The 144,179-nt window shown below is 46.9% G+C and overlaps 1 protein-coding gene across 1 annotated transcript; it reads left to right on the top strand.

Annotated features, from left to right (window-relative positions):
* Positions 1 to 98,256: 98,256 nt before the first annotated feature.
* DUR3 (urea-proton symporter DEGRADATION OF UREA 3 (DUR3)) lies at positions 98,257 to 102,441 on the top strand. Its single transcript, XM_087328449.1, has 9 exons — positions 98,257 to 98,371; positions 98,722 to 98,915; positions 98,995 to 99,102; positions 99,519 to 99,614; positions 99,742 to 99,824; positions 100,356 to 100,576; positions 100,675 to 100,937; positions 101,102 to 101,340; positions 101,499 to 102,441. Exons 2-9 carry the CDS (start codon positions 98,751 to 98,753, stop codon positions 102,313 to 102,315), a joined length of 1,992 nt encoding a protein of 663 aa, XP_087184575.1. The 5' UTR covers positions 98,257 to 98,371; positions 98,722 to 98,750; the 3' UTR covers positions 102,316 to 102,441.
* The last annotated feature ends 41,738 nt before the right edge of the window (positions 102,442 to 144,179 follow it).

Genomic DNA, 144,179 nt, shown 5'->3' with positions numbered 1-144,179 from the left:
TTAAGACACCTTCAGATATTCGGCAGCATAGCGTATGTGCATGTGCCGGATCAGAAGCGGAGAAAGTTGGATGCAAAATCGGAAAAATGCATCCTAGTCGGCTATGCTCAAGAGCAAAAGGGGTATAAGTGCTATAACCCCCGGACGAAGGAAGTCCGGGTTAGCCGGGATGTCGAGTTCGACGAATCGGCATCCTGGTACTCCGTACCGACTCCGACTTTTGATCCCGACCCAATGCCGGAGGATCAGGCCAGTGAGTCTGAATCAGCCCTGGCAGAGGATGATGAAGCCGGAACTCAAGATGAGAGTCCGGAATCGTTTCGGTTGAGTGGACCGAACGAGCGACTGAGTCGGTTGAACCAGTCGGATGAAGAGACGACAAGTGGTGGAGACTCTGTCGTGCTCTCCCCGCGCAAGGAACCGAGGAAACGGTTCACGCGCAAAGAGAAGGGGAAGAGGAAGATGCCGGAATTTGAAACCGGCAACGGTGAGTCGGATCGGTGTGTATCCGACTCCGGAAAGGAGAAAGGCGGATCTTCGGCTACGAAGACCGAACTGGCCAAGAAGGGCCTCAAATCAGGTGACGGTGCGTTGCGCCGATCAACCCGCCAGAAGGATCCCGTCATACGGTACGGGTACAATGAATACATGGCGCATCATTATGCGTACATGACTAAGGTGACAGAAGTGCGTGAGCCGGAGAGCTATGCAGAAGCGGCAAAGGACGCAAATTGGCGTGCCGCTATGGACGAAGAAATGCGGGCACTCGATGCCAACGAAACTTGGGACCTAGTTGATCCTCCCCGTCACTGTAAACCGATCGGATGCAAGTGGGTGTACAAGGTCAAGTACAATGCCGACGGTTCTGTTAACCGGTACAAAGCCCGGTTAGTGGCGAAGGGATACGCGCAGACCCACAGAATCGACTACGACGAGACCTTCGCTCCTGTGGCGAAGATGACGATGGTTCGTGTGGTACTGGCGATTGTTGCGGCAAGGGGGTGACATCTTCATCAGATGGATGTGAAGAACGCCTTCCTTCAAGGAGATCTTGAAGCAGAAGTCTCTATGACTCAGCCCCCCGGATTTCACTCGGAGATGAACAAGTCGGCGGTATGCTGACTGAAGAAGTCGCTTTACGGCTTGAAGCAAGCCCCTCGAGCTTGGAACACGAAGATCACGCACCGGTTGCGTAAGCTGGGGTTTGCTGTCTCTAAGTTGGACTCTTCGTTGTTCATCCGGCAAGGCTCTGACGGTCCGGTATGTATACTCTTGTATGTGGATGATTTAGTCATCACCGGACCGGGTCTTCCCGCCATCAACCACGTCAAGTCCCAGTTGTCGGACGCATTTGAAATGAAGGACCTGGGGGACCTTCATTATTTTCTTGGGATCGAAGTGATCCGGACCCCAGACGGCATATTGCTCTCGCAACGACATTACGTGTTGAATATTCTGTATAAGTTCAGCATGACGGATTGCCGACCTTTCTCCACACCCCTGGACCGGAACCAGAAGCTCCGTCCCAACTCCGGACCGGCTTGCAATGAGAAACGGTTCCGACAGGTTGTCGGAAGCCTAATCTACTTAACCATCACCCGACCCGACATCAGCTATCCGGTCGGCATGGTAAGTCAGTTCATGCAGAAGCCGACCGTGAAGCACCTTCAGTGCGCGCAGCGAATATTACGGTATGTCAGCGGCACTAAGGACCGGGGACTGCTATACCGGCGAGGTATACCCGAAGAGCTTGTCGGTTACACAGATGCTGACTGGGCCGGTGATGCGTCTGATCACCGCTCCACTTCCGGATACATGTTCTCCATAGGTAGCGCGGCCGTTGCCTGGAGCAGCAAGAAGCAGCCCACAGTGGCTTTGTCAAGCACTGAGGCTGAGTACCGGGCCGCTACCGTTGCCACTTGTGAAGCCATCTGGCTTCGGCGACTGCTGCGAGACTTGCGGATCGAGGTACCGACCCCGATCCCAATTTACTGCGATAACATGAGCAGCCTGCAGCTCGCCAGGAACCTTGTGTTCCATGCTCACACAAAGCACATCGAGGTGCACTACCACTTCGTGCGTGAGCGGGTCTTTAGCGGTGAAGTTGACCTACGTTATGTTCATACGGATCGGCAAGTTGTCGACATCTTCACCAAGCCGCTCGGATCGCACAAGTTGCAACACTTTACCGACATGCTTGGTATTCAGCATCTCGACGTGCCGCACTTGAGGGGGAGAAGCAAGGGCAAAGTCTCTATCGAAACGGGCAAAGGCCAAAAAACTGTTGAACCCGTCGGTAAGAGGAGAGCCGGAAGAAGAGGAGACAAGAAGATGAAGGAAGCCGAGTCGACGAAGGAAGTCGACACATCCGAACAGGTCGGAGCAAGCGACTCTGAAGAAGAGTTGTGCACTCAGGAAGAGAAGTGCATGTTGTGCGGAGGTCATCACGATGGTACTGACCATGATACAGAGTCGATGAAGAATTCGATTTCGGTTCACCGGCTGAAGAAGCCAAGGGAAGCATGGAGAAGGCCAAGACTCGGAAGTGGTCCGATGTGGTGAGAGGCCTGAAGCCAGAAGTCGAATCGGAGTGTACCAATTTGGACAAGAGCTGGAACGAGTCGGAGACAGCTGACTCAGATCAACAGATGGATCCGGATGAGTCGGATCGACTGAAGGCCAAGGGGACACAGACACAGCGGAAGTCGATGTCATCGTGGGAGAACCGACGGATCGGCAAGCGCCGGAGTCACAGCAACGTGAGTGCTAAGATGGGCCTATTGAGCAGACATGCCGACCGAGAGGGTCGAGGCGTGCAGAACCAAAGGCTCGCGGCAAACGGGACCGGACCGGACGAGGAGCGCGAGCAAAGCGGAGTGACGCCAGGAGAAGTCGGTTGGAAGAACCGCGATCTAGAGATCCCTTACCATCTGCGTCAGCTCCTCAGAAGCTACTCCCCCGGACGAGCCCTTGACCACGCCGGTTGAAGCCGACCCAGTCTCGAGCCAATCTCGGGTCTCTTCCCTTCGCGTTGGTGGTGTTGGCTCGAGCTTCTTCGCTGCGACAGAGCCCGCCCTGTCGACCCTTTGTCAACCCATTCCCGTCGTTTGTCAAAACGGCCACAGACCCTTTTCACCACGGCCCAATCGGCTGTTAGCCCATCATCAGTCTCCAATAGGAGGCCTACCTGCTCCTGATCCCGCTCGTCAACCGACTTAACGAACAATAGGACACGGCTTGTGTCCAGAACGGTCCGGTCAAGCACCGAGAGGCGTGCGAAGCGTTCCTCAAACTCCCGAAGGAGCATTGACGCGTTCCTTCCTTTTTCGGGGGTCTCCACCCACTCCATGAAATCCCACTTCGAAAGTCGAAGCGCATCTTCAAGCCCGTATCTTTCGAGGAGCCGACCTTCAAACTCCTCCTAGGTCCGGCTCTCGGCCCGTACCTCAAGCACCTCCGTATGGATACCCGGCATCGCCACTCGAGGGAATCCGACCAGACGCCTCTCTTCTGGGATGTCCCTCATTACCATCTCAGCCTGGTAGGATGCCAAGTAGCTCGTGGCATCCTTTCCACTAAACCGGCCGATCGTACCGACAACCGCCTAGATAGCCCTACCAAGGGCGCCGGTGCCTTCGCGCGCACTCACTATACGGTCTACAGCCAAAGCCATGGCTTCTGCGAGGTCCGACCCCCTCATCTTCTACTCCTCTGTCGCCTGTTCACATCGGGTTCACCAAATATGCACGTTGTTACGCGTGTGCATGGAGAACAAGGCGGGACCACTGGGGTCTTGGACCGAGGAATAGGTGGGGAAAAGAGAGAGAGAGAGAGAGAGAGAGAGAGAGACGCTCACTCACTTATAGACAAAGAAGCGCACGGGGACGCGTGGCACAACAACACAGGAGACACGAGTTGAGAACACTAGAGTATGTATGTAACAATATGCTTGTATTTGTGTGTATGCAGACGACTCGAACGGTTACAACCGACCAGGTCGGCGAGGCGGATGCCGATGCCTGATCACCCATGCACACAAGAGAGCAAGATGGAGATTCTGCCGGAAGCACACGGGCGTTCCTCGGAGCAGAATCAGCCTCCTGAGAGCCTACGCAAAAGAGAGCTATGGAGAACGACAGAGAAGAAGAGCTTGGTCCCAGTCCGACAACACTTCGTTCCCTCTCGCACGCTATCCTTTTCCCCACTCGTCTCCCTCTCTTTTATATCTCAAGGAGGGAGACCATTTCACCCGTTTACATCACATTAATTCTGTGTCCTTTCGGACAGAGATACTCCTCGATTTCCCTTATAGAATATTGCTACCAAGGATTTATCCCTTGTGCCTACCTATCTACTTTACGACAAGGGACGTGCCCACATGTAAGGGCCGGTTCACACACATTATACACGGTTTGCGCCTGGGGACGGTTTTCTTCACAACAGCGTAGAAACACGGCATCGACTACGATGAGACGTTTGCGCCGGTCGCGAAAATGACGATCGTTCGTGTTTTGCTCGCAGTAGCTGCGGTGAAGGGGTGGCACTTACATCAGATGGATGTAAAGAATGCGTTCCTGCAAGGTGACCTTGAGGAACAGGTGTACATGGTATAGCCCCCCAGATTTCACTCTGGAACGAACTCCTCGGCAGTATGCCGACTGAAGAAGTCCCTTTACGGACTGAAGCAAGCCCCGCGTGCTTGGAACGCGAAGATCACGCAACAACTGCATCGGATGGGCTTCGTCACGTCAAAATCGGACTCTTCCCGGTTCATCCGGAAAGGTCGACTCGGACTGGTTAGTATTTTACCATATGTTGATGACTTGGTCATCACCGACGCCGACCTAGGTGAAATCGACCGCGTGAAGCTCCAGCTTGCGGCATCGTTCGACATGAAGGATCTGGGGGACCTTCATTACTTCCTTAGGATCGAAGTGATCCGTACCCCCGAAGGCATATTGATCAGCCAACGTTATTACGTGCTGAGTATGCTCTTCAAATTCAGGATGGCTGACTGTAAGTCCGTCTCGACTCCTCTGGACAGAACCGTCAAGCTTCGTCCCGATGCAGGAAAGGTATGCGACCCGACAAGGTTCCGACAAATTGTCGGAAGCCTCATATACTTGACCATCACCCGACCCGACCTCAGTTATCCGGTCGGAGTGATCAGTCAGTTCGTGGCGCGACCTATCGAGGAGCACCTTCAGTGTGTGCAACGCATACTTCGGTATGTCAACGACACTAAGGACCGGGGACTGCAATATCGGACCGGTGCAGCCGCGTAGTTAGTCAGCTACACCGATGCTGATTGGACTGGCAACGCCGCCGATCGCCGATCCACGTCCGGATACGCGTTCTCCCTCGGGAGTGCCGCGATCGCGTGGAGCAGTAAGAAGCAGCCGATAGTTGCACTGTCGAGCACCGAAGCTGAGTACCGAGGAGCGGCTATCGCGACATCCGAAGCCATATGGTTGAAGCGGCTACTTAAGGACCTGCAATAGGAGGTCTCAGATCCGATGACGATCTACTGCGATAACCTCAACAGCATCCAGCTCGCAAAAAACCTCGTTTTCCACGCACGGACCAAGCACATTGAGGTGCACTACCATTTCGTCCGTGAGTGTGTCCTTTCCGGTGAAGTCAAACTTCAGTACGTTCCAACGGAACGACAGACTGCCGACATCTTCACCAAGCCTCTTGGTCTGGACAAGTTGCGGCAATGCTCAGGTGCGCTCGGATTGCGTCACCTCGACGTGCCAAACTTGAGGGGGAGAACAGTCCCGAACGACCAAGCAAGGCAGCAGGAAAGGAGCAGAGACCGCGACACCGAGTCGGTTGATTCGGTTGTCGAGTTCGACTTCGGATCAGCTGAAGAAGCCGAGGGCGGACCCGCGGAAAAGTCTTGAAGCGGACAGAAGGGGAGCAGCCGAAGGAGAGAGCCGAAGCCAACCACGCATGGGGAAGATGACGCCATCGAGGGCGAGAAGACCGAAGAAAAGTTGGAGACAGCCAACTCGGACGAGAGCGAAAACCGATTGGAGGTCGGATGTTTGATTCAGATACGTTGAATCAACCGAGGCCCAAGCGGAAGAAAAGACAGCAGGAGAAGCGTCAACACCGCAACAACAGAAGAGCTGATAAGGGCCACATGAGCAGACAAGTCGACCGGAAGGGTCAAAGCGCGTGGAGTCGAACAGGTCGTGGAGCGCGAGCGAGGCGTGAAGCCAGGAGGAACCGAGAGCGAAAACCGATCGGAGGTAGCCGAGTCAGTTCGGATGTTTGATTCAGATACGTTGAATCAACCGAGGCCCAAGCGGAAGAAAAGGCAGCAGGAGAAGCGTCAACACCGCAACAACAGAAGAGCTTATAAGGGCCACATGAGCAGACAAGCCGGCCGGAAGGGTCAAAGCGCGCGGAGTCGAACAGGTCGTGGAGCGCGAGCGAGGCGTGAAGCCAGGAGGAACCGGAGCTGTGAGCCCGAAGATCCCGAAGAGCCTCAAGTTGAGCTTGAGGGGGAGTGTTGAGAGACAAGCTCAACATCGGCCGGATCGGCTGAAGAAGTCGAGGACCGGATCGATTGGGACTGATTAGTTAGGCCGAATGCGTAAACCGGTACACAGACCGGTGCGTAGGTAGGGCCGGATCGGTGCGTAAACCGGGAGGCCGTTAGGAAAGATATTCTGTGAGGAATATATTTGGGAGTTAGTGTAGGAGCTCTTAATGAGCATTGAAGTACTATCAGTACTTCGGTCAGTCCTTCTAGGACTTGTATAAAAGTGTTCATTGAACACACATATGCATAGAATTGTGAATTGAGATTGAGTATTGTTCTTGAATATACTTCTTGTGTTTTCTCTCTCTCTCACTCTCTCTGTCTCTCCCGCGTATACTGCGTAAGCTCAAGCTCTCCATTAAACTTGAGTACGAAATACAAGACCGTGGAGAAGAAGGTAAAACCGGCCGTGGGACCACTACCCGCCGATAGCGAACAAAAGAGGAAAGAAGCCTCGGGAGATCCGACACTTCGGAAGTCCGTGGATATTGGACATGCCCTCACGGATGAGACCCGGAAGAAACTTCAGATCGGTGGAGGTGGTTTCCTTTTACAAAATGAAGAAGAATGATTCCGAGGGATGTTGGAACAACATGGGAAAGCATTTGCATTCACATCGAAGGAGATAGGGTGCGTTGATCCGAAGATAGTGGAGCCGATGGTGATCTTCATGATTGACCATGTGTCGTGGAACCTGAAGCCGATTCCGGTGCCACGGGCGCATATTCCGAAAGTCATCGACTTGCTCAAGGAGAAGGTGGCAATGGGGATTCTAGAGCCATCAAACGCTCTGTACTCAAATCGATGGTTTACGGTTCCGAAGAAGAATGGGTCACTCCGATTTATTCAAGATTTGCAACCAGTGAACAAGGTCACAATCCGGAACTGCGGAGTCGGTCCGATAATGGACGAATTTGCGGAAGCATTTGCCGATCGCGCGATATACTCCATCAGAGACCTATACTCCGGATATGACCAAATCCAACTAGCCGCGGAGAGCCGAAACATCACTACCATGCAGACAGCGATAGGATTAGTCCGTATGTGCACACTACCACAAGGCGCAACAAACTCGGTCGCACATATGATGAATGCAATGAACAAGGTGCTCCGGGACTGCATTCCAAAGATAACGATGTCGTTCCTAGATGACATTCGGATAAAAGGATGCGTGGTGGAAGAAAAAGATGAGACTATGGATGATCGGGGATGCTGACAGTTCGTAGTCGACCATATTCGCGATTGCGAGAAAGTGCTTCGAAAGTTAGAAGATGTGCACCTAACACTTTCCGGGGAGAAATCGGCATTTGGGCAAGAAGAGATATTGGTAGTCAAACATCTATGTGGGCCCTATGACCGAAGACCGTCACCGACCAAGATCGATGCGATTCAAGCGATGAAAGCAATATGCGAGTCACAATCCGAAGTCCAATGGTTTCTCGGAGCATGTGCATTCTATCACATATGGATTCTGCACTATGCACATATTGTGGACCCACTCTATCACTTGTTGCGGAAGGGTATGAAGTTTGAATGGAAACCGGAGCATACCAAAGCCGTAAAGAAGGTCAAGCAATCACTACAGAGGGCAAAAGCACTAAAGAAGCCGAACTATGACCGACCGATCATAGTAACGGTTGACACAAGTCCAACCGGAATCGGATGGGTCATCAATCAAGCCGACTCGGATGGTTCGCGATATCTGATCCGATTCGAAGCAAAGGTTCTCAACGAAAGGCAACGTGGGTATGCACAAGTCAAAAGAGAATTATGGGGAGTTGTGTCGGCAATCAAATTGGATCGAGATTATTTGATCGGAGCCGAAGTAGTGATCGAAACGGATTGTCTTCCGATACTCGGGATGATGTGGTGTTGCACGATACCGGATGTGGTTATGCTAAGGTGGATTGCATATGTTAAGTCACTTAATCCGGAGTTACGACACATCTCCGGAAAAGACAACGCGGTAGCGGATATGCTATCAAGGGCGCAGTTCGGAGATGACATAACCGAATCCGATAATGAAGAAGTTTCCAAAGACTACTTTGCTTCGGAGCACATATGCAGGGTAAACGTAATCCGAGAATTCCGGGAAGAAGAATACGAGGGAGAAAGCTTGATGATCGAGAAAGTACTACAAGAAATCGAGGAATCATTGGAAAATAAAGAGAAGAGAGCCGAGAACCGAAGTAAGAAGCGGCAAGTCCGAAAGTTCTTCTTGAAAAATGGATTAATATGGAGGGAGCCCAAAAAACCGGATGGCATACCACTTCGGGTAGTCGGGAATAAAGAGCAACGAAACCGGATAATGTCCGAATTTCACGAATCCGATTGGGCTGGACATCGAGGAACATGGGCAACTTTTGTGAAAATCAAACAAAAATATTGGTGGAACAACATGTACAAAGATATAGCGGAGTTCACGGAATGTTGCGAGAAGTGTCAAATCTACTCCGGAGTTTGACACCGAGATGAGTTACATCCGACATTCTCACCGACAATCAACTTCAAATGGATGGTCGATATTGTAGTCATGCCAACTGGGATCGGACAAAAGAAGTACTTGGTGTTAGGTCGGGAAGATCTCACAAACCAAGTAGAAGGTCGGGCACTATGGAGGAAAACGTGTTCTGCGGTATGCCAATTCCTTTTGGAAGAAGTGTTTTGCAAGTACGGGTGCATAGGACAAGTGATTGCGGATCGGGGAGAACTCGACTCTGATAAAGCTAAGGAATTCTTCACCAAACATGGAGTTCGGTTAACATTGACAACGACATACAATCCGGAAGCCAACGGGAAGATCGAACGAGGACATAGTCTGATCGTCAAAGCACTTGTGAAGGCATGCGATGGAAGGGTGAAGGATTGGCTGCAGATGCTTCCGTATGCACTATGGGCGGATCAGACGATGCCTAGCTCCGTAACCGGTTACATGCCGGCAAAACTCATGACGAGACAAGCACCGGTAATGCCAACGGAAACCGCGATCGCGACATGGACAATGCTACCGTGGAAGGAAGAGATGTGTTGGGAAGAAATACTAGCGGTCCGAATACGACAACTAGAGGGAAGACCGAAAGACATAGCGGAAGCAATATGCCGACAACAAGAAGCGCGATTCCGGAATAAAAGCCGGTTAGACACAAAGCACCGACTACGACCGCGGAAGATTGAAGAAGGAGATTGGGTGATTGTCTACGACAGTAGTTTGGATCATCAACATACAACGATGCGGAAGTTCACGAAAAGGTGGTTCGGGCCATACGAGGTTCGGAAAGTTTTCGACAACGCAACTTACCGACTATGCGAGTTGGATGGAACGATGCTACGAGTGCCTATAGCCGGGAAACGGGTGAAGATTTTCAAGAAGCAGATTGATGAAGAACCCTATGTGATCCTAGACAAGACCAACAAGAAGGAGCAATCGGATGAAGATCGCGGTGATGCGGAAAGCGAAGAAAGTGGATTACAACTCATAGTCGACTTAAGGGGAGAATCAGAGGAAGCTTCGGATGAAGGTGAATAGTAAACATCGGGGACTTCGGCACATACCGGAGGATGTGCGGGTTCGGAGGGGGCGAGTGTCATAGTGTGAATCATACACTATGTGAAATATGTAAAATACTATATCCAATTTAAAGTACGTATAATAAATAAAATAAAATATTAAAAATATTTATTATGTGTATAGGGCAAGATTTAAACCCTGTACCTTCACATAGACAAACCCCAACCTTGCCATTGTACTAACTTATACTAAGTGTTCTAAATATAGATTTAATACGTATAAGACCTTTATTTATGCCTACCTTTATTAAAAGGAAAGTCATGCATTTTTTAGAATGCGTGAATACTTTATTTATAAGAAAAATGTACACCAATAAAAAATGACTCGTGCACATCTAGTGAGCATGAGCACTGTATTTAGGAAATAAAAGCATAGTGTAAAAAGGCAACTCATGCACATTTAGTGTGCATGAACACTTTAGAAAAAGCATGAAGCTATGCTTAGCCTCTTCCATCCTTATATAAGGAGGAGAGAAAGATGTATGGGGGGTTGTTGCTTGTTTTACAAGGGTGGATTAATATAATATAATCGTGGGATTCACGAACTATTTTTTTTCTCTCTTAATTTGAGTACTCACTAATACACTATACTCGTGGGATTCATGAGGTTTTCATATCTTTCTTCCTTACAATATATTTCATATTCTTAATTGCCTTCGAATTTTCTTTTCTCCTAGTCCAAAACCTCAGTAGTTCCCACCCGACTCACGCAACGATCCAGCACCGAAAGGCACGACAACAGAATACGGCGACACGTGGTTCGGAGCGACAAAAAGGACACAATCCTACAAGAAGCCCATTGTGGAGTGGCGGGAGGCCACTATGCCAGGGACACTACAACACGAAAAATTACGGTGGTCGTGGGATTGTAATTGTATGAGTGAGTGTATAAGTGAAGTCTTTGTATTAAAATTCATGTGTAAGTGTATGTGCAAATATGCACATAAGTGTGAATATATTTATATGGTAAAGTGGGTCTAAGTTGTTACAAGGTTATGTAACTAACCTACAAACCCCATTGTACGTTCTTGATTCGTAACCCTCATGTAATGTACTTATATAACCCCACCCAAGGGGACATGAAAGTAGTAGAAGTTTTGGCTCTCAATTCTCTCTCTCTCTCTCTCTCTCCCTCTCTCCCTCACTCTGTCTCTCTTCCCCTCACGCTCAACCCCCTTGGGAGGAGGGTGGAGCCCCTTCTTGTGTTTCTTTATTAAAACAAAGTTTACAACCATCCCAAATTGGGACAAACCATAATCCAAAACTCCGAGTTGGGAGAAGTTGGCACGAGTCAGGACAACTCCCAAATGAGTTGAGAGAGAGAGAGAGAGAGAGAGATTTGCGACATGTTACCAAGAAGGGTGTATAGTCAAAGGAAAACAAAAGACCGGCTGAAGTGGGAAAGGGGCTGAAAGGCTGAAAAAGCAGTTTGAAACGGACCGAATAGCCGAAGGCCGAATCAAGTAGTTGTATGTTCAAAAAGTGTGAAGCCGAATAGTTGGGAAGCAGTGTGGGCCAAAGCCGAATATTATGTAGTCGAATAATTATATAAATAGATCTGAAACGATGCATTCTAAATTAGATTTGAATAGTTCGGGTATATGACAGTGTAATCTCTAATCTAAAAGGATGTACCGAATGGCATTGGAACCTCATCATGCATCACCTATATAAAGGGAACATGTGTATTGTAACAACACCTTGTATATTTGTATATGAGTTCTTAATATAGAAAGATATTGGAATATACAGTGTCGTTAGGTGTTATTGTTATATATGTGTTGTAATTAATTTCTTATTTAAGTGTTGTGTAATCTTAGCCGATTCGGTTGTACCCGATTCAACCATAGTCAATTTGCGGTCTATTATCATATCTCCGACCACGATTTTTGGTGAAGGGTATTCTGTGATAGGATATCCGATCATGTTATTGACAGAATAAAACTACACTCGTCAAAGCCAAAATGATTAAATAGGGAATGACTTACAAATGAGGGATGATCCTCATTATATAGGCCGAAGATGTCGTTGGGTGGTACTTTGGGACTAGGTTGTCCCAACCCAAGGTGGCACCTATTTTGGAACTAAACTTGGGCCCCTTGGTGAGTCCCACTCAGTTTTGGGATTGTGTCCCAGTTGGGATAGGGAAGGGGCACCACATTACTTAAAATATATTTTCCTTATGATTTCCAACTTGAAAAAGATAATAAGAATTGTTTTCTATTTGAAAAATATCTCCATCAATTGAGGGTCAAAGTTTTCTTATTCTATCAAAAGTATAAGAACAAAACACAATTGAAATACCACTTAAAAATAAAAACCCATTCTTTGCATTCAAAATAGGATAATATACATGGAAATGCACGGAATGTCTAACTACATGGAAGGAACATTCGAATTGTCTGAGAGTGAAAACATTTATGATATTAGGATACAAGTTAATACTTTTTTATTATAGGATGCACGATAATATCTATGAAATTAGTATGCAAGTTAATATATTTTGATATTAGGATGCAAGATACATGACCAACAGGGCCCAAAAAACACATTGCAAGAAAGAATCTTCTAACACTACACACATATGTGACCCATGCATTTTTCTTATGATTACTCATGGGAGTAGTAAATAAGGGCCTATGAGGTGGCAATCTAGATGCTTGGTTGGGTGCAAGATTGGGGTAAGTTGTGGGAATCATTGGTATTATAATATAAGATGTTTCTCATTCTGAATCTCATGTTTAGGGCACTTAGAGAGGGGAGGAAGATATTTCAAATATCATCCTTAGAAGTCAAATATGGCTTGTTCGATGAAAAGCAAAAAAAATTGAATACTCAAGAGTTTTACTTATGAATGTTGCAATTGAGATTGTTCTTGTGAGAGAACTGTGTAGAGATTGGAGTAAACTAACAATGTGTAGAAAGAAAACTTGAATATGTTTAAAAGGTGCAGAATTGTATCAAAGTGTGATACTCAAACTCATGATATAGTTTAGGGCAAAGTATGCATATAGTAGGTGAGTCTCTTTATTTGTGTCGTCATCCAGTGGACAATTGACCTATCAAAGGAAAGAAGAGGAAGATGTAGCTCAGATAGAAAATTTGTCCATGTGGAGATAATATATTACATTTCTCAATGTCTCTTGGTACATCAACGCAATAGTGAGATATGAACCCTCGATAGACAAGTTGATCAATTAGGGAAGAACAATTCCCTTATTATTAATATACTCATGATAAGTTAAGTTTCAATATATATATATATATATATATATATGTGAGATAGAAAAATAAAAAGTCAACCTCCATTGATAATCACATATTTTGAAAAGGATGATTACAATAAGAGACTTCATGTTCTTCTTCACTCTTGCAACTTTTGATTTCTTTCAAATGGTTCCTAAATTCGACTCGCCACTTCACTCATTAATTTTATCTCTTTCTTTCTGCATTTTTGGTCTTTTCCATCGTTGTTGGATTAAATGGCTTTGATGGCATTGACATTTCTTTTTTCAGTTCCTTTTTCACATCATCATCATCACGACCACAAGAAAAATCTCTTTCACACCCCCTACTCATTGTTAGGAGATGGCATAAGATTTGCAAGGCTCAAATATCTATAGAAGGTGAAGGCAATGATATCACCAACATGGGGTAGGGTTTCTCAAGTCATGAATGTAAAGTTTTTTATAAGTAATTTGAATTGAAACTTTGAAAAGATTACAAGATGAAAAAACTAAATAAAAAACTCCATAGTCTTGGGTTTGTTAGTTGGTTAACAAGGCTCAAGTGTAGTCCCTCAAGTCATGATGGTAATATGCATGTGTTACACACACAAACATACGCTTCTATTATGCTCAACTGATTAATCAAAATGAAGCACATCATTGTTCACTGCATAGAAGTGAGGTAAGATAATAATAATCTAAACACTTCTAAATTTGTTCCTATACGTTTTTGGTAGGTCTTGCAATGAACAAACATCAAATTTGGAGGAACCCCAATGTAGAACCATTTAGTAGCTTATTTAATGAGAGCGCTCTACATCTACCTATTATCCAAACTCTCAATATCACATTGTACTAAATATCGTACCTTTTGCGACGACATATTGTTTTACTGAGGCACTATGTTACAGGCATGACCATATAATATCCCGTGGTGAGAATTTACCGTAGTATTCTATACACGTGGATAAGTGTGAGGGTTAAACGAGAGTGTAAAGAAGGGGAGGATTACTTTTAAATCCTCGGGATTGAGACAACCCATTAGGCCAAGTGTGAACTTACCTAGGGGCCTTGGGTATCGCTATAAATAAGAGGCCTAACTACCCTCATTTCATTATCTTGTTGACTACGTCGAGACTCTGTCTTGTGGTGGGTCAACTCTTGTAGCGAGCACGCCAGCACCAGGTACGACTCGATGCCACGGCGGTGGTATGGGACGCCGATCGAGGCTAGGGGGTGGTCGGGTGGATTGGCACCCTTCTTTCTCTCTCTCCTTTTTATCTATTCATCTATATTCTATCCTTATCTAATGCTTACATTAGTCTATGTCTCTACTAGTTGGTATCCGAGCTCATTTTCTAATGTTTCTTTTGTTGTCTTTTGTGTTCTTGATTGATGGCGATCGATCTACGTGCGGTCGGCCTCCATGCAGATAAGGATCAACAACGGAACTTCTCCCATCTAATCATGTGTATGGTTAATATGTAGATTTTTTTCATTAATTCAATGATGTTGTAGTGGTAATTCATTGGTTGTATAAAACGTTTACATATGTGTGTGAGCTCAATACCTCATTTGACGTATATTGAATATGTGATGAGTGTCGTATGCGCATGAGGTTAATACCTCAATTGGGTATTACGTTCACAAACATATATTACATTTGTGTATGAGGTTAATACCTCGATTCGTTGTAAATGATATGTGTTTGGTCTCGTATGCGTAAGAGGTCAATACCTCAATTGCGTATTACAATTAACCCTTGTTTTTGGATGTCTCGTGTGTGTAGAGGTATATGCCTCGATTACATATCTCGATTACGTTATTTTTGGCTATTAAATATAACGATTTCTTTAATATAGGCATATGTGGTCACATGTATACGTAGTTGATCGTATATATGTGATAATATACATATGTGTATATAAGTTATGACGTGATTTTAAATCGAATGTTTTCCTTTTCGGGGAAAGGATCTTGGTGGCCATCCTCACATTTTTGTGAGAATAACATTGTCACTATCCCTTTTTTCAACAAATTTTTATTGTTGAAATCCCCGTTGGTGACTTCGATATTTCGCTATGTAAAGAAATGCCAATAGCCATAATGATGTTGAGTACGTAGGGCTTGACCCACTTCATGTGAGGTCACTCCTATGACACACGTATCCAACATCCTTCCCTCATTACATGGATACGATGCCACCATGAGATCATTCTTACGAGAGGCATTCGTAATGACGTGACCATGTGATGGGCCACGTGAGCCTACGACGAAAAGAGGGTTCATTTGGCTTGACCATTAGGTTGCACTTTGGCGTATGCCATCATAATTACAAGACTTGAGGTTAGGTAACGTACCAACATAGTTGTAGTAAATGAGGGCGAAATAAGGACTCTTCACATATATGTTTCTTTTAAAAAAACATATATGGGCAAATGCCTTGCATATCTCTTATATGCATGAAACATTAAACATTCAAAGAAGAGCAATCTACTTGGTTGGCTTAAGTGTTTAATGTATTTGTTCTCGAGGTCTCGAGTTCAAATATGACCAAGACCATACAACATCGTTCATACATATGACTATAACACATGTTTAGACTTGAGGTCTAAGTGCACTTCGGGGTCCTCGTAATAGGACTTAAAGAGCCGAAACCACATATGTGGGCACAAAAGCATAGTTTATTGTCAACATTTTTTTCATGTATAAACTACTCACGACGCGGACATACATGGTTGAGCCTCGGGGAGCCTCCATATAAAATCGATATAGAGATCAGGGAAAGACATTCATTTGTCACCCCCACGGTTTTTAAAAAACCTTTGTGTTACCATAGTAACCTGCTTGAACCTCATCTCATATGTCTAGAGGGGTCTTGACGTGAGGTAATGATATCGATTAATGTTTGCTCATGATATGTTTACATCACGACATGATGTTGTGACTATCTCTCTGACCTTATCCTATTTCTTTTCCAGAAATAATCATTTAATGGCTCAAAATAACGACCTGATGTCATCCGCTCAAGCGGATGAAACTCAAGGCAATCCTCCTTGACAAATGTCCATTGAGATGTATTTTTCGCAAATAACCCAATACATTAGTTTCACCGCTCAATAGATGACCGAACTTTGGCAATCTCAAAGTGCTCTCAAGGCACGTGTCATTAGTCTACAACGTGAGACTAATAGACTTGATGAGTGATAGGGTGAACCATCGTTTGTCGTTAAGCCATTTATGGGAGAAAAAAAGGAAAGAACCGAAGAAGTAATTTGCATGTGGCTAGGCTGATGGGAGTCTCATTTTGAGCTCTATCCCACGCAAGATAGTACGAAGATTGCATATGTCGGCCGAGAACTAGGGGGTATGGTCGCCGCCTGGTGGCGTGGGATCCAGACTTTGGGGAAATTGCCCGATACCTGGACAGATTTTGTCACAGTTTTCAAGGGCCAATTTATGCAACCTCCCTCTCGAACCGAGGCAGCACAAGCTTTAATGAACCTCTCTAGGCGGAAATTTTCTTCGCTAGAAGACTATGTCCACCATGCTAGAACCCAAATCCAAAAATCGGGTCTAGAAGGGGACAATTGGTTAATAGCTTGTTCTATCAATGGCATCCCCAATTCAGACTATCACTGGATAGTGCATGATAAGGATCCAAAATCCTTCGAAGAGGCCATTGAAATAGTTCTTCGTTATCAATGCACTTCGAAGAAGGACCACAACAAACCCAACAAAGCCCCCGGGACTATGCAGTCGCAATTCGTTGGGAAACGCAAGACACCCAACGAATTCATGGACCGCGATTGTAAGCAACAACATCCTTTTTGCGTATTCTACAAAAAGAAGGATCATACAAAAGAGCAATGTCGAAAGCTCCAACGGAAAGAGCACGACAACAAAGCTAAAGCTGCAGACCATAAAGGTCAGATTCCTAATGTCCTTCAGGTCTATACACATCATTTAAGTAATTGCCAATGTTCATTCCCTCACTATGTATTGGATCCCAATGATTTACTACATGCAAATGGTTATATCAATGGATCTCCCGTACAATTTTTATTTGATTCAGGAAGCTCACACAACTTTGTCAATTATGGGGAATCCAACCCACCGTAAATGATCACACCTATACGGTGCACTTGGCTGATGGAAGAGTACAATACATCAACGGGGCGATTCATTCATTAGTAATTTCTATTGATACTTATATAGAGGAAGTAGATTTCCATGTAATGAATCTTTGGACCACCGATGTAATACTGGGTTATCCCTGGTTTTATAATAAAAACTCTTCTTTATCTATTGATTTGGTTCATCATTCAATTACATTTGTACTGAACGATTGCACTCATCTTTTATGTTGATGTATGGTTTTCAGCCACGAGCCCCGATTGATGTTAATATACATAATGATGAGTTGCGAAGTACGCAAAACTTTCTTCGGGATAAGCAAGATATGTTGCATATTCCATGAGATAATATAAAAACAGCTCAAGATAGAGTGCGTTTTTATGCCGATCATCATAGGCAACCTCGTGTATTCAACCTTGGACCGAAGGTATTTTTACGTGTACCTCACAATTCTAAGACATTGTCTACAGGTAAGTGCGCTAAGTTAGCCCCACGGTTTTGTGGACCTTTTACAGTCCTCAAATGCATTGGGTCATCAGCCTATCGTCTCGCTCTTCCCGATGGTGTTGGAATTCATCCAGTCTTTCATGTGAGTCGTCTAAAAGAACTTCTAGGTTCTGGCGACAATACAATTACAACTGAAACTCTGGTTACTTCTGAAGATTTATCTTCTAAGCCACATGTACTAGAAAGAATTCTCGATGTTAAAACAAAAAAATTACATACTAAAGAAATCCGAGAATTTAAAATAAAAGGGATGGAAAAATAAATAAAAGATGCCACATGGGAACACGAGAATACTCTCAGAACTAACTTCCCTAACTTTCCATTGCAAGAGTGCAATGTTTTAAAGAGGGGGAGTATGTTACGGGCATGACCATATAATATCCCGTGGTGAGAATTTACCGTAGTATTCTATACCATAGTTACCACAAAATGATTTCCATAAACATAATGGCACCATGACTTTAGTCCATGAATAACTTCAAATAATTCCTTTTCTTGCACGATATACCGATAGTCAATAGAATCAAGTTTCGTACTGTCAAATGTTATTGGTTGACCATCTTGATAGAATACAACACCTAAAGCATAATCACATGCGTCAGTTTCAACCTGAAAATGTTTTGAAGGATCTGGTAAAAGAAGCGAAGGAGCCTTGCATACCAGGTCCTTGAGTTCCTTAAAGGCGAGGTCTAGTGTAGCATTTCATACAATAGGTTTTGTAGACTTACCCATTTGACTTGTGAGAAAATCAGTAAACGACGTCATCAATTGGGAATAATTCCAATGAGATTTTTGAAAACCTCGACAAACCCTAGGAATGATCGAACTTCTTGAATATTTGGAAGAGTGGGCCAAAGTTTGACTTTATCGATACAAGAAAGATCAATTTCAACTCCTTGTTCGGTTATGAGATGTCCAATATAAGTAATTGATTTCCTGAAGAACTCGCATTTTGAGATCTTTGTGTAGAATTGTTTGTCATGCAAGGTTTGTAAAACAAAGAGGACATGTTTAACATGTTCTTCTAATGTACGACTATAATCTAGAATATCATCCAAGAAAATAAGGACAAATTTTCCAAGTTGTTCACGGAAGATGTCATTCATTTCTTGTTGAAATGTGGTTGGAGCATTGGTCAAACCGAAAGGCATGACCTAAACCGTGTAATGGCCATAGCGCATATGAAATGTCGTTTTAGGAACATCTTCCCCACTTATACGAATTTGATGGTAGCCCGTACGGAGATCAAGTTTCGTAAAATATGATAATTGACCCGAGACATTATTGATATTATAAACATGAATGTTCGGATCAAGTAGACAATAAAATAAAGAGGAACAAGACAACTCGGTTATTGATGGATAGGAAACAATCGAAAGAGATTGTTTATTTACACATTGAATAAAATGAGTACAACCGTTCAGTACAGAAGTAATTGAATGATGAACCCAATCAATAGATAAAGAAGAGTTTTTAGTAAAAAACCAGGGATAACCCACTATTACATCAGTGGTACAAAGATTCATTACATGGAAATCTAGTTCCTTTATATAAGTATCAATTGAAATTCTTCATGAATGAATCATCCCGGTGATGTATTGTACTCTTCCATCAACCAAGTGCACCTTATAGGTGTGATCACTTACGGTGGGTTGGATTCCCCATATCTGAACCAAACGATCATTCACAAAGTTGTGTGAGCTTCCCGAATCAAATAAGAATTGTACGGAAGATCCATTGATATACCCGTTTTCACATACTAAATCATTGGGTCCCAATACATAGTAACGGAAAGAATCTTACCCGTAGGAGTTGTACGGGGAGGTGGAACACTATAAAGTTGTTGTTGTGTATGCGTAATGTGTATGAGTGTGTGAGGATGAGTATGTGTATGTACACATGCACATTTGTGTGCATGTGTACAAAAGTGAGAGTGTGGGTTAGTAATGTAACTCCCTGCTTGTCTCATTCTTTTGTAACGGTTACCTCATGTACTATATAAACCCCTTATGGGGCATATAACGAATATAACTTTTTCCCTGTCATTTGGTGTCATTTTTTATTTTCACTCTCCTTCTCTCTCTCTTTAACATAATCCCCCTTGGGAGGGGGGTGAAGCCACCTTTTTGCAAAACATGCGAAAATGATTTTGTCGCTCATAATTGCGATCCATGAATTCGTTGGGTGTCTTGCGTTTCCCAACTATTTGCAACTACTTAGTCCATGGTCCTTCTTTGAAGTGCGTTGATAACGAAGAACAATTTCAACGGCCTCTTCGAAGTATTTTGGATCCTTATCGTGCACTGTCCAGTGATAGTCCGAATTGTTCGGAATATGTCCTTCCTATGGGAGGAGCCGGTTGGGCGGACCGAGAGCCGACAATCGAGGATAAGGAGTAGCTGATTGTTCGGGCCAAGAGCCGATAGTTGAAGACAAGGAATAGCCGATTGGTCGGGCTGAGAGCCGATAGTCGAAGACAAGGGGGAGTTGACATCAGACGATCCAAGTCGAAGACAAGACTGACTAGTCCGGCCGATCGGAGGGTCGACGATAAGGCTGACTAGTCAGGCCAACTAGACAGTCGACACTGGAGTCGATTAGTCGATTAGTAGGCTGATTAACTATTATTGTTATTTAGTATTGTAATGAATCCGATGGATTCTGTGTAGCAGAAGAATTAAGTGTGTATGTGTAGAGAGAGAGAGAGAGAGAGAAATCAAGATTACAGAAAAACAAAAAGTTGTATTAACAAGCAAACAAAAATGACCAATAGTTACAAAGAGAAGGAGAATTTGCTTATTTAGTCCCATTCTCTCTAAGTTCTCTCACTAGTACCACCTCTTGGGAAAGAGGTCGTGTCTTAACTACTTAAAGAATATGTGTCATAGGATATTAACTTCTATGACACACTAGTTACTATACAAGGAGGTGGGGTGGTCACACACTTGAGTATCCTAGAGTGTGTTTCCACACAGGGGAAGTTGAGTTGCCCTTCAAACATATCTTTCGGTCATCGAATCGTCGTATGGTTGGTTCACACTTTGAGTCGACTCTAGCTTCAACTTCAAATGACTTTGAATGGCCAATTCACTCCTGCTGCTCCTTACTCCCCCTCAACCTCGACTGGTTGACGGTCGAAAGACCCAGGTTCAACATCAATTGCCGCAATTTATCGACTCCCAGGGTCTTGGTGAAAATGTCACCCGTCTGTAGATTCATGTTGATGTGTTGCATGTTGACATCTCTGGCCAGGACACGTTCTTGGATAAAATGGTAGTGCACCTCAATGTTCTTAGACCGAGCATGGAGGACTGGTTTCCGAGCGAGGTGAATATTGCACATGTTGTCGTAGTAGAGGAGATTCAGATCCTTCAGGGGAACGCCTATATCCTAAGATTCCCTTGAGTCGAACGGATTCACATGTGACAACGGTCGTGCCCCTATATTCGGATTCGGTGCTCGACAGAGCGACAATCAACTGCTTTTTGTTGCTCCAAGAGATGGCTCCACCATCGAGGGAGAAGATGAACCCTGAGGTTGATCATCTGTTGGCTTTGTAGCCAACCCAGTTGGCATCCATGTACCCTTCCAGTCGTATCAATGTGGCCGATTTGTAGAGGATGTCAAGATCCATGGTTCCACTCACATACCTTAGCACTTGCTTAGCACAGTTGAGATGGATGTCTCGTGGAGTTTTCATGAACTGGCCAAGGAGGCCAACCACGTAACTCAAGTTGGGTCGGGTAATTGTGAGGTAGATGAGGCTTTCGACTAGTTGATGCTAGAGCGTCGGTTCACACTCTCTTATGCTTGACTCGGCATCTAGCTTTAGGTTGCGATCAAGAGGGGTAGTGATGGCCTTACACTGTGTCATCCCAAACTTGTAAAGAAGATTGAGGATATAGTGCCTTTGAGAAATGTTGAGCGGCAAGCTCAACTAGAGCCGGATCGGCTGAATAAGCCTGAGCCGACAAGCGAGACCGATCGGTAAGTTGTGAGCAACTAAGCCGGCAAGCAACAGAGCCGGTGAGCTGGGGAGCTGGTTATCCGGATCCAATAAGTAACCAGAGGCCTAGTATTAGTGTAGACTACTAGGCAATTATAGTCTCGTAGTAAGTGTCAGATGCTCGTGTGAGCATTGAAGTACGCAGCACTTTTGTCAGTCCCACGAGGACTTGTATAAATGATGCTACTGAGCATAGTTGTATGTACAAAGTGTTTTTATATATTTTTGAATATAGTTTTTACGTTCTACTCTCTCTTTCTCTCCTGCATACTCTGTGTATTCACTACTTTCTCTGTTTTCTAACGCTTCCGCAAGTAATCGTTTACATGGTATCAGAGCGCGAGGGTTGAGAACCTCCTCTGCAGTCGACAAACGCTGATAACAATCCCTAACAGGTCGTAAAATAGTAGATAGAGAAAGTGATGGATAGAGGGATGGGTAGCTCGCTCCCTGTGGAGAAACACGACATATCCAGTTATGCATCTTGGTCGTATAAGATGCACCAGTACCTGCTTGGGCATGGCTACTAGAGTTTCATTGAAGGAGCCAACGAAACAACACCTGATGCAGCACATAAGGACTTCCCAGTGTGGGAACAATCGGCAAGCAGAGTAATGTACTGCTCCGCGTCCAGTGTCGAAGACCAGCTACTGAGCCACATCCAAGACGCCAAGACGTTGAAGGAGGCTTGGGGGAACCTGAAGAAGGTTTTCGCCGTGAGCAACACAACCCGGAAGCTGCAACTCCGACAGGAGTTGAGCAATGTCCGACAGAAGGACATGTCGATGGCGGATTACACGGTCCAAATCAAAGAGATCTGTGACTTGCTTGCCTCTATCAACGTTACCGTAGAGGAAGACGAGATGGTACAAGTCTGTCTTGGGGGCCTGGCGTCTAAGTTCAGAGCATTCCGAACAGCAGTGTGTACAAGGGAGAATACGCCGTCATTTTTTGACTTACAATCGATGCTCCTTGTATGGGAGAACCACGCCGGTGCGTCAACTAGTGCACCCACTGACAACCGGATGCTATACATGGAGGCGGATCGGTTCAGTGGGCGTGGCGGACGAGACGGGTCAGCACGCAATGGAGGCGGCCGGCGAGAGCAGGAACGAAGGCATAGAGAACGTGCTGACAGCAGCTCCAAGACTTCCACAGGTAGGGGGAGTCAAGGCCGTGCCGGAGGCCGGAAAGACAAATGTGCTACGAAATGCTGGTATTGTGGCAAAAAGGGCCATAGAGAAAGCGAGTGCTGGAGAAAACGAGCCGATTCAGATAAATCCGGATCCGGCAAGGATGGCCGGCAAAGCTCGCACTACGCGAAGGAATCGGGAGGATCCAAGAACGGTAACGGGCCAGCCTTGGTGATGAAGCACGAGGCGAACTCGATGAAGAAGACCACTTCCAAATCGGAGGAAGTCTGGTATGTTGACTCCGGTACGTCGAACCACATGACGAGCGACAAAGAGTGGTTCTCCTTTTTGGAAAAACCGGATCAACCAAGAGTAGTCGAAACTGGAGACGACACTCCTCACCCAATCGTGCATGTCGGAGAAGTCCCTTTGAGCCATGTCGGACAGAAGGGGAAGTTGATGAACATATTACACGTTCCGACAATCACGAAGAACCTGGAGTCGGTCGGATAGATAGTCGACCAGGGGATGCAAGTGCGGTTTACGCACCTCGGGTGCTTCATCGAGGAAGAGGGCCAAATTATTGCGCAAGGGCACAGAGACAGGAGGATGTTTATCCTTGACACCAATGACGTCGGCACCGCTCTGTTTGCAAAACGACAGAAGGTCGAATCGGAGATCGACCTGTGACACAAGCGGATAGGCCACGTCAATTACTAGAGGCTTCAAGACCTGGAAACGAAACAAGTTGTTTTCGGTTTACCGAAGTTCAGCGGCCGGAAGGCCCAAGTATGTGAAGCCTGCCAACTTGTTGTCTGCCAGAATAGTAACCGACGGACAAGAGCGTAGGAATAAGAAATAATATAAGATCATAACGCATGTAACGGTTCACACAGGAAGAGTGAATGGCTAAATAGACCCTGTGTATATAATGGGCAGAAAACCTCTGATAGAGGGAGCGTGTAATTTTGGGAATGTAAGAAACGTCTCATAATAGAATTCTATCTTCTCTGATTCTTTGTGTATAGTTACGGCTAATCCATAGTGTCTGTCTTGAAGACCTGAAAGTGTAAGAATGTAAGTGTAACCCTTGCTAAGGATTCGGTTGTAGTCGTCTCCCTTATATGCTGATAGGTTATAGGGAACATTCCCCTACGCATTACGTTTAGACGCCTATTCGTTGGTCCACACCCACTTGGAGATCTAGGTTGAAGGACTAACCGCGGACCGTGTTCCTAATCGGCAACACTTTTGGCACGCTTGGTGATCTGTGTCTTCTCATAGACGAGCAACGACGAATGGATGTTTACCCGTAGACGCCCCAGAGAACCAACACGACAAGATCGGCCAATAACAAGGTCCGTCACACGCCAGACAAAAGAACGCGCACGGCGAAAGCCTCGCCTCAACAACCTCAGTATTACATGCCGTGAGTACAAAGGTGATTCTTCGCTCTCCAAATACCTCGACAAGACGCAGGGACTACGCTCACCACAACCACCCGGTGGTCTTTCCCGACCCACCGTAGCCCCCACCATGGCCTTTGCCTACCCCCGCTTTAACGGCGAAACCGACGCCGCAACTCATATTTGCATGTTCCTGATTATTTGGAATGCGAACCACATGACGCAGAGCCTTTCGGAGGCGGTAGCACACCAGTCGAAAATGACGGAGTTCGGTTTAACATTAGATGGGCGAGCGGCGTTTTGGCATTCACAGATGGATTTACCAGCAATAACAACCTTCGATCAGCTGCAGTCCGCTTTCTTGCAATTCTTCCATCAGAGGGTTCCACAACGCGAAATCCTTAGATAGTTTTATACGATTAAGCAACTGCCGACCGAGACAATAGTGGACTTCAGCTTACGTTTCCAAAATTTATGACGAAAACTGGAATGGAGCCCCGCGGAGGACAAGGCTCGAGAAACATTTCTGGCAGCTTTACGCCGGCCCATCCGGGCAACGCTCAACAACAATAGCGTGAAAGGGGAAACGGCGGATATGGTAATTGCACGATCGTTACAACTCGAGTTGGATGACAAGGAGGAAAGGTTTTCTATGTCCTCCTTACGACAAGCGTTACCTCAGGACGAGGAACGCCAGTTTCGTCAAGAAATCCAGTGCACGATTTGCTTGAACTCGGGGCATTCCGCAGTGGAGTGCAATATGTGAATCCACTGCCCAATCTGCCACTCGAAGGCTCACATAGTCGACCAATGCAAATACAATATGTTAAACAGAGCCAGTCCCGCAGTCCGCAGCATGGACACACAACGTCAACCACACCGGATTGAACAAAGGAGGCAAGAAGACCGACCCCGGTATAAGGATCGCAACCCACGGGAGGACCAGCACCACCGGAATCGCCGAAATCACAACGATTCCAAGGAGGACGAACCAGAGTACGAGGATTATCGTGGACATCCGAGTTACGCCAAAGGGGGTTGGCGCTATGAGAATCACTGGCCGACAAACAAACGGGGCGGCTTCAATGGTTATCGTGGTAAGCCACGGCAATATCGAGATCACCGGCGTTACGACGAAAGCTCGGGGGATGAGCGGCACCAGGAACAACGACGGGAGCAACAATAGCCACCGCGTATGTTCCGACAAACGAGGCCGGACCGCGAGGAGCAAGTAGCAGCAGGGGAGCGGCACACACCACCAGGAGCCGAGAAGGGTGAATCAAGCATCCATTGTTTTATTTGTCAGCAACCCGGACATTATGCCACACAATGCCCAACACGCAAGGGAAAGGGGCCAGCTGTCAATACGATTACGGCGAAAGTGCAGCAAGTCACGACACGCCAACAAACAAAAACGATTGATTGGGTTGCACAAGACGAGGTACTCCGACAAGCCCAAGCGTGGGTGGAAAAAGCAAACGCGACAAATATGGAACGCATGCGGAAGGAGTCCGCGAACACAATGGAGCGAGCAGAGGACGAAAGACCGGTCCTAGACCCCATTTGGCAGGCGTTAGTGGGCTGTGAGATAGCATTAACCATGGAGAAACTGCTGCAGCTAGTCCCACGCTTCCGCCAGACCATGGAAGAATGGGTGATAGGCATACTCGAGGTGAGTATCTCTACAAACCTTACAGACGTTAGCAATGGACTGCCGGTAGTGGATCAGAACAACTTGGCTATTACATTAATATTACACGGATAGGAAATTCCTGGATGCGTAATCGACGGCGGCTCAGGCGTCAATGTAATTAGCGCGAAAACTTGCGAGCAGTTAGGCATTTCAAAATGGGAGGCTTGCCCATTCTGGCTCTGAATGGCAGATACCCGCTCAGTACGACCATTAGGGTTAATTCGCAAAATAGGCATTATCGTGGGCGGACACCGATTCGACATCTCGGCAGTCGTCCTCGCCTTGGATGCCCCAGGGGCGTACCTAGTGCTTCTAGGCAGACCATGGCTTTGGGCAGCAAATATCAAGCAAAGCTGGCAACACAAGTGTATCAGTTTCCGACACGGATGCACCAAGGTTCGCATACCTACGGAAGGAAGCACGCCACAACCGAAGGGTATAACACCATTATACGCAGAAGATATAAATATGTTGACTGGGGTGGAGGATGTAGAATTAGAGGTGTACAGTTTTTTAGATGGCTTCAGTGGCTATAACCAGGTACGCATGCATCCTGAAGACCAAGAAAAGAAGGCATTTGTCACGGATTGGGGAGTATATGTGGCAGTCGTCATGATATTCGGGCTAAAGACGGCGCCGACAACATTTCAACGGACAATTATAGAGATCTTTGGGGAATACATTCCGGCATTCATGCAAGTTTTTTTAGACGACTTTGCGGTATATGGGAGAACAATAGACCATTTTTTGCACTTACAAATGTGCCTGGAACGTTGCCGCACCACACGCTTAAGCTTAAATCCCACGAAATGTGCTTTCAGCGTGACCAGTGGGACTCTCTTGGGCCATATAGTCAGCAAGGAGGGAATTGTGGTTGACCCGAACAAAATCTCCGCGATTACGCAAGCCAAAACTCAAACAAACGCCAAATCACTCAGCCGGTTTTTAGGACAAATACGGTGGCATAGTCGGATGATACGGTATTTGGCGGACTTCGCCAAGCCATTACACGCTGCCGTACATCGGACTCCTTTCCAATGGACTGCTACGGAGGATAAGGCATACAAGGCACTTAAGATAATGTTCACACAGGCTCTCGTCGTACAACCAGTAGTTTGTGCAAAGCCATTCCACGTGTTTGTCGACGCCTCGGACATAGCAATAGGAAGTGCACTAATGCAGGTCACCGAACCAAGCTGGTACCGGCCAGTATACTACGCTAGTCGCAAATTATCAACAGCAGAGCGTAACTACTCCACAACGGAGCGGGAGGCGCTAGGGATGATCTATAACATCAATACATTCCAGCACTATTTATTAGGAAGGACATTCACGTTCCACATGGATCGTTCGGCGCTATTGTATTTGGTGGAGAAACAAGCCGTGACAAGGAAATTGGCACGGTGGATGCTGTTGCTCCAGGAGTTCGATTTCGTAATCCAACAGCGACCAAGGACGCAACACGCAGTGGCGGATTTTTTGAGCAGATTAGAGAATGGAGAAACAATATAGAAAGATGACGACGATTTTCCGGACGCCGATATTCTGCGGGTAGCGACACTAGCAGAAAGAACGGAATCAACCTTTCCAGACCGGTGGCTTATGGAAATGACATACTTTTTGACTACGGGATTGCCTCCACCACAATTACGCACGGACGAGAAGAAACGACTAGCCGTCTGAAGCTGTCACTTCTGCCTCGTCGAAGGCGTTTTATATCACAAAGGAAATGACGGCATTTGGCGACGTGGGGTACGGTAGGATGAGAAGGAAGCAGTTTTACGGGAGGCACACTGCGGCACGGCAGGCGGCCATTACGTGGGCGATGTTACAACCCGGAAAGTATGGCAGGCGGGCTTATGGTGGCCAACAACGTAGAAGGACGCATCCACGTATTGTAGACAATGTGATTTGTGTCAACATATGGGACAACCTGCGGAGGGCGCAAGGATGCCACACCAGCCCGTATTACCGCTAGACCCCTTCCAAAAGTGGGGATTGGATTTTGTGGGGCCGTTCACACCGGCGGCAGTCCGTACGGGCAATAAATACATATTGGTAGCCACGGATTATTGCACCAAATGGGTAGAAGCAAAGGCACTACGTGAAAATACGGCAGCCGTCACAACCAGATTCCTTTACGAGCACATCTGGTGTCGGTTCGGCTGTCCGATTGAGCTTATTAGTGATCAGGGGAGCCACTTTCTCAATACGGTTGTTCGAGAACTATTACATCATTACGCCGTAGTCCATAAGAAGAGTACGCCATATTATCCGCAGGCGAATGGATTAGCAGAATCCACCAACAAGACGTTGCAGACCATTTTGAAGAAAATCGTCAATGAAAATAGAACGGACTGGGATACCAAACTACAGAGTGCGTTATGGGTGTACAGAACCAGCTACAAAACAAGCATACAGTCAACACCATTTCGACTAGCGTTTGGGCTGCAGGCTGTGATGTCGGTCAAATTTCAGGTACCTAGTCTACGAATTCAGGTATGGAACCGACTATCAGAAGCCAAGTCGGAGGACGTACGGCTCCACCAACTCCTCGAACTAGGGGAAAAACGTGTCCACAACATGGCTGTGTTGGAGCAGGAACAACGACGGCGTAAAGCGTTTGTGGATAGACATCGGAACGCAAGGGAAAAGGAGTTCGTCGTGGATCGAGCAGTGCTGGTTTTCCAAACTCGCATGGGCCATATGCCGAGGAAGTTACGATTCCGTTGGACCAGCCCATACTGGATAATTGGAGCGGAACAAAGCACGTTCCAACTAGGTACGTTGGCCGAGGAAGTAGTCCGGCAAGAGGTAAATGGGTTTCGGCTCAAACCTTACCTGGGCCCTATGCCACCTAACCCATTCACCGCCGAACAGGACAGAGCCGGAGAATCCGCACCATAAATGAGCGGCCCCACTTGTACCATAATGTAAAAATAGGTTGTAGATAACCGTTACGAAAAAAAAGAAAAAAGAAAAAGAAAAAACAGGAGAAGATAGCGACTATTAAAACGACTAAAGACATGCACAAACTCCTAGTTCAAGAACATGCGGCACCACGATGGCTCACCGCCCAATGAACCCTAAGCCACAAAAAGAAGGAAACAGAAGATCTTCTGCACAAAACAGAAACTCATCTTCTAGCTATCAGCGCTTCCATCGTTCCTCCCCCTCACCTTCTCCTCCATCCTATCACACAGCTTCAGTCCACCGCAACCACCAATCTCCTTCCCACAAACCTCCTCTAGTGATGACGATCTTCATCTCTACAGCCTTACGTCGATGGCTCGTGGAGAAATGCTTGGATGGGTACATCCGGGTCGCAGAAGCACCCCCACACCTGGATGCCATGGACATTGCCAGGAAGCTTAACATCGACACGGTCACCAACTCCTCCATCCGGAAGAAGTTGGACCTGTCATCGCTAGGCGAAAGGCATTTCGAAATCCCTCCTGCAGAGGCGCTGCAGCGATATTTCGGGCCATATTCCTCCTCCGCCAAGGCCAATAGAACCAAGCAGATTCCTGATCCCTTCTTCTGTGATGTTGCCAAGTTCCTGCTAGAAGTCGGATGCGTACATGTCAACGCATATGGGATGCCCAAGTAGAAGGCGGGCATCATTATCGATACCTTTGAGGGGCGCACATTCGATTGGGGGGTCATCACAGGGCCGACGTTAAGGGAAGGCCTGCATGCGTACCAAGCAGGCAAAAAGCTCAGGCCGATCATACAATAGTACCTTACGGTACTATTTCCACCCCGAGGCCTGCCGACACCGCAGCCCAACCACCCCACGCCCCCGCCCCGATCCGCGAAGCGCAGGTTAACGGAGTTATCGGCCCCAGAGGGAAAGAGGAACCCCAACCCGCCCAGCCTAACCCAAGGACAACACCACCTACTGACCAACTAGACACACAGACAACACAGGAGGAACAACTGGCACGTTCCATGGAAGCAGCCCCAAAAGCTAGACACCGAAACACAGCAGGATAGCCCCAGACCGAAACAGTGTAGTTTGGACAGGAAAGTGTTAGGAAACAGGTCCCTCCGGATGGGAAGTGAAACCGGATGTGGAGTACCCAGCTACGGAAGACCCAATGAAAACCGGATGAGGAGTACCTAGCTATAAAAGACCCAGTGAAAACCAGATGAGGAGTACCCGGCTACGGAAGACCCTGGTCTAAACCGAATGAGGAGTACCTAGCAAGAGCTAGATGTTGAAGGCCCGGTGAGAAGTGTTGACCGGATGAAGGGACATATTCGTAAATATGTTTCTGAGGGTCCAACGGGGCTATATTTGTAAATATCCGAAAAGTCATATTAGTATAAATATGACTTAGGGCAAACTTAGAGGTTGTTGTTGTCATTCTTGTTGGTGCCAGACTAGAGAACGCGTAACAGTGTACACAGAGAGAGAGAGAGAGGAAGAGGTCGTTGCCTCTGTTATGACCGCCGCTTGTGGCGAAGATCGAGAGCGCGAGGTCATTGCCTCCGTGAGCTCACTATTGTAATCATTGTGATATAGTGATAGTTTAGAGTTTGTGGACTCCCGTGGTTTTTCCCTCTCAGGGTTTTCCACGTTAAACGTCCTGTGTACTCTTCTCTCCTTTGTGTCATGTGTTTTCATTACCCGTTTTCTATGTTTGATTCTAAGCTCGGTTGTGGCCGAGCGGTGTTCATCGGAGCGTGTAGTTCCTGTCAAAGTGGTATCAAAGCGAAACGACACAGAAAATGGACGAATCGTTGGGCAGAATGTTCAAGCTCAATGGCTCTAACTATTCAGTGTGGAAGTCGAAGATGAGGGACATGCTCGTGGTTAAAGATCTTTGGATGCCGCTTCAGTTCGGGGACAAGAGACCGGACAAAATCGACGCCACGATATGGGAGGTGATGTACATGAAGACAACAGCCTACATACAGTGCTTCATCGACATGAGCCTATACAACCACTTCAATCAAGAGAGCAAGGCTCATGAGCTCTGGGAGAAGATTGGGATTATGTTTCAGAACAAAAATGTTGTTAACCAGGTTTCGGTATTCCAAAAGTTAGTAAGACTCCGGTACCAAGATGGCTCCAGCATGGCGGAGCACATGAATGCCATCCAGGGGCTGATACACCAAGCAACATCATTGGATGTACCTCTCGCTGACGAGGTACTAGCGCTACTCCTGCTCGGTTCCCTCCCGGATAGCTGGGAGACGTTGGTTGTCACTTTGGGCAACGCCGGGCTAGAAGGGAAACGATTATCCCTAGCAAGAGTAAAGTTGAGCTTGCTAGATGAAGAGGCACGTCGGAAAGATAAGGATACGAGCTCCGACTCCAAAGCGCTCCTTACCGAATCGGAACGCGGAAGACAACGAAACCGTAGTCCCTAGAACCAGGAAAAGTCGGGGACACGATCAAAGTCAAGGGGGAGGCCTACTTGCTTCTATTGCGGCAAGCCGGGACACTTCTAGAAGAACTGTCGGTTTTTCCGAAAAGACAAGGAAACCGACGGTACCGATTCGAAGCGAACACTAGACCGGAATGGTAAAGACCGGAGGGGACCGGAGGGGAATGGACTAGAACGGAATGATGACAATCGCGGCAAGTGAAGAAGAGTTGATGCTCATCACAGAGGAGAGTGAGACAAACCTTGCCGGCGACGAGATGACCTCGGTGGTCGACTCCAGAGTGTCGTTCCACCTTACCTCGGACAGGAAATGCTTCTCATCCTACTCAGCCGGTGATCATGGCTGTGTCCGGATGGGGAATGAAGGTACATGTTGAATTGTCGGCATAGGAGACGTGTGGCTGACAACACCAACCAGATGCAAGATGTTGTTGAAGGATGTCCGACACGTTTCGGAGGTTCGTCTGAAACTGATATCAGCCGGTCGGCTAGATGATGAAGACTACACGGGTAGCATCCGGAACGATGTTATGAAGTTCAGAAAAGGGAGCTTGATTGTGGCTCAGGCCCAGAAGGTCAACACGTTATACCTGATGAATGCCCGGTTATGTCCGGAGGAAGTGAACGTGGCATCCAACACTGCCGGTGAGCTGTGGCACATGAGCGAGAAGGGGATGAAGAGGCTTGGGGATGACAACCTCATTCCAGTGAAGAACGTGCACTTGGAGAAGTGCACTGATTGTTTGGCCGGTAAGCAAAACCGGACCTCCTTCCAACCAAGGCCACCGATGAGACGTAATGCACCACTCGAGTTGGTGCATACTGATGTGTGTCAAGTGGACACGAAGTCACACGCAGGATCGTTGTACTTGTCCTCCACGAAGATAATATCTCGACTCCTGAATACCTTCTTGTCGACCAGGTCCCACACTCGGTACCTGAACTCATCGTCGCCGGAAGCTGTGGGCCACACCGTTGAAGACGAAGGATCAGGTGCTATCCGTCTTCAAAGAGCTCCACGCGAGAGTGGAAAGTGAAACCGACCGGAAGCTGAAGGCGGTTCGAGCAAATAACGGAGGTGAATACCGGGGGGCAGTTCGAGGAGTACTACCGCTCGAAGGGAATCCAACTCGAATTTACCGTGCCGAAGATGCCGAAACTAAACGGGCTGGCCAAGAGGATGAACCGAACCATAATGGAGAGGGTCCGGAGTATGCTGGCGCATGCAAAACTACCCAAGAAGTTTTGGGCTGAGACACTCTCGACGGTGACATATGTGATAAACAGATCACCCTCAGTACCCTTGGAAGGAGACACGCCACAGAGAGTCTGGACCGGTAAGGAAGTGTCCTACCGGCATCTGAAGGTATTCAGGTGTCTCGCATACATGCATGTAGCTAAGGACCGGAGAGGAAAGTTGGATCCAAAGACCCGGCCATGCATATTCCTCGATTACGGCGACGATGAGTTCGGCTACCGAGTGTGGGACCTGGTGCACAAGAAGGTATTCCGGAGTCGAGATATTATCTTTATGGAGGACAAGACGCTCGCTGACTGGGAGTCGGAGAAGAAGATAATGAACTCCCGAGTTGACCGGTAAGGATCGATTCTACGATGATTAGACCCAACCGGCAAGAGACCGGTTAGCAGTCGAGGAATCAGCCAGTTACGGTGAGGATACCGAACCGGCAGAAGAAGAAGTAGAGGAAGCTGAAACCGGAACCGGCCAAGACCCTGAATCGGATTCAGATTAAGAGCAAATGGAGGGGCCGGTTACCGAAGCCCAAAGATGGAGATATCCTCTCAAAGAGAGAAGGGCCCCCCGGAGATTTCTGGATGCAGAGCATGTGCTCCTAACCGATGAGGGGGAGCCAGAAAGCTTCGTAGAGGCAAAGGATGACACCCACAACCGCAAATGGTTAAGTGCCATGCAGGATGAGATGGATTCCCTGCATGAGAACCATATGTACGAATTGGTGGAGTTGCCAAAAGGAAAGAGGGCACTCCGAAACAAGTGGGTGTACAAGTTGAAACCGGGAGATGCCGGCAACCCCCCGAGATACAAAGCCAGGATCGTGGTGAAGGAGTTCCAACAGAAGAAGGGCGTGGACTTCAACGAGATATTTGTCCCGGTAATAAAGATGACCTCCATCCCGACGGTGCTGAGTATAGCGGCAAGCATGGACGTCGAGGTAGAGCAGCTGGACTTGAAGACGGCATTCCTTCACGGCGACCTCGAAGAGGAGATCTACATGCAACAACTGGAAGGATTCGTGGAGAAAGGGAAGGAGCACCTGGTTTGCTGGTTGAAGAAGAGCCTGTATGGACTGAAGCAGGCACCCCGACAATGGTACTGGAAGTTCGACTCCTTCATGACCGATCAAGGGTACCACAAGACGCAGACCGATCACTGCGTGTTTGTGAAGAAGTTCGAAGGAGGCGACTTCCTGATACTCCTTCTGTACATGGACAATATGTTGATCGTCGGACGAGACCAAGCCAAAATACGGATGTTGAAGAAGGCTCTTAATCAAACCTTCTGAATGAAAGACTTGGGTCCGGCTAGACAGATGTTGGGGATGCATATCATCTGGAACCGGCCAATGAAGCAACTATGGCTGTCACAAGAGAAATACGTAACAAAGGTGCTTCAGCGGTTCAACATGTTAGAAGCGAAACAAGTCGGATCAACACTCCCGGCCAACTGCAGATTATCCTGTAAGCAAAGCCCAAAGACGAAAGCATTGAAGGCGGATATGATGAAGGTTCCATATGCCTTTGCCGTCGGGAGCTTAATGTACGCAATGGTGTGTACCCGACCGGATATAGGATACGCAGTCGGAGTGGTGAGCCGGTTTATGAGCAATCCTGGCAAGGAGCACTGGAACACGGTCAAATGGATACTCCGGTACTTGAAGGGCACTTCAAATATGTGTCTCCGATTCGGCTCCGGAAAACCTCAACTTGACGATTTTACCGATTCAGACATGTCGGCTGATGTGGATACCAGCCGGTCTACATCTAGGTATGTAATGACATATGCAGGGGGAGCTGTTTCGTGGCAGTCGAGGCTGTAGAAGACGGGTGTGTTGTCAACCACGGAAGCGGAGTACATGGCGGCTGTGGAAGCCGACAAGGAAATATTATGGATGAAGGACTTCATCGGAGAGCTCGGTATCCGGCAAGATGAATACCGACTCTATTGCGACAGTCAAAGTGCCATCCACCTTGCTAAGAATGCGGCCTACCATTCCCGGACGAAGCATATCCAGCGAAGGTATCACTGGATCCGGGAAAGAGTAGATGACTAGGAGTTCGCGCTGACGAAGATCCACACGGCCGAGAACGGGTCAGATATGCTGACCAAAGTACTGATACCCGACCAGCTGGATGCATGCCGGAATCGGATCGGACTAGTAAGACATCCCATGCCGGAGTGAAGGGGGACTTTGTTAGGAAATTGGTACCTCCGGATGGGAAGTGAAACCGGATGTGGAGTACCCAGCTACGGAAGACCCGGTGAAAACCGGATGAGGAGTACCCGGCTACGGAAGGATGGTGAAGGCCTGGTGAGAAGTGCTCACGGGATGAAGGGACATATTCGTAAATATGTTTCTGAGGATCCAATGGGGCTATATTTGTAAATAGCCGAAAAGTCCTATTAGTATAAATATGACTTAGGAAAACTTAGAGGTTGTTGTTGTTGTCATTCTTGTTGGTGCAAGACTAGAGAGCGCGTAACAGTGTACACAGAGAGAGAGAGAGAGGAAGAGGTCGTTGCCTCTGTTGTGACCGCCGCTAGTGGCGAAGATTGAGAGCGCGAGGTCGTTGCCTCCGTGAGCTCACTGTTGTAATCATTGTGCTATAGTGATAGTTTGGAGTCTGTGGACTCCCGTGGTTTTTCCCTCTCAGGGTTTTCCACGTTAAACATCCTGTGTACTCTTCTCTCCTTTGTGTCGTGTGTTTTCATTACCCGTTTTTTGTGTTTGATTCTAAGCTCGGTTGTGGCCGAGCGGTGTTCATCGGAGCGTGCAGTTCCTGTCAAAAAGATGGGCGGGGGTTGGTCAAAAACATCCCCACGGCGACAGAAACACCGACCGAAGGCGATGGCTCCGCAGCTACAGAACCCAATACCACCTTCGAAATCATCCAGGAGCCACGACCGGTCATTACAACTCAGTCCCAACGAGGGAAAGTCGTATTGACGGCGGAAAGCGAGGTTTTGGCATATCCGGATATCTCGGATACAACCCATGAGTTCAGCGCCCTCTTACAGTTTGACACTTCATTTGAGCTCATGGAGTTCCTGGCTACACAACATGTAAAAGCCGCCCAACGAATGGCTGAAGTGCATGTGGAACGCCAGATGATTGAGCGCGCCCTAACACAAACGACGGAGAGCGACGATGAGGACCGGTTAGCCAGGGTCGACAGACAGAGGAACGTCGGGGTACGCCGAGCTGGGATGGAGATACCCCCATTAAACACAGCCCTAGTCGAAGTCCATCGGGAACTGGCAAAGGTCAGCACGGGCACCAAGGAGATGGCCATAAAAAATAAGAATGTCTGGAAGAAGGTGAAACTGACCCAAGTCGAACTACAAAAAGCCAACGTACACATCGCGGAGTTGGAAGTTCACGCGACTACGGCGCAACACGCAACTCTGCCACCAAACCACGCCATCGACGCTTTAAAGGAAGAAATTAAGGCTCAGACCGCCATCGCCTCAAAAGCGAAAAGGGTCGTGCAACTAGCGGAATTAGAAATTGACCGCCTTCGAGCAGAACTACGCCAATCCTCAGATAGAGAAAAGGAGATATGGGCGAACTACCGGAAGGCAATAAAAACCCTTGAAGAGAAACTTGCTACGGAGGTAGCTCGGCACATCCAGACAAAAGACGACAACGCCCAATTACGGGAGGACGCGAAGAAATTGGAGGCGTCAATCGCGCGACTCCGAGCCTTATTAGAAAAAAAGAAGGTATGGTTCGACGAGCAGTTGATGGTCGAACAAGAAAGAAGGCATCAGCTCGAAATCCGCCTAAACAATGAAATGGGGAAATTAGAGGAACAACATGCAAAGGAATCCCAGTTGCGGGTGGGCCTGAAGGCCACGTACGAAGAAGTGGTGGCGGTTAAACAACAAGAAATCGCAAACCTCCAGAAGTCGATGGAGGAGGCACGCAACCATTGCCAGGCCATCACAGATAACGTGTGTATCCTTCTCCAAACAAATCGGGAGAGGTTCACAACGCAATTGAAAACGACGCTAGAATCGACTACGACGAGACCTTCGCTCCAATAGCGAAGATGATGACGGTTCGTGTGGTGCTGGCGGTTGTTGCAGCAAGGGGGTGGTATCTTCACCAGATGGATGTGAAGAATGCATTTCTCCAGGGTGATCTTGAAGAAGAAGTCTTTATGACTCAGCCCCCGGTTTTCAATCAGAGATGAACTAGTCGGCGGTATGCCGGCTGAAGAAGTCGTTGTACGGCTTGAAGCAAGCCCCTCGAGCTTGGAATGCGAAGATTACGCACCGGTTGCGTAAGATGGGTTTTTTGGCCTCCAAATCGGACTCTTCATTGTTCATCCGGCAAGGCTCAGCCGGTCCGATATGTATACTGCTATATGTTGATGATCTAGTCATCACTGGACCGGGTGTTCCAGAAATCAACCGCGTCAAGTCCCTGTTGTCAGACGCATTTGAGATGAAGGACCTGGGGGACCTTCATTATTTTCTTGGGATCGGGGTGATCCGAACCCCCGACGGCATATTACTCTCACAACGACATTACGTCTTGAATATGTTGTACAAGTTCGGCATGACAGAATGCTGACCTATCTCCACACCCTTGGACCGGAACCAGAAGCTCCATCCCAACTCTCGACCGGCCTGCAACGAGAAACGGTTCCGACAAATTGTTGGAAGCCTTATTTACTTGACTATCATGCGACCCGACATCAGCTATCCGGTTGGTATGATAAGTCAGTTCATGCAGAAGCCGACCGTGGAGCACCTTTAGTGCGCGCAAAGGATATTGCGGTATGTCAGTGGCATGAAGGACCGGGCACTGTTATACCGGCGCGGTATACCCGAAGAGCTTGTCGGTTACACGGATGCCGACTAGGCCGATGATGCATTAGATCGCCGATCAACCTCCGGTTACATGTTTTCCCTAGGTAGTACGACTATTGCGTGGAGCAGCAAAAAGCAGCCAATAGTTGCTTTGTCGAGCACTGAGGCTGAGTATCGGGGCGCTACCATTGCCACCTGCGAAGCCATTTGGCTTCGGCAACTGCTGCGAGACTTGCGGATCGAGGTACCAACCCCAATCCTGATTTATTGTGATAACATCAGCAGCATGCAGCTCGCCAAGAACCCCACCCTGTGTTCCATGCTCGCACGAAGCACATAGAAGTGCATTATCACTTTGTGCGTGAGCGGGTCCTGAGCGGTGAAGTTGAACTACGGTATGTTCACACGGATCGGGAAGTTGCCGACATCTTCACCAAACCACTCGGATCGGACAAGTTGCAGCACTTCACTGAAATGCTTGGTGTTCAGCATCTCGACGTGCCACACTTGAGGGGGAGAACGGGCAAAGACACCGGAACGGGCAAAGGCAAAGAGACTACTGATTGCGCCGGTGAGGGAAGAATAGGGGGCGGCAGAGTCAAGAAGGACAAAGATGACCGAAGGAAGAAGGCAGGACAGAGCCGACCGAAGGAAGAAGGCCAAGACCCGGACATGGTCCGATGTGGTGAAGGGCTTGGAACCAGAAGACGAATCGGGAGCAATCGATTTGGACAAGAGCTGGAACGAATCGGAGATATTCGATTTGGTTCAAAAGACAGATTCGGAACAACCGGATCAATTCAAGGCCAAGCAGACACGGATGCAGCGGAAGTTGATTCCATCGCGGAGGAACCGACGGATCGGCAAGCGCCGGAGTCATAGCAGCGAAGGAGCTGAGAGGGGCCTATTTAGCAGACATACCAACTGAGAAGGTCGAGGCGCGTAGAACAAGAGGGGTCACGACAAACAAAACCGGACCGGATGAGGAGCACGAGCAAGGTGGAGCGACGCCAGGAGAAGTCGGTTGGAAGAACCGACTGCCACAGAGACTGACACCAGGATCCAACCTCAAGTTGAGCTTGAGGGGGAGTGTTGAGCGGCAAGCTCAACTAGAGCCGGATTGGTTGAATAAGCCTAAGCCGGCAAGCGAGACGGATCGGTAAGATGTGAGCAACCGAGCCGGCAAGCAACTCAGCCGGTGAGCTAGTTAGCCGGATCCAATCAGTAACCGGACGCCTAATATTAGTGTAGACCACTAGGCAATTATAGTCTCGTAGTAAGTGTTAGATGCTCGTGTGAGCATTTAAGTACACGGTACTTCTGTCAGTCCCACGAGGACTTGTATAAATGATGCTATTGAGCATAGTTGTATGTATAGAGTGTTTTTAGATATTTTTGAATATAGTTTTTACGTTCTGCTCTCTCTGTCTCTCCTACGTACTCTGTGTATTCACTACTTTCTCTGTTTTCTAACGCTTCCGCAAGTAATCGTTTACAAGAAAACATGATGCCGTCAGGAGTCCGAATTACTTCTATTCCTAGAAAGTAATGAACCTCCTTCATGCCTTTCAGTTGGAATCGGTTGGAGAGGAGCTTCTTAATGTGCTCAATATCTCCTAAATGCTCTCCTCCTATGACCAAGTCATCCATGTAAATAATGATAAATACCTGTCCTCTAGAGTCGCTCCGGATGAACAGAGAGTTGTCAAACATGGACATGTTGAAGCCTATTTGATGAAGATATTGGGTTATCTTCGAATGTCATTCTCTCGGTGCCCGCTTGAGACCGTAGAGAGGTTTCTTAAGTCGGCTGACAACAATCAGATGCGTAGTTGACCCGAATCCGGGTGGTTGTTGTTACCCGTAAGAATATACGAGGAGGCATAAGGGTATGTGTAATGATGTGGTTGTTGTGTATGTATAATATGAATGGGTGTGTGAGGATTAGTATGTGTATGTGTATAAACACATGCACATTTGTGTGCATGTGTACAAAGGTGAGAAAGTGGGTAAGTAATGTAACAGTTACGACTTGTACTATATAAACCCCACCCATGGGGCATAGTGGAATACATTTTTTCCCCTCTCATTTTGTGTCATTCTCTATTTTCTTTACTTCTCTCTTTCTCTCACACATAACCCCCTTGGGAGGGGGGTGAAGCCTAGAATGACTTCACCCCCCACCCCAACAACACTTTTGGCACGCCCGAACGGCCAACCTCCCTTGAGAAGAGGTCGCTCTCTCCCTCCATCACTCATCTTTATCTCTCCCTCTCTGTACGTGTCTGATAATGTTTGTGTAGAGAGTATTGTGTTGTGCATGGACTCTTAGTGTGGGAGCCAGCCTATGATGGAGAAATCAACATTATTCCCTTGACACGAAATCTCTCTTTCTACCTCTTTGTGTGACGTGATTGTATGTCTCGATGTTAGTGTGGTTTTGAGAATATGTTGTGGATGTTTTAATCATTTCTTCGGAGAGAAAGAGAGAAAATATGAGTTCCTCTCATGGTAAATATATCTATCCATACCTCTCCATGATGATGATATGATTTGAGAAATGGGTGTTACTTGAGGGCCAGGTAGTGGTGGAAGGTCTTAAGCTCAGAGATGGACGACAATGGGGACTGGGAGAGAACATCTCTACCCGTGTCTTCTTCTCCTTCACACGAGGAAAAGCCACCTTCTGTTGAGAAGAGATGAAAAGAGAAGAGGCAAGAGAGAGAGAGACACAGAGAGAGAGAGGGAGAAAGTAAAGTAAAGTAAATCTGTATTGAAATCGTCCTATTACAACTATAGGTCTTAGAGACCTATTTATAGCCATATAAGGCAGTTAGAAACCTTTCTTGGTGTTATCACCGGGAGGGCAGTTATATTATATTTATTATTAATAATATTATTTAACTTATATTCTAATACACCCCCCTAAGTTAGATAATATTAACTAAGTAGCTTTTAATCCTAGTTTATTACAACTTTCGTAATGTTTTGATTTTTGTGTGGACTTCGTTAAGAAGTCTGCCCATTGTTGTTCGGTGCGCACATGACTTATTTGAATATTGCCTTCATGTAGTAGTTCCCTCGTAAATTGTAGCTTCATGGCAATGTGCTTTGTTAGCTCGGAATGTTTGAGATTTTTTGCGAGCATGATGGCTGACATGTTATCACATTGAAGGAGAAGTGGATGATCGGGGAATAGAGTGTTGGGATTACGGTCCCTGCGGATGGGATGGTCGGATGTCCGGGAATCGGGAATGAAGACCCCGGCTACGGAGCCGGATGATGAAGACCCCGGCTACGGAGCCGGATGATGAAGACCCGGCTACGGAGCCGGATGATGAAGACCCCGGCTACGGAGCCGGATGACGAATGTACCCGGAGAGAGATCCGGATGCGGGGACATATTTGTGAATATGTTTGCCCAGGGCCCTTGAGGCTATATTTGTAAATAGCTCGAAAGTCATATATGTATAAATATGACTTAGGGCAAACAGTTTCAATGTTGTTGCTCATTTTCTGTTTTCCACTGAGAGGGAGCGAAGTGAGAACAGCCGAGAGAGAGAGAGAGAGAGAGAGAGACGAAGAGGTCGTGGCCTCTGTGTATTACCGCCGCCTGTGGCGAAGACAGTGAGCTCAAGGTTGTTGCCTTGTAGCTTCACCATTGTACATCTCTGTTTATAGTGATAGTTGGAGTTTGAGGACTCCCGTGGTTTTTCCCATTTAGGGTTTTCCACGTAAAACATCCCGTGTACTCTTCTCTCTATTGTCTTCGTGCATTCTGTATTTCCTGTTTTCTGTGAGTTTATCCTATTCCTCGGTGGTGGCCGATCACTGCGTTCAACATAGAGTTGTTTCCTTCAAGAAGTCTTTTAGCCAAATTCCTTCTTTAAGTGCCAATGTCATTGCCACATATTCTGCTTCCGTTGATGAGAGTGTGACTCTTTGTTGCCTTTTGCTCTGCCATGAAATGGCACCATTTGATAGGAGGTAGACGTAGCCTGATGTCGATTGTAATGTGTCTTCATCACCCCCCCAATCGGCATCCGAGTAGCAAGTTAGGTATGGTGTCGGTAATGGTTGACATGCCGAGTAGGTGATGCCGAAGTCCTTAGTTTCTTGAAGGTACCTTAACAGGCGCTTCAAGTGTTGGGTGTGAATTGGACTTGGTGCCGCAAAGCATATGTCGGGTCTTGTACATGTGACGAGGTATCTAATTCCACCAAGGATGTTGGCATATGGAAACGCCACCATATCCGATGTTTGAGTCATTGATGAGGTTGATGTTTTTGTTTTAAGGGAGATTGGTAGGGGAGTTGCGATACCTTTACATTTGGACATGTTGTACTTCTTAAGGAGTGACTCAATGTAGGATTTTTGGTTTATTTGGATGATGCCTTGGGAGGGATCTTGAATAACTTGGATACCTAGGCAATAATGGAGGGCTCCCATATCTTGCATCGAGAATGATGCATGGAGTTCACTCTTTGCTTTACATAGTGTGTTTTCAGAGTTGGATAGGATGAGGATATCATCTACATAAATGGCTAGGAGGAGTATTACATTAGGGCCATTTCGGCTATATACATTAGGGTCGGATTGAAAACGAACATATCCTAGGTTTGACATACATGACTTAAATCTTTCATACCATTGTCGTGGGGATTGTTTTAGGCCGTATAGTGATTTGTTTAATTTACATACATAGTTTGGGTAATCTTGAGATATATAACCGGGTGGTTGCTCCATGTAGATCTCTTCATGTAGGTTTCCATGTAGAAATGCTGTTCGAACATCCATTTGATGGACGAGGAGATGAAGTTGTGCGGCAGTGGCGAGTAATGCTCGGAATGAGGTCATCCGGAGGACGAGAGAAAAAGTCTCGTTGTAGTCCATACCGGGTACTTGTGAAAATCCTCGCTCTACAAGTCGAGCTTTGTAGCGCGAGATCGAGCCATCCGCATTAAACTTCTTTCGGAGTAGCCATTTGCATGATACCAGTTTTCGATCCGGCGGTTGTGGCACTAGTTGCCATGTACCATTCTCCATGAGAGATTGGTACTCCGAGGCCATGGCTTCACGCCATGAGGTGGCTTCAGTTCCTGAGAGAGCTTCCTGTATATTGACATCATCAAAAGATTCAAGATTTAGTAATTGAAGATCACGATCGATGGATGGATCTTGGATCATTTGTTGATATAATATATCTAAGGGATCAAATATAGTGGAGTCTAGTGATGGATGCTTTTCTAATATACTAGAAGTGAGGTTTGTTTGTTCGTAGATCTCCTTCAAAGATCGGACTTTCGAAGGTTTGGGAGCACACGCCTTGGGGATTGGTCCTAGGATAGAAGGTTGATAGGTAGATTCTATTGGTATAATTGTATGTAGTGGTCTACTAGGGTTTGGTTGTTTGGTAGTGGTGGTATTCTTAAATGAGTGGAGGGGTTCACTAGGGAATGATGAATTTGTAGGCATAGGGAATAGGAGGGATTTGGTTTTCTGTCCGAGGGAGCAAGGAGGGGTTTTTGGTGTTGTAGGTGTGGGGGGGGCATGTAACGTTGGTTGTGTTGTGGTTGTTGGGACAATTGGAGTGAGAGTTTGTGGTGGGAGTGGGGCGAGTTGTGAGACTTCTTCCCATTCAACTTGAGTGTGTCTTTTTGGGGTAGAGAGTGGAATGGTTGGTGTGGTGGATGGTAGGGTTAATGGTGTTATGGGGTTGTGGATTTCTTGTTGGGGGCTAAGGAGAGAGGTTTCATTGAAGTATACTGAGTGTGCGAGGTGAAATTTTCGTTGCTCCGGATCATACAATCTGTATGCTTTGACGCCAAATCGGTCACCATAGCCCACAAAGATCATTCGCGTGCTTGTTGGATCCAACTTCTTTCTCAAGTCCAAAGCTTTCACCGGGTATGCTACACATCCAAAGATTCGAAGATGTTGAACATTGGGTGGCTTGCCAAACCAATGAAAATATGGTGTAGTTTTGGGGTCGTTTGCATGCGGAACCCGATTTTGGACATAGCACGCTGTCGCGACCGCCTCTTCCCAATAGGTTTTTGGTAGTCCCGCCGTAAGGAGCATGGCTCTAGCAGCGCCAACAAGGGTTCGATTCTTCCGTTCGGACACACCATTTTGTTGTGGCGTGTATGGAACGGTAAATTGTTGTTGGATGCCCTCGTCTTTACAAAATGCCTCGAATGCATTTGAGCCATATTCTCCGCCATTGTCGGAGTGAAGTGCTTGGATTGGAAGATCATGTTGACGGACTACGAGGTTGCAATGCTCTTTGAAGTGTGTGAGCACTTCAGACTTTTTCTTGAGGAAGTATATGGTCGTATACCTGCTAAAATCATCAATGAAAGTGAGAAAATAATGGGAGCCCGTGAGTGAGCTTGATTCCATGGGTCCACAAAGGTCACTATGTACTAGTTGGTTCAATTGTGTGGATTTGTTGAGTGATTTTTGGTGACTTTTGTGGCTAGATTTTCCTAAGATGCAACCTTCACACAATTCTATTGGGTTTAGATAGAGTGGTAAGCCAACACAAAGCTTATCTTTCACCATGCGATGTAGTGTGACACTATTTATGTGACCGAACCTATAATGCCACATAAGGGTGGACACGGCTTTAGCCATGTGAAGAGAATGGATAGAGGTGTGACCAATTACAGAGTGAGGATTAGACATAGATATAGCTAATGGATACAAACGGTCCTTCTGAGGTATTTTTATAATTTCAAATTGTCCATTAGGGAGCTTGAAGTGAATAATACATGAGTCATGGAAGAACTCAATGGAAGATCCAGTTGAGGTAGCCGTTGTAACCGAAAGTATATTTCGACTAAGACCCGGAATGTGATATACATTGTAGATGTTGACGTTTACTCCACTTGGTAGGGTGATGTGAAGGTTCCCGACACCGATGGCAGTGAGGAATTGGTTGTTCCCGAGGTAAACTCGCATGGTACTTGAGAGGTGTTTGTAGTCGCGGAGCCAATGCTTTTGTGGCGTCATGTGGTGAGTTGCACCAGTGTCGAGTAGCCATTCAGATATATCTATGGTGTGGGAAAGACAATTGGAACTATTTAGTAATGATGTAAATAGTTGTAATGATTCCATACCATATTGGCCAACTTCGGGCACATTTAGTTGTTGGAGGTGTGCTCTAGGATGTCGTCCATGTGGCTGTTGACGTTGTTGTTGTGATTGGTTCAGTTGTTCACGACGCTTGGTGCGGCACTCACGTTCAAGATGTCCATGGCGTCCACAATATGTGCAAACTTTTGTTGAAGCGGTGGCGGGTCGCATGTTGTTGTTGTTCCTTCGAAAGGGAGGTCCCCTTTTGAAGTTAGGTTGTCTTTGCACATATTGCGTCGACGGTGTTGGAAATGTTGCATTTGAGTGATGAGCGCCATTTCGCATGATCTCTTCTTGGCGGATGCGTGCCATAAGAGATTCAACGGTGAGGCCCGTCATTGATGCTTGAGTGGTTATAAATGGTCGCCAAGAGGAGGACAATGCTGCTAGGAGTAACATTGCTTGTAGATTTGAATCTAATTGTAGTCCCGAGAGTAGGGCATTGTCGAGTAAGATGCGCCATTCATCAAGAAATTTGTTGATTTCTTGGTTTTCTGTGACGGAGGAAATTAGGAGCTTTTTGAGTGATGCGACTTGGGTGATCAAATCTTCATGATGATAAGTGCTTCGGAGTACTTTCCAAATTTCCGCTGAGGTGTCGCAACGTCGGACCATTTGCACTTGCGGGTCTCCAAGGTGGAACATGAGTTCGGTTTGGGCTTGGAGATCTTTTGCCGTCCACTCGGTGTTATTGGTTTCAGTGGGTTGGGTTGTGCCACTTACCACGTTCCACAGGTCCGATCGTTTGAGCATCAATGTCATCCATGTGGCCCATGTAAGGTAGTTGGGGCCCGTGAGTTTGTCGAGGTTGTAACTTCTCGTAGTGGTTGGGACGAGCGGAGTAGTGCCTTGCGTTGTTGAAAAACCCGGTATTGGGGTTGATGGGCTGGGTGTCGATATGGACGAATTAGGTGTGCCATGTGCATGTTGTGCCATAGTTGTCCGGATCAACTAATGGTAAGAGCACTGGCTGTGAAGGAAGAAAGGGAAGAGGACGGTGGTGGCAAGAGCACTGGCTGTGAAGAAAGAAAGGAAAGAGGACGGTGGTTGGAGAGAGCCTAACGCTCTGATACCATGTTGAGAAGAGATGAAAAGAGAAGAGGCAAGAGAGAGAGAGACACACAGAGAGAGAGAGAGAGAGGGAGAAAGTAAAGTAAAGTAAATCTGTATTGAAATCGTCCTATTACAACTATAGGTCTTAGAGACCTATTTATAGCCATATAAGGCAGTTAGAAACCTTTCTTGGTGTTATCACCGGGAGGGCAGTTATATTATATTTATTATTAATAATATTATTTAACTTATATTCTAATACACCTTCAAGGTGTATGCGATCAAGAGAGTGAAAAACCACCATTTTGGGTGGTTTTAGATGAGGAGCAAGATCCCCAAAATGTCTGTGTTGTTCTTCGCTCAACGTACTTCTTGGAAGCAAAAGGGGTTATAGTATGCACTAAGAATTCAACACCATCAAGTGCAGTTGTTAGTAAGGCTACTTCAGGGGCTTTGAAATTTATGGAGCTTTGATCTTGCAAGAAGTTGATGGGTGGATAGTTGTGGGTGCCACTGCAATTGGTCCTCATGTCATTCGAGTCAGAGATCTTCCACAAGGTGTGCCCACCATATTAATGCTTGGTGGTGAGGATAAAGGACTCTGAACTAATGTGAAGATGGCATGTAATCATTTCGTCTGTATTCTTGGATTGCACATTGAAAGTAATACAAAACAAGTTTTCGGGGAAGTTAGTGAGAACACACAAGATAATGGCATCAGTGGTGGTGATGATGATCAGACGAAGAGAAGCTACCTACAGACGCATTGCTTCTTCTTGCTATCCCCGAATGCATCAAGGTATGCTGCAGGATCGGGAGAATAGCTCTCGAAGCCGACCATGCGTAGACGGTCTTCTGGCAGACGCCACGGCCGACCGGACGACGGCGACAACGATGGCGACAGTGATAGTCAAACAGACGGTCTGACCAGTGGACATAGACAGCCACAGATAGATGGCTGACAGGCGGACATGGCAGACATTCGACAGCGGGTGGAAAGATGACCACGGTCAGCCGGCGCAAATAGTCAGACAGACAAACTGGCAACCAGCGACGATCGAGATACAACCGACGAATGAAAAAGGTCTACACATGGACAGATAGCCAGCATCCAACAACTGTAGATGGCGCCTGATAGAGCCGGTGGCCAGCGGATGGAGCCGGACGGGTCAAGAACAACGATCGACAGACAGAGCGCCAAACAGACTGAGAGACGACCGAAAAACCGACAGTCGACAATCAGCCGGATAGGCGGTCCGATAGCCGGCAAACAGACAGCCGGTCGAGACAGATGACAAACAAAAGTGCTCCACTCAACATATAAAGTAAAGACCAAGAGAATCAAGAAAGAAGAAAAGGACAACGATAGAGAAGAAGAAGGAGGAGAAGCCATAGAAGCAACTAGATAGAAAAGAAGAGAAGGAAGCAACAACAGCAGAAAAGAGAAAGAAAGGAAGAAGACAGAGACAAAGAAGAAAACAAAAAGGAAGAAGTGAAAGGAAGAAAAAGACAAAGATGTAAAAGAAAAGCTTGAGGGCTAGATAAAAATTACAATAATGTGAACGCACGCAATCGAATTTTAAGAACCAGAGGGCAGTGGAGGAGAATTTCATAAGCTCAAGGAAAATTTCAATATTTTGAGGGTAAAAACAAAATTTTTAAAAATTAAGGGGTACAAATCATGGAATTACAAAAACACAACTCACATGATGAAAGAAGGAATACATAAACACACAACACGATTTCACGACCCGTGCCGTAGTGAACTAACTGATTGGTGTATGATCCAATCGTGCATTGTGCTGACCGAACGAGAAGGTTCGAGTCAAGCAAAGCTTTGATCAAAGATATTGATTGTAGAGCAGTGATCTGGTCGAGGGATTTTCCGATCGTTGAGACGACCGATGGAGTTCCGGTCGAGAAGAGTTGCCATTGCGAGTGGGTTCACCGTGCAATGCACTGTCCCACAAGCGTGCCATGTGTTACCTATAAGAATATACGGGGAGGCATAAGGGTATGTGTAATGATGTGGTTGATGTGTATGTATAATATGAATGAGTGTGTGAGGATGAGTATGTGTATGTGTATAAACACATGCACATTTGTGTGCATGTGTACAAAGGTGAGAACGTGGGTAAGTAATGTAACGGTTACCTTGTCTCATTCTTTATTTGTAACGGTTATCTCTTGTACTATATAAACCCCACCCATGGGGCATAATGGAATACATTTTTTCCCCTCTCATTTTGTGTCATTCTCTATTTTCTTTTCTTCTCTCTTTCTCTCACACATTAACCCCGTTGGGAGGGGGGTGAAGCCATTCTCAACAACAGTTGTATCATGTACACCTCCTCTTCTAGGTTGCCTTGGAGGAAGGCGTTCTTCATGTCCATTTGGTGGAGGTGCCACCCTTTTGCTGTTGCAAGCGCGATCACAGTTCGAATTGTAATCATCTTTGCCACCGGGGCAAAGGTCTCTTGATAATCAACACCATGGGTCTGTGCATAGCCCTTTGCCACAAGTCAAGCCTTCTACCGATTGACAATATCGTTGATGTTGTGTTTTACTTTGACGATCCACCGACATCCAATTGCACTTTGGTGGTGTGACGAAGGGATGAGATCCCATGTCTCATTCTTGGAGAGTGCTTGCATCTCCTTATTCATCACTTCAAACCATATGGGGTCATTCGTGGTTTTAGAGAAGGTTTTTGGTTCTCGGACTGTCACCACCTTCATCATGAATGCATAATGATATGCATGTAGTCATTATAGCTAAATCTGGTGACTATGTTCTTCTCTCGAGTGGAGCGACGTGGTGCTCTTGGTGCCCTCATGACGGGCACATCCAGTCCACCATGCTCACTGTCGGGTGAGTGGTCCGATTCGTTTCTATATGAGTCTTCGTACTCAAGCATTTTGGCCTTTCCTTTGTCTTGTTTCATACTTGGCCGCGATGTCCTTTGGTCACTTAGAGGCTCTTGTAGTCTACTTAAAAAAGATTATGTCCAGAAGCAATAGAAAACGAACATAGAAAACACGCAGGTTTAATGGAAAGCTTTACAGTATGCGGGAGAGACAGAGAAAGAGCAAAACAACTTAATTCTATTCCGAAACAATAATAGTTCTCTGTACATGAAACGTGCTTGACAGCACTATTATACAAGTCCTGAGAGGACTGACAGAAGTACCACGTACTTCAATGCTCACGCGAGCGTCTGACACTGACTATGAGACTATTAACTCCCTAGTAGTCTGGCTGCTACTAGGCTTCTAGTTACTGATGGATCCAGCTAACCGGCTCCCCAGCTCACCGTCTCACTTGTTCACGGGGTCACCGATCTGGCTCATCCTTCCGGATGTCGATCTGGTTCAGGCTTATTCAGCCGATCCAGATCCAGTTAAACTTGCCGCTCAACACTCCCCCTCAAGCTCAATTTTGAGGTTGGATCGTAATGTTAGTCTCTATGGCAGCCGGTCCTTCCACATGGCTCCTTCTGGCGTCACTCTACCTCGCTCGCGCTCCTCGTCCGGTCTGGTCCCGTTTGCTGCGACGACCCTTCTATTCCTACGCAACTCAACTTCCTTGGTTGACTTGTCTGCTCAACATGCCCAATTCAGCTCCCTCGCTGTTGTGACTTTGGCTTTTGCCGATTCGCTGATCCCTTCGTGTTGGCGTCGTCTTTTGCTGCCTTCTCGTCCTCTTGGCCTTCAATTGATCCGGTTCTTCCTAATCCTTCCGTAGAACCAAATCGGCTGTCTCCGATTCGTTCCAGCTCTTGTACGAATCAGTTGTTGCTGATTCGTCTTCTGGTTCCAGGCCCTTCACCACATCGGACCATGTCCGGGTCTTGGCCTTCTTCTTCCGGTCGGCTCTATCCTTCTTGACTCTGCCATCGCTGCCGCTTGCTCCGACTTGTTCGGATGTGTCAACTACTTTTGTCAACTCGGCTCCTTTGTTCTTCTCGTCTCCCCCTTTGTCAGTTCTTCGCTCACTGGCACAATCGATAGTCTCTTTTCCTTTGCCCGTTCTGGTGTCTTTGCTACCCTTTCTCCCCCTCAAGTGCAGCACGTCGAGATGCTGAACACCAAGCGTTTCAGTGAAGTGTTGCAACTTGTCCAATCCGAGCGGTTTGGTGAAGATGTCGGCAACCTGCCGATCTGTCTGAACATGCTGAAGTTCTACTTCACCGCTCAGGACCTGCTCACGCACTAAGTGATTATGCACTTCTATGTGCTTTGTGTGAGCGTGGAACACACGGTTCTTGGCAAGCTGCATGTGTTGATGTTGTCGCGGTAGATCAAGATCGGGGTCGGTACCTCGATCCGTAGGTCTTGTAGTAGTCGCCGAAGCCAAATGGCTTCACAAGTGGCAACAGTAGTGCCCCGATACTCAGCCTTAGTGCTCGATAGAGCCATTGTTGGCTGCTTTTTGCTGCTCCACGCAACGGCCGTGTGACCTAGGGAAAGCATGTAACCGGAAATTGATTGGCAATCTGATGCATCACCGGCCCAGTCGGCATCTGTGTAACCGACTAGCTCTTCGGTTATACGTTGCCGGTATAACAATTCCCGGTCCTTCGTGCCACTCACATACCACAGTATTCGGTGCACGCACTGAAGATGCTCTACGGTCGGCTTCTGCATGAATTGGCTAATCACACCGACCAGATAGTTGATCTCGGGTCAGGTGATGGTCAAATATAAGGCTTCCGACAATTCTCGGAACCGTTTCTCATCGCAGGCCAGTCCAAAGTCGGGACGGAGCTTCTGGTTCCAGTCCAGGGGTGTCGAGATCGGTCCGCATTCCATCATGCCAAACTTGTACAACGTATTCAACACATAATGTCTTTGTGAGAGCAATATGCCGTCGGGGATTCGGATCACCTCGATCCCATGGAAATAGTGAAGGTACCCAGGTCTTTCATCTCAAATGCTTCCGACAACTGGGACTTAACTCGGCTAATTTCATCGAGTCCGGGTCCGATGATGACTAGATCATCAACATACAACAAGATGCATACCGGATCGTCCGGACCTTGCCGGATGAACGACGAAGAATCACACTTGGAGGCCGCAAACCCCATCTTACGCAACCGGTGCGTGATCTTCGCATTCCAAGCTTAGGGGGCTTGCTTCTGGCCATAAAGTGACTTCTTCAGTCGGCATACCGCTGACTTGTTCATCCCCGACTGGAAACCAGGGGGTTGGGACATAAAGACCTCTTCTTCAAGATCGTCATGAAGAAAAGCATTCTTCACATCCATTTGGTGAAGATGCCACCCCCTTGCTACAGCAACCACTAGCACCACATGAACCGTCATCATCTTCGCTACCGGAGCGAAGGTCTCGTCATTTCGATTCCGTGGGTCTACACGTATCCCTTTGCCACTAACCAGGCCTTGTACCGGTTAACAAAAGCATCGGTGTTGTACTTTACCTTGTACACCCACTTGCATCCGATCGGTTTACTGTGACAGGGAGGGTCAACCAGGTCCCTAGTATCATTGGCATCAAGTGCCCGCATCTCTTCCTCCATAGCGGCACAACAATTTGCATCCCTTGCCGCTTCTACGTAGCTCTCCGGCTCATGCACTTCCGCCACCTTGGTCATGTAAGCATAATGATGCGCCATGTACTCATTATACCCGTACCGCTTAACAGGTTCCTTCTGGCGGGTTGACCGGCGTAACCCACTATTACCCGGTTTGAGGCCCTTCTTGGCTGGTTCAATCTTTGTTGCCGAAGATCTGCCTTCGCTCATACCTGAGTCAGATCCGCTCCGATCCGACACATCATTACCGGTTTCATAATCCGGTATCTTCTTCTTCCCCTTTTCTTTACGCATGAACCGTCTCCTCGATTCCTTGCGCGGGGAGAGCACCGCAGAATCTTCACTACTCACCAGTTCCTCATCCAATTGGTCATCTCGACTCAGCCGCTCATTCGGTCCACTTAACCGAAATGAGATCGGACTCTCTTCTAGAGTGCCAATGTCCTCATCTTCTAACTGGACCGGTTCAAGCTCACTAGCCTCATCCTCCGGTATCGGGTCGAGGTCGGAAGTCGGAGTTGGTAAGGAGTACCATGATGTCATTTCATCGAACTCGACATCGCGGCTAACTCGGACCTGCTTCGTCCGGGGGTTATAAAACTTATACCCCTTTTGCTCATGCGAGTAACCGACTAGGATGCATTTCTCCAACTTTGCATCCAACTTCCTCCGCATCTCATCCGGCCCATGCACATATGCTATGCTGCCGAATACCCGAAGGTGTCACAAATTCGGCTTGTGCCCAAAATACAACTCATGTGCGGACACCTTGTCACCGATCCGGTTTTGGATATAGACGGTTGTTCGGACCACATCTGCCAAGTAGAAATGGGGCATGCTCTTCTCCTCCAGCATCTCCCTGGCCGCGTCGATAAGCGACCGGTTCTTCCTCTCGGCTACACCGTTCTGTTCCAGTGTGTATCTGCAGCTGAACTCTCGCCGAGTTCCTGTTTGCTGCAGATAATTGTTGAATTGGCCGGAAAAATATTCTTTTCCGCCATCTGACCGCAGGCACTTGATCTTCCTCTCCGATTCCCGCTCCACCATGCTTTCGAGGTTCCGGAAACAGTCGAAGACTTCGCTCTTCCGCTCAATGAGGTAGATCCATGTGTGTCGGCTGTTGTTGTCGATGAAGGAGACAAAACATCGACTCCCACCAAGACTAACGTTCTGTGTCGGCCCCCATACATCGAAATGTATCAATTCGAGCTTGTTATGGCTACTATTTCTTTCTGTGGGGAATGGAAGCCAATGTTGCTTCCCGAGTTGGCAGGCTTCACATATTTGGGCCTTCCGGCCACTGAACTTCGGCAAACCGAAAACAACTCGTTTGGTTTGCAAGTCTTGAAGCCTCCGGTAATTGATGTGGCCGATCCGCTTGTGCCATAGGTCGATGTCTGATTCGACCTTCTGTCCTTTGGCAAACAAAGCGGTGGTGACGTCATTGGTGTTGAGGATGAATATCCTCCCGTGTCTGCGCCCTTGTGCAATGATTTGGCCCTCTTCCTCGATGAAGCACCCGAGGTGCGTAAACCGCACCTAGATCCCCTCGTTGACAATCTGTCCAACTGACACCAGGTTCTTCGTGATAGTCGAAACATGTAATACGTTCATCAGCTTCCCCCTCTATCCAATGTGGCTCAAAGGGATGTCTCCAATATGCACGATTGGGTGAGGAGTGTCGTCTCCGGTTTCGACAACTCCCAATTGTTTGGGTTTCTCCAGGAAGGAGAACCACTCTTTGTGGCTTGTCATGTGATTCGACGCACCGGAATCAACATACCATACTTCCTCTGATTTGGAAGTGGTCTTCTTCATCGAATTTGCCTCGTGCTTCATCACCAAGGTTGGCCCCTTACCGATCTTCCTGGTTCCTGAGCTTTACCGGTTCTCCCAACCAGTTTTGCCGGATCCAGATCTGTCTGAATCGGCGCGCTTCTTCCAGCACTCGCTTTCTCGGTGGCCCTTTTAACCACAGTACCAGCATTCCGTGGCAGATTTATCTTGCCAGCCTCCGGTGCCGCCTTGACTCCCCCTGCTTCTGGAAGTCCCGGAACTGTCGTCGACACGTTCTCTGTGCCTTCTTTCTTGCTCTTGTCGGCCGCCTCCAGTGTGTGCCGACCCACCTCGTCCCCCAAGCCCACGAGGCTTATCCGCCTCCGTGTACAACATCTGGTTGTCCGATTGAGTGGTCCTGGACCCACTCGCATCGTTTTCTTCGACCATCAGCATCGATTGCAAGTCGAAGAAGGTCGGTGGTTTCTCTTGGGTGCAGATCGCTGTCCGGATTGGCCCGTACCTTTGCGCTAGACCACCAAGGCAGATTTGTACCATTTCGTCTTCGTCCACCGTCATGTTGATGGACCTGAACGTGTCGCAAATCTCCTTGATTTTGGTGGTGTAGTTCGTAACCGACATTTCTCTTTGTCGGATGTTGTTCAACTCTTATCGGAGTTGCAACTTATGGGCTGTGGTACTTGCGGCGCAAATCTTACACAGATTTTCCCAGGCCTCCTTTGGCGTCTTTGCATCCCTGATGTAGTCGAGCATCTGGTCGTGCACACAAGACGCGAGGCAGAATAATACTCAGCTCGCTCCTTGCTCCCATACCGGGAAGTCCTTGTGTCTAGGCTCTGGTGCTACCTCATTCGTTCCTTCCACGAAACTCCAATAACCATGCCCCAGTAGGTACTGGTGCATTTTGTATGACCAGGACGCGTAGTTGCTCCGGTCGAGCTTCTCTGTAGGAAGTGAACTCGCCATCCCTTAGTCCATTTTTATTTATTTATTTTTATTTTCGTCTTCTATTCTATTCTCACAACCTGTAGGGTTTTTCTTGCGAAAGCAAGTGTCAACTGTAGAGGTCTTCAACCCTCGCGCTCTAATACCATAAAAAAGATTATGTGCGGAAGTTATAGAAAACGAACACAGAAAACACGTAGGTTTAATAGAAAGCTTTACAATATGCGGGAGAGACAGAGAAAGAGCAGAACAACTTAATTCTATTACGAAACAATAATAGTTCTCTGTACATGAAACGTGCTTGAAAACACTATTTATACAAGTCCTAAGAGGACTAGCAGAACTAGCACGTACTTCAATGCTCACTCAAGCGTCTAACACTGACTACGAGGCTATTAACTCCCTAGTAGTTTGGCTACTACTAGGCTTCCGGTTACTGATGGATCCAGCTAAACGGCTCCCCAGCTCACCGGCTCACTTGCTCATCGGGTCACCGATTCGGCTCATCCTTCCGGATGTTGATCCGGTTCAAGCTTATTCAGCCGATCCGGATCCGGTTGAGATTGGACTTTGCTCTAATGTGGGCTTTGATTGATCCTCCTCCTGCGCATCTGTGTCGAACTCAGTTTCGATTGTGTCAGATGGGGCTGATTCAACTATGTTCCAGGATACCGACTCGTCGAATACGGCATCCCTATTCACTCGTACCTTCTTGGTGGAAGGGTTGAAACACTTATACCCTTTTTGCTCGAGTGAGCACCCTACAAGTATACATTTCTCTAACTTGGGATTGAGCTTCTGCCACTTCTGGTCGGGAATATGTACATATGCTATTGAACCGATTATCTTGACGTGGGATAGATCCAGATTCTTCCCATAGAACTTTTCGCAGGGGGTAACATTGTGCACTCCTGATGTTGTGCAATGATTCATTAGATAAAGGCTGTATTTGCCACTTCAACCCAATATGATTTTGATAGATGTTTCTCGTTCATCATTACCCTTGCCACCTTGAGTATGTGCCGATTCTTGCTTTTAGCTACTCTGTTCTGCTAAGGTGTGTGTTGGCAAGTAAACTCTCGCTGGATTCCTTCTTGTTGAAGGTATGCGGTAAAGGTGTCGAAGTACTCTTTGTCGCCGTCTGATCAAAGGCATCATAGATGACGATTGGTTTCCTTCTTGACTTTGTTCTTGAATTTCTAGAAGTGTGAGAACACTTCACTCTTATGGCACATGGGATAAATCTATGTATGTCTGGAGAAGTCGTTGATGAATTTTACATTGTCGTGTTTTTCCGCTCACGCGTAGGAAAATAAGACTGGACCACGGGAGCCCTGAATCGAGGAGCAAGAGAAAGAAGAGGGAGGGAGAAGTACGCAGGCATAAAGCTGGTTAGGCCTGATTACAACCGATATCGCTTACCGGCTGACTAAATCGCGAACGCGTACACCGATCGGTCAAGTTGCACACTCACCGGATGACGTAACTGTTAGGAAACAGGTCCCTCCGGATGGTGCAGACCCAGTAAGAACCGGATGAAGAGTACCCGGCTACGGATGACCCGGTGAGAACCGGATGACGAGTACCCGTCAAGCGCCGGATGATGCAAGCCCGGTGAAGAGTGCTCACCGGATGAAGGGACATATTCGTAAATATGTTTCTGAGAGTCCATCGGGGCTATATTTGTAAATAGCTGAAAAGTCATGTTAGTATAAATATGACTAAGGGAAAACTGTTGTTTATGTCTGTAAGTGTACTTGTCATTCTTGTTGGCGCAAGATTAGAGCACGCAACTGTGTACAGAGAGAGTGAGAGAGAGGAAGAGGTTGTTGCCTCTGATTGTAACCGCCGCCTATGGCGAAGATAGTAAGCTCAAGGTCGTGGCCTCAGTGCTTTCTTATTTGTACACTCTGATATAGTGATAGTTTGCGGTCTGTGGGCTGCCGTGGTTTTTCCCGAGATTGGGTTTTCCACGTAAACATCCTGTGTACTCTTCTCTTCACTATGTCGTGCATTCATTCCTTGTTTTTTGTGTTTTATTCTAGGCTCGGTTGTGGCCGAGCGTTGTTCATCGGGAGCGTGTAGTTCCTGTCAAAGTAGTATCAGAGCAAAACGACACAGAAAATGGACGATTCGTTGGGAGGCATGTTCAAGCTCACCGGCTCCATCTATTCGGTGTGGAAGTCGAAGATGAGGGACATGCTCGTGGTTAAAGATCTTTGGTTGCCGGTTCAGTTCGGGGACAAGAGACCGGACAAAATCAACGCCACTATTATAGATCATAGTACTAATGTAAGCTTAAGATAAGGATAATGAAAAGATAGATAGAAAGGAGAAAGAGAAAGAAGGGTGCCGATCCACCCGACCACCCCCGAGCGAAGGGATCGAGACGGACTCGAGCCTCGATCGGCGTCCCATACCACCGCCGTGGCGTCGAGTCGTACCTGGTGCTGGCGCGCTCGCTACAAGAGTTGACCCACCACACGAGCAGAGTCTCGATGTAGTCCCAAGATCCTCAAATGAGGGTAGCTAGGCCTCTTATTTATAGCGAAACCCAAGGCCCCCAGGCAAGTTCACACTTGACCTAATGGGTTGTCTCAATCCCGAGGATTAAAAGTAATCCTCCCCTTCTTTACACTCTCATTTAACCCTCACACTTATCCACGTGTATAGAATACTACGGTAAATTCTTACCACGGGATATTATATGGTCATGCCCGTAACATACTCCCCCTCTTTAAAACATTGCACTCTTGCAATGGAAAGTTAGGGAAGTTTAGTTCTAAGAGTATTTTCGCGTTCCCATGTGGCATCTTTTATTGATTTATCCATCCATTTTATTTTGAATTCTCGGATTTCTTTAGTACGTAATTTTTTTGTTTTAACATCGAGAATTCTTTCTGGTACATGTGGTTTAGAAGATAATTCTTCAGAAGTAACCAGAGTTTCAGTCGTAACTGTATTGTCGCCAGAACCTAGAAGTTCTTTTAGACGACTCACATGAAAGACTGGATGAATTCCGACACCATCGGGAAGAGCGAGACGATAGGCTGATGACCCAATGCGTTTGAGGACTGTAAAAGGTCCACAAAACCGTGGGGCTAACTTAGCGCACTTACCCGTAGACAATGTCTTAGAATTGTGAGGTACACGTAAAAATACCTTCTGTCCAGGGTTGAATACACGAGGTTGCCTATGATGATCGGCATAAAAACGCGCTCTATCTTGAGCTGTTTTTATATTATCTCGTGCAATATGCAACATATCTTGCATATCCCGAAGAAAGTTTTGCGTACTTCGCAACTCATCATGATGTATAGTAACATCAATCGGGGCTCGTGGCTGAAAACCATACATCAACATAAAAGGACTATATCCCGTCGACGTATGCTTGGAGCTGTTATAAGCAAACTCCAAAATTGGGAGATAACGTTCCCATTTTGTTGGTTTTGCACCAACGTATGCTCGAAGCATGTCCTCAATAATTTGATTTACTCGTTCTGTCTGTCCATCGGATTGAGGATGATCCGTGGAGCTCATGCTCAACGTAGTTTCTAACTTCTTAAAGACTTGTGTCCAGAAGTCACTAGTAAACTTTGGATCTCGATCACTCACGATATCCATCGGTAACCCATAAAAACGAAACAATTCGTCAACGAATTGGTAAGCCAATTCAGGAGCTGTTACCGTGGTTTTAGTAGCAATAAATCTGGCCATTTTAGTTAGTCGATCAACGACAACCCAGATGGCATCATGACCTTTTTGGGTGCGAGGAAGGGTAACAATAAAATCCATGGATATACTTTCCCACTTATTATTGGGAATGTCCAAGGGATGTAAAAGTCCTGCGGCTTTAAGTCGCTCGGCTTTGTTAACCTGACACTGGTGACATTTAGTCACATAGCTATGTATGTCAGGACGCATCTTAGGCCAATAAAATTGAGTGGAGATGAGAACGAGTGTACGATGTATTCCAGGGTGCCCTGCTGAGGGTGCATCATGGCATTCAAAAAGAATCCTCTTTTTGACCTCGGGTAAATCTGGAACACAAACCTTCCCATTACGGTAGAGCAAACCGTTAGCAATGTGGAAGTATTCCTTCGAGGATGTGGTGGTGTCTGTTCCAGACTCAACTCTTGCCCAGTATTTTGCGAAATAACTGTCATCAGGATACTTTCCTCGAAGGTGATCATAAAGATCTGATGATATTTCAGTGAAGCTAAGCGTGTTAACTTCACGGATGCGACTTAGTGCATCAGCGACAGTGTTCATGGAACCTTTACGATATCGTATGGAAAAATCAAAGTCCTGGATGAGATCAGCCCATCGTGCCTTACGACCTTTCAGGTCTTGTTGGTCACAAAAATATTTCAAGGACTCGTGGTCCGTAGTTACCACAAAGTGATTTCCATAAAGATAATGGCGCCATGTTTTGAGCGCATGTATAACTGCAAATAATTCCTTTTCTTGAACGGTATACCGACATTGAGCAGAATCAAGTTTCTTACTCTCGAATGCTATTGGTTTACCATCTTGATACAAGACAGCACCTATAGCATAATCGCTGGCATCGGTTTCAACCTCAAAAGGTTTTGAAGGATCGGGTAAAAGAAGTGAAGGAGCCTTGCAAACCAAGTCCTTGAGTTCCTTAAAGGCAAGGTCTAGTGTAGCATTCCACACAATAGGTTTTGTAGACTTACGCGTTTGACCTTTTAAAAGATCAGTAAACGGCGTCGTCAATTGGGAGTAATTACGAAGAGACTTTCGCAAAAACCCCACAAAACCAAGGAATGATCGAACTTCTCGAATATTCCGAAGAGTGGGCCAAAGCTTGATTTTCTCAATGCGAGAAGGATCAATTTCAACTCCTCGTTCGGTTATGAGATGTCCTAGATAAGTAATTGATTTCTTGAAGAACTCACATTTTGAGATCTTCGCATAAAACTGTTTGTCACGCAATGTTTGTAAAACAAAGCGGACATGTCTAGCATGTTCTTGTAATGTACGGCTATAAACTAAAATATCATCCAAGAAAATAACGACAAATTTTCCAAGTTGTTCTCGGAAAATGTCATTCATTTCTTGTTGGAAAGTAGCCGGAGCATTGGTCAAACCAAAAGGCATAACCAAAAACTCGTAATGGCCATAGCGCGTACGAAATGCCGTTTTAGGAACATCGTCCTCACTTATTCGTATTTGATGGTAGCCAGTACGGAGATCAAGTTTCGTAAAATACCGAGCTCCCTGGAGACGGTCAATTAGATCGTCAGCCCGGGGCAATGGATACGAATTCTTGATCGTCACTTTATTCAAGCGTCGGTAATTAATACACATACGCCATGTGCCCTCTTTCTTTTTAACCAAGAGAACTGGTGCACCCCATGGAGATTTACTATAACGTATATAACCCATTCGTAAATAGTCCTTGAGTTGCTTAGATACCTCATCTTCTTCGGATCGACTTAAGCGATACGGAGGTATACTTATTGGTGCAACACCAGGTACAATATCTATACGATGGTCTATATTACGTTTAGGAGGTAACCCATCAGGTAGTTCACTTGGAAAAACATCATGAAAATCATTTAAGATTTCATCAAGTTGTTGTTGTTCAAAATATGTTAACTGAATCGGGACATTATCGATATTGTAAACGTGAATGTCCGGATCAAGTACACAATAAAATAACGTAGAACAAGACAACTCGGATATTGATGGACACGAGGAAACAATCGAGAGGGATTGTTTTTTTACACATTGAATAAAATGCGTACAATCGTTCAGTACAAAAGAAATGGAATGTCGAACCCAATCAATAAATAAAGAAGAGTTTTTATTATAAAACCAGGGATAACCCAGTATTACATCGGTGGTACAAAGATTCATTACATGGAAGTCTACTTCCTCTATATAAGTATCAATAGAAATTCCTAATGAATGAATCGCCCCGTTGATGTATTGTACTCTTCCATCAGCCAAGTGCACCGTGTAGGTGTGATCACTTACGGTGGGTTGGATTCCCCATATCTGAACCAAACGATCATTCACAAAATTGTGTGAGCTTCCCGAATCAAATAAAAATTGTACGGGAGATCCATTGATATACCCGTTTGCACGTAGTAAATCATTGGGACCCAATACATAGTGAGGAAAAGAACATTGACAATTACTTAAATGGTGTGTATAGACCTGAAGGACATTAGGAATCTGACCTTTATGGTCTACAGCTTTAGCTTTGTTGTCGTGCTCTTTCCGTTGGAGCTTTCGACATTGATCTTTTGTATGACCCTTCTTTTTGCAGAATACACAAAAAGGATGTTGTCGCTTACAATCGCGATCCAGGAATTCGTTGGGTGTCTTGCGTTTCCCAACAAATTGCGACTGCTTAGTCCCGGGCACTTCGTTGGGTTTGTTATGGTCCTTCTTCGAAGTGCGTTGATAGCGAAGAACTATTTCAACGGCCTCTTCGAAGGATTTTGGATCCTTATCGTGCACTATCCAGTGATAGTCCGAATTGGGGATGCCATTGACAAAACAAGCTATCAACCAATTGTCCCCTTCTAGACCCGATTTTTGGATTTGGGTTCTAGCATGGTGAACATAGTCTTCTAGCGAGGAAAATTTCCTGCTAGAGAGGTTCATTAAAGCTTGTGCTGCCTCGGTTCGAGAGGGAGGTTGCAGAAATTGGCCCTTAAAAACCGTGACAAAATCTGTCCAGGTATCGGGCAATTTCCCCATAGTACGGAGGCCACGCCACCAAGCGGCGGCCTTACCCCCGAGTTCTCGGCCGACATATGCAATCTTCGTACTATCTGGCGTGGGATAGAGCTCAAAATGAGACTCCCATCGTCCAAGCCATGTGCAGATTGCTTCTTCGGTTCTTTCCTTTTTGTCTCCCGTAAATGGCTTAACGACAAATGATGGTTCACCTTGTCGCTCATCAGGTCTATTAGTCTCACGTTGTAGACTAATGACACGTGCCTCAAGAGCACTCTGAGATTGCCGAAGTTCGGTCATCTGTTGAGCGGTGAAACTAAGGTATTGGGTTATTTGTGCCAAATACATCTCAGTGGACATTTGTCCAGGAGGATTCCCTTGAGTTCCTTCCGCTTGAGCGGATGACATCGGGTCGTTAATTTGAGCCATTAAAGATTATTTCTGGAAAAGAAATAGGATAAGGTCAGAGATATAGTCATAACATGTTGTCGTGATGTAAACATATCATGGGCGAGCATTAATCGATATCATTATCTCACGTCAATACCCCTCTAGACGTATGAGATGAGGTTCAAGATCAGGTTACTATGGTAACACAAAGGTGTTTTAAAAACCATGGGGGTGACAAATAAATGTCTTTCCCTGATCTCTATATCGATTTTTTCATGGTGGCTCCCCGAGGCTCAACCATGTATGTTCGCGTCATGAATAGTTTATACACGAAAAAAAATGTTAACAATAAACTATGTTTCGGTGCCCACATAAGTGGTTTCGGCTCTTTAAGTCCTATTACGAGGACCCCGAGGTGCACTTAGACCTTAAGTCTAAACATGTGTTATAGTCATATGTATCAAGGATGTTGTATGGTCTTGGTCATATTTGAACTCGAGACCTCGAGAACAAATACATTAAACACTTGAGCCAACCAAGTAAGTTGCTCTTCTCGAATGCTTAATGTTTGATGCGTATAAGAGATATGCGAGGCAATTGATCATATACGTTTTTTTAAAAGAACATATATGTCAAGGGTCCTTATTTCGCCCTCATTTACCAACACTATGTTGGTACGTTACCTAACCTCAAGTCTCGTAATTACGATGGCATACGCCAAAGTGCAACCTAATGGTGAAGCCAAATGAGCCCTCGTTTCGTAGTAGGCTCACGTGGGCCATCACATGGTCACGTCATTACGAATGCCTCTCGTAAGAACGAGCTCATGGTGGCATCGTATCCATGTGACGAGGGAAGGATGTTGGATACGTGCGTCATTGGAGCGACCTCACTTGAAGTGGGTCAAGCCCTACGTACTCAACATCATTATGGCTATTGCGTTTCTTTACGTAACGAAATCGAGGTCATCAACGGGGTTATCAACAATAAAAAATTGTTGAAAAAGGAATGGTGACAACGCCATTCTCACAAAAATGTGAGGACGGCCACCAACATCCTTTTCCCGACCATGACAACTTTCGACATAATCACGTAATAACGAATATACACATATGTTTACTTTTCACATATATACGATCAAATACGTATATATGTGACCACATATGCCTATATTAAACATATCGTTATATTAAATAGCCACAAATGATGTGATCGAGATACGTAATCGAGGTATATACCTCCACGCACACGAAACATCCACAAATAAGAGATCATCGTAATACGCAATGGAGGTATTGACCTCTTACGCATACGAGACCAAACGCATATCGTTTACAACAAATTAAGGTATTAAACTCATACGCAAACGTAACATATGTTCGTGAACGTAATACGTAATTGAGGTATTAACCTCGTACGCATACGACACTCATCACATATTATTAATATGTCAAACGAGGTATTGACCTCGTGCACATATGTAAACGTTTTAGATAATCAATTAAAGACCACTACAACATCATTGATTTAATGAAAAAAATTACATATAAACTAAACACATGATTAGATGGGAGAAGAGAGAATAGAAAAAAAAAATATGGAAAGAGTTACCGAAGTTCTTTGTTGATCGTTGTCTGGATCAAGGCCAACCGCACAATGATCGATCAGCATCAATCAAAAGACAAATGAAAAACAAAGAAACATTAGTAAAAAAATCTGATACCAAATATTATAGATCATAGTACTAATGTAAGCTTAAGATAAGGATAATGAAAAGATAGATAGAAAGGAGAAAGAGAAAGAAGGGTGCCGATCCACCCGACCACCCCCGAGCGAAGGGATCGAGACGGACTCGAGCCTCGATCGGCGTCCCATACCACCGCCGTGGCGTCGAGTCGTACCTGGTGCTGGCGCGCTCGCTACAAGAGTTGACCCACCACACGAGCAGAGTCTCGATGTAGTCCCAAGATCCTCAAATGAGGGTAGCTAGGCCTCTTATTTATAGCGAAACCCAAGGCCCCCAGGCAAGTTCACACTTGACCTAATGGGTTGTCTCAATCCCGAGGATTAAAAGTAATCCTCCCCTTCTTTACACTCTCATTTAACCCTCACACTTATCCACGTGTATAGAATACTACGGTAAATTCTTACCACGGGATATTATATGGTCATGCCCGTAACAGCCACGATATGGGAGGTGATGCACATGAAGACCACGACGTACATACGGTGCTTCATCGACATGAGCCTATACAACAACTTCAATGAAGAGAGCAAGGCTCATGAGCTCTAGGAGAAGATCGGCATTATGTTTCAAAACAAAAATGTTGTTAATCAGGTTTCGGTATTCCGGAAGCTAGTAAGACTTTGGTACCAAGATGGCTCCAGCATGGCGAAGCACATGAATGCCTTCCAGGGGCTGATCCACTAGGCAACATCATTGGAAGTACCTCTCGCCGATGAGGTACTAGCGCTACTCCTGCTTGGTTCCCTCCCGGATAGCTGGGAGACGTTGGTTGTCACTTTGGGCAACGCCGGGCCGGAAGGGAAACGGTTATCCCTAGCAAGAGTGAAGTCGAGCTTGCTAGATGAGGAGGCGCGTCAGAAAGATAAGGATACAAGCTCCGACTCCAAAGCACTCCTTACCGAATTGGAACACGGAAGACATAGAAACCGTAGTCCCCAGAACCGGGAAAAGTCGGGGACACGGTCAAAGTCAAGGGGGAGGCCTACTTGCTTCTATTATGGCAAGCCGGGACACTTCTAGAAGAACTGTCGGCATTTCCGTAAAGACAAGGAAATCGACAGTACCGATTCGAAGCGGACAACGGACCGGAACGGTAAAGACCGGAGGGGACCGGACCGGAAGGGAACGACGGCAATCGCAGTGAAGAAGAGTTGATGCTCATCACCGAGGAGAGTGAGATAAACCTTGCCGGCGATGAGATGACCTGGGTGGTCGACTCCGGAGCGTTGTTCCACCTTACCCCGGACCGGAAATGCTTCTCATCCTACTCAGCCAGTGATCACGGCTGTGTCCGCATGGGGAATGAAGGTACATGCCGAATTGTCGGCATAGGAGACGTGTGGCTGACAACACCAACCGGATGCAAGCTGCTGCTGAAGGATGTCTGACACGTTCCGGAGGTTCGTTTGAACCTGATATTAGACAGTCGGCTAGAAGATGAAGGCTACACGGGTAGCATCCGGAACGGTGTTATGAAGTTCAGCAAAGGGAGCCTGATTGTGGCTTGGGCCCGAAAGGTCAACACGTTGTACCTTATGAATGCCCGGAAGAAGTGAACGTGGCATCCGACACTGTCGGTGAGCTGTAGCACAAGAGACTATGCCACATGAGTGAGAAGGGGATGAAGAGTCTTTGCAGACGACAACCTTATTCCAGTGAAGGACGTGCACTTGGAGAAGTGCACTGATTGTTTGGCCGGTAAACAAAACCGGACCTCCTTCCGACCAAGGCCACCGATGAGACGTCACGCACCACTGGAGTTGGTGCATACTAATGTGTGTCAAGTGGACACGAAGTCACATGCAGGATCGCAGTAGTTTGTGACGTTCATAGATGACCACAACGAGGAATATGCATGGCCGGGTCTTCGGATCTAGTTTTCCTCTCCGGTCCTTAGCTACATGCACATACGCAAGACAACCGAATACCTTCAGATGCCGGTAGGACACTTCCTTACCGGTCCAGACTCTCTGTGGCGTGTCTCCGTCCAAGGGTACTGAGGGTGATCTGTTTACCACATATGTCATCGTCGAGAGTGCCTCAACCCAAAACTTCTTGGGTAGTTTTGCATGCGCCAGCATACTCCGGACCCTCTCCATTATGGTGTGGTTCATCCTCTCGGCCAACCCGTTTAGTTCCGGCATCTTCGGCACGGTAAATTCGAGTGGGATTCCCTTCGAGCGACAGTACTCCTCGAACTGCCCCCGGTATTCACCTCCATTATCTACTTGAACCGCCTTCAGCTTCCGACCGGTTTCTCTTTCCACTCTCACGTGGAGCTCTTTGAAGATGGATAGCACCTGATCCTTCGTCTTCAACAGTGTGGCCCACAGCTTCCGGTGACGATAAGTTCAGCTACCGAGTGTGGGACCTGGTTGACTAGAAGGTATTCAGGAGTCGAGATATTATCTTCGTGGAGGACAAGACGCTCGCCGACTGGGAGTCGGAGAAGAAGATAATGAACTCCGAGTAGACCGGTAAGGATCGAATCTACGATGAGCAGGCCTAACTGGCAAGAGACCGGTTAGCACTCGAGGAACCAGCCGGTTACGGTAAGGATATCGAACCGGTAGAAGAAGAAGTAGAGGAAGCTGAAACCGGAACCGGCCAAGACCCCGAATCGGATTCGGATGAAGAGCAAATGGAGGAGCCGGTTACCGAAGCCCAATGACGGAGATATCCTCTCAGAGAGAGAAGGCCCCCCCGAAGATTTCCGAATGCAGAGCATGTGCTGCTAACCGGTTTAGGGTTTGCCAAAACACGATATTCTTCTTAGTCTTCTCCCCTTCCTTTTATAGGCCGCCAGGGAGGGAACGTTACATCCTGGTCACATCACCTTTATTCTCTGTCCCTTCAGACAGACATCCACTTCGATTTACTAACCTATTCATATATTCTACCTAGGATATTCACATTACGTCAGCCTATTCCTAGTTATGCACAAAGTGTTGGTTTGTGTGCACATGCGTAAGTGCAGATTTGTGCAGATTCCACCTATGGCTGGTTTTCTCCACGACATTCACCCCCACCAAACCACGCATTCACCATCATGCGCCAGAGAGGGACAAATGTTGGAGAAAATCGGCTCGCATTCACCCGTTGCTCTTCGAAACTTCATCCGCTCCGTACCAGTTGTCATCGTCGTCCTCGCTTCCTGTGTCTAGTTTGTCTTCATGCCGCTTCTTGAAGGCCTTAATCCTCTTCCCGTCTACCGGCACCGCTATCCGCGTCCCGCCGAGCTCCGCAAGATGGTAAGTACCATTGTCGTTTGCGCTCGTTACGGTGTAGGGCCCAAACCACCTCCTCGCAAAATTCAGGGTTGCCTTGTGCTTGTTGTCGAGGCTGTTGTCGTAAACCATCACCCAGTCGCCTTCCTCGATCTTCTTCGGTCGTAGACGGTGCGTCCGGTCAAACTGGCCCTTGTTCTTTATAGTTGCCGCGTGCAACTTGGCCTTTGCCCATTCCATGTCATCCGGCCTTCGTTCAAGTTGCCGAATCCACGGCGCCAACAACTCTTCCCGGCTAATCTCGGCGTTCCAATCTACCACGGCCCAAGAGGAAATTGTCTGCTCCATGGGCATGATCGGCTTCTGCCCGTACATTACCTCCACCAGCATGAACCCGGTTACCGAACTATTTGTACTTCGTTCTACCCATAATGTGTAAGGTAGGAGCCGTGGCGAATTCCCGACTTGACCCCCGCATGCCCGTACCAATGCCTTTACGATCGGTCTGTGCCCGCGCTCTACCTTCCTGTTGTTGTGAAGTTATTGCTTCACGATGTCAAAAATCTATAGAAAGAAATTTCCTATATGGAGCTTGTGACGAGGACCATATGCAAATTTTCAGTTCGTTAATTGGAGTTCAAGAGCCCAAGATACAACCTTCGGAAGGATTAATGTTACTCAGGACACAAATGTAATTATGTCAAAAGGGAGAGTTAAAATTAAATAAGGGTTATTTTTGTAATTTCTCAAATGTATAACTACAAAATCAAATTTGTAGAATACATAAATAAAAATAAATAGATAAATAATATACAATAAAATAAAAATAAATATAACCGCCTGCACTAGGCGGTTGACAAACCGCGTCAAGAGGGTGGTAGGGCGGTTGACCACCCTATATAAGCCACGCCTATGGTGGCAAAAGAAGAAAAGGAGGAGAAGGAGAAGAAAAGGAAGGAAAAGCGAATGAAGAAGCTTGCGTGAGTGTGGGATGCAGAGCTCGCCAAAGAAGATGTGGCTTGAATAAATCAAGACAACAGTTAAAGAAAAGAAGGAAGATATAAGAAAAGGAAGAAGTTGTAGTGGTGTATCTCAAACACCTTTTGTAAACAAAAGGTCGGGAGTTTGATTCCTCTTAGAATAACTTCCTTTGGTAATCAAATTTTGTAATATAAATTTAGTATATATAAAGTGAAAGAGAAAGACAAATAAAAAGAAACCAAAGAGATTGAAGTGGTCTATCTCAAACGCTTCTTCTCAAGTAGAGTTCATGAGTTCAAGTCTTGTCAAGTAACTTTTGGCAAATAAATATTGTAAGTGTTGTTTGACAAATAAAATTCTTTTCACGAGAACGTCACATCTATCTTGCCTTCTTGGCTTCTTGTCATCGTTCCATCTACAGTTACACCTTCTCACCCTAATCATCCCCGAGTCACAGAACCCCAGTGGTTGCAACACACAACCACAATCTTGTCGACACTGTTGGCCTCCGGATTGTACGTCGTGGTGAGAGAGAGCTTAACCTCTAGTCGTCCGAACAACTCTTCCGCTTCCTGCGCATGCAGCTCCCCTCGGTCAGCCCCGATCTTCCCCACACATCCGTACCAGCATACTACATCTTCGATAAGGAACCGGCACACAGCTGCGGTTGTCTTGTTCTATAGCGTGCGGCCCTCCACCTGATTTGTCAAGTCCTCCCGTGCAAGCACCAGGTACCACATCTGCCCTACCCCCATCGGCATCGTCACGAAGTCTACCATCCACTTGAAATGAACAGTCGGCGGGTAGGTTGGGTGTAGCTCGTCTCGATGTCAGATTGCGGAGTGCATCTGACAACTCTCGCACGTTGTTACAAATCGGTGCACGTCCCGGTATAGCCCCGACCACCAATAATTCTCCTTCAGTTTCTCGAACGTGCCCCATGTCCCGCGGTGTCCAGCCCAAGGACTCTCGTGGAACGCTACTAGCAACATCTCTTGCTCTTCTGCCACTACACGGAGTGTGATGCTGCCTCGCTTCTTCGGGTGCCTCCATATGCCCCCATCCCGTAGGAAGAATCGGTACACCTTCTTCCACATCCGGTTAGCCTCTTCTCTCGTCCATGCCACATCCGGCGTCATTGTTTTCTAGAACCTACCGATCTGGAGCCACTCCCCGTCGTACTCGCCTTCGCTGAACTTGTTAAGAGCCAGAGTGCTCCCTGCCCTCGCCGTCGCATAAGCCGACTCGAAGAAGTCCACGCCGACTTCTTCATCCTCTGAAACCATGTCATACTCATCGTCGAACCGTGCTCTAGAAAACCTGTTGGCCATGGCGTTGTCCTTCCCAGAGATGTGACGTATCTCCGAATTCAGGGACTTAATGTATGCGATCCACCTGAGCATCACCAGGTCCGGTGTTGCGCATCCGGAAACCATACCAAGGATCGGCAGGCAGTCCATCTCAATTATCACCTTCGTCCTGATCAAATAGTCCTTGTCGACCTTGATCGCCAAAATGATAACCCAGAGTTCGCGTTTAACCTAGGTGTATCCTCTCTGTCGCTCACTAAGTACCTTTGCTCCGAACTCGATGGGGAACCTCACGCCGCACTCATCCTCTTGGTTGATCACCCTTCCTATCCCGGTCAAGCTCATGTCTACCATCACGTAGATTGGCTTTCAATCTCCGGACCGACTCTGTATGTTCCTTGCTCCACTTGAACTTGCGCCCTTTCTTCAACAACCCGTAGAGTGGCTCTGCGACGTGGGCGTAATGCGGTATCCAGATGTGGTAGAACCCGCACGCACCCAAGAACCTCCAGACGTCCTTAACTGACTTGCAGTCTTCCTTCATTGTGGAGATGGCCTCTATCTTTTCCGGGGAAGGTTTCTAGCCATAAGGCCCGCATAGGTGACCGACGACCATGATCTCTGACTACCCGAAAGTCGATTTCTCTCCGGAGAAGGTGAGTCGCGTGCTCTCGAGTCTCTGTAGCACCTTCTCACAATCGTTGATGTGGTCCGCCACGAATCTCCGGCATCCATCCGGCCCAACCGACTCATCCTTATCCTGCACCGGACACCCTTTCATCGGGATGTCATCCAAGAACCGCATGGCGATGTCCGAGATGCAGTCCCTCAGCACTTTGTTCATCGCATTCACCATGTGCACCACCGAGTTGTTCCTTCCTTGAGGAAGGGTACAAATCCGCACTAAGCCGAGAGGATTCCGCATTGTCGTGATATCCCTTCTCTCCATGGCTAGTTGGAACTGGTGATACCCTGAGTATAGATCACCGACCGAATAGATCGACCTTCCGGCGAAGGCCTCCACGAACTCGTCAATGGTCGGTCCAATACCTCTGTTGCGGATGGTCACCTTGTTGACCGGCTACAAGTCTTGAATAAAGCGCAACGTGCCATTGTTCTTCGGCATGGTAAACCAGGGATTCGAATATGAGGCACTCGACGGCACGAGGATGCCCATCTCCACCTTCTGCTTTAGCAGCTCCATCAACTTCGGGATGTGAGATTTCAAGGCACATGCAGTACCATGAAGATAACCATCGGTTCAATGATCGTCGGGTCTACGCACCCAATCTTCCCTGGTGAGAATGCGAAGGCATTCCCGTGCCTTCCGAGCATCCTCCGAAACCGCTCTTCATCTGCCGGCAGTAGAAAGCCACCCCCACCTATCTTCAGCTCTCGTAGTGTTTTGTCAATGAACCGGTGTCCTATGCCCACCGGATTCCGTAAACTTGGGTCCCACGTGACCCCTTTCATTCATTCCTCGTTGCCCTCCGGCAAGGGTGCCGTGACTAGCCTCACCTTCCAATCCACAGTCTTGTACCTCATATCCACGCGGGCTATCCGATCCAACTCAACCCTTTTCCTGAACTCGGCAATGACTTCAGGAATCTCCACCGAGTTAACCAGAATCACCCGATCATCACTAAGGCCTTCTTCTATCACCTTTCCCATTTCCTCGAGGGTGTCGTCGAAAGAGACCGCCTCCATGACACTGCTAATTTCTTCGTCGGGGCTGAGGACTCTGCACTCTTTGAAACGCTCCTCGGCCCTCTTCTTTTCCCGACCACTGACGCCGACTATCGTACAACCTCTGTTCTTGGGGACCCAAAACTTCCTACCTATAGTACAAAACTTCCTTCCAGGTCTCATACCGTTGTGAGGGTCCAGCCCCTCCGGCCTTTCCCGTGCGTTTGTCTTCCACTAGAACTTCGTAATTCTGGCATGCGGCTTCCACAAAACCGGTCTTGTCCTCGACCGGGTCGTCCCATCCGGTGACCTCCCGGACCCACTTCTCTGCACAGTCCGCTTCTTCCTTCCTCTATCGTACACTAGTGAGGCCTTCTAGCACCAACGGCTAGAATCCAGAGTCTTTCGTCTTTTGTCCTTCGTCATTTCTTACCCGGATTCCTACTGACGCTGAGTAGTGGACGGCCTCCGCATGGCACTTTGTCGCTTCTTCCATCAGCCGCTTCATTCCGCCACGCCCGATGTTCATTTCTAGGGCTCTCCGGGTATCACTAGCGTGCACACGCCCGTTCCACAGGTATACCACATTACTTCTCAATGCTTCCGCAAACTCCACGCAGTCTCGCCGACTGTGTCTGACGAAGTCACACCACATACACCGTTGTCCGGCGGGAGGCCGCCGGTTGCGTGGCTTCCCTCCACTGCCTGCGCGATTTAAAGGTCGCGCACCATCTGCGTTAGTTCTTCCAGAGCCGCTCCACTGGACGGGCCCTTGGCTACACTGGTTGGGGCCGAGCCCAACTCAAGCCAACTTCGGGTCTCCTCCCTTCGCGCCGCGAACGGCTCCTCAAGCTTTCTTGCCACAACCGGTCCCGATGTCGACGAACCCTCGTCGCCCCACTCGTGTCTTTTGTCGAACAGCCGCAGACTCTTTTTACATCGGCCCAGTCGGTCGTCAGCCCGTCATTTGTCTCCACAAAGAACCCACTTGCTCCCGATCCCGCACGTCCATTGGTTTGACAAACAATCCAACACGGCTTGTGTCTAGTACGGTCTTGTCTAGCGCTAAGAGCCGAGCGAAGCGTTCCTCAAACTCCCGGAGGAGCGCCGACGCGTTCCTCCCCTTCCTAGGGGTCTCCACCCACTCCATGAAGTTCCGCTTCAATAACCGATGCGCGTCATCGAGCCCGTACCTTTCGAGGATCCCCCCTTCGAATTCTCCCCAGGTACAACATCCAGCCTGTACCTTGAGCACCTCTGCGTGGATGCCCGGAATCACCACCCGAGGGAATTTGGCCAGACGCCTATCCTCCGGAATGTCCCTCATCACCATCTCGGCTTGATAGGCCTCCAAATAGCTCGTGGTGTCCTTCCCACCAAACCGGTCTATTGCGTCGACGATCACTTCAATGGCCCTGTCGAGGGCGCCTGTGCCCTCACATAGCACTTACTATCTGATCAACGGTTGCCGCCATGGCTTCAGCAAGCTCTGATCCCCTCATCTTCGACTCCTCTACCACCTTGTTTCACGTCGGGTTCACCAAATTAATGTCGTGTTGTTCCACTCACACGTAGGAAAATAAGGTGGGACCGTAGGGGCCCTGAACCGAGGAGCAACAGAAAGAAGAGGGAGGGAGAAGTACGTAGGCATAGAGCTGGTTAGCCCTGATTACAACAGATATCACTTACCGGCTTACTGAATCGCGAACGCGTACACCGATCGGTCAAGATGCACTCTCACCGGACGGCGTAAGAAGAGACTCGTAGAAACAAAAAGAGACAGAAAATAGGAGAATTGATTCCAATAATAAGAAAGATTATAGTGTTTGCAAGATTACAACCGGCAAGCCGACAACAGACCCAACACAAGCGACCACACACCCACGCACGCACACAGTGGAGCCTCTACCGGAAGCACTCGGGTTTTCCTCAAAGCAGAGGCAACCGACCCAAAACCCGAGTGAACAACAATAAAGGAGGAGAGAGCTCGGTTCCCAGTCCGATAGCACCTTGTCCTCGCCAAAACATGATATTCTTCTCAGTCTTCTCCTCTTCCTTTTATAGGCCGTCGGGGAGGGACCGTTACATCCTGGTCACATCACCTTTATTCTCTGTCCCTTCGGACAGACATCCACTTCAATTTACTAACCTATTCATATATTCTACCTAGGATATTCACATTAGATCGGCCTATTCCTAGTTATGCACAAAGTGTTGGTTTGCGTGCACACGCATAAGTCCAGATTCACGTGCCTAATTCCCTAATTCCACCTAAGGCCGGTTTTCTCCACAACAAAGAAGTACTGGCAACCGCCAAATGTTGCCGTCTAGGCTAGTCCCCATACATTTGAATGTATTACATCCAGGATCCCTTTGCTTATAATCCACTCCTTTGGAAACGGTTGTCGATGTTGTTTGCCGAATTGGCAAGGTTTGCCTACGCCTACAATTTCCTTTTCGGTAAAAGTCGGCCGTCTGATGGTGACTCCTTTCGATTGCATTCCTTTGAGCTTTTGGAGCTTGATCTGGCCTATTCTCTTGTGCCACAACTCTATGTCAGTGTTGGCTCTATGACCCTTGGCATACATTGCCGATTTCATCTCGTGAGAGTCGAGGATGAACATCCGATCTTCACTCCGACCATGAGCGATAAGTCGGCCTTCTTTTTCAATGAAGCAGCCACCATCATTGAAGTGGACTTAACATGTAGAACATTCTTGATGTAGGTTTGGTTGCCTTCTTCCCCAAATGGGACATTTCCGACATGCAGAATGGGGTGAATTGTGTCATCCCCTATTTCCACATAGCCAGGTCATCCGGGCTTTCGTAGCTCTTTGAACCAATCCTCCTGGGATGTCATGTGGTTGGATGCACTTGACTCGAAAAACCGTACATCTGCTGATTTGGAGGTGTTGGTCGGTTTGGAGGCCGTCATCGAGTTCGCATTGTGCTTCATCACAAACATTCGACCACGATTGTTGTAGTCGTAGTTGGAGGCGTAGTTTGTGAGTTGTTGGCTTGTGGAGTCTGACTCACTCTTCTTTTTCCTACACTCTGCCTCATAGTTGCCAAATTTACCACAGTATCCACATTGGGCAAGATTGTTTTGTCGGCTGGGTTCAGCATGATTGCTCCCCCTTCTTCCGAACGCTCCACCTCGCATGTTCAAAGCATCTTGTTCGTAGTAGAAGTTATGTTCTCAGGGTTACTCTTGGTTGTGTTGGCCTTGGCCTAATCGGCCTCTTCCTCCATCAAAGTTCAAATAAGCATGTGTCCTTCTTGTTCATTGCTTCTTGTTCAAACATGGTTCTCCTCGACCAGCAACATCGACTGGAGATCGAAGAAAGAGGGAGGATTCTTCCTTGTGAGTACTGCCAACCGAATGGCTCCGAACCGAGGTGCTAAGCCTATGAGGCAAATCTACACCATTTCATCGTCGTCAATGCTAACATTGATTGTTCCGAGGGCATCACACAACTCCTTGATCTTCAAGATGTAGATGTCGATTAACATGTCCCTTTGTTATATACCGTTCAACTCTTGACTAAGTTGAAGCTTTCTTGCGCAAAAATCTTCTTGAGGTTTCCCCACGCCTCCTTCGGCATTTTGGCCTCTTTGATGTAGCCGAGCATGTGATCATGAACGCATGATGCAAGGCAGTACAACACACGACTCACCGCTTGCTCCCAAGCTAGGTAGTCAGCCTGGCATGTATTGGGTTGGGCTGATTTTTGTTTGCTCCTTCGACATAACTCCAATAACCGTGGCCAACAAGGTAATCGTGCATCTTGTACTCCCAAGATGCAAAGTTGTTTCTGTCAAGCTTCCCAGTAGGAAGAGAGCTTCCCATCTGAGTATTCATTGTCGAACTTCTTCTTCTTCTTCTCTTGATACGAACTATGCAGATTGCTACCACAACGATCAACCAACTCTTTCCGAACGCGGGCTTGGGCACAATACACGTAAAGGCAATGAGCTTAGATCAAGCTAGCACATGCTCTGATACCATGTAACAAATCAGATGGATTTTGTGGAGTGGAAGAACTGTGTGTGTGTGTGTGTGTGTGTGTGTGTGTAGAGAGAGAGAGAGAGAGAACTCAAGATTACATAAAAACAAAAAATTGTATTAACAAGGAGACAAGAATGACCAATAGTTACAAAGAGAAGGACAAGGTTCTTATGCACTCACCTTCTCTCTAAGTTCTCTCACTAGTACCGCCTCTTGGGAAAGAGGTCGTGTCTTAACTACTTAATGAGTATGTGTCATAGGATATTAACTTCTATGACACACTAGTTATTATACAAGGAGGTGGGTTGGTCACACACTTGAGTATCCTAGAGTGTGTTCCATCACACGGGAAGTTGAGTTGGATTGTCAAAAAGTATCATAATAAGAATGACAGTAGCAGTGGCTACACTTCTAAATATGCCATATTGTGTATAAGTATAAATACACTTAGGGCAAACATATTAAAAAATAGAAGTGCTGAGTTGAGTTTTTGTAGTGTGTGACAGTGAGATTGAGAAAGAGAGAGTGAGAGGTGAGTGGTGCCATAGCTGAGTGAGCTTAGACGCTAAGAGCCCTATGTCGCTAATACACACCGTTACAAAGAGTGTTGTATACTGTCTCATTTGTACTTTCAATTGTATATTTGACGATATGTTCTCCAGTGGTTGAAGATCTTTTCAATTGTATTTTGCCATTCACACAACTTACAAAGAAGGACCAATCATTTGTTTGGACTAAGGAAGCGGACATGACTTTTGAGGGTCTTAAGAAAGCATTTACATCAGCTCATGTTGATCCACAAAAACCATTTATCATTGAAGCAGACGCGTCCGATTTCGCCCTCGGTAGTATTTTGTCACAACAAGGTAATGAATGAGAAGCTACATCCCTTGGCTTTCCACTCACGCAAATTTGACGTTGCTGAAATCAACTACGAGATACATAACAAGGAGATCTTATCAATAGTGGACTCGTTTACACAATGGAGGCATTTTTTAGAAGGATCTCCTCATCAAGTCACTGTATTCAGTGATCATAAGAATCTTGCCTACATCCAGAATGCTCGCGTATTAAATAGGCGACAAGCTCGGTGTGCCCAATTCCTCACTCGTTTTGACTTTGACATTACATATCGTCCGAGCAAGAAATAGGGGAAGGCGGATGCATTATCACGACGCTCGTATCTAGCTCATCGTCTTGGTGATCCAACCTTCGACAATCATTTAAAGCAAGTAATCGTGGGTCCGACATGACTTCTAGCAATGTGGGTCTTTGACACTCCATGGGATTCCCGCATTATCAATACCATACGTGAAGATTTGAAGACAGATTTTTTCGCTCAAGCTATTCTAGATCAAATCGATCCTTGTCGGGCATCTTGTTCACGATCACAGCAACCAAGTATAGATTATCAACAATTCAAATGTCATAATGGATTATTCTTCTTTAAGAAACTTTCATATGTTCCCAATGGTTTGTGAGACCTTCAAATAGTACAAAATTATCATGACACATACATAGCCGGACATTTTGGTAGTACTAAAATGTTGGATTTAGTACAATGATCATTTTGGTGGCCTCATATGAGAAGATTTGTCGAAGACTATGTTTGGACATGTGATACATGTTGTAGAGCGAAGATGTTGTGACATCATCCATATGGTTTGTTGGAGCTATTACTGATCCCAAGAAAACCATGGCAATCTATTTCTCCTCTAGAACCCTATCGGGACAACACTATCCTAGATCGTATTACACCACCTCCAGCCCCAATCGAACTTGAAGATAGACCTGAGTACGAGGTTGCTATCATCCTCGACTCCAAGATCGTTCGCAACAAGATCTATTATTTGGTCGATTGGCTAGGGTATAGTCCAAGCGAGCGTACTTGGGAACCAGTGACGAATTTGGCGAATGCTCGAGCTCTTCTTAAAGACTTCCATCGTCAATATCCGGATAAACCAAGTCCTCAATCAAAGACGACTCGTAACACTCATCGTTTAAAGGGGGGATAGTGTCATGATATGACATGGTATGGCTCTAAGAGCATTCAAACCCATGACCTTGTGTTACATGGGTTGAAACCTTACCATTAAACCATGCATTATACGAAAAATATTATTTTCATTTATTATTTCACCATAAGAAATTCATGTATATTATAGATTACTTTGGAACATTTTAGAAACTTCAGGAGTACTCCTGAGAGTACTATAAATAGATGCATATGGCATTATTCAGAACCAATTCGGTTCAATGCCAGTCTTAAGCCTCCTAGCTACTCTTGTATCTTCTCTTCATATAATATACCACTTGTTATCATCATTCTCTCTCTCTTCTCTCTATCTCTCTATCGAGAGTATGGAAAGACCTGCATCCCTTGGAAAGGCCATTGGTGAATCTTTTAGAATGCATTATGGGATGTCAGATGTGAATGTATATGGGGCACACCGAGTTGGGAAAAATGGTGTTACTCGCTCTGGAGAAAGGCCTATTGTATGCACAATGACAGATGATACAAAGTGGCTGATCATACTCGAAAACAGTTGGGTATACCTCAAAGGTACGCAACGCAATGCTTTGTGACTGAATCGTACTATCTCACAACAAAATGCTCGCCGTAAAGCATATGAAGAAAGATTGAAAAATAAGGTTAAGGATGTGCCTAAAGATGGAAATTTAGCCAAATAGGAACCAAGGTTGTTAGGTACGTTAGGTACAATACGGATACCATACGTATTTAACGTATTAATACCCATATAGTACCTCCCAATTTAAAAATATGTTAAATACGTTTTCTTAATATGTTAAATACTTATAAAATATGTTAAATATGTATTCTACGTATAGTACGTTAAATACTTCTAGAATTTGAAAATTATTTACCTTTCTAAAAAATATCTATAATATTGTAAAAAACATCTATGTTTACACAATTTTGTGATGTACAATATAGTTCTACATCCTAAAATGCATATAAGACATTTGAACATTTCACATCCTAAAATACTTGTAGTAATATAGATGTCAACATTCCCTTATTCTATAAATCAGTGTAAGTGTGTATCACGATGTTCTACTTCAAATTGTAATTATTTACAATTATGCCTTCATAGATTGACGAATCGTCTACGATTATCACGCTCATGATAGGTTTCTCTTTTCTTCATTTTCTTCTTCTTCTTCTTCTTCTTCTTCTTCTTCTTCTTCTTCTTCTTCTTCTTCTTCTTCTTCTATCTTTTGCGATTATCACACTCAAGACAGGTTTATGTCTTCTTTTCTCTCTTCTTCTTCTTCTTCGTCTTCATCTTCTTCATCGTCGTCTCTTCTATTCTTCTTTCTTCCTTCCTTTGGCTTCTTTTTCACTAAAATCTTTTTTTTCTTTTTCTTTTTGTTAGGGTTTTACTTACATTTTCTTTATAAATATGTATTATACCTGTTTTTTTATAAATACGTTAAATACTGTATTGGACAAACGTACATGATATTTGACTGAACAACATTGAGGTATAGTACGTACTATACAAATGATGAGGTACTATACGTATTTAAACGTTAAATATGGGTACGTAAACAACCATGATAGGGACACATGACCTATGAGACTAACCCACGCATTTTACGACTATACTTTTGGAATTGCAATGGATACCCATGGAATGCAGGATTTGGCATAAAGGAGTTCACCGATGACTCGGATATCACACTTCTTGTTGAAACATGGGAGCGTGATACTCAAAGGATTCAAGGTTTAGGAAACTATAATGTACACTCTTTGATATGGAAGAAAAATCCAAGACAAAAGAAGAGGACAAGGAGGGGTGACATGTTTGATTAAGAAGGAAATCGAGAAATATGGAGACAAACCATAAGACCCGGTAAGAACAGAAAGAGAAATGATGGACAGAGGAATGGCTAGCTCACTTCCGGTGGAGAAGCTCGACAGATCTAACTACGCATCTTGGTCATACAAGATGCACTAGTATCTGCTTGGGCATGGTTACTAGAGCTATGTCGACGGAGCTAATGACACAGCACCTGATGTGGCACAAAAGGACTTCCTAGTGTGGGAACAAGCGGCAAGCTGAGTGATGTACTACTTTGCATCCAGTGTCAGAGACCAGCTGTTGAGCCATGTCCGAGATGCAAAGATGCCAAAAGAAGCTTGGGGAAACCTGCGTGGTGAACAAGGTGGGTCGGCTCGCAATGGTAGCAGCCGGAAAGAGCAGGACCGAAGGCACAGAGAACGTGCGTACAACAGTTCTAGACCCTCCACAAGCAGGGGGAGTCAAGGTGGCGCCAGAGGCCGACACGGAATGCTGGTACTATGGGGAAAACGGCCATAGAGAAAGCGAGTGTTGGAAGAAGCACGCCGATTCGAAGAGATCTGGATCCAGCAAGGCCGGGCAAAGAGAACCAGCAATACTCGCACTACGCGGAAGGATCGGGAGGATCCAAAACCGGAGAAGCCGGTAAGGGGCCAGCCTTGGTGATAAAACACGAGGCTAACTCGATAAAGAAGACCACCTCCAAATCGGAGGAAGTGTGGTACGTTGATTCCGGTGCGTTGAATCACATGACGAGCCACAGAGAGTGCTTCTCTTTATTGGAGAAACCGGAACAACCAGGAGTCGTCGAAACCAGAGAAGACACTCCTCAGGCAATCGTGCATGTCGGAGAAGTCCCTTTGAGCCACGTCGGACAAAGGGGGAAGCTGATGAACGTATTACACGTTCTGACTATCACGAAGAACCTAGTGTCAGTCGGTCAAATCATTGACCAGGGGATGCAGGTGCGGTTTACGCACCTTGGGTGATTCATCGAGGAAGAGGGCCAGATTATTGCTCAAGGGCGCAGAGATGGGAGGATGTTTGCGAAAGCGCAGAAGGTTGAATCGGACATCAACCTGTGGCCCAAGCGGATCGGCCACGTCAATGACACCAATGACGTAGGCACCGCTATGTTTGCGAAAGGGCAGAAGGTTGAATCGGACATCGACCTGTGGCCCAAGCGGATTGGCCACGTCAATTATCGGAGGCTTCAAGACTTGCAATTGAAACAAGTCGTTTTCGGTTTGCCAAAATTTAGCGGCCAGAATGCCAAAATTTGTGAAGCCTGCCAACTCGGGAAGCAACATCGGCTTCCATTCCCCATCAACCTAAATCGTAGCCGTAACAAGGTTGGCCTTATTCATTCAGATGTATGGGGACCGGCACAAAACGTTAGTCTTGGTGGGAGTCGGTATTTCGTCTCCTTCATCGACGACTACAACCAACACACATGGATCTACCTCATTGAGCGGAAGAGCAAAGTCTTCGAGTGTTTCCGGAACCTACAAAGCCTAGTTGAATGGGAAACGGAGAGGAAGATCAAGTGCCTATGGTCAGATGGCGGAAAAGAATATTTTTCCAGCCAATTCAATAGTTATCTGCAGCAAAAAGGAATTTAGAGAGAGTTCAGCTGCAGATACACACCGAAGCAAAACGGTGTGGCCTAGAGGAAGAACCAGTCGATTGTCAACGCGGCAGGGGCAATGCTGGAGGAGAAGAGCATGCCTCATTTCTACTAGGCCGAGGCGGTCCGGACGACCGTCTACATCCAAAACCGGATTGGTGACAAGGTGTCCGCGCATGAGCTGTATTTCGGGAGCAAGCCGAATTTGAGACACCTTCGGATATTCGGTAGCATTGCATATGTGCATGTGCCGGATGAGAAGCGGAGGAAGTTGGATGCAAAGTCGGAGAAATGCATCTTGGTCGGTTACTCGCATGAGCAAAAGGGGTATAAGTGTTATAACCCCCAGACAATGCAGGTCTGAGTTAGCCGAGATGTTGAGTTTGATGAGACGGCATCATGGTATGCCTTACCGGCTCCAACTTCCGACCCCAACCCGATACCGGACGATGAGGCTAGTGAGCTTGAACTGGTCCAGTTAGAAGACGAAGGGTTCGAGACTCTAGATGTGAGTCCGGAATCGTTTCGGTTGAGTGGGCCAAACGAGCAACTGGGTTAGACAGACCAGTCGGAAGATGAACCAGTGAGTAGTGGGGACTCTATCGTGTTCCCCCCGCGCAAGGAACCGAGGAGACAATTCACGCGCAAGGAAAAGGGGAAGAGGAAGATGCCGGAGCACGAGACTGGCAATGGTGAGTTGGATCGGAGCGGATCCGACTCCGAAAAAGAAGAAGGCGGATCTTCGACAACGAAGACCGAACCGGCCAAGAAGGGCCTCAAATTGGGTAACGATAAGTTATGTTGGTCTTCCCACTAGAAGAACCCCATGAAGCGGTACGGGTACAATGAGTACGGGCGCATCACTATGTGTACATGACCAAGGTGGCGGAAGTGTGTGAGCCGGAGAGCTACGCAGAAGCGGCAAAGGACGCAAATTGGCGTGCCACTATGGAGGAAGAAATGCGGGCACTTGATGCCAACGACACATCGGACCTAGTTGACCCTCCCCGACACTATAAACCGATCGGATATAAGTGGGTGTACAAGGTAAAGTACAATGCCGACGGTTTGGTTAACCGGTACAAGGCCCGGTTAGTGGCGAAGGGATACGCGCAGACCCACGGAATCGACTACGACGGTTCGTGTGATGCTGGCTGTTGCTGCGACAAGAGGGTGGCATGTTCACTAGATGGACGTGAAGAATTCCTTTCTTCAAGGAGATCTTGAAGAAGAGGTCTTTATGACCCAACCCCCCAGTTTCCAATCGGAGATGAACAAGTCGGCGGTATGCCGGCTGAAGAAGTCACTCTATGGCCTGAAGCAAGCCCCCTGAGCTTGGAATGCGAAGATCACGCACCGGTTGTGTAAGATGGGGTTTGCGGCCTCCAAGTCTGACTCTTCGTTGTTCATCCGGCAAGGTCCGGACGGTCCGGTTTGCATCTTGCTGTATGTTGATGATCTAGTCATCACCGGACCCGGACTCGATGAAATCAGCCGAGTCAAATCCCACCTGTCGGACGCATTTGAAATGAAGAACCTGGGGGACCTTCATTATTTTCTTCGGATCGAGGTGATCCGAACCCCCGACGGCATATTGCTCTCACAAAGACACTATGTGTTGAATATGTTGTACAAGTTTGGCATGATGGAATGCCGACCAATCACCAGACCCCTGCACCGGAACCAGAAGCTCCGTCTGGACTCCGGACCGGCCTGCGATGAGAAGCGGTTCCGACAAATCGTTGGAAGCCTTATATATTTGACAATCACCCGACCCGACATTAGTTATCCGGACGGTGTGATCAGCCTATATATGGAAAAGCCGACCGTGGAGCATCTTCTGTGCGCGCATCGAATCTTGCGATATATGAGCGGCACGAAGGACCGGGGACTGTTATACCGGCATGGTATAACTGAAGACCTAGTCGGCTACACCGATGCCAACTAGGCCGGCGATGCATCGGATCGCCGATCCACCTCCAGCTATATGTTTTCCCTTGGTAGCGTGGTTGTTGCATGGAGCAGCAAAAAGCAGCCAACAGTGGCCCTTTCGAGCATTGAGGCTGAATACCGGGGCACTACCGTTGCCACCTGTGAAGCCATTTGGCTTCGTCAACTGCTACAAGACCTATGGATCGTGGTGCCGACCCCGATCCTGATCTACTGTGATAACATAACCAACATGCAGCTCGCCAAGAACCTCGTATTCCATGCTCGCACAAAGCACATAGAAGTGCACTACCACTTCGTGTGTGAGCATGTCCTGAGCGGTGAAGTCGAACTTCAGTATGTTCATATGGATCGGCAAGTAGCTGACATCTTCACCAAACCGCTCAGATTGGACAAGTTGCAGCACTTCCCCGAAATGCTTGGAGTTTTGCATCTCGATGTGCCACACTTGAGGGGGAGAACGAGCAAAGACATCGGAATGAGCAAAGGCAAAGAAATAGCTGATTGTGCCGGTCAGGGAAGAACCGACAAAGGGAGAGACAAGAAGAAGAAAGGAGCCGAGTCGACAAAGGAATTTGACACATCTGAACAAGTCGGAACAAGCGGTAGCGGCGGTAGAATCAACAGGGATAGAGCCGACCGGAAGAAGAAGGCCAAGACCCGGATATGGTTTGATGTGGTGAAGGGCCTAGAACCGGAAGACGAATCGGGAGCGATCGATTCGGACAAGAGCTGGAACAAATCGGAAACAGCCGATTCAATTCAACTGACGGATTCGGAAGAACTGGATCAATTCAAGGCCAAGAGGATGAGAAGGCATCGAAAGTCGACGCCAACACGAAGGAATCGACGAATTGGCAAGCGCCAAAGTCACAGAAGCGAGGGAGCTTAATTGGGCCTATTGAGCAGACAAGCCGACCGAGGAGGTCGAGGTGCGCAAAATCAGAAGGGTCACAGCAAACGGGACCGGACCGGACGAGGAGCTCGAGCGAGGCAAAGTGACGCCAGAAGGAGCTGAGTGGAAGGACCGACTGCCATGGAGACTGACACTATGATCCGACCTCAAGTTGAGCTTGAGGGGGAGTGTTGAGCGGCAAGCTCAACCGGATCCGGATCAGCTGAATAAGCCTAAGCCGGATCGGCATCCGGAAGGATGAGCCAGATCGGTGAGCCGGTGAGCTAGGGGGCCAGTTAGCCGGATCCAACAATAACCGGAAGCCTAGTAGCAGCCTAGACTACTAGGTAGTTAATATCTCGTAGGTAGTGTCAAACGCTCGTGTGAGCATTGAAGTACACCGTACTTCTATCAGTCATCGTAGGACTTGTATAAATAGTGTTGTTGACCACGTTGTATATACATAGAATTTTACAGAGTTGTTGATAATAGATTTAAGTTGTTCTGCTCTTTCTCTGTCTCTCCTGCATACCTTCTACCAGTTGTCTAACGCTTCCGTAGCTTCGTTTTTACAGATAGAAAATTAAGAGAGGAGAGAGAAAGAAGGGTGCCGATCCAAGCAACGACCCCTGAGCGAAGGGATCGAGATGGACTCGAGCGTCAATCGGCGTCCCATACCACCGTCGTGGCATCGAGTCGTACATGGTACTGGCGCGCTCACTACAAGAGTTGATCCACGACAAAGAAAGAGTCTCGACGTAGTTGATAATGTGTCAAATGAGGGTAGCTAGGCCTCATATTTATAGACAGACCTAAGACCCCCAAGTAGGGATCAGCAACGGTTCGGTTTAGGCTTAATCGGTTTGGCCTTATCCAAGCCAAACCGGTTAAGCCTAAACCTTTTTGGGGTTCTCAAACCTAAACCAAACCAAACCAAACCGATCCCTAAAGCGGTTTGTGAACCAGTTTGGAAACCTCCCTCCCTCTCTCTCTCCCTCCCTCCCTCTCTCTCTCTCTCTCTCTCTCTCTCTCTCTCTCTCTCTCTCTCTCTCTCCCCTCTATGTAGTCTTCCTCCCTCTCTCCCTCTCTTATGGATAGTGGATTCTCAAACCACTTCTTAAGTAAGATGGGGGTCAAGCAAGGATGTCCACTATCACCCACACTCTTTGGCTTATGTATTGATAAATTAGAAGAAGTGGTGAATAAGGTTGCAAGAGAAGAAGGATTGAATGGCCCCAATTTGATGCAACATGTTATCTTATTGCTTTTATATGCAGATGATGTGGTACTCTTCTCATATGATGTTGATAGTATGCAACAATTACTTGGGGTATTAGAAGAATTTTACCATAGTAGTGGACTAGTAGTGAATGTGGAGAAAACAAAAATGATAGTAGTGCAAACCATCCAACCTCATCATTACCCTATGCTCACATATAAAGGTGAACATATACAATTTGTTCAAAGCTTTATATATCTTGGTACTGATTGAAAATAATAGCGTGTGTTATACGTTTTAGGGTTAGGGTATGATAATGATAAAGATAGGAATAGGGCTAGTAATGATGGTAGATTGATAATGAATGTGTGATGATGAGAGAGGACGTGAAGAACAAGACAACCATTGAGAAGCATTGTGGGGTGGGGGTTGGTGCCTAGAATGGCTCCACCCCCCTCCCAAGGGGGTTCAACGTTAAGGGGAGAGAGAGGAAGAGAGATAGATAGATAGATAGATAGATAGATTATATTATCGTCTTCGGAGATCAAATATGACCTATGAGACCAAAAATATTACATTTCACGTGATACGTGTGAAAGTGAGTAGTGACTCTCGATGTTCAAGAACTTTACCAATGAATGTTGCAATCGAGAGTGCACATTGTGGTTGTGAGAGGAATTCATGCAAAGATTGGGCTCGATCGAAGAGATGTGGAAAGCATGGTCGAATATGATCAAAGGCAGAGCATTGTATCAAAGTGTGATACTCAGACTCGCGAACTTGTTTAGGGCAAAGTGTGCATAGCCGACCACTCTCATCACTTGTACCCCAACTCCCTGTTTCACATCGCAATGCATGTGAGCTAAGTCGCATGGAAGCAATGGTTCGAATGGCAGATAACGGTATGGGCTCTAACATGTATGGATGTGTACGATTTCCCCGTTCCGCAAAGAATATGGTTTTGTAGTTAGGTGCAACATGTGTAGTATAATGTGTGAAGCGTGAGCCTCCACATTTGTCCCATGTCATGATACATTGGCGTTGCAAAAATGCCTCATTTACAGAGGAATCTAATGATGCATCATGAAGCAAGTGTCTCGCATCCCATCTACCAAACCATTTTTCTATATCTTGCATCCAACCGGAACACAAAATTTTGCTTTTATGCGTCTTTTGGATCTTTTTGCTTGCTTCCCACGCAATTCTAGGAAGTCGATGTGAGGGACTTTTTTGAACCTTAAGCATGTATTCAACAACCCTTTCCATGGCCATGATCTCAATGGGAAGCGATCCCGTTTCAAGGAGGAGGAGGGTGTAGGGCGTTTGTTTCTTAACTTGTAGAAACTTGGTAAGAAAATGCTTTTGGACATTTTCAAACTCTTTCCACATAGACTTAGGGATGCTACCGCCCCATACTTCCACCCCATAGAGAAGAACTGGTGTCACCAAAGTGTCAAAAAGAAAAGAGAGAGAGAGAGAGAGAGAGATTAAGAGAAAATGATTATATGTTTCATTCATTCCCCATAAGGGGTTAAATAGTAAAAGAGGGGGTAGATACATAGGGGTGTAAGCCCCCTCGAGCATTCATACTAGACACTCACTCACACCTCCTCGTATCCATCCACATGCACACACATGTGCCTATGTTCACATACGTATAGACTCACAATTACATTTATGCCCCCTACACATACACAACAGCATCATGATAACATTCAACCCTCGCTCATCACACTTGACTCTCCGTACATCTCGTACGGGGTAACACAATATGGCACGCCCGTGGGAGAGTGCCTTGCACGTCGATCCCACATGCCTTGATGATGATATTTCTTCGACCAGAACTTCCATTGGTCCTTTCAACGATCGACTCCCTCGATCAAAGTGCTGGACTCGAACATCTTTGTCGGTCAGCAAATCTTTCCGTGACACCAACATTCTCGTTCTGTTGGCTTACAAACTTCGTCATGGGTTCAAAATCATGTCGTGTATATGTATGTTCTTCCTTTGTTTTGAGTGTGTGTGAGTAGTCTTGGGAATTTTCAAAATTTTGGTGGTGCCCTCTTGTTTTTTTAAAAAATTTCGATATGTACCCCCGAATTTTGGAAATTTCATTCAGTACCCCCAAGTTTCTGAAATTTTAGGTTGTTACCCTCAACATTTTAAAATTTCTTCGCATGCCCCTTATCATTCTCTTTTTCCCTCTTTTTTCTTTTCTTGTTTTCTTCTTTTTCTCTTGCTTCTGTCGTTTCCCTCCTTTCTATCTGTTTGGCAAACTGTCTCCTTCGATTCCTTCCTTCTTCTTCTTCAACATCTCTTTCTCTGTGTTCTCTAGTATTCTTCTCTCGCGTGGTTCCTTCTTCCATCTTCTTGGTGTTAAAATCTACTTCTTCTCCTTCTTTTGACATTCTTTTCTTCTTGTTCTTCTCTTTTCTTCTTTCTTTTTCCCTCGTTTTCCTTTCTGTCCACGTTGTTTCATTTGCTTCTTCATCTTCCCTATCTTCTGTTTATCCTCTGTTTCTTCTTCTTCATCAGTGTATGTTCTTGCGGTTTCTTCCTCTTCTTTTTCCTTCTTCCTTGCTTTTGTCTTCGATTCCATCTCTCTTTCTTCTTAGTTTATGCTGCTCTTCTTGTCGTTGCTCTCCTTCTCCGTGCACATCATCCATTTTTGTCACCATTTCGGCTATCATCCGGTTGTCGGTGTCCTGCATCGTCGCCATCTGGATGTCGTCGTTGTCGTCCCATTACATCTCTATCTCTATCTCTGGCCGTCGTTGTCTCTGTCCGTCACTGTCGTCCGTCAGTTCGTCCTCGTCCAACACTGTCTGTCTGTGTCTCCGACTCCATCCCGTCCGTTTGTCTGATCCGGTCGTTATTGTCTTTCTGGCCCTCCGGCCAATGTTTCGTTGTCCGGCCCGTCGTTTCAGCATCAACGTCGTTTCGGTCGTCGGCTGCCCGACAATTCCTATCACTTTTCAGCACGGTGTCGTCGTTCCGGTTGCTGTCTAGCCGCTTCTCAAGCCATTCCGGCGGTCTGTCCGGTTGCTGATTTTTGCCGCCGGTAGTTGTCTAAGTTCGACCCTATCTTTCCGGTCCTCTGATCATTTGTCTAGCCCGTCCGGTCCGGCCGCCTCCATTTTCTCACCGTTCGGCCACTTTGACCGATATGTGTCTTTGCACATTCCAGAAATCGATGCAGCCCCTATCCTGCGGCTGCCGCTCTGCCGCTGCCACTGTACGACTGCTGCTCCATCCGACGGTTGTCGCTATCTCGGACCGACTGGGCCGCTATTGGTCAGCCACCACTCTAGTTGTTGCTATGTGGCCACTGCCATGCTATCGTTGTCCCGGCTCCGTCACCATTTCAACTGTTTGGCCCATTCCGGTCGTCGTTTGGCGGTTCTCTGTCCAGCCCGTCTAGCCACTGTTCGGCTATTCCAACTGCTTCGGCCGCTCCTCGGCCACTATTTGGGTCGCCCGTCCGTCGTTCCGGCTCCATCTCCGACCGTTGTTGTCGTCGTTGTCTTTTTGGATGTCTCTCGTACCACGCTTTCTTGCACACGCACATTGTCGTTAACAGCACGCTTGAACATACATTTGTTGCGTATCCTTTTGCGACGTCCTCTCGGACAACATCATCGTGTTGCATTCCTCGACCTCGACGACTTCCAATCAACATCACCATTTCCCCCACATCGTCCCTTTGATTTCTTGCACATTTCGTCGTTGCCATGTCTTTGCCGCATAATAGTCTTCGACTTCATCTCCAAAGGGGGGTCGCCTTACTTGTCGCTAAAATGTGTTATACGTTTTAGGGTTAGGGTATGATAATGATAAAGATAGGAATAGGGCTAGCAATGATGGTAGATTGATAATGAATGTGTGATAATGAGAGAGGACGTGAAGAACAAGACAACCATTGAGAAGCATTGTGGGGTGGGGGGTGGTGCCTAGAATGGCTCCACCCCCCTCCCAAGGGGGTTCAACGTTAAGGGGAGAGAGAGGAAGAGAGATAGACAAAGAGAGAGAGAGAGAGAGAGAGAGAGAGAGAGAGAGAGAGAGAGAGAGAGAGATTAAGAGAAAATGATTATATGTTTCATTCATTCCCCATAAGGGGTTAAATAGTAAAAGAGGGGGTAGATACATAGGGATGTAAGCCCCCTCGAGCATTCATATTGGACACTCACTCACACCTCCTCGTATCCATCCACATGCACACACGTGTGCCTGTGTTCACATACGTATAGACTCACAATTACATTTATGCCCCCTACACATACACAACAGCATCATGATAACATTCGACCCTCGCTCATCACACTTGACTCTCTGTACATCTCGTACGGGGTAACAACGTGCGGAAGCAATAGGAAATCGAACACAGAAAATACGCAAGTTTAATGGAGAGCTTGTATATGCACAGTACGCGGGAGAGACAGAGAGACGGAGAGAGAGAGCGCACACAAAAAAAAACTCGATTCAAAATAATACTCAATTTGTACATAGGATGTGCTCAGTGAGCACTTTATACAAGTCCATACGGACTGACAGAAGTACTGACACGTACTTCAATGCTGACGAGTGAGCTCTACACTAATTCCCAAAATATATTCCTACGTGGAATATCTTCCCAACGGCCTTGCGGTTTACACACCGCTACGACTTCTCGTTGCGTACCGGTCTACGCACCGGTTTACGCACTAGTCCGGCCTGACCGATCGATCCCAACCAATACGGTTCTCGGCTTGCACAGCCGATCCGGCCAATGTTGAGCTTGTATCTCAACACTCCCCCTCAAGCTCAACTTGAGGTTCCATCTACTCTTCCGGATCTGTGCTCCGGTTCCTTCTGGCTTCATGCCTTGCTCACGTTCCTCGACCTGTTCGATTCCGCGCACCTCGACCCTTCCGGTCGGCTTGTCTACTCACACGGCCCTTCTCAGCTTCCTTGCTATTGCGGTGTTGGCACCTCTTTTGTTGCCTTCTCTTCCGCTTGGCCCTTGGTTGATTCAGCATATCCGAATCAAACATCCGAACTGACTCAGCTTTCTCCGATCGGTTTTCACTCTCGTCCGATTTGGCTATCTCCAACACGTCCTCGGTCTTCTCACCCTTGGTTGGCTTCGGCTCTTCCTTTCGACTGCTCCCCTTATGTCCGCTTTCGGAATGTTCCGCGGGTCCGCCCTCGACTTCTTTAGCCGATCTGAAATCGAATTCGTCATCCGACTCAGCGTCGCGGTCTTCGTCTTCCGAAACTTCTCTCCCTCTTCCGTGGTCATTCGGGACGTCTCTGCCCCTCAAGTTTAACACGTCGAGGTGACGCAACCCAAGCGCACCCGAGAATTGCCGCAACTTGTCCAGACCAAGAGGCTTGGTGAAGATGTCGGTAGTCTGCCGATCCATCGGAACATACTGAAGGTCGAATTCACCGGACAGAACACCCTCACGGATGAAATGGTAGTGCACCTGAATGTGCTTAGTCCAGGCGTGGAAGACGGGGTTCTTAGTTAGCTGGATGCTGCTGAGGTTGTCGTAGTAGATTGTCGTTGGATCGGATACCTCCACCTACAGATCCTTAAGTAGCCGCTTCAACCATATAGCTTCGCATGTCGCGACAGCTGCTCCTCTATACTCGGCTTCGTTGCTCGACAGCGCAACTGTCGGCTACTTCTTGCTACTCCACGCGATCGCAGCACTCCCGAGAGAGAACGCAAAACCGGATGTTGATCGGCGATCGCCGGCATTTCCGACCCAATTAGCATCAGTGTAATCGACCAACTGCGCGGTAGTATTGGCCCGATATAGTAGCCCCCGGTCCTTAGTGCCACTAACGTACCGGAGTACGCGTTGAGCGCACTGAAGGTGCTCCTCGGTCGGTCGCACCATGAACTGACTAATCACCCGGCCGAGTAGCTGAGATCTGGTCAAGTGATGGTCAAGTATATAAGGCTTCCGACTATTTGTCAGAACCTCGTCGGGTCGCATACCCTTCCAAAATCGGCGCGAAGCTTGACGGTTCTATCCAAAGGAGTCGAGACGGACTTACAATTGGCCATCCCGAATTTGAAGAGCATATTCAGCGCGTAATTACGTTGGCTGATCAATATGCCTTCGGGGGTACGAATCACTTCGATCCCGAGGGAGTAATGAAGGTCCCCCAGATCCTTCATGTCGAATGACGCCGCAAGCTGGAGCTTCACGCGTTCTATCTCACTTAGGTCTGCGCCGGTGATGACCAAGTCATCAACATAAAGTAAAATACTAACTGGCCCGATTCGACCTTTCCGGATGAACAGTGAGGAGTCCGATTTTGACGTCACAAAGCCCATGCGACGCAATCGTTGCGTGATCTTCGCGTTCCAGGCACACGGGGCTTGCTTTAGTCCGTAAAGGGACTTCTTCAATCGGCACACCGTTGAAGTGTTCGTTCCGGAGTGAAATCCGGGGGGCTGTACCATGTACACCTATTCCTCAAGCTCACCTTGCAGGAACGCATTCCTTACATCCATCTGATGTAGGTGCCACCCCTTTGCTGCAGCCACCGCGAGCAAAACACGGACGGTCGTCATCTTCGCGACCGGTGCAAACGTCTCATCGTAGTCGATGTTGTGTTGCTGCACGTAACCTTTGGTTACTAGTCGGGCCTTGTATCGGTTGACCGAGCCGTCAGTGTTGTACTTGAACTTGTACACCCACCTACATCCAATTGGCTTCACACCTTTCGAGGCGTCAACTAGGTCCCATGTTTCATTTTCAGCCAATGCGTGCATCTCTTCCTCCATTGCGGCATGCAAATTCGCGTCTTTCGCCGCTTCTGCGTAGCTCTCCAGCTCACACACTTCCACTACACGCGTCATGTACGCATAGTGATGCGTCATGTACTCGTTGTAACCGAACCGCACAACAAGGTTCTTCTGACGGGTAGATCGGCGTAATTGGTCATTAGCCGATGTTGAGGCTTTCGTCGCCGGCCCGGACTTCGGTCTCGAAGACCCGTCACCACTTCCCTCGGAGTCGAACTTGCGTTGATCCGACTCGTTCCTATCCGTGTCGTAAGCCGACACCTTCTTCTTCCCTTTTTCTTTGCGCATAAGCCGTCTCCTCAGCTTCTTGTGCGGGGAATGCATGGCCGAGTCTCCACTACTCGCCGACTCCTCATCAGACTGGTCGAACCGACTTAGTTGTCCATTCGATCCACTTAACCGAAACGAAATTGGACTCTCTCCGCGGGTCCCAATTTCAGGCTCATCTGAAGGCATCTCGGCCTCGCTGACTTCATCATCAGAACTAGGATTGGAGGTGAGGTTCGTAGTCAGAGGCAAGTACCAGGACGCGGACTCGCCAAACACAACGTCACGACTCACGCGTGCTTGTTTGGTGCGAGGGTTATAACACTTATAACCCTTCTGCTCATCCAAGTAGCTGACCAAGATACACTTCTCGGCTTTCGCGTCCAACTTCCTCCGTTTCTCCTTCGGTACATGCACATACACAATGCTACCAAAAACTCTCAAGTGTCATAGATTCGGCTTCCTTTCGAAATATTGTTCATGTGTCAACACTTTGTCTCCGATCTGATTCTGGATGTATATTGCGGTTCGTACCACCTTGGCCCAATAGAACTTGGGCAAGCTCTTCTCCTCCAGCATTGCCCGTGCCGCTTCTACAATTGACCGGTTCTTCCTCTCGGCCACGCCATTTCGCTCCGGCGTGTATCACAACTGAATTCGCGCCGAATTCCCATATGTTGCAGATAGCCGTTGAATTGACTGGAAAAGTATTCTTTTCCGCCATCCGACCACAAGCACTTGATCTTTCGTCCTGTTTCCGTTTCCACGAACCCTTTGAGGTCCCAGAAACAATCGAAGACTTCACTCTTCTTCTCGATGAGATAGATCCACGTGTGCCGCGTATAGTCGTCGATGAAGGAGACAAAATATCGACTCCCGCCAAGACTAACGTTCTGTGCCAGCCCCCATACATCGGAATGTATCAAGTCGAGCTTGTTCCGGCCCCGATTATGCTCGTTAGGGAAAGGAAGCCGGTGTTGCTTCACAAATTCATGCCTTCTGGCCACTAAAATTGGGCAATCCGAACACCACCTGTTTCGATTGCAGGACCTGAAGCCGTTGATAGTTGACGTGGCCTATCCACTTGTGCCATAAGTCGATATCAAACTCGACTTTTTTTCTTTTCGCGAACATTGCGGTGCCACCGTCACTAGAGTCGAGGATAAACATCCTCCCGTCTCTGCACCCTTGTGCAATAACTCGGCCTTCTTCCTCAATGAATCACCCGAGATGCGTAAACCGAACCTACATCCCTTGGTCGACAATCTGCCCGACCGACACCAAGTTCTTTGTGATTGTCGGGATGTATAACACATTCATGAGTTTCCCTTTCTGCCCGACATGGCTCAGGGGAACTTCACCGACATTCGCGATCGGATGCGGAGTGTCGTCTCCGGTTGCGACTACTCCCAGTTGCGTCGGTTGCTCAAGGTATGAGAACCACTCCTCGTGGCACGTCATGTGGTTTGACACGCCGGAGTCGACATACCACACCTCATCTGTTTCGGGGTGGACATCTTCATCGAGTTCGCTTTGTGTCTCATCATGAAGGTTGACCCTTTTCCGGCCTTTTCGGACCTGCGGCATAGTGCGATCACTGCTGATTTCCTTTGTTGGTTTGTCCGGAGCCTGTTCCAGATCCGGTCCTCTCAGAATCGGCGCGCTTCTTCCAGCACTTGCTCTCCTTGTAGCCTTTCTTGCCACAGTACTAGCATTCCGCAACGGATTTCCCTTGCCGGTTCTCATCGCCTCGACTCCCCCTGTTTCCGGAGGGTCTGGAATTGATGTCCGCGTCACTTCGGTGCCTTCGTCCTTGATCCCGTCGGCCGCCTCCATAGCGCTCTGACTCGCCTCGTCCACCACGACCACGGGGCCTATCCCCCTCCGCGTATAGCATCTTGTTGTCGGCATGCGTGCTCGTCGACGCACCCGCGTGGTTCTCCTCTATAAGGAGCATCGATTGTAGGTCGAAAATTGACGGCATATTCTCCCGTGTACACACAGCAGTTCGGAATGCTCCGAACTTCGACGCCAATCCCCCGAGACAGATCTGCACCATCTCTCCTTCCTTGACGTTCACATCAATGGAGGCTAAGGAGTCACATATATCTTTGATCCTCGAGGTGTAATCAGCCACCGATAAATCGCGTTGTCGTAGGTTGCTCAACTCCTGTCGGAGTTGAAGCTTCTTGGTTGTAGTGCTTGCGGCGAAAATCTTCTTCAAATTTCCCCAAGCATCTTTTTTTTGCATCCCACACAAGACGCGAAGCAGTACAGTACTCTACTCGCCGATTGTTCCCACACCAAGAAATCTCTGTGTGTCGATTCAGGTGCTGTGTCATTTGCTCCGTCGACATAGCTCCAGTAAATGTGCCCGAGCAGGTACTGGTGCATCTTGTAGGACCAAGACGCGTAGTTGTTTCTATCGAGCTTCTCCGTCAGAAGCGAGCTAGCCATGCCTCTATCCATCGGTTTTACATGTTCTTCTTGGTTAGTTTCCCTTTCAAGCTATGTCGGTTGTAGAGGTTTTCAACCCTCGCGCTTTGATACCATGAAAAGAATAGCGTGCAGAAGCAATAGGAAATCGAACACAGAAAATACGCAAGTTTAATGGAGAGCTTGTATATGCACAGTACGTGGGAGAGACAGAGATAGAGAGAGAGAGAGAGCACACAAAAAAAAAACTCGATTCAAAATAATACTCAATCTGTACATAGGATGTGCCCAGTGAGCACTTTTATACAAGTCCATACAGACTGACAGAAGTACTGACACGTACTTCAATGCTCATGAGTGAGCTCTACACTAATTCCCAAAATATATTCCTGCGCAGAATATCTTCCCAATGGCCTCGCGGTTTACGCACCGCTACGGCTTCTCGTTGCGTACCGGTCTGCGCACCGGTTTACGCACCGGTCTGGCCTGACCGATCGATCCCAACTGATCCGGTTCTCGGCTTGCACAGCCGATCCAGCCAATGTTGAGCTTGTATCTCAACATTGATGTACCCGCCACAAATAAATGGAGTGCATGCTTTGATTCTAGACTCCATGCCGGTTGGAAAGCATATTACCTTTTGGAGAACCAATGCAACCAAAGTGATACTTGTGGATGGGAAGTAAAACTAATGTTGCTCAATGCCATGGTAACTCAAGTATTGCTTTATGGAGTAGAAGTATGGGGTGGCACCATCTCTCTTAATGCATGGAACGAGATTGAGAAAATTCAAAAGATGTTTTTAAGCAGGCAATTAGGAGTTAAATGCACTACCTCTTACCAGGTTATGCTTTTGGAAACAGGTGTTCAACCCATAGAACTATTGGAACTCCAAAGAGTATATAAATACATTACAAAAGTCAAGAATATGCCGAATCATCGATTACCACATCTTGCTTGTAATGTTGGATGTAAGCTACAAAAGAATCATAAAAGTAAGATTCTCTCATCTGGTTGGGTTGTTGACATAAGGAAATGGTTTAGAAGATGGGGTGTGGATGATCTTTTAGAGCTTTCGAGCAATGCTATGCAGTATGTAATGATTGAGGGAAGGTTGGTGGAATCATTAAGGATGAAGTGGGAGGATGCTAAGAGGACAAAGCTAGAATACGACATTGCAAATGTCAACCCTAAATGTTGGTCTCAATATAAAGCAAGAATTTCTATTGATCGTATCCAACCTTATCTCATTACCAATATGAGTAGTAATGCTCGTAGAGCCCTTATACTACTTCGCACTCGATCTCACAAGTTAGGTATTGAAGTTGCATCATGGTATCAAAGTGTAACGAATTTCAAGACATGTAAAGTATGCAATGAAGGCATGGTAGAGGATGAATGTCACTTGTTCTTCACATGCTCGACATATAGTGCAATTTGTTCAAGATATGTTGACTTTGTGCTCGACACATGGAGACTTTGTGCTTCAATGTATGAATACCCCTTCTTAGGAATATCATGATAGCACACATCTCATTACCCCTAACTATGGCTAACTTTATGTGTCTTAAATACCAATGTTGAAGATATACATACTATATTATTTCCATTTAGAGGTCCTTAGGTTGTGGAATGTTTCTAAGAAGAAAACATGGCACCATGCCTTTGGAAATGCACAAAACAAAAATCAAAGAAAAGAGGGGAGAACCTAATAACCCCAACAACAAATTCTAAACTATAGTCAATCCTAATGGAAATATGTTATGATTCGATCAAACTAATTATATTATTGAAAATAAACAAATAAATGAAGAATTTGTTCCTCCTAACCACCCTTGAGCAAATAATTTGAGATGATCCCTATACCACAATGGCGCCCCATACGATTGCATATGGTCTAGAAATATATCTTGGCTTAGATTAGATGATAGGTGCCTTGAAGTTGATACAAGAGCTTAGCCAAATCACCAAAGTATTAGAGTCTCACCAATGAGATGATAAAATGGATATCCAGTTCCATATTTATATGTTAAGATAAAGGCTCCTTAACCACCATGTAGATGCCTACATGTTCTTGACCATGATATGTTACGTCAAACCCTAGGATAGTTATCCTTCATTTATTTATTTATGGTAAATTAGGCTTCCCATTTCAACCTAAAGTTGTGTCCACAACAAAATGAGGAAAAAGAAAGATTTTATTATTGTCCTTTTATGTCAATATAACTAGGGAAACCAAAGTAAGGCATTTTTACATAGTATCTGTGTGGAGTCTCATTGCCCCGTCTAAACTAAGTCATATGGAAACAATGATGTAAATGCCCCATGGGAGGTGCTCTTGCATGTATTGGATAGTGTGGTCTAACAATATGTAGACTCGATGGTTTTATGGTTTGGTGGAACATCCATAATATAATGTGTGAAATGTGACACTCCACATCTCTCCCAATTCATAATATATTAGGTTTGCACAAAAGCATCATTCATGAGGAATGTACTGAGTAATTAGGAATCAAATGTAATGGAATCCATCTTCCAAGATTTTTCGTCGGACTTAGATTTTTAGTGTCTTTAGAACTTTCTTTAAAAATTTGCATGCAATTCTAAGAAGATGGGATAGATTGTTTTGAACCTTAAATATGTACTTAACAATACTTTCTATTTCATGATCTCAATGATAAGTCATTTTGTGTCAAAATATATGGAGCATATATGACATTTGTATCTTCTTGATTGAGGAATGCCATCACTCCATACTTTTACCTTGCTGAGAAGCTTTGATGTCACGAAAGTGTCAAACAAGTATTTTTTGGAAATCTATCATTTGGTTTCTCCTCCATTGCATATGTTCTCAAAGGGATAGTAAGCCATTTTTTCCACTTCCAAGCAACTATTGATAGAATTTGTTCATTTATCATTGGAGAAAACCCCCAAAGTCATTGTTTTGAAACTTTCTACCATTTCAAATGATTCATTGTCATATGTAATCTATGAAGCAACAATAATACAATAAAAATGCCGAATTCTTCAAAAGTTTGGAATTGAATTGTTATTGGCTAAGGAGGTTTGAATGTGTGTTCGTTTTGGTAAGACAATAAGTATCACGAGTTGTATTGGCCATACATAATATAGTTGTCTAGGTCCTATGTTAGGGGAATGACCATATAATATCCCGTGGTAAGATTGTACCGTAGTATTCTATACACGTGGATAAAGTGTGAGGGTTAAACGAGAGTGTAAAGAAGGGAAGGATTACTTCTGTACGATACAATCTTACCACAGGATATTATATGGTCATGCCCGTAACATCCACGGGGTATTTTGATTGTCTTTGGTAATCTATAAAGGTTCTTCCCCATTATTACAACACTATTTATGGAAAAGAAAACAATATAATCATTTACCTTTCAAGTGATTTTCCTCCATTAACACTTAAAGAAGGACAAGGTGATCAATGTTGGTAAGATGTTCTCGAAAATTGGCTTGTCCATATGATATGTTCTCATTCTCTTAATTCATGGAGTTACCTTTGCTTCTAGTATAAATCCAAACATTTTCTCCATAAGATAGTTTAATATGTTTTACTTGATAGTCATCTATGTTTATTTATATCTCTCCCTAAATATAGTAGAGTGATAGAATTTGTACTCCAACTACGAGCCATGTGATGATGAAGTGCATGATTAAACAAGTCACTTATCTAAGCACATATTTCTGTTCCCTTAAGACCATTTGATCATTTGGTCTCCATACACCAAAGATTTCTTGCTTTAATGAGCAACCAATTTTTTAAGCCCTCTACAAACATCTATGACGAGATATTACCTTTCCCAAGTTCATATTATGTTAGCGTTGTGTAATACTAGGAAGAGATTTACAAATATACTACACACACACACACACACACACATAAAAGAGAGTGGAGAGATAAACATGCATGCTAGTGTCTTTCCATATTCATAATATGTACACACACAAACACATATAAATACACTCTTTCATAAGTCAACAATTTGAATTGTCATAAGATGTTAGAATGGAATATGCATCCATAAATACAAATGAATAAAAAGTCCAGCACCATGAAAGGGATGGGATCCTTGACTCGTTGGAGAGACAGCATCGAAGATATTTTATGTAAGTCCTCGGGTGACAAGAGACATAAACATAGTCTATAGATGAGTGAAGAAGAACATTTGTGGAGAGTATCTTATCTTGTCTTGTGTCTATAGAGAGGGTGGACATATATATTTGTGTGTGACCCATGTTTTGTTCTTTTATTTTGCCCTCCATTCACATTGTATTAATTTTCAAAACCCACTCTTACGCTACTATATGTATACATAAGTGTGGGTGGTGGTAAGTTGTAAGTACATATGTAGATGCATGAATGCATACAATGATACATTACATATTTACATGTAAATGTGTTTTGTTGGTTTGTGAGGCCAGCCTAGCCTAGTGTAGTTGCTTGAGGCAGCCACGGTCCACCAAAACCAATCAATCATCTCCTCCGCACTTTTATTTCTTTAGTCTCTCTTTCAAAAGTCAAACCAAGCTTATTATGTATTGTATCCGTCCATCCATTTTCCTTTCAGTACAACATATGTATCAGTATGTATTGTACTGAGATAATACATACATACATACATCTCTCTCTCTCTCTCTCTCTCTCTCTCTCTCTCTCTCTCTCTCTCTGTGTCTACAGAGCACATATGTATGTGGATGTCTCCTCCTCCTCCTCTTCTTCTTCTTCTTCTTCTGAACCAGCTATTCATTGAATTCAAAGGGGCTCATTCACTCGGCTCGCCACTTCACTTATTATTTCTTTATATATGTATATCATATATGTATGTATAATATGCCCCCGTCCGCTCCTTTAGAGCTGCCTTTTCCATCATCGTCGTCGGAGTAAGCGAGGAAGTGCGCTTTGTATATGCCATTCATTGACATTTCGTTCTTTCAGTTCCTTTTTCACATCATCACCATCATCATCATCATCATCATCATCCATGCCTGTCTATATAATGACTGAGATGATGTTCTTCATTCATGCTTCAACTACTTTTGTGAGCTACCCCTCTTCTTCCTCCTGGTAAGAATCCCAGAAACTTGGGCTTCCCTCTTGAGTTTATAAAGGTCCAGATTTCTTGTGTATGTTTTGGCGTTCTTGTGGAGAAAAAATAATTGGGCCTTCTTGTTCATTCTTGGATGTTCTGCTTTCTGGAAAAATGGATTCTTCTTCACATGTTGATATCTTGGATTTTTTCTAAATTGCTTTTGCTATCTTTAACCGTGAGTAATGATGATATTTTTGTTGACGCCTGGATTGGTTCTTTCTATAAAGTAGCTACTTTTGGCACACTCTATCGATGCCATTGATTTGCTTAACTACTTCCATTAGTTGATCCAACTAATTTTCCCCTTTGATTGATTGCATATCAGAGAACCACTTTAATTAGCTTAAGGGAGCTATGGCAGGGGCAATCGACTGTCCGAAATACTATTTTCCACTAGAAAATGGGACATGTGCAAGACAAACATCCTTCTTTGGAAATGACGCTCTTCTCTCGCAGGGAGTCGGCTACAGTATTGTTCTCGGATTTGGAGCATTCTTTGCAGTGTTCACCTCCTTCCTGGTACCAACATCATAAAAGGAGCTATTCTCTATATGGCATTCCGTGTTCCTGATATTGTTTTTCGTTACTTTGTAAAAAGGTTTGGTTGGAAGCTCGGTATGTTGGTGCCAAACACAACTCTGAATGGTTTAATACGGCCGGAAGAAACATTAAGACGGGTCTTATTGCAAGTGTCATTGTTTCACAGGTATCAATGTTTAAACCCCAACGTATATATAGCATATATTATTAGATATATAGAGTATCTTTTTCAAGTCAATTGGAAGAAAAGGAGTAATCGTGGATATAGAGCACCATTTTTTAATCATTTGAAGAAAATATAGGTTTCACCTCCCAACCATGACCTTAGATAGCATGCTACGATCACACAGAGTTAGCTTTGCGTTTACTTTCTTTATTGCCCATTAACTCTCATGGTATGTTCACCAAGGTCTCCCATGGACCATAGCTGGAGAACCCATCCTAACTATCTGCTCGAGTTACTGGTGTATGAATATTGTTGTATGCATGTCTATGTATCCTTAGAGTTTCGAGGAAAATATGGTGAGACTTTTGGAACAATGTCTTTGATACAACCTCTTTTGTATGATTCTTGATTCTTAGTGGACTTGGGCTGCTACAATCTTGCAAAGCTCAAATGTAGCATGGCAATATGGTATCAGTGGCCCCTTCTGGTATGCTAGTGGAGCAACAATACAGGTATTTTCATTACCACCTTTTCCCACAATACTAAAGTAAGCATAGAAAGCTTTCGGTTTATTGAAGAAGTTTTGTGGAATATAAAAAGGTTTTGTCTTAGTGAAGAAGATTAATGATGGATATATAGGTTCTTCTCTTTGGAATCCTCGCTATCGAGATAAAAAGGAAAGCACCATCCGCACATACCGTTTGTGAGATTGTGAAAGCAAGGTAATCATGTAGATTGGATAAATATTAGTGGCTGTAGTATTAGGTCAATATCTAACGGTCGTTTTCAATCTTGCACTGTAGAAAATTATGTTAATGCCAATGTTTTGAAACGATTTTTGTTAGTGTTCTTTATCTAAACTCTTAGTGGTGGTGGTATTAGATCAATATCTGAATGTTCGTTTGAATCTTGTACTTTGGAAAACTATGTTAATGACAATGTTTTGAAACCATTTTTTGCTAATGTTCTTGATCTAAACTCTTAGTGGTTGTGATATTAGGTTAATATCTAGACACTGTTTTCAATCGTGTACTGTAGAAAATTATGTTAACGACAATGTTCTAAGACCTTTTTTGTTCCTGCGCTTGATCTAAAATAAAAAACAATCAAATCCAGTACGTGAGATGTGAATGCACAACCTTAAGGTTGCAAAGCAGATAATTTCCAATAATAATTTGTAGAAGATGTTTGAAGTATCTTATATGATGTAGAAAGGCATTGTGCGTTGACATAATGTCTTTTCTTCTATGCAGATGGGGATTCTGGGCACACATGGTCTTCCTTGCATTCTGCTTTGCAACAAACATCATTGTCACTGCAATGCTTCTCTTGGGTGGATCAGCGGTTGTCAATGCACTGACCGGAATGGATATATATGCTGCAAGTTTCCTTATACCACTAGGAGTCATTGTATATACCCTTGCAGGTGGCCTAAAGGCTACTTTCTTGGCAAGCTATGTGCATTCCGTTGTTGGTATGCTACCGAATGAAACCTTATAATTTCTTACATGGTATGCCCCATTGTTTGTCTTGACACTTGGGTGATACTTATATGGGGCTTTTTGGTGTCAGTTCATGTGGTGCTTGTCATCTTCATATTCTTGGTATATGGATCGAATGGCGATTTAGGGAGCCCCAAGAAAGTTTATGAAAAACTCACAGCAATTACCTCTACTTCACAACTAGATTGCTCAGAACTCTCGGGGTTGAATCAAGCATGTGGTGCTGTGAGTGGGAACTATGGAGGATCTTTCCTTACAATGCTTAGCTCGGGTGGATTCATTTTTGGCATTATCAACATCATCGGCAATTTTGGCACTGTGTTTGTGGACAATGTGAGCCATTTAAAAACCAAAGTAATATAGTTTCATGGGAAAAACCTAAACCAGATCATCGGGAAAAGAGAATATGCCAAAGGATTGATGATTAACTTGGGATGTTTATTTGTTTCGACGATTTTTTTCAACAATTGATATTTTAATCTTATTTGATTGGCTAGGGATACTGGATGAGTGCCATTGCAGCTAGGCCATCATCAACACATAAAGGGTATTTGTTGGGTGGATTGGTGTGGTTTGCAGTTCCGTTTTCTCTTGCAACGTCCCTTGGATTAGGTGCACTTGCTCTCGATCTTCCAATCACAGCAAGTGAAGCTGGCCGTGGATTGGTGCCACCAGCGACTGCAACTGCACTGATGGGAGAAGCGGGAGCTGTGTTGCTTTTGACCATGCTTTTCATGTAAAATGTTCTTCACTTGCAGCATTTCAATTTTTTCATATACATATTAATAATAATTTCTTACCAGTTCATGTCGAGATAAGAATGCAATTCAAGCATAGAAACAAGACCAGATATTTCAATAATGCCATCTAAGTCAACCATACCTTCATTTCCAGGGCTGTTACCTCAGCCGGTTCAGCTGAACTAGTGGCAGTGTCATCGCTTTGCACATACGACATATATCGAACGTACATTAATCCAAAAGCAACAGGGAAGCAAATCCTCAAAGCATCGAGAATCGTAGTGCTTGCGTTCGGATGCTTCATGGGTGTTCTCGCAGTGATCCTTAACAAAGTAGGTGTTTCCTTGGGATGGATGTACCTAGCCATGGGTATTATTATAGGATCGGCAGTTATTCCAGTTGCATTCCTTTTGCTATGGAGAAAAGCTAATGCAAAAGGTGCAATTGTTGGGACAATCACTGGATGTATAGCTGGAGTAATCACGTGGCTCACGGTGACCAAAATTCAATATGGTAGAGTAAATCTTGACACAACAGGTCGAAATGCACCAATGCTGGTGGGGAACTTAGTCTCTATTCTTGTGGGTGGTTCCATCCATGCTTGTTTTAGCTTCATCGAACCACAAAACTATGATTGGGAGTCTACTAAAAGCTTGACAGTTGTCGAGGCCGATAGTAGTGATGTTCCACTAGAAGAGTATAGTGATGAGAAGCTAAGGCATGCTAGGTCATGGATTTTGAAATGGGGGGCTTTATTTACCATTATTATTGTTTTGATTTGGCCGGCTTTGGCTTTGCCGGCCAAAAGTTTCAATTTGTCCTATTTCACGTTTTGGACGGTTATTGCGATTGGGTGGGGAACTATTGGATCCGCAATTATTATCTTCATGCCCCTTTATGAAAGTTGGGAAACCATTTCTTTGGTACTTAAGGGCCTTTGGCAGAGCTCCTACACCTGCAAGTGGAATTGAGCTTATGTTCCTCATTTTACCCAGTGCGTACTTGCAAGAAAGCCGGATGGGTGTATGACAAAATCATGTACATTGAAAGACTTCATGTATTTTCTAATATTCAATCAGTTTGCCAATTAAAATTTCTCTCTATAGTTTTAGATCGTAATTACCTTACCCTAGTGGTAAGTTACAGTACTAGCCCTAGCTCTTGGCCCTCTCTCTCTCTCCCTCCTTCCCTCTGTTTCAAAGATCTAATACTAATTGTTGCAAATAACCACCATGTGCTCTAATAAATGATCCATGGGAGTGAATGAATGAGGCCCCATTTAGATCTACTCAAATATGCACGACATAATTTGTGGAAGAGGCTGATTGGATTCTTGATAGCACTTTACCACTTAAATGAGACAAAGATTACGTTTGCAAATTATTCAAGAAAAAACAGGATACATAACAAATACTATGCATAATACACCACAAAAATTTAATGCAATACCCTCAAGGAGGTAAAAATTATGGAATCTAGTCCAGAAACAATTCACTATCAACTTATAATTTGCACACCAAAGTTTTACATATTAGAATACTATGTAAAGAAGAAGATAAAACTTCCTCTAATAATTTAAACCCAACTAGTAAGACACAAAAAGGAACCATCAAAGATTCACAACATGTGCCTAGTAATGGAAGTAATGTTGTCCAAAATGTCGGCCTTTTATCATGTACTCAGAAACGTAGATGGAGAAGGCCACGAAGAAGAGTATATGCTCTCTAAAAACTCTCCGAAATTTCTGTTCAACCCTACAATAGAAAACTGCTTGTTCTCCTGCTTTTTCACATTTTGAAAAGTGTTTATAAATAGGGAAAAGTACTAGGATACCCCTGGAGGTTCGTCTATTTACCAGAATGCCCCTGGAAGTTCCAAATTTTCCAAACTACCCCTATATCCAAAAAATTACACTTTATAAAGTAATTATACACTCAAATCTACAAGCCCTATTTATCAAAGATTTGAGTGTATAATTACTTTATAAACGGTACCCGCATTCGTGAACGCAATATCAGTCGATATAGATGCTGCGGGAACGCGATTCACGACAGGATGAAGATTGGTAGAGCGATCATCGCCGTGATGGTCGGAATAATGACCGTGATTATTGACCTCAAAGAGATAATGGTAACTGACAACCGTATAGAGGAGGTTGTTTTCACGAAGATAAAAAGTCTAATAATTTTCGGCGGGCAAATGATAATCATCAAGGAAATCGACGGTTCAATGATAACAAGAAGCCCACGGGGTCTCAACAATTTCAGTATGAGACTTGGGAGAGAGAAAATTCCGATTCGTAGGATGTTTGGTGTCCTCAATATGAAACTAGTGAATAAAGTGGTTCATCGGTACCGAATTGTTACATATGCAAGAAAGACGGTCATTATGCAAATCAATGTCCGACAAGAGAAAAAGGGAAGGCACCAACTATCAATATGGTTGTACCCAAAATTCAACAAGTGACCACTCGCAGCAAAGGAAAACAATCGGAGTGGGAAATACAAGAAGTTGTTCGAAAAGGCACTAAGGAATGGATGGAAGAAGCTAATAAGAATAATGTCGCCAGAATGGTGCAGGATAATGAGATATCAAATAAGGAGCAACCTGCCCCTCAGTCTGAACCATTATCGGTGTACGAACATGATGAAACCTAGAAGATTTTGGCGGATTGCCAAGTGTCATTATCTTTGGCAGGATTATTAAAGTTAGTACGACTGATTATACTTTATATCTTTATAAACAGTAACCAAAGACGTAGAGCAAGTATCGGTCAATTTTAGTCATCCAAGCAATGGTTCGACAATCATGCATGAACAAAGTCTTGCAATAAAGGTGATAATTCAGGGTCAGGAAATTGCCAGGACTATTGTCGACGGTGGCTCAGGGGTCAATGTCATCAATAAAACCACCTGTGATAAGCATGAAATTACCATGTGGGATTCATGTCCTTTTTGGTTAAGGATGGCCGACACAAGCACAATTAGGCCACTCGGGTTAATTTGACAATTGGATGTCATTCTCTAGGGGTAACACTTTTCAGATGTCAGCAGGTGTGCTTCATTTGGATGCTCCTGATGCATATTCATTACTGTTAGGCCAACCATGGTTAAAAATGGCTAATATTAAGCAAAATTGGAACAAGAATGTGCTGACATTCAAAAAGGGAAAAACTAAAATTTGGATATCGACTCAAGACAAAGTTAGTATGGCTCATCAATGTCTACAAGTCCATGTAGAGTCAGTCAATATGATGCAAGAACTAGATGAAGCAGAGGAAGATCGGTATTTCAATGACAACCCAAAGATCATTCCACTATTCCAAGTTGATATTTTGCAGACGCTCACTCCTTATATAGAAGACACTAAAGATGAAATTCAAGTGGATGAGCAGACATTAAAAGAGATTAGACTACAGTAGGAAGCCATTGAAAAGGAAATCCAGGTGTCTCAAAGAGTACAAACATCGGCACTTGAAGAAGTAAATTTAGTAGACACCGACACCAAGGCTGAGCCTAAGAGTATACTGATAGCCAAAGAAATGTTGTCGGCTAATAAAGAGGAACTGAAGAATTTATCGAGACAATACAAGGATGTCTTTGCTTGGTCATTCGAAGACATTAAAGGATTAGATCCAGCATTTTGTTAGCATTAGATAAATTTACACAAAGATGCAAAACCGATGCAATAACGTCGTTACCGACTAAATCCAAACTATGCGGTTAAGGTCAAAGAGGAAATTGAGAAATTACTCCGTGTTAGCGACCAATGCGAAGGCTCTAAGTCGATTCTTGGGCCAAATTAGATGGCACGGTCGGATGATTCGTTATCTTGCCGATGTAGCAATACCACTACACATAGCAGTACGCAAGACAACTTTTCAATGGACAATAGTGGAGCAGGATGCCTATGATTGCCTCAAGAAAATGCTCACCAAGGTACTAGTGGTACAACCTCCCGAATCGAAGAAGCCTTTTCACGTGTTTGTCGATGTGTCAGATGTAGCGATCGACAGTTCCTTAATGTAGTTGTCGGAGCCGAATTGGTATAGTCAGTATACTACGTGAGTCGGAAACTTTCCACCACAGTAAGAAACTACTCGACAACCAAGCGGGAGGCTCTAGGGATGATTTATAGCATAAATAAATTAAATAAATTCCGACACTACCTACTGGGACGGAAATTTACATTTCACGTTGATCACTTGGCCTTGCTATATTTAGTGTCAAAATAGGAACTCACAGGGAAATTAGTTAGATGGACATTGCTACTTCAGGAATTCGAATTCAACATTCTTCATGGACTAGAAGTGCAACATGCAATTGCGGATTACCTTAGTCGACTAGAGTTGGGAGAGGAGGGAACAAGAATTAAAGATAACTTTCCTGATGGTCAACTTTTTTGGGTCGCCACAGTAGTAGCCATGGAGACGGGTGAGGACACAATGGATACATGTGTTAGAAATTGGCTCTTTCGAAACCACTTTGTTAAACACAGTGCTCGGCCACAACCGAGGAATAGGATCAACTCACAGAAAACAGGAAATACAAAATGCACGAAGTCAATAGAGAGAAGAGTACACAGGATGTTTTACGTGGAAAACCCTAAATGGGAAAAACCACGGGAGTCCTCAAACTCCAACTATCACTATAAACAGAGATGTATAATGGTGAAGCTACAAGGCAACAACCTTGAGCTCACTGTCTTCGCCACAGGCGGCGGTAATACACAGAGGCAACGACCTCTTCGTCTCTCTCTCTCTCTCTCGGCTGCTCTCTTCACTCTCCTTACACACATAAGAGTGGCAATACACAATAAGCAACAACTTTTCAGCAACAACCACAAAACTGTTTGCCCTAAGTCATATTTATACACATATGACTTTCGGGCTATTTACAAATATAGCCTCAAGGGCCCTTGGCAAACATATTCACTAATATGTCCCCGCATCCGGATCTCTCTCCGGGTACATTCGTCTTCTGGCTCCGTAACCGGGTCTTCATCATCCGGCTCCGTAGCCGGGGTCTTCATTCCCGATTCCCGGACATCTTACCATCCCATCCGGAGGGACCGTAATCCCAACAAACTCCCCCTTCACTTCGGCATGGGATGTCTTTCCAGTCTGACCTTCTTCCGGCACGCTTCCAGCTTGTCGGGTGTGAGCACTTTGGTCAGCATGTCTGACCCGTTCTCGTCCGTGTGGATCTTCGTCAGCACGAACTCCTGGTCTTCTATCCTTTCCCGGATCCAGTGATATCTTCGCTGGATGTGCTTCGTCCGGGAGTGATAGGCCGCGTTCTTCGCAAGGTGGATGGCACTCTGACTGTCGCAGTAGAGTCGGTACTCCTCCTGCCGGATACCGAGCTCTCTAATGAAGTCCTTCATCCATATTATTTCCTTGCCGGCTTCAACAGCCGCCATGTACTCCGCCTCAGTGGTTGACAACGCAACCGTCTTCTGCAGCCTCGACTGCCACGAAACAGCTCCCCCTGCATACGTCATCACATACCCTGATGTGGACCGGCTGGTATCTGCATCAGCCGACATATCCGAATCGGTAAAGCCGTCGAGTTCGGGCTTACCGGAGCCGAATCGGAGGCACACGTTTGCTGTGCCCTTCAGGTATCGGAGTATCCACTTGACCGCGTTCCAGTGCTCTTTGCCGGGATTGCTCATGTACCGGCTCACCACTCCGACTGCATATCCTATGTCCGGTCTTGTACACACCATTGCGTACATCAAGCTTCTGATGGCAGAGGCATATGGTACTTTCATCATGTCCTCCTTCTCAGCCTTTGTCTTAGGGCTTTGCTTGCTGGACAACTTGCAGTTTGCCGGGAGGGTTGACCCGACCGGTCTTGCTTCCGACATGTTGAACCGGTGAAGCACCTTTGTCACGTACTTCTCCTGTGACAGCCACAACTGCTTCTTCTTCCGGTCCCGGATGATGTGCATCCCTAGTATTTGCCTCGCCGGACCCAGGTCCTTCATTGAGAAGGTTCTGTGAAGCGCTTTCTTCAGCATCCGTATCTTGACCTGGTCCCGTCCGACGATCAACATGTCGTCCACGTATAGGAGGAGTATTAGAGAATCTCCTCCTTCGAACTTCTTCACAAACACGTAGTGATCGGACTGCGTTTTGTGGTACCCTTCGTCGGTCATGAAAGAGTCGAACTTCCGGTACCATTGCCGGGGAGCCTGCTTCAGTCCGTAAAGGCTCTTCTTCAACCGGCATACCAGGTGCTCCTTCCCTTTCTTCTCGAATCCTTCCGGTTGCTGCATGTAGATCTCTTCTTCGAGGTCACCGTGAAGGAATGCCGTCTTCACGTCCATCTGTTCTACCTCGAGGTCCATGCTTGCCGCTATGCTCAGCACCGTCCGGATGGAGGTCATCTTCACTACCGGGGCAAATATCTCGTCGAAGTCGACGCCCTTCTTCTGCTGGAACCCCTTCACCACGATCCTGGCTTTGTATCTTGGGGGGTTTCCGGCATCTCCCGGTTTCAGCTTGAACACCCACTTGTTTCGAAGTGCCCGCTTTCCTTTCGGCAACTCCACAAGTTCATATGTGTGGTTCTCATGCAGGGAATCCATCTCCTCCTGCATGGCACTTAACCACCTGCGGCTATGGGTGTCAAGCTTTGCTTCTTCAAAACTCTCCGGCTCCCCCTCGTCGGTTAGCAGCACGTGCTCTGGTTCTGGAAATCTCCGGGGGGCCCTTCTCTCTCTTAGAGGATATCTCCGTTCCGGAGCTTCGGTAACCGGCTCCTCCGTTTCCTCTTCATCCGAATCCATTTCGGGATCGGGGCCGGTTCCGGTATCAGTTTCATCTTCCTCGGCCGGTTCTGTTTCTTCACCGTCTTCGGCCGGATCCTCGAGTGCTAACCGGTCCCTTGCCGGTCGGGACTGCTCCTCGTAGAGTTGATCCTCACCGGTCGACTTGGAGCTCTTCATCTTCTTCTCCGACTCCCAGTCGGCGAGTGTCTTGTCCTCCATGAAGATGATATCACGACTCCGGAATATCTTTTTGTCGACCGGGTCCCATACTCGGTAGCCGAACTCGTCATCGCCGTAGCCGAGGAATATGCATGGCCGGGTCTTTGGATCTAGCTTTCCTCTCCGGTCCTTTGCCACATGCACATATGCGAGACACCCGAACACCTTCAGATGCCGGTAGGATACTTCCCTACCGGTCCACACTCTCTGCGGCGTGTCTCCGTCCAAAGGTACTGAGGGTGATCTGTTTATCACGTATGTCGCCGTCGACATTGCCTCAGCCCAAAACCCCTTGGGTAATTTCGCATGCGCCAGCATACTCCGGACCCTCTCCATTATGGTCCGGTTCATCCTCTCGGCCAGCCCGTTCAGTTCCGGCGTCTTCGGCACAGTAAACTCGAGCCGGATTCCCTTCGAGCGACAGTACTCCTCGAACTGCCCCCGGTATTCCCCTCCGTTATCCGTTCGTATCGCTTTCAGCTTCTTTCCGGATTCCCTTTCCACTCTCGCGTGGAGTTCTTTTAAGACGCACAACACTTGGTCCTTTGTCTTCAACGGTGCCGTCCACAGCTTCCGGCTGTGGTCATCTATGAATGTCACGAAGTACTGGGCTCCGCCATGTGACTTCGTTTCTACTTGACACACGTCAGTGTGCACCAACTCCAACGGTGCGCTACGTCTCGTCGGTGGCCTTGAGTGGAAGGAGGTTCGGTTCTGCTTACCGGCCAGGCAATCGGTGCACTTCTCCAGGTGCACATGCTTCACTGGAATAAGGTTGTCTTCTGCAAGCCTCTTCATCCCCTTCTCACTCATGTGGCACAGTCTCTTGTGCCACAGCTCACCGGCAGTGTCGGCTGCCACGTTCAACTCTTCCGGACACAACCAGGCATTCATAAGGTACAGTGTGTTGACTTTCCGGGCCCGAGCCACTATCAGGCTCCCCTTGCTGAACTTCATTACGCCGTTCCGGATGCTACCCGTGTAGCCTTCATCGTCTAGCCTCCTGGCCGAAATCAGGTTCAATCGAACCTCCGGAACGTGTCGGACATCCTTCAGCAGCATCTTGCATCCGGTTGATGTCATCAGCCACACGTCTCCTATGCCGGCAATCCGGCATGTACCTTCATTTCCCATCCGGACACAGCCGTGCTCACCGGCTGTGTAGGATGAGAAGTATTTCTTCTCCGGGGTCAGGTGGAACGACGCTCCGGAATCGACCACCCAGGTCATCTCTTCACCGGCAAGGTTCAGCTCCCTCTCTTCGGTAATGAGCATTATCTCTTCTTCACTTGCCGCGAGTGCCGTCGTTCCTTTCCGGTCCTGCCCTCGCCGATCCGGACCTCTCCGGTCCGTGGCTCCCCGGTATGCACCGTTTCGCTCCGGTGACTTCTTCGAATCGGTACCGTCGGTTCCGTTGTCTTTCCGGAAATGCCGACAGTTCTTCTGGAAGTGCCCCGGCTTCCCACAGTAGAAGCATGTAGGTCTTCCCCTCGACTGCGACCGCGTCCCCGACTTCTCCCGTCTTTGCGGACTCCGGTTCCGTTGTCTTCCCCGTTCCGATTCGGTAAGCAGCGCCTTCGAGTCGGAGGCCGGTTCTTTATCTCTCCGACGCGCTTCTTCATTTAGAATACTTGTCTTTACCGTTAGTAAAGACAAGTTCTCTTCCTTACAGGAGGTGCTGAGTGTAACTACCAAGTTCTCCCAGCTCTCCGGAAGGGTACACATCAGCATGATGGCTTGCATTGCGTCATCCAACGGGAACTTGATCGCCGCAAGCTGGTTCACGAATCCCATGAACGTGCTGACGTGTTCGACCATGCTCTCGCCGTCCCGGTACTTAAGGTTCACTATCTTCCTCATCAGGGAGGTCCGGGTCAGAGCATTCTTCCTCTCATACAGTCCGGACAGCTTCTGCCACATCTCATAGGCGTTCGTATCGTTCGCCACATGTTGCAGAACACTTACATCGACATATTGCCGGATCGTCGCTACGGCTTTCCGGTTCAGGAGCTTCCACTCCGACTCTATTACCCCCTTGGGTATCTCGGCATTGTCGATCGGTTCGTACAGGTCTCGGACGATGAGAAGGTCTTCCATCTTTATCTTCCAGTCGGCGTAGTTCTGTGAGTTCAACACCATCATGCCCGGAGGCCCACTACCGCCGCCTTCCATTTTCTGTGTTACCGTCGCTCTGATACCACTTGTTAGAAATTGGCTCTTTCGAAACCACTTTGTTAAACACAGAGCTCGGCCACAACCGAGGAATAGGATCAACTCACAAAAAACAGGAAATACAAAATGCACGAAGACAATAGAGAGAAGAGTACACAGGATGTTTTACTTGGAAAACCCTAAATGGGAAAAACCACGGGAGTCCTCAAACTCCAACTATCACTATAAACAGAGATGTACAATGGTGAAGCTACAAGGCAACAACCTTGAGCTCGCTGTCTTCGCCACAGGCGGCGGTAATACACAGAGGCAACGACCTCTTCGTCTCTCTCTCTCTCTCGGCTGCTCTCTTCACTCTCCTTACACACATAAGAGTGGCAATACACAATAAGCAACAACTTTTCAGCAACAACCACAAAACTGTTTGCCCTAAGTCATATGTATACACATATGACTTTCGGGCTATTTACAAATATAGCCTCAAGGGCCCTTGGCAAACATATTCACTAATATGTCCCCGCATCCGGATCTCTCTCCGGGTACATTCGTCTTCCGGCTCCGTAACCGGGTCTTCATCATCCGGCTCCGTAGCCGGGGTCTTCATCATCCGGCTCCGTAGCCAGGGTCTTCATCATCCGGATCCGGAACCGGGTCTTCATCATCCGGATCCGGAACCGGGTCTTCATCATCCGGCTCCGTAGCCGGGGTCTTCATTCCCGATTCCCGGACATCTTACCATCCCATCCGGAGGGACCGTAATCCCAACAACATGGATTATAGAAATGACAATTTTTCTTAAAGTACAAGACTATCACTCGATAATATGTCTCTAGATGAAAGGATGTGGTTAACTATAAGAAGTCAGAATTTCTGTCTACTAAACGACACACTTTACCATAAAGGAGCAGATGGGATATGGTGGCGCACGGTTCGACAATTTGAGATAGAAGCTATTGTTGGGAATATGTCCCTCCAGTGGGAGGAGGAACCGACTGTCCAGAAGTTGCTAACAGTCGATGACTACGAGGAGCCGACTGATCGGACTAAGGAGTGCCGACAGTCGAAGACAGGGAAGATCCGACTGTTCGGAAAGCCGACAGTCGAAGAGTCGAAAACAGTGAGTCGACTGTTTGATAGTTCGACTGTTATTATTATAGCAATAATAATAATGATATGTAGCAGAGGCTATATTTGTAAATAGCCCATACATTGTATAAGTATAAATACAGTTAGGGCAAAACGTGAGACATAAGGGGAAGAACAACAGTAGCGCGAGAGCGTGTGAGGTAGAGAGAGTGAGAAGGAGAGCGGCGCCATAGCTGTGTGTGTAACAGTAGACGCTAAGAGCCCTGTGTGGCTGATACACACACTCTAAGGAGTGTTGTAACATTCTGGGATGTATATCCACTATACATAGTGAAGCTCTATTCCCGTGTTTTTTTTTTCTCCCGCTTTAGGGTTTCCACATTAAATCTCTGTGCACCATTGTTGTCCTGTTTTCTGGCATATCTAAGATTTGTGATTCGACTGAACGATTTCTCTACAAACTGGTATCAGAGCTTGAGCTGCAAGCATGAAAGGAGGTGTGAGCGGTTTCCTAGGTATGATAGTTCTCAACTCACAAACCAATGCAGACTGGAAGATCAAGATGGAAGACCTTCTCATAGTAAAGACCTGTACGAGCCAATCAACAGAGCAGAAATACCCAGGGGGTATTGGAGTTGGACTGGAAGCTTCTGAATAGAAAGGCGGTGGCCACTATCCGACAATGCGTCGATGTAAGTGTCCTTCAGCATGTGGCGAATGACACAAATGCTCACGAGATGTGGCAGAAGTTGTCGGGTCTATATGAGAGGAAGAACACGCTGAATAAAACCTCGTTGATGAGGAAAATCGTACGGCTGAAATACGAAGACGGTTGGAGCATCGTCAAACACATCAGTACGTTCATGGGTATGCAAATCAACTTGTTGCGACCAAGTTTCCCCTGGATGACGAGTACTCGTGATCCGGGTCTGGATCACGAGTACCGGCTTGCCGATCCCGAACATTTTTTCGTTTCCCTTCCGGTGCCGATCTACAAATGCTTTCCGTGTCCGTTGTTCCAATTCCAGGTGCATAATGCTTGCCAGTCGGTGTTCTTCTAGTTCGCACAGAGCCTTTAACCGAATTGCCTCCGATTCCTTTTCGTTCAATCGTTCCTTAATCTGAATCCGTAAGCTTGGTACCTAGAACTCGACCGGCATGACTGCCTCCAATCCGAATGCTAACCGGAACGGTGTTGTCCGGAGGCTTCTTTTGTACGCTGTCTGGTAAGCCCAGAGCGCACTGTGCAACTTTGTGTCCCAATTTGTCCGATTTTCATTGATGATCTTCCAGAGGATATTTTGGAGCGTTTTGTTCATCGACTCAACTAACCCATTTGCTTGCGGATAGTACGGTGTGCTTCTTTTATGTACTACCGCATAGAACGTCAAACTTTCTACCATTTGTCCAAGAAAATGCCCTCCTTGGTCGCTTATCAGTTCTATGGGGCATCCGTACCGGCACCAAATGGATTCGTATAAGAATTTCGTTGTTGACGCCGCGGTGTTGTCTCGTAAGGCTTTCGCTTCCACCCACTTAGTGCAGTAATCCGTCGCGACGATCACGTACCGGTTGCCGGTTCTCATTGCTGGTGGTTTGAATGGCCCGACGAAATCCAGCCCCCATTTCTGGAATGGTTCTAGTGGCAGGACTGGCTAGTGTGGCATCCGAGCTTGTTCCGTTGGCTGACCTATTCGTTGGCATAGATCACAGTCCTTCGCATACCGGACTGCATCTTTCAATGTGGTCGGCCACCATAGGCCACTTTGCCATACTTTCCTTGCCGTCGCATCTCCGGCATAATGGCCTCCGGCGACTCCGCAGTGTGCTTCCCGTAGTATTACCTCCTTCTCGTCGCTACGCACTATTCGTCGCCAGATACCGTCCGCACCTTTGTGGTATAGCGTGTCCTGTAATAAATAGAAGTGACGGCTCTGTACCGCCAGGAGTTTTCTCTCGTCCCGGTTCATCTCCTCCGGCAGCAATCCGGTGCTCAGAAACTGGTGCATATTAGTTCGCCACTTATCTTCTTGTGCCACTGTTTCATCTGTTGTCGTTTTAGTGGTGACTCGAGAAAGCTCTGCATCCGGAAACTCGTCCGGTACTCCGTCCCCTGTCTCCCCGGAATCTAGCCAGCTTAGATAATCTGCGACCGCATGCTGTATGCCGGGTCGGTGGAATATCTCGAATTCAAACTCTTGCAACAACAAAGTCCACCGGGCCAGCTTACCGGTAAGTGACGCTTTGGATACTAGGTAAAGGAGTGCCGAATGATCCACATGGAAGGAGAACTTTCTTCCCAATAAATAATGCCTGAATTTTGTTACACTGTAGATCATTCCTAAAGCTTCCCTTTCCGTGGTAGAATAATTTCGCTCCGCTTGGGATAGCTTCCGGCTGGCATAGTACACTGGCCGGTACCACCTTGGCTCAGTAAGCTGCATGAGTGCGTTGCCGATTGCGATATCGGAAGCGTCCACGAACACATGAAATTCTTTACTCCAATCAGGAGGCTACACTACCGGTGCTTGTGACAATAACAACTTTAGTGCCCGGTACGCCTTGTCTTCGATGTCGGTCCATTGGAACGGTGTTCGATGTACTGCCGTATGCAGAGGTGTAGCCAAGTCTGCCAAATATCGGAGCATACGGCTATGCCAACGGATTTGTCCTAGGAAACGGCTCAATGCCTTTGCCGTTGCCGGGGCTGGTGCTTCCCGGATTGCTTTCACTTTGTCCGGATCTACGACAATGCCTTCCTTGCTTACTATATGCCCTAGTAGCGTTCCGCTGGCCACTCCAAATACACACTTCGCCGGATTCAGGCTTAGCCGGTACGCCCTACACTTCTCTAGACATAGTCTAAGATGCTGCAAATGATCTTCTTCTCTACTATAGACGGCGAAGTCGTCAAGGAACACCTGCATAAAAGCCGGTATGTATTCGCCAAAGATCTCCATGATGATCCGTTGGAATGTTGCTGGTGCCGTTTTCAGCCCGAACATCATCACCACCGCAACAAACACTCCCCATTCGGTGACGAAAGCCGTTTTCTCTTGATCCTTAGGGTGCTTCCGGATCTGATTATACCCTTTGAATCCGTCTAAGAAACTATAGACTTCATGGCCGGCGACGACATCCAAAACTCCATCCGTAAACGGAAGTGGAAATGCATCCGTTACCGTTGACGCATTGAGCTTCCGGTAGTCGACACAAACTCTAATTTTTCCGTTCTTTTTTGGTACGACTACAATCGGGCTCAGCCATGTAGATTTCTTTACGGGACGGATAAAGCCGACCCTCAGTAATTTGTCGATCTCCTCCTTGACTTTGGCAGCGTAGTGTGGGTTCATTCGGTAATGACGCTGTGCCACCGACTTGGCGTCTTTGCTCAGATATATCTGGTGCTGATACAACTGAGGATCCAAGCCTCTCATATCCTCATACGACTAGGCAAAGACGTCGCGAAACTCGTTGAGGAGTGTAATTATCGCTGTTTTGTTCTCTGCATTCATTTCTTTGGCGATGTGTACTGGTTTTGCCTCCTCCGCCGTTCCCAGATTTACTTCTTCTAATTGGGACGCTTTTACGCGCTAGGATACGACCATTTCCCTTTCCAACGCCTCCTGCGCCTGCCATAACTCCTGGATTGCTTCTTTATCCGGTTCCGCTTCAGTTTCGTCCGGTTGCAGTGAGTAGGGTGATACCGCCTCCGCGACGTCAATTTCGAAGTGGGGTACAATCTTCGGGTTCTCCAGCAAGTACTGCTCTTCTTCTTCATCTACTAATCCCTCCAGCATATTGACACACTCCGCATATAACGGTGTCAGGTCCTTGCCGGTGCCCTTCCTTTGTTGTGTTGGTACCCGTACCTTCGCTTTTCCCCGCCGGAACGTAATCATATTCCTCCTCCAGTTCTGCTTGATATGTGCCATTTTTAACCAAGGACGTCCCAACAGTATGTTGGGAAACAGGTCCCTCCGGATGGGAAGGAAGAAGAACAGTGCCGATGGCTAAAACCGTATGAGGAGTACCCGGCTACGGAGAGCCGGATGGTGCAGGCCTGGTATGAACCAGATGAGGAGTACCCGGCTACGGAGAGCCGGATGGTGCAGACCCGGTATGAACCGGATGAGGAGTACCCGGCTACGGAGAGCTGGATGGTGCAGGCCCGGTATGAACCGGATGAGGAGTACCCGACTACGGAGAGCTGGATGGTGCAGGCCCGGTATGAACCGGATGAGGAGTACCCGGCTACGGAGAGCCGGATGGTGCAGGCCCGGTATGAACCGGATGAGGAGTACCCGGCTACGGAGAGCCGGATGGTACAGACCCGGTGAGAACCGGATGAAGAGACATATTCGTAAATATGTTTCTGAGAGCCCATCGAGGCTACATTTGTAAATAGCCGAAAAGTCATATTAGTATAAATATGACTTAGGGCAAACTTTTAGTAACTGTTGTTGTTGTCATTTTTCTTTGTTGGTGCAAGAAGAAGAGAGAGCACGTAATAGTGTACAGAGAGAGAGAAAGAGGTCGTTGCCTCTGTTGTAACCGTCGCGTGTGGCGAAGATCTGTGAGCACGAGGTCGTTGCCTCAGTGAACTCACTGTTGTACATTCTCACATAGTGACAGTTTGTAGCCTGTGGGCTGCCGTGGTTTTTCCCCTAGTTTGGGGTTTTCCACGTAAACCTCCTGTGTACTATTATTTTTCCTCTCCACTGTGTCGTGCATTTGTTTCCCGTTTTCTGCGTATGAAAAGAAGCTCGGTTGTGGCCGAGTGTTGGACATAAGGAGCCTTAAGTTCCCGTCAAGTGGTATCAAAGCGAAATCGACACAGAAAATTGACGAATCGTTTGGCGGCATGTTCAAGCTCACCGGCTCCAACTATTCAGTGTGAAAGTCAAAGATGAGGGACATGCTTGTGGTTAAAGACCTCTGGCTGCCGGTTCAGTTCGGGGACAAGAGACCGGACAAAATCGATGCCGCGATATGGGAGGTGATGCACATGAAGACAACGGCGTACATACGGTGCTTCATCGACATGAGCCTGTACAACAACTTCAATGAAGAGAGCAAGGCTCATGAGCTCTGGGAGAAGATCGGCATAATGTGTCAAAACAAAAATGCTGTCAATCAGGTGTCGGTATTCCGGAAGCTAGTAAGACTCCGGTACCATGATGGCTCCAGCATGGCGGAGCATATGAATGCCTTCTAGGGGCTGATACACCAGGCAACGTCATTGGAAGTACCTCTTGCCGATGAGGTACTAGCGCTACTCCTGCTCGGTTCCCTCCCGGATAGTTGGGAGACGTTGGTTGTCACTTTGGGCAACGCCGGGCCGGAAGGAAAACGGTTATCCCTAGCAAGAGTAAAGTCGAGCTTGCTAGATGAGGAGCCGCGTCGGAAAGACAAAGATACGAGCTCCGACTTCAAAGCGCTTCTTACCGAATCGGAACGCGAAAGACAGAGAAACCGTAGTTCCCAGAACCGGGAGAAGTCGGGGACACGGTCAAAGTCAAGGGGGAGGCCTACTTTCTTCTATTGCGGCAAGCCGGGACACTTCCAAAAGAACTGTCCGCATTTCCGTAAAGACAAGGAAACCGATGGTACCGATTCGAAGCAAACCTCGGACTGGAACGGTAAAGACCGGAGGGGCTCGGACCGGAAGGGAACGACGACAATCGCGGCAAGTGAAGAAGAGTTGATGCTCATCACCGAGGAGAGTGAAATAAACCTTGCCGGCGACGAGATGACCTGGGTGGTAGACTCCGGAGCATCGTTCCACCTTACCCCAGACCAGAAATGCTTCTCATCCTACTCAGCCAGTGACCACGGCTGTGTCCAGATGGGGAACGAAGGAACATGCCGAATTGTCGGCATAGGAGACGTGTGGCTGTCAACACCAACCAGATGCAAGTTGTTGCTGAAGGATGTCCGACACGTTCCGGAAATTCGTTTGAACCTGATATCAGCCGGTCGGCTAGATGATGAAGGTTACACGGGTAGCATCCGGAACGGTGTCATGAAGTTCAGCAAAGGGAGCCTGATTGTGGCTCGGGCCCGGAAGGTAAACACGTTGTACCTGATGAATGCCCGGTTATGCCCGGAAGAAGTGAACATGGCATCCGACACTGCCGGTGAGCTGTGGCACAAGAGGCTGTGTCACATGAGTGAGAAGGGGATGAAGAGGCTTGCAGACGACAACCTCATTCCAGTGAAGAACGTGCACTTAGAGAAGTGCACTGATTGTCTGGCCGGTAAGTAGAACCGGACCTCCTTCCGACCAAGGCCACCGATGAGACGTATTGCACCACTAGAGTTGGTGCATACAGATGTGTGTCAGGTAGACACGAAGTCACATGCCGGAGCGCAGTACTTCGTGACGTTCATAGATGACCACAGCCGGAAGCTGTGGGCCACACTGTTGAAGACGAAGGATCAGGTGTTATCCATCTTCAAAGAGCTCCACGCGAGAGTGGAAAGAGAAACCGGCTGGAAGCTGAAGGCAGTTCGAGCAGATAACGGAGGAGAATACCGGGGGCAGTTCGAGGAGTACTGCCGCTCGAAGGGAATCCGGCTCGAATTTACCGTGCCGAAGACGCCGGAACTAAATGGGCTGGCCGAGAGGATGAACCAGACCATAATGGAGAGGGTCCGGAGTATGCTAGCGCATGCAAAACTACCCAAGAAGTTTAGGGCTGAGGCACTGTCGACGGCGACATATGTGATAAACAGATCACCCTCAGTACCCTTGGACGGAGACACGCCATAGAGAGTATGGACCGGTAAGGAAGTGTCCTACCGGCATCTGAGGGTGTTCGGGTGTCTCGCGTACGTGCATGTAGCAAAGGACCGGAGAGGAAAGTTAGATCCAAAGACCCGACCATGCATATTCCTCGGTTATGGTGACGATGAGTTCGGCTACCGAGTGTGGGACCCGGTCGACAAGAAGGTATTCCGGAGTCGAGATATTATCTTCATGGAGGACAAGACGCTCGCCGACTGGGAGTCGGAGAAGAAGATAATGAACTCCGAGTCGACCAGTAAGGATAGACTCTACGATGAGCAGACCCAACCGGCAAGAGACCGGTTAGCACTCGAGGAACCAGCCGGTTACGGTGAGGATACCGAACCGGCAGAAGAAGAAGTAGAGGAAGCTGAGACCGGAACCGGCCAAGACCCCAAATCGGATTCGGATGAAGAGCAAATGGAAGAGCCGGTCACCGAAGCCCAGAGACGGAGATATCCTCTCAGAGAGAGAAGGGCCCCCCCGAGATTTCCGGATGCAGAGCATGTTCTGCTGACCGATGAGGGGGAGCCGGAAAGCTTCGAAGAAGCGAAGGAAGACACCCACAGCCGAAAATGGTTAAGTGCCATGCAGGACGAGATGGATTCCCTGCATGAGAACCATACATACGAATTGGTGGAGTTGTCGAAAGGAAAGCGGGCACTCCGAAACAAGTGGGTGTACAAGATGAAACTGGGAGATGCCGGCAATCCCCCGAGATACAAAGCTAGAATCGTGGTGAAGGGGTTCCAACAGAAGAAGGGCGTGGACTTTGACGAGATATTTGCCCCGGTAGTAAAGATGACCTCCATCCGGACGGTGCTGAGTATAGCAGCAAGCATGGACCTTGAGGTAGAGCAACTGGACGTGAAGACAACATTCCTTCACGGCGACCTCGAAGAGGAGATCTACATGCAGCAACCGGAAGGATTTGTGGAGAAAGGGAAGGAGCACCTGGTATGCCGGTTGAAGAAGAGCCTGTACGGACTGAAGCAGGCTCCCCGACAATGGTACTGGAAGTTCGACTCCTTCAAGACCGATCAAGGGTACCACAAGACGCAGGCCGATCACTGCGTGTTTGTGAAGAAGTTCGAAAGAGGGGACTTCCTGATACTCCTCCTGTACGTGGATGACATGTTGATCGTTGGACAAGACCAAGTAAAAATACGGATGCTGAAGAAGGCTCTCAACCGGACCTTCTCAATGAAAGACTTGGGTCCGGCAAGACAGATGCTGGGGATGCACATCATCCGGAACCAGTCAGCAAAGCAATTATGGCTATCACAGGAGAAGTATGTGACAAAGGTGCTTCACCGGTTCAACATGTCAGAAGCAAAGCCGGTCGGATCAACACTTCCGGCAAACTGCAAGCTATCCGGCAAGCAAAGCCCGAAGACAAAAGCAGAGAAGGCAGAAATGGATACTCCGGTATTTGAAGGGCACTTCAAATATGTGTCTCCGGAAAACCTCAACTGGATGGTTTCACCGATTCGGACATGTCGGCTGATGTGGATACCAGCCGGTCTACATCCGGGTATGTAATGACATATGTAGGGGGAGCTGTTTCGTGGCAGTTGAGGCTGCAGAAGACGGTTGCATTCTCTAGCCGGACAAGGCCTAACACAAGGTGTCACGGAGACACTTCACCAAAGGGTGATTACGGCATAGGATTAAGATTCAACGATTACACCGACTTACATAGGTTACACGATTAGAATGCTTTGGTTAATTACACGCGTAAGATATAACAGTAATTACAGAATGGAAATCAAGACAGAAGTATAAACATCATAAGCTCTATTAATTATCCGCTGTCATTACAATGGGGTCCGGGCCTTTAAATAGGTTTCCGGCCCGTAGTACAAAACGGTGCCTCTTGCACCTATTCGGGATCCGTCCGGATCTGGAACGGCATACCGTTTCCAGTCCGTCCATCCACACTATGCTCATTTACAACCATATCTAATTAATTCCTTCACTCCGTATTTTGGACTCCTTGCCGGCCGGTAACACATGGCACGCCCGTGGGACAGTACCTTGTACGTCGAACCCTTCTCGGCCCCTTCATTGTTCACCCAAATTGTCCAAAATACTTTGTTCAAGAATTTCCACTTGTTCTTCCGGTTGTGGTTGCTGCGGCTGTGCTTGCTGCTGCTGCTGTGGTTGCGGTTGGGACTAAGGCTGCTCCGGCTGCTCTGTTTGCTGCTGCTGCTCCGTTTGTTTCGCTGACTCCGGCTGCTCCGTTTGTCTCTCTGGCTCCGGCATCTCCGTTTGACTGCTTCCGGTCCGGTCTCCTTCCAGTAACGGTTCCTCATCACTGAGGTTGACCGTAACTGGTTCTCGTTCTTTCTCTCCCCGGATCCGGGACCTCTCGTAGCTTTCAAACTGGATCTGCGCCTCCAGCCTGTCGTCGTCCAGCTGAGCTACAAGTTGCCGGACTTGCTCTAGTTGGTCCTCTGCCAAGGCTTGAAAGTCTTCGGCCAGCTCATCTCTTATGCCGGTGAAATCTTCAGAATTCAGCATATAGCAATCATCTCCCTCCTTCCGCCGGTTCTCTACGTCGGCCCGTAGCAATTGGAGTTCCGCCGTGTTCGTGGCCCACTTGGTCCACCATTTGACGGAACCGTTGTCAATCAAGCTCTTGGTCTGGTTCAACCAGGCCCGCATGATATCCTGGATGCGACTTGCTCCCATTTGTGCTCTGCTTTCCACCACTTGTCGCTCCTCCTTCAACTGCTTGATGAGATTTTCCGTATCCTCCGCCTGCTCTCTGTAGCGCGTCAGCTGCCCTTGATATGTCGTTTGCAGCCTCTGCAGTACCTCCGCCGCTCTTTCTTTTTCCGCCTGCTGTTGCCTGAGGAGCTCTGTCCGAACCTTCTCCGCCTCTTCCAACCGTCTTCTGTTTTCCGCTTGTTCCTTGGCGAATGCGGTTGCGGTCCGATCAACTGCTTGCCGGAGCTCATCCGTCCGTTCCTTGTGCTCCGTTTGCAACCGTTTATACTCCCGGTGCAATTGCTCAAATTCCTCCGTTTTTTGTTTGAGCTTGCCGTTGATCTGGCGATGGTTCCGGTCCTCCCGGTCCTTTACCTGCCGGAGTTCCTCTTTCAGGCGCTCTACTTCTGTTTCGGCGTTTCTCCGGAGCCTCTCCTTCTCTTGCAGCATTTTCTCCTTCTCCTCCTTGAGCCGGTCGTACGCTTGGTGGCCTTTCCGTAAGCTCTCCTCGGCCCGGCGTAGATTCTCAGCAGTCTTTTTGAGTTCTGCCTCCGCTGCCGTCTTCAATTCTCTTTCGCGGCTCCTCAGTGCTTCTTGGGCAGCTAGCTCATCCTTTAAATCCGCAAGCTCTTGGGCTTGTGCCGCATTTCTCTCCGGAACGGTTTCCGTTGCCGGGGTCTGATTGCTATGTACAGGTTGATCTGCCGCTTTATTCTGTACATTGCCCGGAGTCACCGGTGCTTGGACTTGTGTTGTCAAAGCCACTTGAGCCATTTCCCTTGTGACCCTGTCCAAGTCTTGTTCAAGGCTCCGGATTCTGGACCGGGCCGTCTCTAGATCTACGGTTGTGACGAGCAACCGTTCCTGGTGCGCTCTCTCTTCCGCCTCTATATACTCGACCACTCCGGCGATTTGCTCGCCTACCCACCGTAGCCACATGCTACTGGTGCCTTGTTGCTGTACTGGTCGGGTCGGCTCATTCACTGTGGAATTGTCTGGCCTGAGTGCCTGCATATGCCGTTCTGGTTCTACTCCTTGGCCGCCATGTGTTCTGGCTGGGCTCGCCGGCTGTTGAGTTCCGGTTCTCGCCGTCTCCGGAGCCGTTGGAATGACTTCTTCTATAGAAGTCGACAAGACCGGTTCCCTACGCACCGGTTCCGGTTCCTCCCTTATGGTTTGCTCAGGTTGAGTTGGGGGCGTTTCTGCCTCTCGCGGGTACGACCGCTCCCCTCCTGTCTCGGCGGTCCTACTTCTTGACCGTCGTTGGAGGTGCTCTTCTGGCTCCTCCGTTTCCTCTTCCTGTGTCACGGCATGTTTCTGTGCCGTCAAGGGTTCCGGTTCCTTCTGTCCCGGTCTCCGTATGGTTATCTTGACGGGTCGGACCGGTGACACCTCCTCCGGTTCTGGGACCCGTTTCTTCCCTTTCGTCGCCTTCGACGCCAGCAGCTGCTGTCGTTTGGACGCCGGCTTCGAGGTGCTTCCTTCCGATACTCTTGGCCGCTTCTTTGGCTGGACGGTCTCGACCGGCGGCACGAGCAATGTTATCCATTGAGCTACGGTGTGCCACAGCTTCCGGCCCTCCTTGCCGTCCTTTCCTCGTACCATGTCGATTGCCGTGCACAAACCGTCTGCAATCAACACCGGCCAGTCCACCTTGATCCCTTCATAGGTGGCTATGATCATCCCTGCCCGATTTTTTGGCATGACAGGGGGTCGGGGGTACACGTGACCGTACTCATGGAGCACTCGAGCTATCTCCCTGAATAGCGGATCTTCGCCGCCCTGCGTCCGATAGCCTTTGCCGGCAACAGAGTACTCACCGAAATATCGGATGAGTTGCTCCGAGGTTGGGTTATCGATCTGAAAGATTCCTCCCTCCGGAAGGCCTGTTAGCGCGCGGATCGCTTCCTCGGTGATGACCTCTGTGGCGAGCTCCTTGATGACCCGGTCGGCTTCTCTGTGCGGCGGTGCCTCCATGATGGCCAAGAACCCCTCCAGTCCGTGTTGCCTGAACCATTTCCTGCCCGCTTCCGACAGCGTTTGTGGTTCCATGTCTGCTTCAAGGTCGAGGAAAGATGGCGAAGTAGAGTGGTGATGAGAGTGAGAGCGAGAGAGAGAGCGTTCTGAGCGCGGGGGTTCTCTGCGTGCAGGTTCGCGTTTGCTCAGCTTCCACTGCCTTGGTGCTTCTGTGCTTCTTGGCTCGCGAAAAAAGAAGGTCTCCATGCGCTCTTCTTTTTCTCTGTGCGTCTTGGCGCCTTTTTTCGAGCATGCGCACGTCGTGTACCGATTTAGTATTAAGTACGTGGCGGCTCTTAAATGCCCACTACGTACCTTTTCGCGCCTTGCGTTCACGTCCGTTCATACCTCGATTTTTAATGATTTTTTCTTTTCTTTTTTTTTTTTTTTTTTTTTTTTTCAATGACGGTGTGTGACCTTACACATCCGTAGGTCCCCTCGGACCCTTACCGTTTTCCTTACGGGTTGCCGTGTCTTCCTTCGCCTCTGCTACTGGTTCCCCGTCGTCTTTTTCTTCCGGACCGATCCGTACCGATCCCGGACAGGTTCCCGGTGTAGTGCCGGTGAGCTGCATAAACGGGTTCTTTGGCATCGGTCCTTTATAGGGCTTTAGTCGAAATCCGTTCACCCACTTGCCTAGTACTTCACCGGCGAGTGTCCCTATCTGATAGGACCCGTTGTATTCCCGTGTCAGCCAATACGGGCCTGTCCATCTGAACCGGAGTTTACCCGGCATCTTGCCCATCCTCGTTTGGAATACTAGCACCGGCTTTCCGATTTCGAACATCTTCTCATTACCTTTCCGGTGACGGTCAACGAACGCTTTCCGTCGTCGTTGCTCCAGTTCCATGTGTAGGATGCTGGCCAGCTGTTGCTCCTCCAGTTCGCATAGTGCTGCTAGCCGCATTTCCTCCGACTTCTTTTCATTCAACCGTTCCCGTAGTTGGATCCGTAAGCTTGGTACCTGAAATTCCACCGGCATGACCGCTTCTAAGCCGAATGCTAACCGGAACGGCGTTGTCCGGATACTTGTTTTGTATGCCGTTCTGTACGCCCATAGCGCGCTATGGAGCTTTGTGTCCCAGTCCGTCCGGTTTTCATTGACAATTTTGCGGAGAATGTTCTGCAGCGTTTTGTTGGTGGACTCTGCTAACCCGTTCGCTTGTGGGTAGTACGGTGTGCTCCGTTTATGAACCACGGCATAGAACGTTGTTAAGCTTTCCACTACCTGGCCGAGGAAGTGCCCTCCTTGGTCGCTGATTAATTCAATCGGACATCCATATCGGCACCAAATGTTTTCGTACAGGAATTTTGCTGTGGATGACGCGGTATTGTCTCTCAAGGCCTTAGCCTCCACCCATTTAGTGCAATAATCCGTTGCCACGATGACATAACGATTACCTGTTCTCATTGCCGGTGGCTTGAACGGTCCGACAAAATCCAACCCCCACTTCTGGAATGGCTCTAGTGGAAGTACCGGTTGGTGTGGCATCCGTGCTTGCTCCGTAGGCTGGCCCATTCGTTGGCATAGGTCACATTCCTTAGCATACTTGACGGCGTCTTTTAACGTCGTGGGCCACCATAAGCCGCTCTGCCATACTTTCCTCGCCGTCGCTTCCCCGGCATAGTGTCCTCCGGCAACCCCACAGTGTGCTTCCCGTAAGATTACTTCTTTCTCGTCACTACGGACTGCCCGTCTCCATATTCCATCTGCTCCTTTGTGGTAGAGAGTGTCCCGTAACAGACAGAAATTGCGGCTCTGCACCGCCAGTCGTTTCCTCTCGTCCCGGTTCATTTCCTCCGGTGGCAGGCCCGTGCTTAGGAACTGGTGCATGTTCGTCAGCCACCTATCTTCTGATGCCACCGTGTCGTCTGCTGCCGTTTCCGGGGTGATACGGAATAACTCTGCGTCCGGGAATTCATCCGCTACTCCGTCGCCTGCTTCTCCGGACTCTAACCGGCTCAGGTAGTCGGCTACGGCATGCTGGATACCGGGGCGGTGGAAGATCTCGAATTCGAACTCCTGCAACAGCAAGGTCCAACGGGCCAACTTACCGGTCAAGGACGCCTTGGATACTAAGTACAGGAGCGCCGAGTGATCCACATGGAAGGAGAACTTCCTTCCCAATAGGTAATGACGAAACTTTGTTACACTGTAGATCATGCCCAGGGCCTCCCGTTCTGTCGTTGAATAGTTCTTTTCCGCTTGGGACAGCTTCCGGCTGGCGTAATATACCGGCCGGTACCATTTAGGCTCCGTAAGTTGCATTAAGGCGCTGCCAATAGCGATGTCGGAAGCGTCCACGAACACATGAAATTCCTTGCTCCAATCCGGAGGCTGCACGACGGGTGCTTGCGATAAAAGTACCTCCAGGGCATTGTATGCCTTATCCTCCGTATCCGTCCATTGGAACGGTGTCCGATGTACCGCGGTGTGTAATGGTGTAGCCAAGTCAGCCAAGTGACGGAGCATCCGGCTGTGCCACCGGATCTGTCCTAAGAATCGGCTTAGTGGTTTGGCCGTTTTCGGCGCTGGTGCCCCTAGTATGGCGTTTACTTTGTCCGGGTCGACCGCAATGCCCTCCTTACTTACAATGTGTCCCAGCAATATTCCACTTGAAACCCCAAAGATGCAGTTTGCTGGGTTTAAGCTTAGCCGGTATAACCTACACTTTTCAAGGCATAACCGTAGGTGCTGCAAATGGTCTTTTCCCCGGCTATAGACTGCAAAATCATCCAGGAAAACTTGCATGAAGGCAGGAATGTATTCGCCGAAGATCTCCATGATGATTCGCTGGAAAGTTGCTGGTGCCGTTTTTAGGCCGAACATCATGACTTCGGCCACAAACACCCCCCATTCGGTGACGAACGCTGTCTTCTCCTGGTCGTCGGGGTGCATCCGGATTTGATTGTATCCGCTGAAGCCGTCTAAAAAGCTGTAAACTTCATGGCCGGCGACGGCATCCAGTACTCCATCCGTGAACGGAAGAGGGAATGCATCCGTAATTGTGGCGGCATTTAGTTTCCTGTAATCTACACACACACGGATTTTACCGTTCTTCTTTGGGACGACGACGATGGGGCTCAGCCACGTCGCTTTCTTTACCGGCCGGATGAAGCCCACTCTTAGGAGTTTGTCGATTTCCTCCTTCACTTTGGCGGCGTAGTTGGGGTTCATTCGGTATCGTCTTTGCGCCACTGGTTTCGCGTCCTTGCCTAAGTGGATCTGATGCTGATATAATTGAGGGTCCAGCCCTCGCATGTCTTCGTATGACCAGGCGAATACGTCGCGAAACTCCGTGAGAAGTTTGATCATCGCCGCTTTATCTTCCAGCTTCATTTCTTTGGCGATGTGTACCGGCTTTGATTCGTCCTTGCTTCCTAGGTTCACTTCGTCGAGCTGGGATGCTTTTACCCGTTGGGAAACGGCCATTTCCCGTTCCAACGCTTCCTGTGCTTGCCGTAATTCCCGAATCGCATCTTTGTCTGGTTCGGCTTCGGTGTCGTCCCGCTGCGGCAAGTATGGGGCTACGGCTTCAGCTACGTCAATCTCGAAGAGTGGTACGATCTTCGGGTGTTCCTCCAAGTACTGGGCTTCTTCGTCGTCTGCCAATCCTTCAAGCATGTTCACACATTCCGCATACAGCGGTGTGCATTCCTTACCGTTGCTCGTCCGTGGTTGTGTCGGTACCCGGACCTTGGCTTTTCCGCGCCGGAAGGTAATCATATTTTTTCGCCAATTTTGCTTGATGTGTGCTATTTTCAACCATGGTCTGCCCAGCAACAGAGGGTACGCGCCTTGCGCCTGTAGCTGCAGCACTACAGCCGAGATGTGAAATGTGTGACCTCCTATGGTGACTTCCAATTTCCGTATTAAGCCCGTCGGCCGTACCGAGCTCGTATCCGCCATCCGTAGCCAGAACGGGCCTGGCTCCCATTCATGTATACCCAAGGCATCACACGTACGGAGGCTTATTACGTTCACCCCGGAACCTCCATCGATTACGGTGCCGGGAAGTTCGTGCCCTTTGACAATAGCTGTAATCGCCGGACTACTAGTGTCCACCACCGTCGGTCCCTCCTCCGGATTCGAGAAGAGGACTGGTGCCGGTGGGGCTATACCGTCTGTCATGACCGTTTTTAGTCCTTCTGTGAATCGCGGCACGAGCTGCAAGAGTCTTCCTAATGGTAACGTGATCTGACATTCTTGTAGTGCTTGCCATGTCTCGTTTTCTGGGTGGCTACCGCCGGCACTCCCTATGGTATTCGCCTTTTGCCGTTCCGCGTCCGCGACGTTCCTTTCATTGGCTTCCTTCACCCATTCCGTCGCCTGTTTTCGTATGGCCTCTTGTGTTTCCCATTCTTTGGCCATGCCTTTCGACCGTGTGGTTACTTGCTGTAAATCCGCCACTTCCGGAACCACCATATTAACTGCTGGTCGTTTCTCGTAGCTCTTTACCGGGCACTGGTTACTGTAGTGGCCTTCCTGCCTGCAGTAGTAGCAGTACTCTTTACGGGTATTGCTGGATTCAGCATTGCTGGTAGCCGGAGTCGGTCCCGTAGTGAGTGGTGCATTCTGTGCCGGTTGGCTCCTTGGGGTTCCCTGTTCCGGGTCCCTAGTGTGACCACCTTTCTTGAAATTACGTTTCTTATTATTCTTATTTTTATTTCGGTAGTCCGGTCGTGGTAAATCGTAAAATCGGCCGTAGTCCTCCTGGTGCCTTCGGTAACCCGGGGAATGGTCTCTGTCGTATTGCTCGTGTCGTCTGTTGGGCTCCCGATAACGGTCCGATCGCTCATACCGGTCGTAGTTATCACGCCGATTCCCGTACCGGCCATCATTCTCTTGCCTGTCCCCGTACCGGACATCCTGTGCCGGTGGGTACCGGTTCATTCTTTGCCAACGATCGTCATCTTCGTCTCGGCTGCTTCTTGGCTCGATCCGTCGGACGGGTGGTGCTTGTCGATTTAACAGGTTGTACTCGCACCGGTCCGTTGTATGACTGTTGGATTGACAAATCACACACTGAGTGCGCATGGTGCACTCTACTGCCGAGTGTCCGGCATTCAAGCAGATTGTGCATTGAATTGCCTGCCGGAACCGGAGATCTTCCTCGGTGGGTAACGCCCGTTGCAGTGTTCCCAGCGTAAGCCATGAGCTTGTCTTTTCCATTTCTCTGACCCGGTCAATGACCTGGTCGATGGTGCATCCTCGAAAGTCGATTACCGTACACACCGTGCGTAACGGTTCCCGGAGTGCGTTTAAAAATATCGTCCGTAATTCCTCCTCCGGGGGTGCACGGGCAAGCTGGCTATGCATTCGTTGGAAACGGATGACGAATTGGGGAATGCTTTCCCCTGCCTCCTGCCGGATCGTATAAAACAGGCCCACCATTGTCGTCTGGTCGACCTCCTTGTGGAAAAAATGCAAGAATTTTGCTTTTAATTCTGCAAAGGTTGTGATGGTCGCCGGGTCCTGCGTCCGCCGCCATCGTGTCGCCGGTCCCTCCAACGTGACTCCGAATTCCGCTACCTTCGAGCGTTCTTCTTCCTCCGGTGTCATTCGTTGGGACGTGTGATTTGCTTCCCATGTCTGCTCGAAGTCATGAACATGCGCTTCCGCGTCCGGGTCATCGCGATACTTTGAGTATTGGAACAGCATGTCGTCGTCCAGTATTAGGCCGCGGTTTAGTGGCGTTTGTTGATATCTTTCCGGTTCTTTCTCCGGTTCCACTTCCGGTTCTTTTGCCGATGCTTTTTCCGGTTCTTTTTCCGGTTCTTTTTCCGGCTCTTCTTCCGGTACCTTTGCCGGCTCTTTCGTTGGTGTTGGTGGCTTTGCTTCTTCCACTTCCGGTGTTGGTGGGTTGACGGCTTCCGTTTGCGGTTCCGGATAGCCCTGGTTGAGCGGTTCCGGTTCTGGAGTCGGCACGGTATCCGACCCGTCGTCCTCCGGGCCGCCGGGGGTATCGTTGCTGCTCCGGTAGTTCGTGTGCACGCTGTATCCCCCTTCGGAATCCGATTCGTAGGCTGAAAAGGCTTCTGCCTCGTTTTCTCCGCTTGCCAGTGCCTCCAGGAGGCGTTCGGTTTCCCGGAGACTACTTAGACTGCTTCCGTCGTCCTGGTCGCGAGTTTGCCGTAACCGGAGAGATTCCTCCGCGACTCTCCGGATCTCGTTGGAGAACGAACGATCCGAGCGAATTTCCTGCGCTGCTTGCTGGAAAGTCTCACGCCGTCTTTGCCGTTCGGCGAGGTGTCGAGCTCGGTCTGTAACCAAGTCGTGCGTTGGTCTAGTCATCCATTACCGTCGTTCGCTGCGAGAAAGCAGGAATCGTGGTCGCCAAAACTGTGTTATTCTCTAGCCGGACAAGGCCTAACACAAGGTGTCACGGAGACACTTCACCAAAGGGTGATTACGGCATAGGATTAAGATTCAACGATTACACCGACTTACATAGGTTACACGATTAGAATGCTTTGGTTAATTACACGCGTAAGATATAACAGTAATTACAGAACGGAAATCAAGACAGAAGTATAAACATCATAAGCTCTATTAATTATCCGTTGTCATTACAATGGGGTCCGGGCCTTTAAATAGGTTTCCGGCCCGTAGTACAAAACGGTGCCTCTCGCACCTATTCGGGATCCGTCCGGATCTGGAACGGCATACCGTTTCCAGTCCGTCCGTCCACACTATGCTCATTTACAACCATATCTAATTAATTCCTTCACTCCGTATTTTGGACTCCTTGCCGGCCAGTAACAGGGATGCACATCATCCGGAACCAGTCAGCAAAGCAATTATGGCTATCACAGGAGAAGTATGTGACAAAGGTGCTTCACCGGTTCAACATGTCAGAAGCAAAGCCGGTCGGATCAACACTTCCGGCAAACTGCAAGCTATCCGGCAAGCAAAGCCCGAAGACAAAAGCAGAGAAGGCAGAAATGGATACTCCGGTATTTGAAGGGCACTTCAAATATGTGTCTCCGATTCGGCTCCGGAAAACCTCAACTGGATGGTTTCACCGATTCGGACATGTCGGCTGATGTGGATACCAGCCGGTCTACATCCGGGTATGTAATGACATATGTAGGGGGAGCTGTTTCGTGGCAGTTGAGGCTGCAGAAGACGGTTGCATTGTCAACCACGGAGGCGGAGTACATGGCGGCTGTGGAAGCCGGCAAGGAAATTTTATGGATGAACGACTTCATCGGAGAGCTCGGTAAACGGCAAGAGGAATACCGACTCTATTGCGACAGTCCAAGTGCCATCCACCTTGCTAAGAATGCGGCCTACCATTCCCGGACGAAGCATATCCAGCGGAGGTATCACTGGATCCGGGAAAGAGTAGATGACCAGGAGTTCGCATTGACGAAGATCCACACGACCGAGAACGGGTCAGATATGCTGACCAAAGTGTTGAGACCAGACAAGCTGAACGCATGCCGGAAGAAGATCGGGCTGGTAAGACACCCCATGCCGGAGTGAAGGGGGAGTTTGTTGGGAAGCAGGTCCCTCCGGATGGGAAGGAAGAAGAACAGTGCCGATGGCCGAAACCGTATGAGGAGTACCCGGCTACGGAGAGCCGGATGGTGCAGACCCGGTATGAACCGGATGAGGAGTACCCGGCTATGGAGAGGCGGATGGTGTAGGCCCGGTATGAACCAGATGAGGAGTACCCGGCTACGGAGAGCCGGATGGTGCAGGCCCGGTATGAACCGGATGAGGAGTACCCGGCTACGGAGAGCCGAATGGTACAGACCCGGTGAGAACCGGATGAAGAGACATATTCGTAAATATGTTTCTGAGAGCCCATCGAGGCTACATTTGTAAATAGCCGAAAAGTCATATTAGTATAAATATGACTTAGGGCAAACTTTTAGTAACTGTTGTTGTTGTCATTTTTCTTTGTTGGTGCAAGAAGAAGAGAGAGCACGTAATAGTGTACAGAGAGAGAGAGAAAGAGGTCATTGCCTCTATTGTAACCGCCGCGTGTGGCGAAGATTTGTGAGCACGAGGTCGTTGCCTCAGTGAACTCACTGTTGTACATTCTCACATAGTGACAGTTTGCAGCCTGTGGGCTGCCGTGGTTTTTCCCCTAGTTTGGGGTTTTCCACGTAAACCTCCTGTGTACTATTATTTTTCCTCTCCACTGTGTCGTGCATTTGTTTCCCGTTTTCTGCGTATGAAAAGAAGCTCGGTTGTGGCCGAGTGTTGGACATAAGGAGCCTTGAGTTCCTATCACAATAATGGGTACGCTCCTTGAGCCTACAACTGGAGAACTACGGCTGAGATTCGGAATGTGTGGCCCCCGATGGTTACTTCCAAATTCCGTATTAATACTGTCGATCGCACCGAACTTGTGTCAGCCATTCGGAGCCAGAACGAACATGGCTCCCACTCTCGGATTCCAAGAGAATCGCATGTCCGGAGGCTGATTACATTAACGCCGGAGCCTCCGTCTATTATTGTGTCAGGGAGTTCTTTCCCTTTCACAATGGTCGTAATTGCCGGACTATTGGTGTCCACCACGGTCGGTCCCTCCTCCGGATTTGAGAAGAATGTCGGAGCCGGTGGTGTTCCGCCCGTCGTCATCCCTTCCTTGAGTCCTTCTGTGAATCTTGGTACTAGCTGCAAGAGTTGTCCCAACGACAGCGTGAACTGGCATTCCTGCAATACCTGCCATCTCGCGTTTTCGGACTGACTGCTTCCGGCGAGCTCTTCGGTGTTCTCCTTCTGTTGCGCGAGTTCTGCTACGTTTCGCTCATTGGCCTTTTTTACCCATTCCGTTGCTTGTTTCCAGATGGCCTCTTGTGTCTCCCATTCTGTAGTCTTCCCCTTCGACGTTGTGGTAACCTGTTGGAGGTTTGCGACTACCATGTTTACTGCTAGTCGCTTATCGTAGATTTTTGCCAGACATTGATTACTATAATGTCCTTCTTGCCGGTAGTAATAGCAATATGCTTTCCGGGTGTTGCTGAACTCGGCATTGTTTCCTGTACCCGATGGAGGACTTGTGGTAACCGTGGGGCTCTGGTCTGGTTGGCTGCATGAGGCGCCTTCTTCCGGTTCACGTGGGTGGTTCCCATTTTTGAAATGCCGTTTTTTATTAAAGTTCTTTTTGTTGCGGTACCCTTGCCGGGGTTGGTCGTCATACCTCCCGTACTCCTCCCGTCGTTGGTGGTACCCGGGGGAGTGATCCCGGTTGTGATGCTCGTACCATCCATTGTATTCTCGGTACTTGTCGTATCTCTTGTACCGGTCGTAGTTATCTCGCCGATTGTCGTACCAGACATCTTGTGCCGGTCGATATCGCTCCTCTCGTCGCTAGCGTTCGTCTTCTTCGTCTCGGCTTCTACGTGGCTCAATTTGTCGGACTGGTGGAGCTTGCCGATTCAATAAGTTATATTCGCACCGGTCCATCATGTGGCTTGTAGATTGGCAGAGTAAGCAGTGCGTCCTCATGGTGCACTCCAGTGACGAGTGTCCGGAATTCAAGCAAGTCGTGAATTTGATTGCTTGCCGGAAACGGAGATCCTCATCGGTTGGTAATGCTCGTTGGAGGGCTCCCATTGTTAGCCAAGAGCTCGTTTTCTCCATTTCTCGAACCCGGTCGATGACCTGGTCGACGGTGCTTGTGCGAAAGTCAATGACCGTGCATACCATTCGTAGAAGTTCCCGGAGCGCGGCTAAAAATATAGCCCGCGTTTCTTCCTCCGTTGAAACCGGATGACAAACTGTGGGATGCTCTCGCCGGGGTCCTACCGAATTGTGTAAAATAAGCCCACCATTTCTCGCTCATCCACCTCCTTCTGGAAGAATTGCAAGAATTTGTCTTTCAGGTCCGCAAAGCTGGTGATGGTGTTGCGATCCTGCGTTTAGTGCCATCTGGCAGCCGGTCCTTCTAATGTTACGCCGAATTCAGCTATCTTAGATCGTTCTTCTTCTGCCGCGGTTAACCGTTGTGACACATGGTTTGCTTCCCATGTTTGTTCAAATGCGTGAACGTGAGCCTCCGCGTCCGGGTCATCCCGATACTTGGAGTATTGGAACGACATATCGGTACGCGGTCTGGCGGTGTTGGTAGTCTTTCCTGTTGTTCCGCCAGCGTTTGAGGTCTTTGCCGGTTTTCCTTTGGTGTTGCCGGCTCGACTTCCGGTGTTGGAGGTTTTTGCCGGTGTACTTCCGTCTCCGGAGGTTGCTCCCCGACGAGTGCCGGTGGTTGCTCCACGACGAGTGCCAGAAGTTCTTGGTCTGCCAACTCTGGTTCCAGTGTCGGTAAAGTATCCGACTCCTCGTCCTCCGGTCCTCCTAGGGTGTCGTTACTGCTGCGATAGTTTGTATGCGTGCTGTAACCCCCTCCGTATCCGATTCCACTGCTGAGAATGCTTCGGATTCGCCTTCTCTTCTGGCCAGGGCCTAGAGAAGGGTTTCCGCTTCCCGGAGGCTGCTTAAGGTGCTTCCTTCGTGTGGGTAGGCGTTTTATTGCTGACGGAGCGACTTGTCCGCCACTTTCCGGATTACTTTGGAAAATGATCGATCCGTTCGGATTTCTTCTGTTGCTTGCTGAAAAGCCTCTCGCCGCCGTCTTCATTCAGCCAGTCTTCGTGCTCTCTCTGTAACCGGGTCGTCTATTGGCCTCGTCATCCATTCCTGCCGCTGTTCTCTACGATAATGCAGGAATTGTGGTCGCCAAAAATTGTGTTATTGCTAGGGCCGGACAACAGCCTAACACAGGGTGTCCACTTAAGACACGTCACCAAAGGGTGGTACGACAGAATGACTTACGGCACAACGCTTAATTAGAACTTAATCGATTACTTAGCCATCCGTAATTAACACGCGTAAGATATGACAATAATCACAGAACTGTAATCAACACTTGAAGATTAAGACCATAAGCTTTATTAATTATCCGCTCCTGATTACATTGTAACCGGGGCTTTATATAGGTCTCCGGTGCGAAATACAAAACGGTGCCAAACGGCACCTTTACCGAATCGTTCCGGATCCGGATCGGCATACCGATTCCGGTCCGTCCGTCCAAATCTTCTTATATAATAATATGTATATATTAAGACTACTAATTCCAACAATTCCCGAATAACTATTCCTTTCACACTCTGGTTTGGAGTTTGGACCTCCTTTAGCCTTCTTTGCCGGCCGGTAACAGTTTCGATTACAAGAAAATCGGTTGCAAGTGATGTGAGCACTAGAGCTAAAACAAAGGCAGACAAGGGCATTTGTTGACCAACACCGAAAACAAAAACAAAAGATGTTCGCAATCGATAAGCCTATACTAGTCTCCCAGACTAAGATGGGTTCAATGCCTGGAAAATTTTGATTTCGATGGACGGGGCCATTTTGAATAATCGACAACAATAATGGTACATATCAGGTCGGCACACTCTCAGGAGAAATTATGCCGAAATGGGTAAATGGTTTTCGACTAAAACCATATAAGGGATCAATGCCAACAAATCCATTTCAAGTCGGAGTTAGAGACGACACTGACAGTCAACCAACCCTGTCGTGACGTGGCAAGACATGGCAAAGTCACGAATGTAAATATTATTAGTATTAAAAAATAAATAAAAATATTATTAGTATTAAACCAGACAATTAGTCTTGGCAAATAGATAACAGAAAAAGCATGATGACTTCTTGGCATGGTCTTTTTCTAACTGTACATGGACAAGCCAGAAAATCATGCAACATTCATTACGAGTGGTGGAGCTATTATTACTATATTCGTACTATCACTGTAATAAATAACATATTGTCATAAATAGTATATTCTCTTTTCCTCAAGAAAATGAAACGTCTACTCCCTCAAAACCCTACCTTCCCACTTTCTATCTAACAAAAATAGAAAAAATTTCGGGTGCACAAAGTACACAGATTTTCCTCATCTTCTCTCTGAAGACAACAATACAACTACCCATCGCTCAACAGTTCTGACATTTCCTAAGACGAGAACATGCTGATTCCTATATAAGACGGATTGCGATAGTGGCTATGCAATAAAGAATTGGAAGGGTATTTGCAAGTTGCAGATGCCAAACCACACCCATGCGCCGCAGAAATAATCCATCAAATCGACGTTGCCAAAATCACCAACAAACAGGTACGTCGCTTGCTTAATCTTAGAAGAGAAGGATTTTATGCGATGGAAAGTTTGAAACCGGAAGTGCTGCGGTCATATTTTGGTGATTATTCGCTATCGGCCAAAGCATATCAAACTCAAGGCGGTCAAGATGAATTCTTTCATGAGGTCGCCAAGTTTCTTGTAGAGGTTGCATTCGTTAGTCCCTGATTCTATTGTATGCCTAAAAAATAGGCAAGTTTTATTATTATCTACATATGAAGGGGAGGTATTTGATTGGGGATACTTGAGCGGGGAGGTGCTCAGAGAGCAGTTCAAAGGGGTTCAAATTGGCAAACCCATGAAACTGATATTCGCTAGATGGCTATAGTACTCTTCCTGACACCTTGTTGAGAGAGTTGGCGTAGCACCCCAAGGATAGGGGGGAAATTAGTGCCATAGACAACAGAAAGGACCCGAAGAGATGTGCCACGAGAAGCATGGCAAGAACTGGAGCCGACAACTGTCGACACACAGTAGTCGGAATCAATCCGACATTCAGAAGCCGTACCCAAGCAATAGCAGAAGCCAATAACGACTCCTATGCCTAACACAACAATACCGAAGTCGGCACAAATTCTGACACCTCCACCTGTTCAAGAACAAGTTCCGAACCCAAACGCAACGCAATGAACCCGACAGACAAAGCGAAATGCTCAACGATGCCAAAGAAGCACCAACTGCGAAACGACAGAGAGTGGAAACATAGTAGAAGCAAGAAGAAGAGGAAAGACATGTCGATCCAAATGACACAAGTAGGGTAGAGAAGGGGAAATCATAATTGATGCCTCCCAGGGAAGTATTAGGATTACCTGAACTTCCATAAGCAGCACATGAATTAGCAGCCATTATGCAATTCGGCACATCATATGAACTGGTCGAATGGCTTGCCCAACATATGCAAACAATTTACATAAGGGAGGCGTAGGAAAATGAAAAAGAATGTCTCAATTCAATGAATGCTGATTTAACAAGAATTTGCGCCAAATTGGAAGTAAAATATGAGAAAAATCGATTGGAGTTGCTGGTAGTAGAGACTAAATTGATAACATAACAAGTTTCGGCCGAAGCACACATAACTGAACTACGTAAGGAACTAGCATCGGCACAATACCAGGTTAGTATGGGCGAGGAAAAAGTCCGACCGATATTAAAAGCCAACAAGCTCAAAACGTTATAACTAGAAGTCGACTCCCTCAACAGAGGATGGATGACTTGGTCGGCGCAGACAACCAAATTGCAACTCTCACAAGCCAACAAAGATAACAAAAAAGCACAAGGCCAAGGGTTCTTCAAGATGACAGAAGAGGCCATCTCTACAATACAAGACGACCTAGCTCGAGACTTGTATGAGTTGGCAGCTAGTCATCGGGAAGAAATACCTCGGCTGATGGAGGAATTAGATGCTCACGACATCGACACTTCTGTCAAGCTGGACAACTACGAACGAAAACAATAGGAACAGACTGCTGAACTCAGAGCATCCACTGCACAACCACAACCACCACCATAGACAAACAACATTGACGAAGAGGAGAATAGCACCAACGAGAACGGTAGCGACCCTGAACACGAACAGGAAAAAGAACCATCATTGTTCGTCATACTCCACGACGATGAAAACAAAGATAACAACCCTGACCCAATAGAGCAAGCATAGGAAAATACCTTGGGTTCGACTGGGCAAGGTCTTGGCCCACGAGCGTCCAAAGTGTTAGCCGGTCAGGTAAGAGTTGGACAAGTGTGGAAGTGTAGGAGTTGACAATGTTCGGAGAAACATAGAGTCCGAGTCGGATCGATGAGGCGGATCAATGAGTCAGCATTTTGCCGACTAAATAAAAAATATATGCATATATTACAGTTAGTTAGAAGATTTTGGTTAGTTCTTGCCGACAAGGCAAAATGTATTTCTTGATGAGTCTATTGTTCGGGTCACCTATAAAAAGGAACCGAGAACATTGTAACACTATCGTTCTAATTTGAGTTTAATATAGTTATTAGTTTGTAGAAATCTATGTTGCGTATTTTCTGAGTTATTTATTGTTCCATTCGTCTCCGTTATATTCTGCTCGTAATTATATTCTGTGAATTAGTCGATCACAATATATTTATATGGTATCGTAAAACTGCATAGGAAGCTAGTTCGTATTCCATTTGTAATTCCACAGTTTCTTGATAAAATGTTCGACCTTGTTGTGTTGTTGCTCTCAGTAGTCGACTCTCGACTGAACACCACTACAACTGGAGGAAAGGACGAACCTGCGACACTTGAGGGTGGTCGGTAGCATCGCATATGTGCATGTGCTGAAAGAGAAGAGGAGGAAACTAGACGTGAAGGCTGAGAGGTGCATTTTGGTTGGTTACTCGAACGAGCGGAAAGGTTATAAGTGTTATAAACCCTGAAAGAAATAGGTCTGAGTGAGTCGAGGTGTCGTATTCAGCGAGTCGGCTTCGTGGTACTTGGCTCCATGTCCAACCCATATTAACTCCGCTCTGAATTTGGAAGATGAGGTTAGTGAGGCCGATCCCCTGGTTGAGGAGGAAATTGGAAATCTAGAAGAGAGTTGGATCTCATTGTGGCTAAGTGGGCCGAATGAGAGACTATGTTGGAACAATTGGTCGGATGATGAGCTGGTGAGCAATAGAGACTCATCCGTGCAGTCCTCGTGCCAGAAGTCGAGGAGACGCCTTATGCGCAAGGAGAAGGGGATGATAAAGATGCCGGAGTACGGCACAGAGGCCGACAAGTCAAAACGGAGTGAATCCGACACATTTAGGAGCAAAGATGGACCTCCAGAAATGAGGTCGGAGTTGGCTAGAAGGGCCTTGAAGATGGGCAAAACGAGATTTCACCAATCATCCTGCAAGAAGAACCTTGTCATTAGCTACGAGTATAATGAGTACATGGTGCAACATTATTCTTATATGGTGAAAGTGACGGCGATACGTGAGCCGGAGAGCTTTGCAAAAGCGATAAAGGACGCAAATTGGTGTGCTGACATGGAGGGAAAGATGCATGCATTGGCGGACAATGAGACTTGGAACCTGGTTGATGGTCCCAATGGTGTGAAGCCGATCAGATGTAGGTGGGGGTACAAGGTGAAGTACAATGCCGACAGCTCCTTCAACTGGTAGAAGGCCAGATTGGTAGCAAAGGGGTATGTGCAGCAACACGACATTGATTACCATGTCACGTTTGCGCTGGTCACGAAGATGACGATTGCCCGTGTCTTGCTAGCTGTTAGAGCTAAATCCTAATGTAAGCATGAAATAAGGATATAATGCATACAAAAATAAGAGAGGAGAGAGAAAGATGGGTGTTGATCCACTCAACCACCCCCGAACGAAGGGATCAAGACAGACTCAAGCCTCGATAGGCGTCCCGCACCATTGTCATGACGTCGAGTCGTACCTAGTACTGATGTGCTCACTACAAGAGTTGATCTACCACAAGGACAGAGTCTCAACGTAGTCAATAATGTATCCAATGAGGGTAGCTACGCATCATATTTATAGCCAGACCTAAGGCCCGCAAGCAAGTTCACACGTGGCCTTAATGGGTTGTCTCAATCCCAAGTATTAAAAGTAATCCTTCCCTTCTTTACAGTCTCGTTTAACCCTCACACTTTAGCCATGTGTATAGAATACTATGGTACAATCTTACCATGGGATATTATATGGTCATGCCTGTAACATACTCCCCCCTCTGTAAAACATTGCATTTTTGCAATGAAAAGTTAGGGAAGTTAGTGATAAGACTATTTTTCGTTATCTTGTATAGACTTATCCATCCATTTAATTTTAAATTCTCGGATTATTTTAGATTGCAAATGTTTCATTTTAACATTGAGAATTCTCTATGGCACATGTGGTTTAGAAGATAATTTTTCCGAAGTAACTAGAGTTTCAGTTGTAACTTTATTGTCGCCAAAACCAAGAAGTTCTTTTAGACGACTTACATGAAAAAATGGATGGAGCTCAATGCCATCAGGAAGAGCGAGATGATTGGTTGATGAACCAATGCGTTTGAGGACTATAAAAGGTCCATAAAACCATGGGGCTGACATAGCGCACGTAAAAATACCTTTTTTCCAAGATTGAATACACGCGGTTGCCTATTATGATCGGCAAAAAAATGCGCTCTATCTTGACCTGTTTTTATATGTTGAGAGACAAGTTCAACATGAGCTGAATTGGTAACCTTGTGTCTAAACATCGCTAGTAAACTTTGGATCTCGATCACTCATGATATCCATTAGTAACCTATAAAAATGAAATAACTCATCAACGAATTGGTAAGCCAATTCAGGAGCTGTTACCATGGTTTTAGTAGTAATAAATTTAGCCATTTTAGTTAGTCTATCAACCACAACCAAGATGGCATGATGGCCTTTTTGGGTGCGAGGAAGGCTAACAATAAAATCCATGGATATACTTTCCCACTTATTATTGGGAATGTCCAAGGGATGTAAAAGTCCTGCAGCTTTAAGTTGCTTGGCTTTGTTAACCTGACATTGGTGACATTTAGTCACATAGTTATGTATGTTAGGACGCATCTTAGGCCAATAGAATTGAGTGGCGATGAGAACGAATGAACAATGTATTCCACGGTGCCTTGCTAAGGGTGCATCATGGAATTAAAAAAGAATTCTCTTTTTGACCTTAGGCAAATATGAAACACAAATCTTCCTGAGCAAGCTGTTAGAAATGTGGAAGGATTTCTTCAAGGATGTGGTGATGTCTGTTCCATATTCAACTCTTGCCCATTATTTTCCAAAATAATTTTCCTCAAGATACTTTCCTCGAAGGTGATCATAAAGATTTGATGTTATTTCAATGAAATTAAGCATGGTAATTTCACGGATGCGACTCAGTGCATCAACCATAGTGGTCATGGAACCTTTACAATATTGTATGGAAAAATTAAAGTCGTAGATGAGATCTACCCATCGTACCTTACAACCTTTAAGTTCTTGTTGGTCACAAAACTATTTCAAAGACTCGTGGTCCGTAGTTACCACAAAACTATTTCCATAAAGATAATGGCGCCATGACTTTAGCGCATGGATAATTGCAAAATATACCTTTTCTTGCACGATATATCAACACTAAGCAGAACCCAATTTCTTACTCGTTATATCAACACTAAGAAGAACCCAATTTCTTACTCTCAAATGCTATTGGTTTACCATCTTGATATAGGATGACACCTATGGGATAATCACTTGCATCGGTTTTAACTTGAAAAGGTTTTGAAAGATTTGGTAAAAGAAGCGAAGGAGCCTTGTAGACCAGGTCCTTGAGGTCCTTAAAGGTGAGGTCTAGTGTAGCATTCCATATAATATGTTTCGTAGACTTATGCATTTGACCTTTTAGAACATTAGTAAACGACATTGTCAATTCATATAATAGCGAAGACATTTTTGCAAAAACACGACAAAACGAAGGAATGATCAAACTTCTCGAATATTCCGAACACTGGACCAATGTTTGACTGTGTCAATGCGAGAAGGATCAATTTCAACTCCTCATTCGGTTATGAGATGTCCAAGATAAGTAATTGATTTCTTCAAGAACTCGAATTTTGAGATCTTCACGTAGAATTGCTTGTCGCGCAATGTTTGTAAAACAAAGCGGACATGTTTACCATGTTCTTCTAATGTACGGTTATAAACTAGAATATCATCCAAGAAAATAACGACAATTTTTCCAAGTTGTTCCCGTAAAATGTCATTAATTTCTTGTTGAAATGTGGCTGGAGCATTGGTCAAACCGAAAGCCATGACCAAAAACTCATAATGGCCATAGCGCATACGAAATGTCATTTTAGGAACATCTTCCCCACTTATACGAATTTGCTGGTAGCCCATACATAGACCAAGTTTCGTAAAATATCGAGCTCCCTTCAGACGGTCAATTAGATCATTAGCCAGGAGCAATGGATATGAATTCTTGATCGTCAATTTATTCAAGCGTCGGTAATTAATACACATACGCCATGTGCCCTCTTTCCTTTTTACCAAGAGAACAGGTGCACCCCATGGAGATTTACTATAACATATATAACCCATTCATAAATAGTCCTTGAGTTGTTTAGATACATCATCCTCTTCGGATTGATTTAAGCGATACAGAGGTATACTTATTGGTACAACACCAGGTACAAGATCTATATGATAGTCTATATTATGTTTAGGAGGTAACCCATTTGGTAGTTCACTCGGAAAAGCATAACAAAAATTATTTAAGATTTCATTGACTTGTTCTTGTTCAAAATATGATAAATGACCCGAGACACTATCGATATTATAAACGTGAATGCTCGAATCAAGTACACAATAAAATCAAGAAGAACAAGACAACTAGGATATTGATGGAGAGGAAACAATCAATAAAGATTGTTTTTTTACACATTGAATAAAATGAGTACAGTCGTTTAGTACAAAGGTAATGGAATGGTGAACCCAATCAATAGATAATGAAGAGTTTTTATTATAAAACTAGGGATAACCCAACATTACATCAGTCGTACAAATATTCATTACATGGAAGTCCATTTCCTCTATATAAGTATCAATAGAAATTCCTAATGAATGAATCGCCTCATTGAAGTATTGTACTCTTCCATTAGCCAAGTGCACCTTATAAGTGTGATCACTTACAGTGGGTTGGATTCCCATATCTGAGCCAAATGATCATTCACAAAGTTGTGTCAGCTTCCCAAATAAAATAAGAATTGTACGCGAGATCCATTTATATACCCATTTGCACGTAGTAAATCATTGGGTCCTAATACATAGTGAGGGAAAGAACATTGACAATTACTTAAATGATGTGTATAGACCTCAAGGACAGTAGGAATCTGACCTTTATGGTTTGAAAATTTTGCTTTGTTGTCGTGCTCTTTTCATTGTAGCTTTTGACATTGTTCTTTTGTATGACCCTTCTTTTTACAGAATACGCAAAAAGGATGTTGTCACTTACAATCGCGATCCATGAATTGTGACTGCTTAGTCCCGGGAGCTTTGTTGGGTTTGTTATGGTCCTTCTTCAAAATGCATTGATAGCGAAGAACTATTTCAATGGCCTCTTCAAAGGATTTTGGATCCTTAGCATGCACTATCTAGTGATAGTTCGAATTGGGGATGCCATTGACAAAACAAGCTATTAACCAGTTGTGCCCTACTAGACCCGATTTTTGTGTTACCGGCCGGCAAAGGAGTCCAGAGTGGGAAACGGAGAGCTAATTAAGTAGTAGGAATGTGGTTGTAATTAAGCTATGAGTGTGGACGGACGGACCGGAATCGGTATGCCGTTCCGGATCCGGACCGATCCCGAACAGGTGCGGATGGCACCGTTTTGTAATACAGATCGGAAACCTATTTAAAGGCCCAGATACAATGTAATAGTTAGCGGTTAATTAATGAAAGCTTAAGCGTTGTTATATCTCTGTGTTAATAGCCGTTCTGTCTTAATTGTTATATCTTACGCGTGTTATGAAGACGATCCTAATAAGTAACTTGATTAAGTCGGACTAAGCGTTGAGGTCTAATCCGGTTGCTGTAACACCCTTTGGTGAAGTGTCTCCCGTAGAAACCCTATGTTAGGCCATTGTCCGGCCCGAAGAGTTAACACAGTTTTTGGCGACCACGATTCCTGTTTTTGCAGCGAACGACGACACGGATGGATGTCTAGATCAACGCACGACCTGGTTACAGATCGAACTCGACGCCTTGCCGAAAGGCAAAGGAGATGCGAGGCTTTCCAGCAAGCGGCGTAGGAAATTAGAGCGTATCGCTCGTTTTCCAACGTAATCCGGAGAGTAGCGGAGGACTCCCACTGGTTACAGCAAACATCGCACCCGGACGACGGCAGCAGCCTAAGCAGCCTCCGGGAAACCGAATCCCTTCTCCACGTGTTGGCAAACGGAGAAGGCGAAGCTGAGGCCTTTTCAGCATATGAATCGAACTCCGAAGGGGAATACAACGTGCACATGAACTACCGTAGCAGCAACGAAACCCCGGGCGGACCGGAGGACGAAGGATCGGATACCTTACCGACACCGGAACCGGAACCGGAAGTGCTAACGCTGGAACCCCCGGAACCAGCAGAAGAAGAACGACCTCCGACACCGGAAGTCAAGGAGGAGAGGCCTCCGTCACCAAAGGAAGAGAAACAACCGACACCGGAATCAAATCGGGAAAGACCACTGACATCGGAGAAAATTCCAGAACGAGCACCAACACTACCAGCCCGCGCACCGATACTGGACGACGACATGCCGTTCCAGTACTCCAAGTATAGAGATAATCCGGACGCGGAAGCTCATGTGCACGCCTTTGAACAGACATGGGAAGCCAACCATGTGTCCCAGCGATTGACACCGGAGGAAGAAGAACGCTCTAAGATAGCAGAGTTTGGCGTCACATTGGAGGGACCGGCAGCAAGATGGCGCCGGACGCAGGACCTGTCTACCATCAACACCTTTGCAGATTTAAAATCTAAATTCATGCATTTTTTTCAAAAGGAGGTGGACCAGACCGTAATGGTGGGCTTATTTTATACCATCTGGCAAGAGGCAGGGGAGAGCATTCCCCAATTTGTCATCCGGTTTCAACGGATGCATAGTTAGCTTACCCGTTGTCGAGGTATTATGCAAGTGCGTATGGAAACGAGGCGGGACCGCGGGGGTCTCGAACCAAAGAGCCAGCGAGGGAGGAGAAAGTGAGAGGACCGGCTACGCAGGACCGGGGATACACAGGGACACGGCCCTTCGGAACGGAGAATGCGTCCAGACACCGACACAGACAGACGCGAATGACTAATTATGTATATTAACAGAAATGGCTAACACTACTACAACCCTCGATGGGGCACATGTTGGTTACAACCGAACAGGCCGGCAAACAGACGTCGA

This window comes from Azolla caroliniana, unplaced genomic scaffold (assembly GCF_043228905.1).
Source record: "Azolla caroliniana isolate FFs.n. ecotype wild unplaced genomic scaffold, voAzoCaro1.0.p SCAF_12, whole genome shotgun sequence".
In the NCBI taxonomy this organism is placed as follows: domain Eukaryota; kingdom Viridiplantae; phylum Streptophyta; class Polypodiopsida; order Salviniales; family Salviniaceae; genus Azolla; species Azolla caroliniana.
This window is presented reverse-complemented; position numbering and strand designations above follow the sequence as displayed.

Bases quoted from the DNA above. Each gene is read 5' to 3' on its own strand.
- DUR3 (XM_087328449.1), top strand. From the start codon at position 98,751: ATGGCAGGGGCAATCGACTGTCCGAAATACTATTTTCCACTAGAAAAT. The intron at 98,916-98,994 runs GTACCAACATCA...CTTTGTAAAAAG, and splicing joins CAGTGTTCACCTCCTTCCTG to GTTTGGTTGGAAGCTCGGTA. The intron at 100,938-101,101 runs GTGAGCCATTTA...TTGATTGGCTAG, and splicing joins GCACTGTGTTTGTGGACAAT to GGATACTGGATGAGTGCCAT.